A 134,261-nucleotide genomic window follows, 5' to 3' on the forward strand; every position below is an offset into this window, starting at 1 on the left:
ATAATCACCTCCATCACTTACAGCTCTGCTGACGGTACTACCGTCATTCCTTTGGCCCCAAAATGCCGATTTGCTCGGTCGCCTCATCTAGACATTTGGAGGGAGAAATTTGTAGTCCATATCGCCGTAATTGACTACATGGTGTGTCAGATCTCGATACATTCCTGTAGTGAAGGATTGTGATGTAGCTACAGTGGACACATGGTCACATACCCCCCCCCCCCCCCCACAAAAAAAAAAACAACACCAATAAAAACATTGGATTTAGTTAAAGAACAACAAAAAAGATGGGGAAAGGAAACGTCAACATGATTATTGTATTCTACACTATACCTACTTTATGCCACTTTTCAAGAAAATATCTCCTACTTTTCGTTCTCTTCCATTTCATGTACCTGGCAATGATATCCCCCATGATGCCATTACCTCTCCAATGGCTGGACTCAAGGGGGCAGGGGAATGGGGCACTGTTTTCACTTAATAGTCTTCTTGCGACAAAAAGAAACAAAAATAGCAGAGACCCCAGCCCGCAAAATCCCCCCCCCCCCATGTCGCCACCCTCCCCCGTGCATACACGCTCTCGCGCAATGCTTATGTGCAAAGAAGCTCGTTTTTTAAGTTGATGACTGAGCAATCACTCCCCTATCAATAGCAAAATGATTATCATAATTAGCGAAGAGATACAGAGGTCAAGTGGTATGCTTATCTTCCTTGGTAATAAGTAGGTGACATGTTATATTTATTCATCGCAAGCGTGATGGCATGACAAAATGATTATTCCATTGTCTAATGCGGTAAATATTTTTTTGTTTCTTAAAATAGTATCGTATCATTCGTAAGTTATTTCCTGCCAGAATAAATACATGTATTCCCTTTATCGCGAATAAAGGCATATACCTAGTCGAATCTATTAGTCTGTCGAAACTATCGTTCACACTTTTTCGTGGTTGACGTTACGGTCGAAAACATTATTTCAAAACGACACAAGATTGATTATCTCCTTGTAATTTTAACTATTTTTAGTAGAAATTTTGAGAGGACATTTTACATGTTGATAAAAAATGGTCGAGATTTAATGATCATATACAATGATAGGCCTTCGAGTTTCTAGGTCTTCTACTCTATGCTCATGCACTTATAAAGGAATTTATTAAGATTTTTTATGAAATTAAACCAACGAGGAATAAACCCTGAACCTAAGAGAGTCATTCAGTATTTATTTCTTCCTCTCTTTCTCCCTTGAAATGGAGATAAAGTAATAAAATATTCATGGATAACATCGCCCAACCTTGTATAATATACGTATGATTTAAGTGCTACTTTGAAAAGGGGCATTATCGTTTCGAGCTTGAGTTGTTAACCGGGGAATATTTGTATTACAGTGTGTGGTTATCGCCGAGTTGTTTTACTTTTCGCTCCGTTTCCTCAAAAGCTTTTTATCCGTGATTGATTGCTCATTATGTGCGGTTATGGCAGTTTCTATAATTGGCGGCCTGCACGCGAGCAAGAAGTCCCATGTCCAGCCAAAGGACGATGATAGTTTACTATGGTCACCGTTGTTGTTCCTTGACTGTTGATAGCGAACACTAGGGTATTTGGTATTTGAGGAGGGGGCAAGTGGGCAATTCGCCCCCTTATTAATATATTTTGGATCAAGGAAAAATGCAGCCTCCATTATATCGCAGTAGTTGTGAGTCAGGAATTGAAAAATAATTGTACGCGGAAACGCAAGACTCATTCTCAAAAGGACTTGCTTTTTCTTCCAAAGTAATTATGTCATTTAGGGGGTTCACCCTCTCCCCCTCCCCTTTCTTACTCCGGATACGCCACTGATAGTGATGGTGAGTTATTCCAGGAACGGCTTCACGTTACTGGCCGATGATCTTGATGCGAGGGAAAGCTACGCTGTCCGTCCCAGCAGCATTTCAAGTCAAGACCCAAATGGTATGAGTGAAAAGTGCAAATTGGAGGCGAGGCGTGTTGGGTTGTCTGCGTTTTCAGACCAACTTTCGATGTTATGAACTATATTTCTGTCTGAGATAAAGTGAGTGAAAGTACAGACTCATTGCACGTGGAGCGTCCAACCATGGACTTATAAGTCCATGGTCCAACTATCGAAACTTCGAAAGATTTATGATGGTTATTTCATGCGAGATAAAAAAATGATTTCGGTTTCCCAAAGGATTACACACATTTATCTAGTTTAAAAAGCCCGTCATTTTGAGGTCACGGTTCTGGCCTTATTTACTTGAGATCGTAACGTAAAATGGGTCGTAATGAGAGGCCAAGAGAGTCTAAAATATTGCGCGGGAAAGCGGGCCGCTCTTCTGATTTTGCATAATTTTTCACGCACTTGTCTGGGTCGCCGGGAGGGATCAGGATTATCGTGATGAAAGAAAGAGAGAGAGAAGGAGAAATAGGAGGAAAGAGAGAGAGAGAGAGAAAGAGATAGAGAAAGAGAATGAAAAAAATAAAGGGAAAGAAAGAGAGAAAGGGTGATAGAGATACAGAGAAGGTTAAAGAAAGGGTGGATGAAGGAAGAGATCGAATGATAAAAAGCTGAGTGAGAGAGAGAGAGAGGGAAAAAAGAGAGTGCAAGGACGAAAGATGTGGGCGGTGTAGAAGGAGAATGCTTGAAGATGGGGTGAAGGCAAATGGGTGTAAATAATTGAAAGAATTCATCTATATATTATATGAGACTCGAGCATTATGACATTTGAAAATTGATGGTGAGGTAAAACGTCACCTCTTAATCAACAGGAGCTTAAGTCTGGTTATACATGAAATATATCTACATAATAGGTTGTGTGAATGACAGGTGGAAGGAAGAAAAAATAATACTCAAAACCAGAGAGCTGAGAAAGGGGAGCATGTTAATGAAAGAAAAAAGTATTCTCTCCAAAAAATGTGAATAGTCACAAAACTCACAATATTCAATTATCTTAAATTTTTATACTGTGCCTAGCAGTATGCTTTGTACTTCGAGTAGACACTGTAAAAAAAAAAATGGTAGCGTAATTTGATTGCCATTGTTATTTTTACGTTTGACAGTTTCTTGCGCGCGAAGAACGATGGAAAGGAGAAAGGAAAAAGTAGGAGAAGGCGGTATTCCGGAAACTAAAATATAATTTGAGACGAAAATCGAAATGGTACTACAGGGCGCGAATCGATGGGTTGGAGAGGGCGAAACAAACAAACCGTTGCTGCGTCACGCATTAAGGGGGAGTTGGGGAAATGCCCGAGGCGTCTTACTGCATATTACTGTTGCTGAAGCGAAGTGTGTAAAATATTACAAAATGTTCAATTCGTCCAGTCCAGATTCGGTACTGAACATCATCCATTAATTTTGCTTTCTGAATAGACGGGACGCTCTAAATGAATCAAACTTATAATCATGAGTGTATTCTTGAACATGATCGCAACAAATATTCGAAAAAATGAATCTGAGCTCCCTAGGCAATTCCAATACCAAAGTGTGATGTCATATTGTCTATGTTGTCAAGGTTGCTTGCACCAAACAGTGGCGTGGTGATCACTCCAGCGCCAAACACAGAATTTGACATGTACGAGCCCGCTGCTTGAACGATTTCACGGTGGACCTCATGCGCAAGCTGGGTACTCTGTAGCCTAGTGCGTCCTCTTTTCAAATTTAGGAACATTACAATGACGTAATCCGAACATAATTTCTGAGGCAGTACAAAAGAGTTTTAATTTTTCGTAAGTCTGCGATGGTGATCTTCCCCTTAACTTTTTCTTCAAAATGACGCAGCATTTCATAAGTTGTTTCAAATAGCGATGTTAATTGCTCGGTTTAAATGCGCAGTCGATTCTTGTATCGAATTTGAAATATATGTTATATTGGGCCCCGAGTATTATAATTATGATCTCTTTTCACGCAAGACACCGGACTGGATTCATTTTGAGAGTTCATGACCTGAATACCGACCGGCGTCCTTCTTTTTTCCAAAAGGCTCATGCCGACCCCGCATTTTGTCCTTCTTCTTCGGCATCCTCTTTCCCATTCGCTGCCCATCCGTCACCCTACAAATGCCTTTATTACTATTTAAAATGAAGCGATCTTTTTGATGATGGCAAGCAATCAAACCATGAAAGTGCCTAGAGAGGTGTTCAATATCACCCTCCTTAGTCATCCTAGCAACCTAAGTATTCCTGGAAAATTGGTCGGAACCTTGCCTAAAAAGAGATGCGGCATCTCGTTTGGAAATAGACGGATATGGAGATGAGAGTGAAGAAAACAAGCCTCACGGTTGTTTTATTTGCATCACGCTGCAAAAAATGTCTCCGTCGCGACGGAAGGAAAAATATTCTTGGTTGATATCTTTTTTTTCTCGCTGGAATTGAGAACGGTCTGCAGAATCTCGCTTAGGACGTGAGTTCTTACAATGCGTTTTATAGAGGGAGAGATTGGGGATAATGAAAGGGGGAGCCTTATTCTTCTTCCGTATTCATGATATTCATGTTGTCTCTTTTTTCATTCGATACAATTTTAAGAGCTCCTTTTAATAACGATAATAATAATACATATGATTTATAAGGCGCCAAATCCACTTGACAGTCAAATGCTCAAGGCGCAGCTTGTGCAAAAGATGAAATACATACATGATACATTTATACAAAGTGCGATAGGAAAGGTACAGACATGAAAGGTAATGGTCATCAATTATAAGCTAAATTAACAGATATTTCTTAAGATTGTTTTTTAACACTTCAGCAGAACTGCTATTCTTAACCCATTGAGGGAGAGTATTCCATAACGAAGGCCCAGCATGAGCGAAAGTTCGCTCCCCCCACTTTGTTTTAACCCTAGGAGTAACAAGTAAGCCTTTACCTCATAATTCCCTTCCCTTTTCACTGTGTCCGGGTATTTTCTAACTACAAGTAGTTCATTATTCGACACGTGTTTCAGAATATATTACGTCAACGTCTATGATAAGGGTTTTTCAATTCCTCCTCATGTAAATTCGTCATTTTCTTCTTCTTCTCCTTTTTGTTATTCCTCTTGTTTTTCTCCTCCTCCTGTCTTTTCTTCTTCTTCGCCGTACTAAAAGTGCAAGGGTCAAATGCTATTCAGATCACCCATATACCAAATGCATCTATACGACGTATACCTCTGTCAGCCTATTGGCGTTTTTCTTTTCTCTCTTTGGTGTCTTGTAAGCTGTGCATGCGAATCGTTTTCTGCCGATAGTTCCACCGCACCAACGGCTAAGCGACGCCAAGCGTGTACAAATAGCATGCGACATCACGCCTCGTCTTTGGCTACCGAAAAATGTATCAAGTTGCGTGCACGCACCGTCAACCCAAGGCCGTGGCGTTGTGGTAGGGAAAAAAGCCGATATTACACGCGGCGCCATAGTTAGCCTCCGCGCAAGGCGCACTGATTAATTTCGCATATTTACAGTCGGTTATTCAGCCTCCGATTGATTGCTTTTCATTTCAAGTGGTTTTTGGAATCTATAAGTTTTTATGACATGGCTTGGTATTCTGTTAGAATTATGCTGCTTAAATATAACCCTAATTAGCGTTGAAGTGCCTACTGTAAACAAAATTGTTATCTCTTTAAAACAAACGTGTCTCCTATTCATTCATTCCCTTCCCCCTTGACATAATGTGTATATATCTTGTTTCCTCTCCTCTTATCTCTTCTTCCTGTCTCTTTCTTCTCTCACTCTCTCTCTCTCCCTCTCTCTTTCCTTCTCTCTCTAGTTCTCTCTCTCTCTCTCTTCACCTCTCTCTCTTTCTCTCTCGCCTCGTTTTCTCTTTCTCTCTCACCTCTCTTTCTCTCTCACCCTGACTCTTTCTCTCTATACAGTTTTTCCTTCAAACCCGGTGAATTGCATTTAAAAGAGGTCGCAATAAATGCCTGTCGGTTGTATACGGATATTCGTTCTATAATTGCAGTCCACGCTAATTGATCAAATCCGAATGTAGGTTAAAGATTCCCTCCGACTTGAGCGAAAATAACTCTAACTTTAATCATTTTTTTCTCCCGAAGATGATGCTGTTTCTCTTTCAGTCTACTTTAATTCCTTTGTCTCCTTGTTTATTCACTTTTGTAATACACATGTATCTAGTTTACTTGTATTACTTTGGTCTATTAAACTTGTTTTTCAATTTGATAATTTTTCCTTCTCTCTCTCCCTCTCATTCTTTCCCCCGTTGTCCGTTTGATGTCTGTCTCTTTAAAACTCAGTCTCTTCCTCTGTAACTATTTTAAAGACTGTGTCTGTCTTTCCCTCTCTTTCTCTTCTTGCTCGCTATGTCTCGTTTTCACGTTGCCTTTTAATTCCATCGTTAGCCGTAATTCGTTATTGCCAGATTTTTGTGAGATTTCACTCAACCACTATCATTTTTAATCGGATACTGTATCACGACCTTCACATCGCGCCCACGTACTTTTCTTTTTAGCTTTCTTTCTCTCTCCTTCCCTTTCTCTCTCTCTCTCTCTTCCTCTCTCTCTCTCTCTCTCTGTCTCTTTCCCTTTCTTCCTCCATAACCCTTGCTCTGTTTCTTTTCTCTCTTTTAACGTTAAACATGTTCCTCTCTCTGTTTCTCTGTTTCTCTCTCTGTCCATCCATCTTCTCTCTCTCCACCCCCCCTCTCTCTCTCTCTCTCTCTCTCTCTCTTCCTCTATCTCTCTCTCTCTCTCTCTCTATCTCAGCTTTTCTCCTATTACATTTTCCCATCCCTCTCTTTGACTAATGAGGCCAGCAAGGCTTATATTCCGCTCTGCTCTCCATTTCGTTACCATATTTTCGTAAGCGGTCGAAATTGAAGCGAATCCGTTCCATTAAATTCCTGTCGCCACCGCTGCTACAACGGCGCTCTTCTTTCTCCTAAAACCCCCGGACATCAAAGAGATAACGCGAATTGATGATGCTCGTAATCTGCTGTTCTGTTTCCATAGCAACGCATCTTGCTGGATTTCGCAGCGGAGACCTCCTTTCTTTTATCTTTTCGCTTTCTTCCCAGCGGAATTATTCACTCATCACCGCACTCTCGTCTCCAAAGTTTTGCGTTAAGTCATGTTGCCCTCCTTTCTATTTTTCCTTTCCTCTCTCTCTCTCTCTCTCTCTCTCTCCCACCCTCCTCTCTCACCTCTCTCTCCCTACTATCTCACCCCCCCCCCTCCCCCATCTCTTTCTCTTTCTCTCTCTCTCTCTATTTCTCTCTTTCTGTATTTTGATGAATTATTCGCCGCTATTATTGATCACAGAAACCACACATTTTAAGCATTTCAAAATGATTCGATTGATGAAGAAACGAATTAATCACGTGTGTAAATTCGTGTTTGTAATAGCAACTATGCGTTACATGACACCGGCAACTCTGCGAGAAAGTCTAATTAATAAGCCCACGTATTTTAATGTCGTTACACGCTCCAACATCGTCTTCGGCTAGACCTACATTTTGGTATGTAACGTAAATGTGGTTTTAAATGCGTACGAAAATTAATGACGCATTCTCCGGAGAAAAAAAAATCTATTCCGAGTCTTCGTCGTTCTTTTCCCTCGAATTAGAAAGAGGTGAAAAGAAAAATACGTCAAAAATAATATTGTAAGCGCGCTAGGAAACTAGAAATAGCATCGCCAATTCCCCTCTTTTATTGTGACTTAATTTAGCTTCAGAATTACGAAGTAGGTTTATTTTCCCTCTCCGGTCGATATGTTATGACGGAAGACAGGGAACAAAGCTGTAGATCTCCTCTTTTGTCAGTTTGATACGAGATTCGATTTGGTTTATGTAATTTTTCTTTGATCTGAATAAATTCCATATTTATTTTCGATGCACATTACACATTTACAAAATTTACGAAAATAAATGTGTGCAGAAAATGATTGTTATAAGCGAAAACTATTCAAATGTGACTCCCTAATTTTGGCATCGATTTGGTTTATGTAATTTTTCTTTGTTCAGAATAAATTCCATATTTATTTTCGATGCACATTACACATTTACAAAACTTTGCACATAAGGTATGGCATCGAAAATAAATGTGTGCAGAAAATGATTTTAATAAGGATAAACTGTTCAAATGTGACTCCCTAAACTTTGAATGAAATGGAACCTATGAAAATGTCATATTGGTTCACTCCTCTAAATGTCAATAAAACGTTTGATATTCAGCCCAAGACAAGATGACATCTCAAATCGTTCTAATTCTGATTTTGATAGTCTAGTATTGGGGGGATTATATAGGGATTAAGGTAGGTGGGTGTAGGCGTGCACAAATTGGGACGAACCGACAGATAAAGCTTAACAGATTAAGAACAAGAAGAAGGGGAAAGGGGAGCAGAAGTTGAAGATGAATAAGGAAAAGAAAGCAAGAAGATGTATACGAAAGAGAAGATGATGATGATGCGGAAGAGGAGGAGGAAGAAAAAGATGGGAATAAGGATGACCTTTCTGGCATCCGTGGGGCGTGAAATTTTCTCTTTCGCTCGTGTCTGCTAATTTTGAAGGCAGTCAAAACCCCGAATGACATTTTCCCCGAACTGCAGCGTTACTGTTGCGCGCGTTTCTACCGATCCGTGCCCTTCAGAATATGAAATGCATCCCCCCTCATTAGCATCGCGTCCGGGGAGCAAATAAGTAAAAGTGGAGGGGTAGGATGAGGGAGAGAAAAGGAGAGGATGGGAGATGGAGAGAGAGGGAGAGATGGGAGAAGGGAAGAGAGAGAGAAAGGGTAGCGCAATACCGCGATACCGCTATTTCACTAATGAATATGGATTCGCACTTTCTCTGCTTTTGCTTTAATTATTCCATTAATATATATCAGAACTGAAAGCATTTACCGTGAACTGGAACGCCAAAAGATATTTTGGGGGAGGAAAACGAGAAAAAAATTGTCGTTGGTAGTGACGCAAACACACACACACGCACATTTAACTTCCACATCCCTCTCTCTCTCTCTGTCAGCACATCTCCTTGTAAATGAAGCCCCCCCCCCTCCACCACGACCACACCCCCCCCCCCCTTCTCTCTCTATTCCTCTCATGTGTACATCTCCCCTCTCCTTCGCTCTCTGCACTTCTCCCTCGTTTTATTCCTTCTCTCCTTTCCTTAATCTAATACTCTAAAAGGGGAAAACCAAGATGATATTTTATACATGAACTCACGCGACGGGTTTTCTATCTTCTCCTTCGCTTATAACCCGCCCCTCTCCTCAATTACTTCCCCCTTCGCGACGACCATCGATTATTTAAGCGATTTAGATCAACGTGACTGCGAACCAACCGCGAGCACGGATCCACCAGTTCTCGTCGTTCTACGCGAGCAAAATGTGAAGAAGTGTAGCAAGTGCTTAAAGATTGCGAGAAATGGGGGTGGGGGGGGGGGGTAGTGGAAGCTTACAAAAAATACATCCATTGCTTTTTTCATTCTTGACTTTTACTTCAAGAAAAAGCCCGATGAATAATTTACTGCTAACACCTGTTTTGTGAAAGTCAACTTGAACCTTTACCAAGTACTGTTGTTTTCTATAGTTGTCTTTTGTTTGGGGGAAATAAAGGTGAAAGGTTTAATACTTAATTTTGAACTTCTACATACATACAATTAAAAATTGTAGTTATCTTTCAAAGTTAGGTATAGGTATATTGTTATTAATGACTTGGATTAATATAATCCACATACAACTCCCCCACCACATCCCCCGCCCGATCCCCCTCCCCTCCCCTTCTCTCCCCTTATATCTCTCTCTCTCTCCCCACTTCCCCCTCGCTTGATGTAAACGAACCGCGGTCTCAACTGTACATACTATAATGGTTACTCAGTGTTAATTTTTTTAAAATTTGGATTCATAAATGAGGTTGCCCCCAATCCCCCCCCCCCCCCGAGAAGAACGACGCGACTGTGCGATGTGAGCACAATTAAAACAGTAATTTATGAACAAAAACATAATTTTAGTCACGAATCTTATTAATATTTGAGTAGGCTATTCGACATCACGACATGACTTTTTAAAGGCTGCGACGAAAGATACGCCATACCCTCGTACACCCCTTAAATTCTTTGATCGTCTTCGCCCAGCTTACGACGCGCTCGGTTTGTTTCGCCCTCGGTTGTATTTCTTTTCATCGCTTCCCTCGTTTTCCCTTCCGTGCGTGACAACCCGATCTCTCTTCGTCCTTTGCTCGCTAAGCTTTCCGCATCGCTTGTCATAGAATATGCCATATAACTCAGCCGACTGACATCGATTCCTTCGGTCTGTTTTCGCCCTATTTCTCCTCCGGGCCCCCCTAAAAACATTTCCCCCCCCTTTGCCCCCCCCCCCCTTACCCCTCTCCTCACCTATATTTCGTCCTTTCTATATATATATTTTGTTTTCCAGACGTTGTGTAAAACCATGAACCTACTTCAACAAGCTCTACCTCTTTTCTCATGTCATTACTATTATAGTGTCTTGTTTCATTTTTATATTTTTTGTATTATACTTGTTCATTTATTATTTTTTGCATAAGAAATAAAATCATGTTAATTGTTGTTATCATGAAAGGCTGATTATGTATGTCATGATATTAATAATGTAGTATAAGTTTTAGGAATGATGATAAACACATTTGATGTTAAAAGCAACGCACACAGATGATGATGCATGGGACTACAGACACATGGTGGCGTCAAAACTTGTTCATATTCTTCATTAAATAAACTATATATATAGTCCAATCGCTAGGACAACGATATTGCAAGAGAAATCCTTTTCACGTGACATTGCTCATGTGATATTTTTCCACGAAGGAATTCAAAAGGAAATAAAAGTTATCACAAATTATCTGTCATCTTCACCCGTACTTAATATTAATGTTCCGAAAAGTAGGATGCAATGTGCCTTTAAATTTGATAAATACCTTTCCATGCACATTCACATGCACGCCACGAAATGCGTGTGTGTGTTCACGATTCGTTATTCACAGCTCACAGCAAATCGTTATTTACGCGCTTCAAGCGTTTTGACAAATTTGAAAGGGGTGTTATCCCTCACCCCCCCCCCCACACCCCCCCCCCCCCCCCCTCTCCCTGTCGTTCTACGTTGCCTCATTTTGCGGTTGCGTTCTTCTAATCGGTATCCCCGTCACATCAGAAACGATGGGGGTAAAAAAAAGGGCAGGGAATAAATACTTTTGTCTTTCGCTGGACAGGCCTACGCTGTCTGTGATCTAAAGAAAAGAGGCTACAGGTAGGGTACATGATGTTATCACATTAAAGGTAGTCTGTCCCTTTTGCAGACTGAAAATATAAAACTTATGTAAATCATATGGTAAACAAGAGATAATACCAAGTAGAAGCGTCAAAAAAACTTTTACAATTATAACAAATGTTGAATATTCAACCATTTAAATAGCCTTGTCCATTATTTCCGAAGTGGTTTATGGAAGGACCTTTTCCGGATCCATATAAGAAACATTAGCATACGTAAAATGTATCAATCTAATCTAATCGCGAATAATAATAATCATGAAATGATTATTAGACCTAATGGATAGTAGACGAAATGAGAATTCATCCTTGTCGAGTGTCGGTGAAAGGTCGTATCTCTACTGTGAATAAGACCTACGTTATAAATATTCCTGATAGTAATAATCGGTAACCTCTCTTCTTCTTCTTTTTTTTTTATCTTGAGGCGAACACTGACGAGCGAAACACGTCATCAAAATTCAGCACAAAGCAATTTCTTTCGAACGACTGGAGTCGACAAATCCATACGCAGCCATAATTTGGAATCGCCTTGCTCAAATATCCGTTTTTATACGTCTGTATTTGCCGACGATAAACTGACTGCGTCAAAAGAGCTTTTTTTTAAAAGTGGCCTCTGCAATAGAGGTCAAAACGAAAGAGGTAGAAAAGAGAGAGAACTCAAATGAGCGACAGAAGTGGAAGAGAGCGTCAGAAATAGATTGCGAAAGAAAAAACAACAGGGGAAAGAAAGAGACAGAAAAGAGGGGTGGGGCAGAGAGGGAAACTGAATCGGTGAAATGACAACAACGACTGTTGAATTGGCAGCCCAAATAAAAACAACGATTTCATATTCACACTCGCTTATTATCCATCCTTTTCTCGACTCAGCGTGTGTTTATTTCCCTCTCCTCTCTTTCCCTTGCCTCTCTCTTCTCTCTTTATTCTTCCATCCTTTCATCTCTCCATCTTTTGGCAGATCCATTGTCAAAGCAGTTCTTTAGACCACGTTGCGTCTTTGAAGCTCGTTGACCTGTATTGACACTCCAGCGAACGGAAACAAGTCCCCGTCATCCGAAATCGTGTCCGACCTCTCCCGAATGTTGCCAGCTATTTTTACATTTTATCTTGCGTTTAGTTCATGATCATTCTTATTTTAATGTATTATACTTAGTAGTTCGTCCTTGTTTTCACGAAGTGACGGTAGTGAGGAAAATCGTAACGCAAAGTGAATGCAATTTTTTTTCACTACCGTCACTTCGTGAAAACAGCGACGAGTTATTACAGAGTTAAAGAGACAACGCTGACACAAATCGCTTTAATACCCTCATTTTTTCAGACTTACATACGACCTTCAAGTTCAATACCATCTTGGCCGGCTGTAAACGTGACTGTTAGTTTAACTTTTTTATTAAAAAAAAAAACTTTTACATCGTTATCACGACTGTGTATTTAATTCCTGGCACCTTCTTCTTTCTCAGGTGTCTGTATATCCCCTCTTCACTCTTGATTATATTTCTTTCTTTCCGTGTATTCATGTATTTCGTATTGTCTTTTCGTTACCTTTATGCGCCCATACCTAAAAATGAGCTTATCTCCTGTTAGTTTACAAGTACGAACCACTTTAATTTCCAGGGAGTAAAAAGCGAAATCAGTGGCGTGATAACGACGCCCTCCCCCTTCTCACGTTCATAATGTCTGTGACTGTTCAAGTGACTTTCCTGGGAGGGACGCCATATTCCGGACGGGACTCTAATGTCACGTAATTACTGGGCGAACTGCCAGGGCGACGCACAAAATGCGTCGACTATCCCATCCTCTAGCTGCATGCCCTGCGGTGAGGCGAGACGTACTGCTTGCCTTACCAATAATAAACCCGCTGAACAATGGCCAGCGTGACACAGAAAAAAGAAAAAAACGATGGAAATAGAACGACAATCTTTCAAAAGTTTGAAGGGGAAAATGCGTGAAAGAGAAGTACACACATGCACGAGTGCGCGCAAATCGAATCGGCGATACAATAGGTACTTGTGGTCGGGAAAGAGCCGCTTTTATGGCGGCCATGCATGGCTGGGGATATGGATTCCTGAATGGTTATTGGGGCTCTTTTGTTGTTAAGAAGTCGTCGGCAGCCACCCGCCTTCCGCTGGCAAATAGTTACGATGTGGGCTCGCCCTCCAAGGTGCGACAATTACCTGAATGACAGCCGTAAAGAGAAGAAAGAGCCGTCGAAAATGAGATAGAGAGAAGGAAAAACGAAGGAAAGGCGAGTTAATCTTAAATGATATTGAGTAATACAAAGCGATCAATATGCGATGCGTCCTATTCCACGTTGTTCTGTATTCCAGACATTTTTTTAGGGGTTGGGAACCGTTGGGTTGTTTTGAAATCGGTTGATTTTGTTTGCATGCACGACGGCTTTAATTATATAATCAATCGTGTGATAAATATTACAGCAATGTTGTTTACAAGCATTGTCAAGTAAAGTGGAGAAAATCGTTAACAGAAAGTCAGAAACTGAATAACCATTATTTTATATTTCTGCCAAACCGCAAATTTTGTTTCTGACGTGCTACATTCCCCTCCACATTTCATTAGTTGACGTCATCATAATTATAAAACCGTCAAGCAACACTGCACATTATTGGATAACAATGATACGAATTATAACAACCCATCTTAGGGATCATTTTTCTTCCTCTTTATTTCGACTAAATGATTTCAACCAGAACACTGAAGCTATCGTTGAGGCCGCCACTGTATTTTTCTTTTGCGCCGATTTCGTCATGTAACCCGGAACGTGTTGTTTATTTGGCTCCAAGCTTTCCCCAATTTCGCGAGGTATGATATAAATGCTGGTTGTGTTTTTGTTTTTCCATTTAATGAAGGATCAAACCACAAACTGTTACCGCAAATCTGTCCATTCGATAAGAAGCGCTCAGTTCTCTCTCAATTTTCATTATTAAAAATCGTGGAAAGCGTTGGCAAGGAAGTGTCTCATCCGGGTGACGGGAATATTTCGGCACCGGCTGTCGAAACATTCTCCCGTTCTCGTAATATGCTTTAAAGACAGAATAAAGAAAAGGCTGAGTTCTGGGGAGGGGGGGGGGGGGGGGGTGTTTCACCAAGCCTTTTTTCAATGACAATTGATAAAAATCAGTGATATAACTGCTGATAACCAATCGGAAGCAAGGATTTCACTATAGCTTATAACAAAAAACTGTCATTTGTCACTGATGACAAGTTTTGTGAAACATCCCCCAGTCTGGAGGAATATTGTATCAGAGTTGGAAATCCCCTGAAAATAATTGCTCTTCGAAACAATGCCGCATTTGCAAGGTATGATGAGAAAGGGCTGAAACTGTGAGCAAACTTTCATGCGACATGTGTGCGCGCATGTGTGTGTGTGTGTGTGTTTCTGTGTGCAGTTAACGTGACTTTCAGCAAGTTTGATTTCATTTATGTTCATTTTTAACATTTTAAAACCTTACTTACAGTACATGTATACTGAAAATCAACATTTCCAAGTTGCTTCCAGAGAGTTTCTTCAACTCTTCCAGATAATTATCAGAAATGGATTTGGCACTGACTGGACCATCCCCAATGGCTCTACGTCCTGTACTCAGTATCAATTCATTGGTGGTGATGTCATCCTCTTGCTAATGATATGACTTTCCCCGGCTTCAGTTCGTAACTTTCGCGCCAAAGCCAATGTCATGATCGTTTTTAGTTTATTCTGCTTCTGTCCAATGTCTCTGCCCACGGGTCTGAACTCCGCAGACTACAGCGCCATTTTTCGCACCCCCACGTCTTTTTCTCGTTGTGCCATTGCGGCGTAATCATTATTGGGAATAATAATTTCAACGAGTTATTCGGCGGCGATGAAATCAAAACGAGCGAAAGAAAAAAAAAGTTGATAAAGCATGCACGGCGGAGGAAGCAAAGCTCTTCGAGGCAAACAGCGGCACGGAATATTTACGCAACCGTTTAAAGAGGAGGTTGAGTTCTGGTATAAAAGATGAAAAATAATTCAAGGGAATAAAGAGTTATAGTTCTGCTTTTAGATAGATCTCTCTATCCCTCTCTTCTCCCTCCTTCAGTGTTGCATAACAACATCCCTAGGATGATTCATCTTATAATGAACTGACTTGAACTATGTTATGCTTTCAAATTGTTAAGATTAATTTATATTTTTAATATTTTTTAAATGCGATTTTACTGCTATTGTATTGTGAATCACTTTGCAATTCGGCTTCCGGGTTGCTATGTATCGTTTTTACTGAACCATTTTTAATTCAATCAAAATAAACTGGCTGAACGCTGCTCGAAGCAATTTTGAAAGGTTGAGTATGTAGTAAATATTAACGGGTGTATACTGTCGACTGTAGGGTTAGGAATCGTCAAAGGGAGAAGAAATGAACTGAATCTTGCTGAAAGTCGAATGCAACGCACACGGATATTGGTAAGGTATAGGCCTATATAATATGGTGCTACACTCGTAAATGCCAATGGCAAGGATGTTTGGTTCAAAGTTTCAAACATTTTAGCTGCTTTATTTCGAATATGAGGGCATTCGAAGAGCAGTCCATTTCATGGCCTTTTCTACGAAAATGCTCTTCTTAAAAACACTGAGGAACAATGGTGGAAAGCTCACAATTATTTTAATCTTTATCAGGTCTCGACATTCCCTTTAAACGTTCGTTTGCAATGATCAACTTCACGTTGCATGATGGAGTTCATTGGATACGAATTCTTTTCAGACCTGCGCGGTCGGACTGTGAATAAACAAAATCACAGAGAAAGAGAACTATTTTAAAAAATAAAAAAAAAGGGGGGGGGGGGAGCTGGCACAGTACCGAAACGGTTCACTTTTTGTACGAAGTTAGTATTGTATTTGAACTATTGATGCTACCGCTTTTAATAATGATGTACATGGTTGCGTAGTTCAAGCAGACCATAACCACAATTTCTTTCACAAATTTGAAATCCAGGATCATGCCATCGGAATTTCTGAATGAAATTAACCAAAAGGGGGAATTTTCTCGTATTTCCTCTCTTTGTTTCAAAATGATTCTTCAGCTCCAAATAAATGTAAGGGCGACACAAAGAAAAAAAATCCGCATAACTTGGCTAAGTTATAAAGCTCTCTGTGTTTTCAAGTGACATAAATCATTTGTATTACAATCACGCTATTGCGCACACGAACCTGTAGACGTCACATTGCGTAAATCCATTTGCCCTTTTCTTTCATATTGTTGTTTTATGAATGGGTGCGGTAATTTTGCCGCGGTTATTGGTTCAATTTTGGTTGTGTGTTGCGTGTTGTCGTTTTATTTCGACAGGCTCGGATGGCAGAAACGCTCGGAAATTGTGAACTACTTATTCGTTTCGATATGTCAGAATTTTTTTCAAGACGTCGGTCACATGTCTCGTCACGTCATTCTACGGGGCCCCCACGAAGGACGAGAAAAAAGTAGTCTACAAACTCGTACCTTTTTTTGTAAATTGACCAGTTTGATGACATCAGAATACCTACCTGGTACAATGACGATTTTGTTGTTGTTGTATAGACCTACATAATATATATACATGTATATGTTTATCACAATGGACACAGAATGTATAATTTAATAGGATTGCAAAAATCTCTCTCTCTCTCAAATTGCTTACTTTATTGCAGACTTATTTCAAGAGCGAATTAATCTACGCTGACTTAATTTTCTTCTCCATTCCCACTCTTTCTCCTTGCCTTGCGTCCATTGACACTTTGACGCATTGACCCGTCATTTACCTTGCGTTATTACCTACGTCAGTTAAGCCTTTATAGGACAACAGTGCATGCATGCGTCAGTTAATCAACTGAATGTATTCACTCTATTCACTTCTGTTATCCTGTCATTTTTCCATGGTGAGTCAAATGCGCTGACACAGTCCTGCGTTTATAGGACAATGACTCAAGGGATGCAATGGATAATTAACACAGTAGCTTAGTTGGTGTAAGATTGTAAGTGGCTCGTGTTAACGTTTGTCATAATTTTCACCATTTACTTACGTCAAAATACGTCGGAAAATGATGGATAATAACCCTCTTTATTTGAACAATTTGTTGTCTACGCCCTCCCTTCACTGAGCTTAGTTGGTGTGAGTTGCTCGTGTTAACGTTGGTCATAATTTTCACAGTTTTCATACGTCAAAGGACGTCGGAAAGTGACGGATGTAACCCTCTTTATTTTAACAATTTTTTCTTCCCGCTATCCTTCATTGACAGCGTTTTTAGCAGTGACAGTAAATAATTATGGTCATCACTCAACCTTGAACAGAATATTCAAAGGGGCTCAAATGACCAGACTAACCTCCGCGGTCATTAACGAGGATATAAATTGGCGCAGGAGGGGGAAATCGAATTATGGCCCTAGCTTCCGTGCAAGTTGTGCAAGTTGAGACGCAGATATATTTTTCTCTCGTTTTTGGTTTCTCCCTCTTCTCTCCTCCCTTCTCTAATTTTCATTCTACGCAATCATCCCCTTCCGCCCCCCCCCCCCCCCCAGTCTCTCTCTCTCTCTCTCTCTCTCTTTCTCTCATCCTCTCCATCCCTTTCTGTCTGTGTTCTTCAACGTTCTTATTTTGCGTTTGGAAACTGAAAGCGATTGAACGAGTGAGACTCGTCAGCTAGCCGCGGCATGCGGGCGTAGGAGAGAGCAGGAGACGGCCAGGCAAAGTCGTTAACATACTTTACCGACCCCTTTCTCGCTATATTGCGTCGGGGTTCCTACATAGGGCAGACAATATCCCATTTCTAGTCGCACTCGTTGTCATATAGCATTCTGTTTCATATGACGATAGCAAGAAGAGCATCGCATTTTTGTTTGTCGCGACGTCCTTGCGTCCACCCCACCGCCCATTCGCACCCACCAACACTTTTTAGCTCCAATTTTGTAAAGCTTTAATTGTTTAATTGAGCATTATATCAAACGCAATCATCGGATTAAAAGAAAGTGACCGAGAATTAGATAATAGAGAGGCTTTTATACATGTAGATTTCCAAATGGGAAAATCGCTGTACAAGAAACAATCCTTGAAATGAATTTGAATACATTGCGGAAACATAATTTCTACCAATATGACCTATCCAACTGCCGCATACAGACGGTTTAAACAAAATGTATTAATGGATTGTCTGCCGACATTACGTACATTGTATATCTCCATGGTGAGACGACAATTTTACGACAACAATTATCATGGCGTTGCCGGTTTAGCACCCGCGCATCGATGAAACTGACACCGCGTTATACTGGTATGACCAAAATGCATATTTGAATAAAATGCCTGCCATTCGTTCAAAATAAAACGAGAACGAGTTCAACTATTTTTAACTGCAGCACGACAGTATTTATATAATTTTTCACGCGGTTCTTGGAATACATTGCGGAAACGAATTTGCATAATTTAGCGTTGACGTTATTGATCTGGTATTTTATCTCACCTTTTTTCAGATAGTTTTTTAATCGGGGGAGTGCGCACCTAAATTACCCTGTTAGTATACCAGGATAAAAACAACCACGAATAATCCTGAGGCGTGCACAAGTGTTCGTTTGTTATTTATTTATTTATTTTATTTAAAAAAAAAAAAAAAATTATAAAAATAATACCAGCAGCAGTATATTATCACATTCAGGATGTCGTCATTCCGTACAAGTTGAATGAAAAATATGCAAGATGATTGTGATCTGTGATAGGATATTTTGTAAATAAATATGGCTAGTAATAAAATCGTACTTTTTTAAAAATATTTACCTAACAAGTTCACCATGAAATAGACTCTGTGGCATCACATCAATAATAATTCAAATACTGGTATGGGTAAGCCTATTTATATAATCAATCTTCGTAAAATATCATCAAAGTGAAAAAATGTCGTATTTCTGAGTTTCGCATGCGTGTAAGCAAAGTATTGGTATTGATTTTCATAACTGTTGTCTCCTTCATGTATTGCCTATCACAATATTATTCCATGCACCACTTTATACTATCATTGCAGTAGTGTAAGCATAGCGATGTTGAATCCAATTAATATAATCATGATAACATCTTTTACGAGATTACGTGGATTAACGCCGCTGTTTTTTAGCAATTTTTTGCCCTCATAAGAAATTTGAGTTGGGTGATAATCGTCACGGATATTCTTGACGCATGCCCAAGGTTGCCAGGTGTGTCTGACCTTCTCTTCTTTTTTCTTAAGTCAAAGATGAAGAAGGTTAGTTTCGGTCGCCATTTATAACGACGGAGAGGAAGATGACGATGTCTGCCCTATTGGATATTCTGAGGAAATAAGTGACGGCTGGTGGGTTATCGGCGCAAACGATTTAGCACGGCGCATTGCGCGACACGTCCCGCCGAGCATTTGGCCAGCCGACATCCCGGTTTCACCAAGTTCCCCACCTCGGAACCGAATTCGCGTCAGATTCGCGAGAGGTGCGTGTCGGCTTTCGTTCTTACCGATTGCTAATCCGCCGCTTTAACAGCTTAAGCGTCGAAATCAAGATGTAATCCGTTAATGCATCACGTACAGATATAAAAGGAGAAAGGCTTCCTTAGAAAGAGAACGGGACGACCAGCCCCCTCATATCAAAACTCTCTTTTGAGAATATAGTCGTAAAGTTGTCATTTTGGCTATAAGAAATAATATACATGTGTAATTAATTTTAGTAGAATATTTTTTAATGGAACAATCGCGTGATATGGTTTGTGACCCAAGCCCATGCATGCTATTAATTTTTTAGCCGCGCTGTGAACTTGATAATGGTGTTGTTAATTAACAACTTTTGCTGGTACATCGTTGACCTTTTCCAGTTCCTATTTGCTTCCTTGTGACATTTTCGTGTGTGTATGTGTTGGGTGTGGTGGTGTTGTGTGGGATAGGTGGCAGCGGGGAGGGGAGTAAAAGGTGGGGATTCCTTTCCTTTTAGCATGCGAGGTCGATGCCTACACTTATCAATACATGGTCCAAATGCGGGCAAATGGTATGTAACAATTTTGCAGAGCCGGTCAAAAATTTTAAGCAAGTTATCAGAAATCAGCTTTGTGGCATGTGCAACGACGATTTATAGATAAAGGCAACTAAACATGTTTTAGAGTTTGAATATGGTCAGATGTATTAAAAGGACATGTACCTGCACACAAAATAACGAACACCACAACTAGAATTTTGGCTATTGAGACCTTGTGAAAACGGGCCCCTTGAATGACTAATGCCACTATCCTGGTTAAAGGGCGAGATGACACGCTCCCCTTTTCACGAATCCGCTTTTATTTGTCGCGCCTCGTAAAGAGCTGTCGGGCGCAATGTAATGCGAGAATGTCTGTTTTCTTCTCATCCGCTCCGTCCCTCCCTCTCTCTCTCTCTCTCTCTCTCTCTCCTTTTACCCCTCTCTCTCCTCCCTCTTGCTCTTTCTGTGGTCGTTGAAGTCTTACATTTTTGGCGTAATAAGTGCTCGAGATTTCGCTAATCTTTGAATAGCCATTTTTGAGTCTTTCCACACCGACGGCAAAGAACTCGAGGGAGAAGACAGACGGGTGACGAAAATTTGGACATGCGGAAGAGGGCAAACGAGGGTGGGGTGTCATGGAGAGAGAGAGAGAGAGAGGGGGGGGGGGGGGGGAGAGGGAGAGGGGGTTAGAGGGGCAGCAAAAAATGACCGATATTCTTGTTTAGTGTATTTTCTGAAATCATTATAAAAAGGAGAGGAATAGGAACGTTTGTAAATAGGAGTAATGTCTGTATCATCAAAGTAACCATCTTTTGAATGTTACGAATCATACATTGTAGCATTTTGTCGCTAGATGTGGCGGTCTTTGTGGTATGGTGGTCTTTTGCGCGCCTAAAGAAATCTTCACGATCGCCTCGTTACTTTTTGGCTCTCATCTTCTTGCTTATTCAAACTGCATGTCTCGCTCTGATTCCCAAGACGATTTGTCTAATTATAGCCTCCCTTATTTTCTTCATCTCAGGCTTAGGTAAAAGGTTGAATGAAATCAAGGTATGGAGTCTGATTAGAAAATAAAATGGAACAGTATTGGGTCACAGAATTGATATGTCGTTGTGTTGGGATTGTGGCTGGGATTCTGGCCTGGATTCTAGAGGGTCATCCGTCGTGATTTGGCCCAAGCCCCAAGGCTCGGTCGTGATGAATGTTACGCCATCATTCCATCCGATGATAAAAACGATCGACGCTCATTTTGAAATGAATAAAATATACATTCGCTCAGCTAGCCTGAAGGTGGAAAACGAGGGCAAATGCGTTCGCATACTGCGTTGCATCAAACTGAAGATTTTGAGGGGAAAAGGTTTGAAAGACGATTCATGCAAAGTTCACCTCTCTCACTCTCTCTCTCTCTGGCTTTCTCTCCTTGGTTCTCGCTCCCGTCTGGTCTTTAAACTTCCGCCAGGGACTTGATCGCCGCGATCTATTTTTCCCGCGAAATCAAACACAAACACTCGGAGCTGTGGAATTAAGTCAACATGAACGCGATGCTGCGAGATCGAGATGAGAATCCATGACGGCACGCATTTTAGCGCGGACTCGAAACAGCGGCGGCAGCTATCGTTACACCGCCAGCCCCCCAAAAAAGAGGAGAGGAAAAAGAAAGGGAGGAGAAAAAAGAAAAGAAGCGAACGAGGGAGAGATAGAGAAAAGAGAAGAAAACAACCTCCGGCAGCATTGTCTTTTCCGTCTGGGAGTACAGGTAAAAAATATTTTAAAAACCTCAAAGCGGCAAAATGTTGGTAATTTGCAAACCATTGATTTTGTTGCCAGTGCGCAATGACGCGCCTGCGTATCATGGGTGTGTGTGAGAGAGAGTGTGTGTGTGTGTGTGTGTGTGTGTGTGTATGTATGTAGAGGCATTATAGTGTTTAACATAGGAAAGGGACAAGGCACCTAACTACTTAGTCCTTATATTCGAAGGAACATCTAAAAAGATGGATTGTTTTGTTTGGTATTTTCAAACAAGTTTTGGATGATAGAATGATGTAGGAGGAACCCAGATACTTTGTCGGTTCACCGAAGATACAGTAACCCAGCCTACTTATGAAAAGGTCGTCTTGGGATGCGCATTTGCCAGCTTCAACTCGCATCATTGCAAAGTTTAGTGAAAAGCAATTAAAAGTGTCCTTCTTATCCACAGTCACGTGACACCGGCATGTGACCACATCATCTTACCTTCGGCAGGTGACCGCAAAGGCGAAATTGTAATGTCGGGAAGCATTATGTAAACTCGACCCTATTCTTACTTGTTTTTATCAGTAATGATTTGCGTGACGATGTAGTATTTACAGCTATTCGTTAACATGGAGACATTGTTTGAGAAAGACGAGTGGGAGAGATAGGGTGAGAGAGTGGGAAAAATAGAGAGTGGGAAAAATAGAGAGAAGGATAAAGAGATGGAGAGAGCGTTGGTGCGTTGCTGCGACGTGCATAGCGCGTCGCGGCGAGTTCGTATTTCAGCGCAGCGCACGGGTTATTCGATATTATGCCGCTGCATGTATACCTACCGCTCAATAATCGCTCGTAATTTGATTGATTGCTGCTATAGCCCGAGACAGAAAAGGGCCAAAAAGTCTTCCATTCTTTTTAGCGATAAAACATCTGCGGGTAAAACAAACGATAAAATGAAGTAGGTAGTCAAGGCTCCTTTTGTGGTAGGGAAATGTTCTCTTTCTTTCTCTCTTCTGCTCTCTCTCTCTCTCTCTCTCTCTCAAGCCTCTATCAATCTACCTCCGTTCTCCCAATTCACATCCATCTCTCTCCCTCTCTCTTTCTTTCTGTTTCTTTAGCATTTGTTCTTTTGGGGGGCCTGCACGAAAATGCCGCATAAAATGCATCGTACAACAATTAACGCTAAATATTGCATTAGCGATTCAAGTCTCCCTGGACTCGACGCGCGCTTGCCCATAGTCTCAAATTCTCAATGTCACAGACATTGCAAAAGAGTAGAGCAAATGTGCAAAATGATGGTATGGTCATGATCTCAAACATTGCGATGTAGATATACAGGGAGTCTGGAAAATCAGATCATGCCCCCATGAGATGGACATCTATCAACGCATCGACTAAATGATAACCCAGCTCGAGATGAAAAAAGGCGATTGTTGTTTTCTCAAATCTATTAAATTATTTTGTTTTGCATTCTGCGGTCTTAATGCGTAGACTAATTGCGCGTGCTTTGCGACGACACTGTCGGCCAATCACCGCGACGCGAGAGACGTATAATTTTATGAGATTATAAATGCGGAGGTTTGTGGCGCCGTCGCGGGCGAGAATCGTGCAAATAATTTCATCCCAACAATTCACTCACGAAACCGATAATTGGAGCGCCAGAAGCGAATCCGGAGGGGGCACAGGAGATATGCCCCCCCCCCCCATCCTAATTTGTTGTGCAACTCCCATTGTGGGAATGTGTATCACCCCTCCCCACTCCCCTTCTGGTATTTTCAAACTAAATGGGTTAAGCTAGGTATAACCACTAATTGCCATTAGCATGCACATAATAGCCCCAACAGTCGTGAGCCCCTCCCCCCAGAGGTAACTGCCCCCACCTTTTGCCATAATCCTATATCCGCCTCTAAAATAATAATCATTCGACCGAGAGAAGAAAAATAATTTGATGGAGGTGGGGGCGGCAGAAAAAAAAATCATGCGATGAAATGCCGCGTGATGTAATGGGAAATTCAATGAAATGACCATCCAGACTGACGTCCTTGTCCGGTTATTGGGCGTAGGCCTACATTTTTACTTTCCATAAAATTCATCTGATTCACTATTTCCTTGCTTTGAACTGATATTCACTGTAAATCCTTCACCTTGACTTGACATGGCTAGATTCTATTTCAAAATATAAATTTAGCCGGGCGTTTTATCAGTAAAATGTACCCAAAGCGATGTAGCAGACTAGATTGAAGCATAAACATTATTCTGCCAAACCTACGTTAGGTGAACATTATTGATGGTAAATGGGTACAAAAAACAAACTCTAATCATAGTCCCTGTTCAATGAAATGCATTTTTCAGAACATGCGCACGACAACTTCTACATCTTAAGTAGATCGCCCGAGCTTCGTGATGATTATAACACGCGGAATGTGTCGTCTGTATTATGACGCCATTTTCGGTCATAATCGAAATATGGCTCGGATTTGAAGTGCCCCTTTAAGTTCACGAACCGAGAGAGCGAGAAAGGTGTCACGATTCGACGCACCCAGTAGAGCTTGTCTAATGAATAATTGGATAACGGTGCTATGAGAGAGAGAGAGAGAAAGAGATATGGAGAAGGAGAGAGATAGTGTGTGAGTGAGCGGGAGAGAGAGAGAGGGGGAGTGAGGGAGGGAAAGAGAGCGTGAGTGAGTGACCTGTGTGTGCAGGGGGGGGGGGGGGGGGGGCAGCGCAGAACGAGCGGCATACGTGAAAGCCAGACGTTAATTAGCCTGTACCCAAACCTTGTATTCATTTAATTCTCAATTATCATTTTGTAGAACGTGAAATGTCAATGCGATTGCGAAATATTCTTTCTCTCTCTCTCTCTTTCTTTTCTGTGAGATTTGAACCAGGGTGGATCAATTATTATTCTCTATACAAAAGAGGTAAAATCTGGAATGCCAGATCGAGTATAAAAGGTGACAAGAGATGGTCGTGCGCCACTCCCCCTTAAATAGGCTACTGATTCGAATTAAAATAGCTGTTTGGTGCTTGGTGCAAGCCCAGGCTTTTGTATTTTCTATTAATTTAGTTGAATAAGCTTTCCTCAAAAGTAGGGATAGTCTCTCTGTGTCTCTCGGCAGGGGCACGCTACAAGACTTTTGAAATTGTATGCATGTACATGCACATAATTGGTGCGTCTTCAACTAAGCTTTTCACCATTCCTACAATGGCGTCTTTTTCGGCACGTTTTGACGACATTACCAGGCAGCTCACTGATGATACTCTCAAGAGGTAGATGAATGAAACCAAACCAGGATATGTTTCTTTCCCTCCACAGCTAATGACATACATGTTTGGAGAGAAATTGTGTTGCCTTGTTTTTCGTCAGTGAATACCTATCAAGACACGCTACTATTTTGAGCCGCTTTCGTTTAACCGGAGAATCCAACGAAAACTGACGAAGAAAATTATGTTTATGATTTGAATTGAATGAGCCACATTCACACTCCACATCACTCCTTCAAAACACACCAAAAGTTAAATCGATATAAAAAAAAAAGAATTTAGATGACTGATTGTAAACTCTAATAATTGATTTGTCCCTATTTATATTTTTGAGAATGTGACACATTGGAGCTGACATCTAAATGCATTTATTAAAGGCCCTGATTCAAACAGTCCACCTTCCATTCTTGAGTTACGAAAAATGCAACAACGAAAAAATTAAAGTATGAGTATGAATAATATAGTATTTAACGTTATGTAAGCTCAATATTATTGGTTGATTTGTAAACAACATTTTACTGCATTGTTGCCTTTTAAATTTGTATATTGCTTCTTCTCGTACACTCATCTTGAATGCTCTTTTCACTTTTAGAATTACGACAGCTTCTAAACAGAAAGACATGACGGCACGCGTAGTATAACACTTTGGACTCTCTGCCTACATTAAACACGGGTAGTGAACCATCAAGAAATTGAAAAACGATTTACTTAGTATTCTACGCCGCCATTCCCTTAGCATCCCTAACACCGATTTAGCCAGAAGGAAAGCGACTCAATTCAACGTTTACTTATTCCAAGTTACACACGCCGAGGTTTACATTTCTCTCGCTGTATTGCCATTTCAATAAAGTAAAACAAAAATAATAAAATGATTCTACGTTTCCCCAGGCTCCAAAACTCCGCGATATATTTGCAGATAGACTCGTTCGGCAGCGGCCACTTTGAAGCCGTAAAATCGAATTTTCTCGTGACAGGAATTGAGTTAATGGGACTGCGGCGGTTCACAAAATAATATCCAACAACATGTTTATCGGTTCTTCCATGTTGAGGGGTTTGCTTATCATCCCTACCCGTTACACGACTGGCTTTAAAACACGCGCTATGAATATATGCGGAGTGATGATTTAAGAGAATACGCAAATCTTCGCAATGGAATTACCGACTGGCCGAAGTACTACCTCCTCATTTTCGCTATCGTATTAAACGAGCTAAAAATAGACGGGTTTATCCGGTCATGCACCGCGCGTACACGCCGCCGCGAAGTGTTTCATCAATCTTCAAGAGGAGACGCTTGTCACGTTAGGTTGGGGATGAAATTGACATTGATTTTTCCTTCCTCGTCCTATCATTTTTTCCCGAAGATTTATATCCGGAGGTTCCTTAGGAGTTGTCTACCTTGCTTAGGTTTTTTCTTTTTTTAAGAACACCTTGTAAATGTAACTTGATTTTGCTTCCATTCTGAGGCACAGTAGCATTTTTATTTGAAATATCGACTTGAGACCCAACAGCTTTAAATAAAGTAGGGATCCTTTGCTTGATATCCACTTCCCTTTCTTTCTTCCTTGCTCTTTCTCTCTCTCTCTTTCTCTCTCTCTCTCTCTCTCCCTCACACACTTTATCTTATGAATTAATTCCTCTTTTACTTAAGTCTTTGAATTCATCCCGTGTTTCCTTCACTTACAGTATTCTCTTTCTCGCCTCAACATTTTCGCCGTTGAAAAGTTTGAGAAAAGCAAAAAAATCACGCCGCGCAAACAGTCACCTCTTAATTGCCCCCCCCTTTCCCCTTATTCTCTCTCTCTCTCTCTCTCTCTCCCTCCTATTCTCTCTCTCCCTCTCTCTCTATCTCTCTCTCCTCTCTCCCTCTTCCCATCCCCCTCTCTCTCTAGTTCTCCATCTACCTCCCTTCGCCTTGTTCCTGTCCCAATTTTCCACGTCGTCGGGGAAAGTTTGATTACAGCACAAGTCACGCCGCGCGCCATTTAATCACCGAGGATCGTGCCTCTCCATCCTACTGCACGTAATGAAGAGCAATTTGACGTCGAGGTAGATGCTGGCATCTCCCGCCTTTTTGTTGAGGGCCGTCCCCATTGCTTGTCGTATCTATGTTCGTCGACGTCAATATAGCTTACGTGACTTTCATGAGTGTTCGGAAACTTCGGGGTAGAGATATTTTTATGAAAAGAATTAGGCTATTTCATTCAAAAAAGCAGATCGTGCAGCCGATCTTAAAAACTGGGCGTTACAATAAAACAATTCTTGCCGACGTGAATTTGTCTGATTACCTTGTTCCACGGCGTTCAATGTTAATTGTGTTTCAAGTATCTCAACCTACATCCCTTGGATGTTTCGCAACTTGGTGGAAACGTTGTTATTTGGCTTCGGTACTCCTCGATTTCCTTGACATTGACCTAAACAAATGCCAGACGTACCAGCGAAATGTTAAAGTTTGCAAGTTCAGTTGTGCCATTTCATGAATACTCGCGACTAAGTATGGCGGCCAGGGGCGTGTGTCTGCAGGGGTAGTGACGTTACCACGATACGCATATAGACATGACTTTATAACCAAGTAGGAGAGAATGGAGATTTAGATGTGTAAGAGGCTGCCTCGATAATAATGTGACGTTTAAAAAAACTAGCAGTGCAAGTTACCACTTTACACTTTACGATCGTAAATTTTGTCACCGGGTTATACAGATCGTTACAGAATGTTACGGTTCATCATTAGTGTGGATAAAATTGGTTACCAACTAATGTGTTTCATTACTGAAATACCTAAGGGTTTTGTTCGTCACCGCACATGTTGACGTTATCTCCTCGTCCAGTTAGTCACGTCTCTAGTGACATTTCGTCACATCGCTGGTGTTACCTATTAAAGCGTTTTCTTTATCACCGCATTTTGGGAATCGTCACCCCACATGTTTGACGTTATCGCCTCGACAGTTTGTCACGTCACCGGTCATATTTCGTCACATCGGTGGTAACCATATAGCATGTCCCTGGTGTAACCTATACGTTATCGGTTACTGTTCGTCACCGCACTGCGTATGCACTGTATGGTTCATCACATTTTGCACCGACATATGCTGTTCCTCATGTCACAAGTCGCATTTCGTCACCGAAACGCACAAGTTTTATTTTACCACCGACTAGTGCTATTCGTCAACGAATTACGCAATTCGTCACCACACTGGTTGGGAAGCGATACCATCAGAACCAATTTTCATCTCGTTTCGTATTAGTAGACGACCCGATTCCCACTTGAGGGCCCCTATAAAGTGTGTCTTTTAGGAGGTAAAATACAAGATCAAGATATTTCTAAATTCTAGCCAGTGAGGACGGGTCTTGTTCTCTTTAAGCCGATGCGCCATTTTGGACAAAAAGACGGGTTGTCGACCGACCGCCCCCTTGTTTCAGTTATTCCCTTCCTATATTCTTTGATCTGTTTTTGGAGGATCTGAACTAGTCAGATGGGACGACATTACAGCGACAGTTTTTGCGATAAGGTTCCGCTCAAAATATATCTCTCAACATCTTTGCAGGGCAGGAGGACATATTTTTAATGAGAAGATTGTGTCAAATATATACCAAATACATCAAATACACTACAAATTACAGTGCATTTTTAAGCGCACATGTAGTTCGTATATATATATTCACCTCTTCCACATCTTTTTGCTGATGATGAGATCCTTTTGAAAAATTGAATTATTTATCCTGATATATCTTCGTCTGTAACTCTTTATCACCTTCATCATCACCAACACAGTCATCCTCATCATCTTTATCATCATCGATCTCATATGTGGACATATCAATACTCTTTCACTTGTTGAAATCACGCACCCGTTAATATAAACGAGGTCAGAACTGTCCGATGTCCAATCGTTCAAGCATTGGCGTCGTCGATCGTTTCTCCCATTCTCCTCCTACCATTACCCCATCCTCATCTGCCCTAACCCCCCCCCCCCCCCCTCCCCTACGCCTCTCGCTCAATCCCTCCCATAACTCATCCCACTAACCCCACGGTCCCCCAGCGATATTTGTTTCGTGCCTTAGCTATCTCCTACCCGGATCATTTCCAGCACGCAAGCATTAATTCGACGGCGTCTCCTTGGAGCTGATAGCTTATACCCCCGCCATACCAAAACGATGACAAGCAAGCCAACGTCGGGCCCCGGCCAGAAGGTAGTTGCGTGTTTAATTTAAAGATCGGCGGATAGTTTTCTGGTCGACTGCTCCATAATTCATCTATCCCAGCATCTCGTACGACGTATATTCTCTCTCTTTATATTCGCAAACGGTCGGTTCGTGATTTAGGGTGATGCCCCCGTGAGCTCGTTTTGTAATTGATTTAAGGTTCGACGTCCAGGCATGCCGAGCTGAATGCGTGATCGAGACAAGCGGATCTCTCTTGGAAAGGCTAACAGATTGCACGCATGTAACATTAGTCGGTTGTTCATAAGTGAAGCAAAAAGGGAAAAAATGCACGCTATCTTCACCCGCCCTTACTCACTATCCAGGCATAATTCTGCGATCCAGATAACCGATGGCGAAAAATTTAGAAAATGGCAATATTTTTCCAATTTTGTGAATTTTTAGATAGACTGAGGTATGCGGATATATCAATTTGCATCTTTCAGTCAAGCTGTTTTCCGTACAAACATCCCATTCTCTTGACAGAGCTCGATAAAGAAGCGATGAAGGGGTAAGACCTCGATTCGTTTTTTTTTTAACACCGCCCCTCCCCAATTCTCTATTACCCCTAGCTTGCACACTAGATGTGTGCATTCACTAACTGAATCCAGTCATTCCACAGTCGTATGCAAGAATACGTTATGAAACACATCTCTCTCTCTCTATCTCTCCTCCGGTTGACCCTCATCCCTACTTGCACACTCAATGCGTGCTTTGAATTTGAACGGTTGATTTTGCCTCGTAAGGCTCGTATAGCTCCTCCTCCTCCGGCCACCCCCTGCGATTTAATCTTAACGCAACCCTTCCCCTTTCACTCCAGTCAACGCAGGAAAGTATCTACGTTAAGTAAGTTTATGTATGCTTCTTGCACCATACCCCCCCCCCCCTCCGATCACCCTCTCAGATTTTATCTTTATACAACCCTTCCCTTTCACTCCAGTTAACGCAGGAAAGTATCTACGTTAAGTAAGTTTATGTATGCTTCTTACACCATACCCCCTCCCCCTCCGATCACCCTCTAAGATTTTATCTTTATACAACCCTTCCCCTTCATTCCAGTTAACGCCGGAAAGTTTAGTGTGCGTCAGTGGGGCATCACTTTTTTCTGGAGCAATGCGCTGAGGCGGCGCTGGAGATTAGACTGTCGATATATCGTCAGATCTTGTTAGCCATGTAACTCCCCGCTTGGAGAAAACCCTTGAAGTACATCCTTCCTTTAGCAACAGATACCGCTGATGAAAGCCTCCAAAAAAGGAACAAGTGCCCACAAGACGGAACCTCGTTGAGGGTGTCGAAATGCCATGGTTGTCAGGCAGAGAAACGGAGCCAAAAGACGACGCCAGCCAGAGAGTAAAGAAAACACGAAACAGGGTTTATGTCAAGTTTTCTCTTCTCCGTTCATTCTGTAATTTAATATTGTCAATGTCTCTGGTTTGAATTCGCAGTGCGTTCCATGATTAATGATTACAGATGATGGTCAAACAAAGAATAGTGTAGAGAAGGTGTCTGAGGTTGTTGAAAACTTTGGACGTTTTTCCGGGAGAGCGGCAGAACAGATCACTGAAAGGGAGCTGAAGACTTCATAGATTGTAATCAAAGGTTTCCACTATTATTGTGACAGGAATAAAAAGACCCGTTGCATTATTACCTACGCTATTATTACTTTGAAGGCAATTAGCCGTACATTAGTAGTTTAGCGCAATTTTCCAATCGTTCATTGTGCGTTCACTTTGTGTACAATATCACTTACGCGTGGTGCGTCAAAGACAGTGGTAATCGGTGACGTAGCCCTGCGTCAGCAGATTACTCTTGCATGCAACGTGTATAAAATATACATGTGTCTGCTGATGACCAATAGACGCTCTTTCTGTGATGTCGCATGCTGTGACGTCATCCATAGTAGATCGACATGATTGAAAGATTATGTTGATGTTCTCCTTTAAATCTCATTTGTCAAACATCATTACATAAAAAATATGAATTTGTGATGACAAGAACCCAACGTGACATCACACCCCATGAACGCTGAATAATTAACATACAATGGGGTTTTCCACGACCCTTAACACACCCTCGGTGGTAAACGCCTCCCATTTATTTTCCTTTTAAGCCAAAAAAGGAACGTTTTGCCGAGTGACATGTTGATCTACTCTGCTCTTACCCCGCTAATTTTCTGGAACCTTTCACGTCCTTATTTTGTTATCCGCTCTTCCTCCCTCGATATATCGCACGATCATTATCACGATCTATCGAGATAAGTTCAACGAGAACCCAAGGACGTCGGTGCCACTATCCTGTTTGGAAATACTTCGTGACATGCCTAAAACATGACGAATATCCAATGGGGAATACTAATGACATCGCGCCGCGCGATGGGGGCGAAAGGGGGAGGGCGTGCCCCCCTCATTCTACTCCCTTATTGCAGAGGACTAGAAATCGCCTTTGTTATGACTCATAGTCATAATAGAGCTGACTTTCTTTGGAGCTGAATCCACTCTCAATTGTAGTGAAATTCACCAAGAGTGGTTTAATGATTACTCTTTTGAGAGTGGGTTCCTGTTTAGACATTGATTTCCATTCCGATTGTAATGATTCCTACATTGACTCCCGTAAAGTTGATCTTCACTGCTGGACATATACGAATTTTCTCATTTGCGAGTTGTTCCCAAGAGCAGACCTACCTATTATGTATTTACAGTTGCATTTGGAATAGATTGAAATAGGTTTGTCAATGAGGGTGATTAGAGACCTTTGGTACACCTCTAAAGCCTGAATTATGGGGTCGCAAGCCGATTACGCCCCCGTGAGTTTTCTCGACTCTGCGTCGTCATTAATCAAGATCCGTTTCTCTTCATTTCGTTTCCGAGTTCGATTACTCATTTGCGCGCTCCTTTTCGATTTTCTTTCTCTGCCTTCTTCGATTATGGACCCGCGAGCGTGAGTCCGATAAATGGTCTTATTATGATCCAAGCCGCAATCGGAACACGATCTTAAAGTTAAAGGGAAAGTCTACCCTGATATTAAGTTGGTTAATTAGAAACAGAAATGAGAGGAACAGCTACGCCAGTGAAAGTTTGAGTAAATCTGATTAAAACAAAACAGTTCTGACTTTTTGAAGTTGTGATCAATCATAAACAAATTGACAATTCTGTGACGTATCTTACGAGGCCTCTCTTAATTGCTGTGTACTGAAACATTTTTTTGTATTCTCCTTAAAGAAAATTTTCAATCATACATGCGCCCAAATGCAAATTGTTTTTTCACAACCCCTGTATGAAGAAAAAAATCAATTCCGTCATCGATAGTTATAAAATAAACGTTTACAACATTTTGTTTACAGAGCAAAGTGGAGAGGAGCTCGCAAGATACGTGACATTGTTGCCAATTTGTGTTTTCCTAATAACAACTTCAAAAAAATGTATAACCTTGCCTATTTATAGTCGGATATTGCTCAAACTTTTACTACTTTGTTCCTCTCGTTTTTCTGCTTTTATTGATACCAGATAATTATCAGGGTGGACTTCCCCTTTCAAACAAATGAAATGTCATGCTGTTAAATGGCCGACGTCCATGTACGTTCATTCCCTGGTGGAAGGAACTTTTCTCCCCGTGGATTTCGGACAGATTTCCGAAAGTTTCCGAGAGTTTCCATAAAGGGAAATCTAACCCATTTTGTTTCCACATTAAAACTACATTGCAAACAGCTGTGAGCTTGCTTTTAGAAGAAAAATTTATAACGAATGGCAAGGATATGATTCTACCTTGGAGGGATTTGTTCAAGTGATATTATCATACTCTTCTCTTGTATAATTTTGTGCAAAAGTTATTTCAAAAAATAAAAACACGTATCAGAAATGTTGACTTGTATGCCATGAGGGCGCTATCAACCTACAGAAAGTGCGCTAAAATGCATGTTACTTCGTTCCCTCTCCTACCAATCGACATCGTGGATTCATGTTCTGAAGTGATTACCTATATGTATTCTTTAACCGGCACCACTCACGCCCAAACCACCGTACATAATTATCATACAGTTTAGGGGTTCAGTTGCACGACCAAATTGGCAGCTTCATGGTTTGATCCGCGTTTCCATCCAAACTTAATTATGATAAATTGATTTTTCGACGTGACTTTCTTTCGTTATAAACTGAAAAACAGACTCCAGTTGCGGAAAGTAGTTTCATGCATTACCACTGATGTCCATGGAAGCAGGATTATATTCTGTCTTTGGAGCACTGTGAAATTACTGGTCCAAAGTGTCTAAAATGGTGTTAATCTGCCACTTTGTGTTTCTATGTATAGCAAGTAAGGTCTAGACTATAATTAAATAGAACATAAAACAAGAGCGTCGTGTGAGCAAAGTGAAAGTATGGTGTGAGGAAGAGAGGAAAGTAGAGGGAAGTTGTAAAGAATTATTGTGTCGTCTGCGTTTTTCTGTCGCCAAATATCTTTTTATTGAGTAGCTGCATTTAATATCAGCGAAGCCTCGTAAATGGACCGTCTCGGTTCTCGGAACACGCCACCGATACGAGTTTGACGTTATGCTCTGCGCGTGCAGCCCGTTTAGTAATTTAGCTCAAGTTGTTTCGTCTTCCTCTTCTCTCTCTTACTCTCTCTCTCTCTCTCTCTCTCTTTCCCTCCCTTCCTACCGTGATATATTACGTACTTTATTCTTAATAACGCATAACCATAATCAGCAATATGAGGTGCAGCGAAATGTGATCACATATGTCCTCTAGAGAGCGAGGCGAATCGGCGGGATTTTCTTTTTTGATTGCCGCATGCGAGCGCGCGAGTGGAGATAAATTGATGCCGACCGTCGGAGCTTTGAGGGGGAAAAAATTATCGGAGATGGGCGACCGTTGGTTGAGTAAAGCGCTGGAAATGGTGATAAAGGGCAAGAGGGAACGAGTGATGTTGAGAGAGGGAGATAGAAGGATAAAAGACGAGGAATATCGAAGAGTGTAAGATGACGACCGTGTTCAGTAAAAGGAGTAGAAAATAGCAGACGTAACAGAAAGGAGGAAAGGGAGACAGTAGAAAATATATTTTAACGGATATAAGCAAGGAATATACAAGGCAGGAGGATGAAGGCGGATAACTTTTTGGTAAAGATATTCTTTCCCTGCAAGTCTTCTTTTCACCGAGGTATGACGGGTTAATTAAAAACAAGTGACGAGAACCCGTGATGCTATCATACTTCGATAATTTCTGTCGTAAATACCCTTCGTGATCAAATGCTACGCCCCATGATCAATGCATATGTAATCTTGATTGGAGATGGATGGAAGATCGTTCCAGTGACTATATACCTCCGTTGAATACTGCAGTGTAGTTGAAGGAATCATCACATTTTTTTAATTACTGAGTACGAACGTAGGTATCGCTTTCATGTTGACGAAACTTAATTTGTGTCCATTTATTTATTTGTATTTCTATTTTCGTTCTCTTTGTTCTGCAGAATGTTGAAAGCTGGTGACTCCTTCCTCCAAATGGCGTCTGGTAACCTGGTGGAAGCGCTCATCAGACGGACGCTCCTAGAAGACAGCATTCCTACAAGCCATGACCCTTCACCCCGGAGCCATGACCCCTCACCCCGGGTCGACGAGGGGCCAAAGGTCAAGAGCAAGAAGCGACCTCGAGATGGCACCGGTGACGGCGCTGTAGGGGGTCAGAAGGGAGCGAAGACAGGAAAGGGACGGGCCGATGGAGGAAAGACAGGAGCTAAGAAGAGCTCTGAAGCAAATAGCTCCAAAAAGGACAAGGGACCCGAGTCGAAAAAGACAAAACAGAGTGAGAAAGTTGAGATTGTGGACGATAGGAAAGAGAAGAACAAGTCAGACTGCAAACAAAGTGAAGCGGAAGAAAGAGCAGAAGTTTTAGATAAAGATGATGCTCGGCCGATGGAAGGAGAAGCGAAAGCGGAGTGCTTGCAAAATGGTGAAAAGACACTTCTAAATGCCAAAAAGGTGCTCATGGAAAATAACAATGAGGATACTCTTTCTAAGAAGCCTGAGGGTGAACCAAAAGAACTTGATGATCTTGGAGGAAAAAGCGGCAATATCGCGGATGTTTCTAGTTCTGAGGACACTTCTAAAGCAGCTGCTGGTAAAGATACCATTGTACCCTCAAAGGAACGGACTGTAAAAGGCCATCAGAATGAACGTACTGGCAAAGCACCAGAAGCATTTCCGCATCAGCAGCCGAAAGAACTTCCCCTGAGATCACCAGACCAGGGGAAATCGATCAGATCACATACGATAGGTGGGCTGACCATTGCCAGTATGATAGAAAAGACGTTAGATGCAGGGATCATTTCTTCTCTCCGTGGCGAAAGATTCAAGGACATTATGCTACCAAAGTCCAAGGGGAAGGACAGAGTAAGTCGAGATAAGGACGACGGGTTTCCAATGAAAATGGTCAACCAGAAGAAAGATGGCAAATCTGAACCTTCTGTGACATCTTCAATGTCGTCATCGACTTCATTGAGCGTCGCGCCAGCTGTTTCGAACAAGTACAGCGTCGAGCGTATCCTTGCCGCGCCAACACGATCGGATAACCCCAAGAAAGACCTTCTCCTCAAGGGTATCATTCCCGCCACAAGAAACGTTGAAGGTCAACGTACTTTTGATCCCAAGCTGGTGACGTCATCTTCGCGAAAGTTGATGGCGCCGTTTTCGATTGATATACCAATTGCTTCGAGCGAGATGCCTTCGAGTTCGTCGGTGACCTCGTCGGGCAACTCGATGGGGAATACCCCTCCCGGGTCGGACAACTGCATGGTGTCCCCGGACGGAAGCGATGAATCCATGTCGGGCAACCACAGCGGAGTGAGCGACGGCGGGGCTACGAGCCCGTCGCCTGGGGATGGGAGCACGTCGAGCCAGAATAAGAAGAAGAAGAGGAAGCGATGCGGGGTTTGCAAACCATGCCTGACCAAGCAGAACTGCGGAGAGTGTTCCAGCTGCAAGAACAGACGGACCGGGCATCAGATATGCAAAATGCGGAAATGCGTGGAGCTACGAAAGAAAGCATTGGTAGGTCGATCTGTTCAGGAAATTATAGATTTGGAATAACTCGGTACTGTGAACAACTCTTACTCGGCAAAAAATAGAGACCGAGATACTAGTAGGCAAAAGAACTTTCCCATTTTCAAGATAACTGTATAGGACTGTGTAAAATAATTACTGAAGATGAAATAATCAAAAATTCTAAAAAGTTAAACTCCACAAAAACCTGAAAATCAGGGCCAATTAGTGATCCGATGTGTTGCTAGCACGTCACCTCTTCAAACCTCATTGCTACGCGATACCGATTTGGCATGGTGCCGAGTAATTCCGACTCTAAATAGGAGGCGTCTCTACTAGACTCTAGAGGGGTGCGACATTGGCCTTTAACCATCTAAAATCTCAATGGACGTTCGGGATTCTATTGAAAAGATCTGAAAGAAGAATCAGAATTTATGTCGGTGAACTTGAATGTCGATTACCCTGACTGCATAATGTAACGGCCAGTTTTCTATTAGCAAAATGCAGTTTTTATTTGTTGGATATTTTCAGAAGATTCTTTTGGAAATACCCTTTCCCTTTTCAAAAATTATATATCGACAACTCTGACCTCTGATCAAAATATATCTCACCCCTCCCCCGACTTGTTTTATTTATTTATTTTTTTTCAACGAATATCAAAGACTAAACTATGAGTATGTCTTATTGATCTGAAGTTTTTCACTCGTTTGAATTTATCTGAACTGTCAGAGAGAGAGAGAATAAAAATAGAAAAGATTGTGCCAACCTTTGCAAGCTCAACTTTCCGATCTTTGCACCGTATGAGCATGCCAAAGTCAGTCAATTTTGCTGTGAGATCATTTTTGTGATATCGCCCTCTTTAGTTATAGATAGGGGAAAGAACATGTCCGCGTGCATAGGAAGCAGACAACAAAGCCGGAAAGTGAAGATTGACATTCCAAATTCTGTTTCATGTTTCCTATTTACGTGAGTATGCCTGTTACAAATTGTTAGAAAATCACTTTTTGTTTATGCTGTTTCATTTAGATGTGATTTAAAATTACATTGAGCTACTTTTTCGGGTAAACAAGGTCACATTTTGGACCGTCAATCGGTGCCGTTGTTGACTCGTCCAGAGCAGCATGCAATGCATGCCTACTGACTGATATTGACTGCATAATGTTAATGGGCTGGCTAGCGCCGTACGGATGTGCGGCATCTGGGCTCTCCTCGGCAGGGCTGGGGAATGGAGGAAACGTCTGGCCTGACCGATTATAAAGAGTGATCACTGATCAGTAAAACTTAGTTATATGAAAATATGAATTGTAAATTTGCATCATTTTAGATCTTCTATTCTAGTTTACTAGTTTACTAATGTGAAGTATAAATACTTCACAGGTGTCAGGAATGTGATGTGGTTCTGATGTGATTCTCAAAAATTATGAAGAAAAACAAGACAGTGTTAAAAAAATTTAAGTGGACTCGAGAGAAGATAGCCGTTACTTTGTCTTTGAAAGGTGAAATGATGATGGAGGTGGATGATCTACATGTATGTATGTTTCATGGTGATTCTGCTGTGATAGAAAGGAGGTATTGCACATGAAAATGAAGAAGGTCTGCATGTGCAACGTAGAATCCAGCTGCCAGGTTCACTTCTCAGCTCAATTTGAATCGGGCAATTTAGTAATGGTGTTGTAATCGAATCAGGGGCCTATTTCTTCCAATTTAAAAGAAATTGGGCTATGAATTTGAACCACTGATCAATAATCGGAAGATAGAATAGCAAATAGCAATGGGAAAAATGTGTGCTGAGGTTGAAGTTAACACATTTTGGGCAATCAAATACTAAAAAACATGCAGACCTGGGATTATTTTGTCATTTGGAGTTGTTGTAGACGAGGATTGTTGATGTTTAGTTTAGAGCCTTTTTGTGCATCTGATACTATAAACAATTATTTTAAAGTTAGTCGAGGCAAAACATACCAGCCCCCATTTTGGATTATAAAGACATCACTTAAGGCTAAGGAGCTAATAATCCAAGGTGTGACTATGAGATTTATTTTAGGTATTACAGTGCTATTATTCGCCCCTGGTTGGGGGCAGATTTTCAAAGGAATTTCATCAGAATTCCCTCCTGATTTACCAATTCAATACCAATTTCAGGAACCTTATTGGTGATCGATCATCAGCATTATTGGAAATGAGAATTGAATTTGTGAATGAGAACCTGTTAAGCATTTAAGTTGTGTGGATGCACCACTTGTCGCTGCTCTGCATGCATTAGCTTGGTAGCGTGGAGAGTCACGTGACCAAAAACCTGATTAGTTCACCAGTGTTTTGAGCACAAGCATTTAAACTGCAAAAAATGGTTGAGTTTCTGTTCCATGGGTGGGTTTTTTGTAATGTTTATGGGTAGTTGCCTGGTAACTTCCGGCAAAACTCTGGAATGTGAGAAAAACCGATGACGTAAATACAGCTAATGCAGACCTAAACTCATTACCGATAATGGCTGGTACCATGTTAAGACTGGTAGTAGAGGCTGAGGCTCTAATTTCCAAGAAACCTCTTTGCTGTATTGTGTCTTGTGGAACAGGTGGCATGTGAGTGTGTGTGTGTATTAGGGTTTTACAGACGTGTATCAATCAGATATGATTATTTACATCTGGGGACCGACCTTTAAACGTCACCATCCGAAAGATGGTTTTGAACCTGCGTCCTCGGCTGAATCAGTTTGTAACTTCCATTGTTAGCTGGATTACATCTTTATCTCCCTCTGTCTCTCATTTTGACTGGATTAAATGAAGAATGTTTTAGTCATTGATATAAGTATTAGAGTACTCGTAGACCCATTATAACACGATCTCATAGATTGTAATTTGGGTCTCTGGCTGCACGGTGAACCTCATGTTTTATTGTAATCAATCGGTTTACTAAATGTATTCAAATTTATGGATGTTTCTTTCTTGAAGACCTAGTGATGAGATAATATTTGGAATCCAGTCTGCATACTTTACGTTTTGCGTTGTTTATAGATTGTAGAGTACGGTAGATGATAAAATCATACAATACAGTTGCAGAAAATTTAGGGTTAAAGGGCAATCCAACCCTTGTAATTGCTTCATTTATGGAAAAAAGAAAAAATAAGATATATAAGTAACAGAATGAGGAAATTTTGAAATAAATCGGAACAATAATAAGAATGTTATGAATGTTTAAAATATGAGATCACTAAGTCTATAGGAATTTTAAATTGGCCGTTTGGTCACTGGAATAAGACGTAGGACGCTGATAAATCTCACATTTGCCGTGTACACAAATATCATTAATTCCCGTTTTTCTTGTGCCTTCTCCCTTGGGGCTCTACTCAAAAGATATTGTCGATGGCATGTTATTATGGGTCCTCTAGAGAGAATATCATTTTATCATTTTTTTTCTTTATATCTTTCCTCGTGTTATTCTTTGTTTTCCTTATATCATTTTTTTTCTTCTTACTTACACCCTGTATGTTATCCTTTTTTCCCCCCGTCTTTCCATGATCTATTGTTTACCATTTTCTCTTTCTGTCTTTCGTAATTCTTTGTTTTTTCTTCCATCATTTCTTATGTTTTGTTTGTTGCTATCATTCTATCATTTTTCTCTCTATCTTTCCTCATTTTTTTTTTATTTCTTCTATCTCCTTTTCTTTTGTAATTCTTTGTTTTTATCATCCTATCAACCCCTTTGTTAGTGTTTGTTTTTCCTTCTATCACCTTTTCTTATGTTATTCTTTGTTATATCATTCTATCACTTTCTCTTTTTGTCTTTCCTTATGTTATTCTACATCTTCCTTCTATCACCTTTTCTTACCTTCTCTTGTGTTATTCTTTGTTTTTATCATTCTCTTTCTGTGTTTCCTTATTTCATCTTTCAGTTATTTCTTCTCTTACCGGTATGTTGCTGTTTGTTTTTATTCTTGTACTGTGATCTCTTTCCCGCCAAAACACACTCACTTTCTGTTGAAGTTTGTTTCCTGGCATGGTTTGGGTTCACACTGCAAGCTAGATCGGTCAAGAGCAATCTAGGAAGCAAACCGGTCCTGTGGACCACATACTGTAGCTTCCTTGCACGGGTGTGTTCTCACTCACCGTTCGACCGCTCTAGCATCCAGGAAGTGAGTGAGAATGGGGTCTTGAAGAGAAAGAGGATATTATGGATAGGAAAATTTTCTGTATCATTCATTGTTTTTGACAGCGCAAGTATTAACATACGGTATGTACATGTACACGTCCCAGCCTTGTCTGTTCTCAATTCTCTCCATGTGATCATAGAAAAAATATAGTAATACCCTGTGCTATTTTCATAATTATTCCTTCGGGATGTACGATAAGGCTGCTGTAAGCATTGTTAAAAATAGGCATTACAATCACCATTAACAAAGAGATGAACTTTTGTTGATAGGTGTTCCATTCACCAATCGGTTTAGAAATGCAATGGCAACTTTTTACGGTCGTTTGTTTCAATGTAACTGGATTAATTCAGCGGGGCACTAATGTTCTGCTGCTTAAAGTAGAAAAATTATCTGAACTTTAGAAACGCAGATTCCAACTAAGTTTTGTAAGGCATTCAACACTTTGCAGGCCTAACAAGGTTTACATCGGCAAGAATGAAGGAGCATTCACGTTTAAGACAGTGGTCAAAGTTTAGTTAGGGAAGCTATGATACCGCTTTGTCAAGTAGCGCTTGCGTCTCGGCTAGCCGATCAACCTGTTGTCGGCCGAACCAGTTTGAGGCAAAATGTTTGGGCTCACGTGGACTCCGTGTTTACGGGGAAAGCCCCAACTTTAAAGCCTTTAGCACCAGCTGTAAAGAAACAAACAACTAATCCTACCAGTCACAACACACGAGGAGTTATGGTTTCTCTATGTGCGACTTGGCACAGGTTCCATGTCCCCATGAAAACATGGAATAGTCCAAGATACTATCAACAGTGTTGATGCAACTGGCTGCGAGCATTATTATGAGTCAGGTTGTAAAATACGAGCAGAAAACCCCCCTATTTGGGCGAAATGGAACTGTCTGTCTGGCCTGGTGATGGGGATGTGTGTGAAGCTGATATTTTTAGGAGGGAGAAGAGAACAAAGAACAACCAATCAGAATAGAGGGTTTCCTTGCATGCAGCTGCTTCAACTGGATAGCTAATGAGCTGTGTACCTCTGACATGAAGTCAATAGGGTGTGTGGCAAAGGCTATGAGAGTATTCTGTGTGTGTTTTGTGTATGTGTGTTTCCACTGTAATCCACACACTCCATTGTAGTGAATAGGCCTTTGTATAGTTTTCCACTGTGTGTAGTCACCAGCAGATGTTTGTAATGTAAGGCAGCCTAGCTATACACAGTGGCCAGGGTAGTGATGCCCTTTAAAACTAAGGTGTGGGTTTTTGTGCTGAAAAATGGACAACAAAATGGTTTCTTTCAAGGCCTGGAATTATATTCAAGTGGACAATTGGCCCAATTTTTGCTGATTCACTCCGGTGAATAGCAGAGTTGTTAACACCGTGTGCGTTTGGTGTGTGGAGTAAAACCGGAGATCTGATATTACTTGAACAAGCTGTGTAAAATGACATCAAGATCTGTGGGTTCATACAGTTGACATTGTATGCATGCCACAAATTCCATTCATAGATAGCGTGTTTTGTATACAATCCTGTCTTCGCGGACAGCAGCTCATACGAGGCTCGCTTGCGCAACCCGGCCAGGCTTGTATGTGTTGTTGATCAACGAAGATCCCGTAGCACCACACGTGGAAATTTCATATTTACCGCGGGATCTGTAATGTGATTTCCTTGTTTTGTACCGGACAGTCAATCTTATTACCAATTGATGAACCAATTTAGGATTACATATACCAGTAATTGCATCTGAATTCCTCTCGTATCACGTTTTTCCTGGAAAACATTCAACTTTGTACCGCGTGGACAAACCAGTAATTACTTCAGGAATAGGCAAAACAAGGACGGCTCTTCTTTTCCATTTCCGATTCGCTACTCGAGGAACCAGGAAATATAGTATAGTAGTAGTACTCGTTGTGTTGACATCACGTGATCGTGATGGTGAGTGGAAGAGTAAGCGTGACTTAACATGAACTGCAAGTAACAGCTGAAGACGTTCTCCACCTATTCCCAGCAATTAACTCTCCTTACGATCGAGTCTCCGTGTACAAGTGGCTTAGTCAATTACGGCCTTTTACTCACAGGAAATGGCTTGCTGGCTGCGAATTTCCGCGAGGGAATGATCGCTGGGGCCTCCCCTAAGTGATTTTGAGGGCTTGTTTTCATAGAAGCAATCAACTACTCTAAACTGTGTTTTGTCAGGGACTTTCTTTGATCTTTTAACACTATGCAGGCGGCGGCGGCATCAGGAGCCGGCCAGCAGCCTACCGGTCTCTTGGATGGAGGGTCGGCCGCGGGGTCACCAAGAATGAAAGGCGTTCGGCCCCCTTCCCTGCCTACGGTAAGTCGCAGCGATTGTCCTTCAGGGGGGCGTTTCACAAAACTTTTCATCAGGGACAAATGACAATTTTTGTTATAAGCTACTGAAATCCGTGCTTCTGATTGGTTATCAACAGATTCGTCACTGATTTTGTCATTTATTATTGAAAGAAGGCTTTGTGAAACGGGTCCCTGGTGATAAAAATTGTGGAAATAGAGAACAATATTTCGGGAATGGTGAAAATTATCCAGAATGAGTGGAGCATATTGATTGAAAATCAATATCAGCACTTGGCTTATCGGTAAAACCTGTTGTTATGGCCACCAAAACTTTGAGGGCACCTATCTATAGTGGCCGCTTTTATTCTTTCCCCTGTTCGCTTTGTACAAGCTATCTAAAGAGTGTTGTTGTTTTATTTTTGATGGCGTGTATCATTTATTTATGAATATTTACGCCTTTTTCACTTGGGTGGCCTTTGTAAAAATGTTAAAAGAAACATCATAAAAGATACAGGTGAGGGTAGGTTTTTGTTGTCAGAAATGTTTGATGTTGCCGAGTTAACATATCATTTTGTATGTTTACTGCAATTACAATTTAATTCAAACTTCATTTTTGCACATTTTAAAGTTTGGTTGTGTCTCAAGTTTCAGTGATCAATGACCTTGCTATCTTCATGTCAACACTTGCGTATTTATTGGTGAAGTTGTAATTTGACAGTAAAGGACAGATTATTTTCACTCATTTGCTTAGAATGGCATTAATGCATATTTTATAGAAATGTGTATTAATTGTAGCTTTCTGGACTTGTCATCTTGAAGTACAAAATCAATTTAGGTACACAGAGCCATCATGAAATTTGAATAATGTAAATTTGTCTGACCAAGACTGCATTAAATCAATTTTTATTCCACAACCAAACTGCCACAGCAACATCAAAAGAACGTAGATCAAGAACAATTTCACCGTCAATAAGACATTTTCATAGTGTATACAAATAAAATGTACCGGTATGTACAAGTTTGTATTAGCAACAGGCTATTACATTCACCTGTTGTATACATGTATATTGTATTTCAAAATTTAAATACAATTACTTGTAACAGTTGACTGAAATGATTTGTAACTGCATACATGCCCACTGTTCAGATTAAAGAGGGACATTGCTCTTTTTGGGAGAAGATAATTATCATTTTAATACAGGTGTTCCTCTTCTTGTACAAATTTGTCTGTAGTATTGAATAGGAGAGTTAGGATTTTTCCTCTTTTTTTTTTAAATAGCATAATTTGTACAGATTTCTGATTTTCAAATGTTGGCATGTATGTAACTGTAGGCACTTCACCAAGATGTACATGTATGGATTGAGTTTGATTACAATGTACATTAAGAAAATGAGCTTTTTGACAGAGTGCTCAACATTAGAGAAAAGCAGCAGGCCAAGTTATCTGTTACCAAAGAACTTGATTGGATCAACACCAACATGAAAATGAACCTTGGTCTAAAAAGTACTGGTAGGCATTTTTTGTTGTTTCATAATTGAAGATGCTTTTGGCTCCTTCATCCCCAAACCCTTAAATCTGTCATATAAAGATATGATAATTCAATTCTTGAATTGAGAAAAACAAATCGTAATAAAACTAATGAAACAGGTGGCAAGTTGGCTCAGTTGGTAAAGTGTCTGCCCATTGAACAAAAGATTGTGGGTTCGAAATTCTACCCAGGCGGATGACTGAAGCCTGCACTCTGTGTTAACGAGCTCCTCCCCTGTTTCATAGTCGAAGGCTATGGTACAGTGTAAAAACACTATCCCTCGGATAGGACGTTAAATGGAGGCCCCGTTTAGGAGAAACACCACCTTTGCACGACAAAGAAGCCACTGAACAGCATGTATTCGTGTAAGAGTAGGGGAAAACCCCAGTTTAGTTGTCCACCTGCACACCCGCAGTCAGTTATACAGGGAGGAGAGACCCAAGGGTTACAGTGATTCAGTTTGCTTTTCGCCTCTCAGGCAAAGGCGACGCTAATACTAATAATGATTATAATAATACATGGAGTTCTATCCCCATGTTGGTCTACTGATGACAACACCAGATATTTTTAGGTTCCATCAGTGCTTTCCTAATTATGAATTTCAATGTAAAATATGATCTTAAAGGAACACAAATAAGAGCATCGTTCATACAGTGTATCTATCCCTAATGAAACACACAATTTGCCTGTACAACCTCAGAGATAAAGAGAGATGCACAAAAATCATAACCTGTTAGTTTATATATTTTAGAAAAGTTTTGTAAAGGACTAAATACTGGTTAATATACTTTACTTTTCCTTATGTGTGTATCACTTTCATTTTACCTCCATGTTTACATGTAGTTTTTTTTATAAACAATGGATGTGTTCATCAAGTCAATACAAAATGAATTTCTTTTGAAAAGACAGCATACATATACTCATACACACACTGATACTCAATTACTCATTCTAAAAGAAAAGGTCTTAATAGGATCACCAGTATGCTTGACATTGGATGTACATTACCCTACTTTTAAGCCTAAAACACAGAGTGTAACAAATATTGATATAAAAGATGAAGCAACAACTTTGCTAAGACTGCAAACAAGAACCTACAAAGAAGATGATGTGTAGAAGAGCATTGATGCCTACATGTACATGTAATTGTCAATACTTAATTATTCTTAGTGTACAAGACGTGTGACACAACTTGATTAAAACATCAGGTACTATCTAAAGTCATTCATACATCGATAATTCCCCTTCCCCCCATTAAGGTTTAACAAGTGATTTTTCCATTACAAAAGTTAATTTTGTGGGAAATTGATGTCATTTGTCGGCCAATTGCCCTGCAGACGTTATTTATAGCTGGGCCTATTCCTAATATAAACAACTTGGAGTCATCTTTGTAATGTTCTCTAGTTTTGGATTGATTCCAAAAGATTTATTTCTCTTTTGATATGGGAAGGTCTCGAGTCTTGACCCATGGGCACCTGAAAACTCAGACTGGGCCACCAAAATGTTATAATTGTAATACTGGTACACTGTATATTATATACATGCAATACATGCCCTAAAAATGTGTCTGTACCCCAATGTACCCAAGGTTACTGGTAGTTTGGAGCCTGGATATTAGAGATCAATTTAACTTTTTACAGCTGTAAAGTGAAACTGAACGCTACATGTGTAGTCCTTTTGTTAATCAAGACTATTAAACATGCTTTAACATCCACTTCCTCTTATCCTGTCGGCATTTTGAGAACTGCGTTTTGTCAGTTTTGAGAGGGAGGAAAATGTCCCATTTGCATTTTGCAGAAACTGAGACAAGCATTGATCAAATAAACGTATTAATTTTATGATGAAATCATGACTTGTATCTCTTAAAGATGAAGTTGAGTTCTGGTCATCTGATTGCATTGTGAGAGAAACGGTGTGGAATCGACCAGAAAAGGTTGATCATCTAGCATATAAGAATTTATGTGTATTGCAAGGTTCTGGAATCATCAAAATAATAAGAAATTTGGCCAAGTCTTGGTAAAGTTACACTGTACACAGAAAGATGTATATGGGACTACACGAACCCATGGCGTAAAAATCCTACTCTCAAGTTTTACGATGTTACATGACATATTTAGAATATGAAGGCATTTGAAGAGCCATGCTTTGCAGGGAACATGTCTTGTCTGATGTTCTTCCACACTTGCATAATAAGAATGATAACGCTCACAAATTATTTTTCACCTCTTCCCAGAACTCAACCTTCTCTTTTAACACTGGGTTGGGGACGAATTCACATTTACATCTTCTTTTGTTGACTTAATCAACATTTGCAAATTTCCTGAACTATCTACCGTAATCAATTTTCTGGCAACTAGGGGTGACTATTATTATGCAAACAAACATGGGATTGTTATGTACAGTTGTAAATATAATTGCATCATTTAGTCTGTAAAACAAACATATTCAACCAGGATTCAACTTAGTCTATAAATTATGGTCTGACTGTTTTGTGCATGCACATACACTGTACAGTACATTAGTCATTACTGAATAGGAATTGATATTTTTAAAGGACATTTCCCCGTTACTGCTACATGTACGGACATAGATTCCAATTTTTAATACTGGAACACCATTGTAAAATTTGTTTTAGAAATTGGTTTGTTAACTTTCAAAAATGTTAATTTATTCCTCTAACATTTATATTCTTGACAAAATTCACCCTAGACCTGCTTTCAATGTGTAAATGATAAAGTGCTGCTCTTACACCTAACCTGTCCCTCAAAAAGTCGACTCAATAGACCCCGTTTTATATGCAAATGAGCTCCTCTTGTTACAGTGTCCTATCCCATTCACGGAGATTGAAGGAGTTGAGCCTATTGTAGGGCAGGTTATTCAAAGAGACTGAAAAGAAGTATTGATTGGGGCGCTCTCTCCCACTGAAGCGTGCCAAACGAGGTTTATAGCCTATTTTTTTCAATGGAAGTCGCCTTTGAGTTTGTAAGAGGATTTGAGGACAGTGTTTGTTCAGAGCACATGGAAGGATTAGGTCTTAGTGCACTCGAAATGTGAAAATTATTTGAAAATAATTTTATAAATTACACAGTACTATATTTGGGGGAGGGGGGGGGGGGTGGTTTTTGGAGACCTCATTGTTATGTGTTTCTAGAAATTATTAACCCAATCATGGCTCCACACTGACTTGTTTGTATTTTTTCCCACATGGGATTCAAATTATTATATTTTTTTAGTGTGTGTACTCTGTACAGCGTATACCTGTGCTCTCCCTTTAAGTTTCTTAATATTGTGGAGGGGGTAGAATTGATTGTTATCATCACAGTGCACAATTAACTGGTATGAAGCCTTTTTTTTATAGATATATGAGCAATGTTGTCTTATTCTCAACCACTGTTCATGTGTACTGAAAAGCATTGCTACACTGGTAGAATAATGTCTTACAAGGTATGCTCCAAACATAGTACATGTAGGTCCATGCTCCAAGTCTATCCACACATTTTTCCACAACCAGTAAAAGAGAGAGAGAGAGAGGGGAGCAGGAAAAAAGGGGAAATTTGAAACAAACAAAGCCTCTAAATAATAACCACGGGAGAGGAAATACAAGTTATCTTATCAGGAAGGGAAGGCACTGTCGATACAGATAATGACTGTACAGAGAGTTGAGTGGTTTGGCGGTGAGGAAAAGCCAATTTCCACGTATTTCACCTGTGCTAAAGGAAAGAGGAACAGGATCTCGGAATTGGCGCCCCTCGAAACTTACATGTACAGTGTAGCACACAAGGTCTAGTGATTTGTTTTCCAGGCTTGTTAAATACTTAGAATTAGTGTAGATTACCGGAACTTACATGTTCTAAATTTGTATGATTTTTCATGGATCGGCATGTACATTTTTTTTAAATTCAGAAAAATCTAACCAAAGCTTTTGAAAACTGGGGGAAAGAATTTAAAAGGTTTGCATATGATTGAGTAGACCACCACAATTCTGGTGACTTATTTTCCTGGCTTGTTCAATACTTAGAATTAGTGTAGGATACTGGAACTTATATATATATGTAGGATAAAGTTCTAAATTTGTATGATTTTTCATCAATCAGCATGTATATGTTATAAGAATTCAGAAAAATCTTAACAAAGTTTTGAGAACTGGGGGAAAGGATTTTAAAGGTTTGCATACAGTATATGGTGTTGGTGATCTTTCTCTCTCTCTCTCTCTCTCAATTAGTCTTATGTTAATCTAGAGCTAATCTAGAGTGAAAAAATACAAAATGCAAGTGTTCAATTTCCGCACCCTCCAAAACACCACCAGAACAATAGGTAGAGACCCTGGCTGTGTGGTTACTGGTTTACTGTTGGGAAATTCATGCTTTGTTGATCAACCATAAAGAAATCCAATAAACCACTAGGTCTTTTCATTACTTTCCTTTTTTGTTGCAAGTACACCTACTCATGGTCCAGTAATTAGTCAGGATGGTCGACATGTTGTTTATTAGTGCTATGAGGTCATAGCTACTCGTAATGCATTTCATTTTCAGGGTGCTGTAATAATGCACGTTGGCTTTGCCTACATGTGCATACAGTAGTTTATACTGTCCCCAGCAAGTTCTAGACATGCATATTGTGCATGTAAGGGGGCCAATTATGAGTTTATTATAGTTGCTTCCTGCATAGTGTGTGCATGCTCAGCCAACGGGTCAATTATTGAAACAGAAAGGTGCCCTGCTGCATGTGAAAGAGAGATTGATGGAGTCGTGGTGGGAGAGAGAGAGAGAGAGAGAGAGAGAGAAGGGGAGGGAGATAGGAAAAGAAGGGGAAAGAACTTGCCCTTGCATCTATAGAGCAAAGTGAAAATGACAAAACAATGAAGCATGGGCAGTTTTTAATCAAACGGGAGAGTGGGGATGGGAAGGAAAAAACGGGAAGGCTTTGAGAGAGAGAAAGAGAAAGAGAGAGAGATCAGAATAACCGGCCATTAGATATGCCAGTCACGACACGCACGCACGCTCCAAGGGCCGGGAGATATTGATTTGTGTGTCGGAAAAAAGAGCAGGGCTTTACTACCACACAATTGTAAGCATTTGGAAGATTAAGTGCATATTGCCAGTTTATGTGTGTGCGGAGTGTGTGTGTCATTTCATTCATAATGAGGGCACCTATAATACATTTAATAGGCTGAATATATAATGTAGTTGTAAGCCCCTACGTGTACATGTACACATGTGTACTTGAAATGAAATTTAATTCACCATCATGACAATATATACAGGTATCATAACAGATAACAATATCAAAATTACATATGAATTGAAGTAATAACATTCAAATTATAAAGAAAATATGAAAGTATAAACCATAGTACAAATCGAAGGATTGACAATTGAATGCAGCAGGTGCAGAAGTCATAATAACATTATGCTTTAAAAAAAAGGGGGGAAAACGGGGGATTTCATTTTGGTATGAGAGACGTGGTCTTAAAACAAATTATGCATTATAAAGAGAGAGACGGTGTTTCTTGTAAAGTCTTTTGAATCAATTGTTAAATCAGTTTGTATCCAGATAATAGATAGAACAAAACAATTGATAATTTAATGTGGTTTTTTTTTATACAGTAAGCAAATTCAGCATTATCTTGGCTAAGTACTTTGTATTCAGCCAAATGTAAATGTAATATATTTCTTTCATTCCCCACACACTTTATTCTCTCCCCACCAAAACCTCACAAGTTGAAACAAACACAAAAACCAATATTTACATTGACACATTTTGTTTCTATATTTGGCCGACCACAGATAACAGCGCATAAAGGGGAGCTTACCACAAATGTTTTCTAAACCATTTCCTTGACTTGTGCTACTACTTTCAGCATGAGGGCAGTGCAGTAGAAAATGACTATGATTATCATATGACGTGACAAGTACATGTAGATTTGTGTTCTAAATTAATAACAGTTTAATAATACTAAATTATTTTTCCTTTTGAAGGTTCTACAGTAATTGACTTTGATATGTCTTTTGGAAAAATCAGTCTGAAAGGTAATTTCGACAAACACAATGTGGATGATGACAGTAGTATTGATTTTTTTTTAATGAATTTCATATTCCTCTGTCTCCTCCTCCTTCTCGGAACTCCTCAATCTTTTTCTTTACCTTCTTTTCCTTTACCTTCTTTTCCTTTACGTTTTTTTTCTTCACCTTCTTCTTCACCATCTCCTTCTCCTTCTTCCCTTCTCCTCCTTCTTCTCCTCCTCCTTCTTGTTCCGTTTCTTGCTTTGAAAAACTTAAAAACTCTTTACATGTACATATCATTAATTGCATACATGAACATGTACTTACAATGTACTGTAAATAGCACAAATGAGACTCGAAAAGGGTTACTATTGTGAAGCCCTACCATAGAGAGAAATTAGAACCTGGCAATTTTCAAAGGGTGACAGAACTGGGTGAGTTAGAGTGTGAAACCTACCACCCCTGACCTCTTCATGTCATCCTGCGTCTAAAAGGGTTGTTCATGTCTCCATCATGTCATGAGGGTACAACAAGTCTTGTTATGGGTGACCCCTTGTTAGCTCCATTTATTTAACAGACACTGCCCAGATCCAACCTTATTGGCATCCATCATGATTTCAAGTTCGACTCACGTTTTCTTACTTTATCGAGCAATGTGTTGTGGACTTGGCTTCGTGTATGCCTGTATGTGTTTGTAAATTGTCAACCTAGAAATATCTTTGCCTGGCTTTCTCTGCTTGACATGTACAGTACACGTTATCTATGTTGATATTCACCGTAGGCCTACATGAAATGCCGAGATTAAAACCAAGTCAAGTTCTTTTCAAGAGGTGTTGTAGAGGTACATGCATCATGGTCAAGTGGATACATTACAGGATTGTGGATCCCGAGGTCCGTGGGTCAAGTCCCGTCATCGCAGCACTAATGTCCATTGGCTGGACATTAATCTACATTTGCCACACTCGACCCATGGGATGTAGATGGGTACCTGGTAGGAATTAATTCCTTGAAATGCTAGAGCGCCGTAAAGGCAGCCGTGCAGAAGCCGGGGGTAATAATAGCGGAGCGAGCGCCAGGAGTGTCAAGTATGACTGACATGAGCGCTATAGTATACAAGAACCCACTATCAGCGTGTCCACACACAAAAAAATTTATCCCGAAACTCTATAACGATACGTCGTATAAAGAATCATCGTATAAATTCCAGGATGTCCACACACAAGAAACGTCGTCACTAAAGAATCGTCGTATAAAATGCCCCCTGTCCACACACAACATTTTCTGTGATTCTTTATAGAGTTTCGCGATAGTGATAAGAGGTCTGGTCTCATTTCGCTCGAGGTCACGTTAAGCCCCGCCCAGTTAGTTACACTAGTTACACTCCCCCTGTCCACACACAACATTTTCCGTGATTAGGCGTGATTCTTTATAGAGTTTCAGTTCGAAACGATGCCCAAACCTGCGTTTCGTTAAACTAGTTTCGTTATACGACGTATCGTTAGTGAGCGTCCACACCTACAATTTTGGTCGTAAAACTATCGCGAAACGGTATCTCTATCGCGAAACGGTATAGCTAATCATGATTAATCACGGAAAATGTTGTGTGTGGACAGGGGGTATTACTACATGTCTTACTGTTATTATTCAAACACTCATGTTTTGATAATGTAGACAGTCTTGAATCAGGCTACTACATGTACACAACCTGCATTCCACATTCCCATTGTTTATCCTCAGTGGGAGGGAAATTGGCAGGCCCTGACCTAGCCTAGTCTCATCTATTCAGACCTCTTTACATAAACATAATTAACAAACCACACTCCAAACAGGACCAAAGTCGTAAGCAAACCCTGTAAGGCTGTATAGCACAGAAAACTGGGCATGTTGACGTTGAGAAGTTTCACGTGTGTGCTAGTTTCCATGGCTCTTTCACTCGCTACGTGAATGCGCATCGAAACTGCGTCATGCGTTTGGGAAAGGAGACTATGACTCAGATCTGGGATAGAGGGAGGAGAGAGCTTCACAGGGGGTTGCCCTCAAGTTGACCTCAGATGAGGACAAACTACTACAAGCACGGAGAAGAAGAAAAAAATGAAACTCAGGGTTTGTGTGTTGGGTTAGGAAGTCTGTAAACTTGTTTGTGAATTGTTGTAATTAAGTGCCCTCAAGAAGTAAGAACAAAACTGCTGTAGTGTAGTATAGTTGCCATTGAAGAGAGGTAGTGTAAACCAGTTCTGGCAATCATTTACATGTACACATGTATGTATTTCCGTTTCTGCAGGTAGTAATGTAGGTAGAAGTTGTAAAGTGTAAACCAATTACACTCTATTTCAATCTTTTTCTTTCATGCTGTATTGTATGGTTTCTGTAACCGTAGTTGATCCAAACATTACCCAATTTAGGCATAAAGTAAGGCATAGAATTGCTTTTATTTGTTCACACACACACACACACTTGACCTCATTTGGGCCTATTTTTTGTGTGTGACCTAGATGAGGTAGGCCTTTGTTTGAGTGCTCATAACAAAAATGTTAAAAGGATACAGGACCGGCATCTACCTAACGTGTATCTACCGGTACCTAACCGATTACCAGTTGACTAGAGGAGGGGGCAGACCAGGGCTCAAATTAATTTTTTGCCCACGGGGGCTCTTCCAAAAAAAAAGAGCCCCCGTGAGTCTTCTCACGGGGGCGCTTTTCGTGCTAACGGGGGCTCTTATTTTAATACAAATTTCCATTGAATTGGTACCCGTGAAATTCTTTGGTATTTTATCATTATCATTTATCTAAGTCAGTATTTTTCCTCTTAGAAATTTACTTGTTACATAGCTGTTATTGACTTATTTACATTCTTTCTTTACTTTTAGTCTTTACCATATCCTTCCAAAACACAGGGGCAGATCAAGCTTTTTGCTAAGGGTGGGGGGGGGGGGTGGGCCGGTGGGGTACCCCAAATACGATGTGGAGCATCGTCCACGAGCCGCGTAGCGGCGAGGCGATTTTTGTTGTTGCTATTTTGAACCCCCGTAAGTGGTGTCTTCCTGGCATTTACTAACATGCGGATCATCGTCCACGAGCTGCGAAGCGGCGAGGCGATTTGTTGGTGCTTTTTTGAACCCCCGTTAGTGATGTTTTCCTGGCATCTACTGACATCTACTAATACTGTGTAGGTCTGGACACATGATAGCATTTTTCTGTGCACATCACATCTTTCCTTGGCAGCCCAAGGGGGAGGGGGGGGGGGTAAACCCTCTAAACCGCCTAGATCCGCCCCTGCAACATCTTATGCCTTCTTCTTCTTCTCAACATTGATTTAATGGTCGGGTTACATTATTTGCTGGTCTTTAAGAATCACCAGATTTCAGAGGATTCAAACTTTCACAACGAAAAACTTCTCCATGTTTCAGTCCTTGCGCGATTGTCGATCTCCAGCTCCAGCAGATATTGGGCGTCAGCGTGCACACCGGTACTACCAGCGCAGTAAAGCCACTGCTGACGGCCGCACCGCGAGCTTCCGTTGTTTGTATCGGGAATACTCGTAGAGATGGTAGAGAAAGCGCCATCTAAGTTCCATTTCATTGGTTTAAGGTTTGAAAATTAATACTCAATATTGTGTTAAAGTTATATCAGAAAAGATAATCTTTATTTTATAATTCCACGGGGGCGATTTTTAATTTTGCAATCGCCCCCGTGAGCAACCTGACGGGGGCGATTATGGAGCTCACGGGGGCGAATCGCCCACCGCCCCCGTGTATTTTGAGCGCTGGGGCAGACGGACTATGGTAATTTTTTATTAGATTTTTGTCATTCGTTCTTTTTCTATTCCTGTAGAGATGCATCAATACTGTGTGTAGCTGTCCGGCATACATGTACGACTTCACACCATAAGTCTACAATATTAGTCAAAACATTGCATGCAGTATGCAAAAAGAACCATTTTTATAGGCAAGAGTTCAATGGACCCCAATATTCAACATTTACGATGTACAATCTGCCTGGGGCCTGTCTGGTGGAACAAAAATGAGACATTTGGGAATAGGGGAAAATAGGGGAAAACAGTGAGACCTATTTATAGAAAGTAGGTTATATATAAATGATCCTGTTGATGTGTTGTCACAAGTTTTATTGCTCTGGGGTTCCATGGTAGTATGGGCAGATGTAATGGTGTCTGGTTTAGCAATCAAACCTGCACCGTTTCTAAGGATCTACCCAAATTTGATTTCAATGGAAAGAACATCTGCACAAAAGGAGCACTTGCATGTATTTTTTATGATATTAATTTTTACTTCATGTGCATCTGTTATGTACATTTTACCTCTATTTTTATGATGACTTTATTTGTATGAAAGCAGAAGAAAGGAAAAATACAATACTAAGAAATCATGAATGATTGAAAAACGTGATCACTTGGTCTACGTGAATCTCAAGTCAGTGATGTGGATTGTGGCGCAGTGACTGATACCTCTCCCATTTGTCGGGAACAAAAATATCATTAATTTCTGTTTTCTGCGGACTTCTCAAAATAGTTCCTGGATAGAGAAAAGACCCTCATGAATCTATTTTTGACAAATGGAAATTTGCACCGTTGTCATTACCTGTGGTTGAGATAGGGAATTGATTAACATCTTTCTCTGATCGTCTTGAAAGTTCATTCTCTTGAAATTAATTATTGTGAAGATAACTGTTAAAGTTAGTGGGAACGCATTTTGCCATTACCAGCTGGAAAGCCAGACTCTATATCGCAGATCTGGACTTGATGCGGTTTCCGGCTAAGGCTGAGCCGTCAATGAGTTGTGTGTTGATCCCACTCTGTGTAGAGGGATGATCCGCCTTGATCCGTGCCCATCTGTTTGCTTGTCTGCGCACTTCTCTTAGGCCTCTGTCTCTCACAAAAGGACTTCATTTAAAAGGAAATGCCCTTTTTGGTGCAAATGAGACTTGGCTATTGTGTTCTTTGGTGATTCTATGTACAGAAAATTCATGATACATAATGTAGAGGTGCTTTCCTTCAATAGAATGGTCAGTTTGGTTTATTTTGTCTCTCCTTTCATTGTGAAGAGAAGAAATGGGGTATGGGGAACATTACACATGATGCACATGTTCTTTCAGTAGATTGAGTCCTCATGAGTCCAGACTAGACTTTAAGCTGAGAGGGATTTGAATATGGTATCAAGAAGATTGTACTCGCACACTGTTTTTCCCCCTCTACCAAATAAGTCTTTCCGAGACATCCATCGAAGCAGTGATCCCATTCTTGAGTATGACTCCTTTGGTATGATTCAGCTGTTTAACAGATTGTGCTTTAGTTTACTCGTACTACTTTTCCAAAGTCATCTTGTCTTATGAGTGGATGTGTTCATTTGCTTCCTGAAGTTCTACAGATTGTCTAATGGAATTCCTGGTATACTGCGCAAAATACCAACAACTGTAAAAAGTATCTGTGTTTTAATTCAGAAATTGCCAATGTGGTTCATTTTGGACCCTGTTTGTCTAGATATAAAGTGTTGATTATTGTTAAAAAGTAACAAAGCAAGTTCTCTCAAATGCGACATAATGTATATGTATGTCTTAACATGAACTAAAATTACCTGCAAACCTACTAAATTCTTTTATTCCTCTTGGCTCAACAAAAGAACTAAGTGATACTTGTATTCAATTGGTAAAATTAATTTGCTATCAGGTGCAATTATCCTTTACTTTTCTTTCTTTTGTTGACTCTGCAGGGGGGGACTGATGGGCAGGACATGTCGTACCTACCCAACGTGCCGGTCTCTGATGGAGCACCACCTAACCAAGTGGTGGGTAAGAACGGCCAGGTCATGCAGTGGAATCCTGCAGGACCCAACGCACCACCGGCCCAGCCGCAGATGATGAATGGCTACTCGGACCAGTATCCTCACCATCTACCCAACCACCACCTTCCCCAGCACCCGCAACAACCACAACAGCAGCAGTCACCACAGCTGCCACAGTCGCAGCCACAACTCAAGGGAGAAGATGCACCAAAGACAGGCCAGGAGCTGACTCGGAAGGAAGCGCTTCCTAAGATGTCTCCAGGAGAGCCGGCACCAAAGACTGCCAAGGGGGTGGAGCAGGGCAAACCGGGCAAGGAACATGGTCTGTCCGCATTCTCCCCCACTCCTGATTCAGTCAGTAAGCCTCACGCACCGGCACACACGCCGCCAGGGATGGCAAGAGAATTGGCAGAGAGACATTACTATGAGAAGATGGTGCAGCAACAGCAGCAGCAGCAGCAGAAACTTGCTGATCCCCATGAGATAGCTGCAGCAGCCGCCGCAGCAGCTGCTGCAGCTCACAGAAGCATTCCACCCCAAAGCTACCCCCATCACCCTCATCACCTATCAATGCCACATAAACCAGAAATCAACAATCATATCCCTATAAAGAAAGAGATCCTTTCCCCGGTGGTTGGGGTCACTGGAACTCCTATACCTCCTCCAGATAAGAAGTCCCTCTCCCCAGTCGATGCTGCAGAGTCCTTGCTTTCATTAAGTACTACACTACCTGATAAAACCAACCAATTCACAGTCGGTAATTCTTTCAGTCATGCCAAACCCTCAGTCAGCACCATGATGCTAGCACCTCTTCCCCAACCGGTTAAAAAAGAGAGCACTGGATCCAAAAGTACTCCTGGGCCCCGCCCATCTGAGATCTCCTCCCCGTCTTCAGGTGCCCCTACAAAGATTCCCCTGAACCCACTGGAACCTGCCCATCCAGATGGGGTCGCTGCCAGAGCAGAAGTCCAGAAGATGGCCCGACAGGTCCCGCCGAGCCCCTACAGCAACATCATGCTACCAACCATCATGCAGAAGAGCGACGGTAGGATGGGGTTGGCCAAGACCGCTCTCTCCATGAGCTCTCATGGGATCAGCTCCACTCACGCCATCCAGGGGGGTACAGGGGACAAAGTGGAAGGGGGCGGTAAGGGAACCACCCTGCACCCTACCCCACCCACCGTAGATTCCCTCATGGAAAGGCAGAAGTTAGAGAAGGGTCTTCAGACGCCGCCCAGATCAACGGATAAACCTGTGATCGAGACTCCAGAAATGAAGCACATGCAGTTAATCTCTGAAGATGCTCGCATCGAGGCTCCAAATTGTGGTTGTTTAGGTAAAGTTATTTTAAGACCTACAATTTGAAATTTTGTCACATGATTCAGTTTTCTCCAATGAGCCAATATCACAGAAGAGAATATGTTGTTGTTTTTTTCTTGTTTTTTTTTAATTTAAAAAAATGGAGTTACCATCCTTCTGTTATTCAGCCTCATTGTACTTGTCAGTGTAACGTATCATTTTAGGCATTCAGATATATTTCTGACAATGTGCATGTAAACGAATTGCTCAAATTAAAAGCTACAGACATAGCCTTGCTTCAGCTTTTTATTCTGATGCTAAACTCCTCCATTTGAATAACTCCCAAAAGAAAAAAAAGTGATACAACCTGAAGTGCTAATATATAGAATTTCATATTATATGCCATCTAAATTTTGATTTTTTAATTATTTCTTCAAGAAATTTTCTTGTCATCACCTTGCATTTAAACCATATATCCTTTCTTAAAACCTGATGTTTAATTTCATCGCTGTCTTGGTTTCATTTTATGAACAGAAAATGACATGGATGAGGCACCCTACTACACTCATCTGGGAACAGGTCCCAACCTACCAGCAATCAGAGAACTTGTTGAGATAAGGTAATTATTATCAATCATTCAATAGAGGATTGGGATGAGCTGGTGGATTAAAGGGGAAGTCCACCCTGATATTGAGTTGGTTTTGATAGAAGCAGAAAATTAAAAGAAATGGATCAGTTTTCTACTTTTCTTAAAACAAAGATAATATCAGGTTGGGGACTTCCCCTTTAAAGCCTTGTACATTTATCACACAGGAAACTACCTCTGAAAAGCAGTTGCTGCAAAAATAAGAAACCATGGCAAGTGAGGTTGAAAAGAGTGGCTGCGAGCATCAACAAGCCCCTAAGCATATCCGCGTGTTACAAGATGGAGAAATATGTATCACCCTACATTTACACTACTTTTATTTTGCTGCAAGGCTTTCTTTCTTTCTTCCTTGTTTCTTCTTTCTTTCATTCTTTCTTCTCTATTTATTTCTTGTTTAATGTGTTTTTTCTACATCTTGTGTGAACAAGGCTTTGGACAACTGATGAAAACGATGATTGAAACGATGATTGAAATCGCAATAGCATTTAATAACGGTGTTTATTGACTCATGATCATATGTACATAGCAATGAAATAGAGCCCCTTATCCACCGAGTACACACCATAACAATGTTGCGTGAACCCTGAAACCGGTCGTACTCCAATAACATCATCTCAACGAGGGTAATACAATCTTCTGTCCGGAGTCAACCCTCGCTGGGAGTATCGACCGCAGAATTACGCTTCCTCCTCGCTTGCGAGCCTGCGTCATTCATAAAAACTCTCACCCCGATCTCTCAACGGAGGCCCCTCGTTCGTTGCACTGCCCTCGTTTGGCTCGCAACCAAGCTCCTGTCCAATGCATCAAGCTTGTGCTATTTATTTCTCGCTCACGTGTGGTTTTGACACTCTAATCTGCGCCTTGTTCTACTTTGTTTTCTGGTTTCATGTCGTTAAGAGAGCCTTGTAAGTACTACAAGGTGCTTCCTTTTCAGTTCCTCTTCTTTCTTTGTTCACCTGTAATCTTTTCAGAACTTCCTCTTGCTCTCCCTTCTCTGTATTTTTCCTTCCACTCACCATCTCCCTCCACCCCTCTCTCTCTCTCTCTCTCTCCCTCCCCCTCTCTCTCTCCCCCTCTCTCTCTCTCCCCCTCTCTCTCTCTCTCTCTCTCCCTCTTTCTCTTTCTCTATCTAACTATCAATTATTATCTCTCTGTATCCATTTGTCTCTGGCCACCTATCTCTTCTACACTTTTTCTGTTTTCCTGTTTTCCTCTTTCTTCTTTCCTCCCCTCGTGTTCATAAATGTTACATTTCCTGTAAAACTCTTTTCTTTCTCTTCCCCTGCCCTTCCATCCCTTTTGCTTTTAGCCCAGTCGTCCATCTTCTTCACTTTCCCACGTCCTAATAATCCTTGTCTCTATCCTTTCCCATTTTGTCAACTTAAAAAAAAAATTCTCCTCCCTCCCCCCCCCCCCCTGCCCCGTTCTTACCCTCTCTCTCTCTCTCTTTCTCTTTCTGACACCCTTACCTAACCTTGCTGATATCTAATTTTGGAATTCTCCTATATTGAGTGCGGGATGTCACTTGCATTTCGTGCTTTCCTGTGGGGTTATTTATGGCCATCTTTAGCACCTACTCATTCGTGGCGGATGACTATTGAACTGCCTTCATCCAGCCATGCAGAGAATGAGATTAAATATAGGGTGACACTGACATCCTGTATTCGCCTAAAGGAACTTGAAATATCTCACTAAACATGTTATGTATTTATAATGCGCTTTGTATCTAATGAAAAGGCATGTTATAAATGTAATAATCTATTATAACTACAGCACAAAGCTGTATAGGATTCAAAATTTCAAATATGTATCATTTTATAGAGTTTATCATGTCTCTACCCCTTTGAAATGCAATACAAATTAAAGTAAGTTAGTCTTATGTTTATATGACATCATGCGAATTAAAAGTTTGACACTAATAGGGGTCCGGTACACACAGTCCCCCAAAATTTAATTGAATAACACTAACTTTGGAAGTGAGCAGGAACCTGGTGCACAATACCCCCCTCACCCCCAAAAAATATGATTATATGTTAATTAATTAATAAATAAATGGAAACATTGATAAATAGATGAATTAATAAATAGATCAATAAATAAAAGAATAAATAAATACAAATAAACAATAAAAAATAGAATATTTCTTCAAAACAGAAATGCAATCAAAAAGGGGAGGGGGGGGGGGTGACCCTTGAGAATCGAATTAGAATTTCAATTACGATCTTTTTAATAAAACCATTTGTATCTTGGCATACCTGGTCATTCAGACTACTATAGCATGTATTTTGATTTATGGCAGCAGGTTTTGTTCAGGAAATGTTTGTTATAATTCAAGCTTCCTTTTCTCTCTCGAAGGACACACTCACTGCTTCACTGCGGCAAGCATGGAACTTCCTCAAGAAAAAAGTGTAGTTGTATATTATACCTAGTTATGTGATGCCTGTTTAGTATTGGTTTCCAATTCTCAAGTTTATAGCACGGAACAAAGAGTGATGTTGGCTTGAAAAGATTGTTTAAAACTCAGGAAAATTAGAATTATAATGGTGGCTGATTTCCGTGATCAATTTGATTTTCTTTTTATTATGACGTAGCTCCTAAATTACAATGTTATTACGCCGTGGTGAAAAGAAAAGAAAGAATTGTTGGCGGAAATCGTCTACCATTGAAGTAACCTGTGGAAAAGAAATGGAATAGAGTATTGATAATTTCATTTTTAGGATTGTCATTGGCCTGAGCAAAACAGAAATATCCCAAAAACTTTCATGAAGAAAAAAAATATTGAGGATCTGTTGTTTTTTGTGGATATAGGACAAATTAAATTTCAACTGAGAAAGAACACAACAGAAAATTCACACATACTGTCTTTCATTAATAGATTTTAGTTTTTAGAAAGCCACCATGGATATTATACTTATCTTTCTATGCTCATTACTCAGCCCCTATACATTTTCTACCAAAGTTGTTCTGCACATATCATTTATTTGTAATCTTGAACATTCAATGCAAGTTTTGTTGAATATTGTGAGAATTTATTTTCTATCATTACCAGAACTCAAGCTTATCTTTAACCATTCTCTCTGGTTTTGTTTCTTTTTTACCCCTTCAGGAGTGGCTTCCAAGGTAGTCAGGTGAGGATAGAGAAGGTCGTCTACTCCGGCAAGGAAGGCAAGAGCTCAACGGGATGTCCCATCGCAAAATGGGTAAGTCAAGGTTTGAAATGTTAAAGTTGGTCATGCATAGGTATATAGAGGGCAGCACACTGAGCCAACGGATATTACGCTCCCGTTCATACTAGTATCCCTTTATGCGTACGTCCATACAGGAGGGTAAAACCCGCTGACTTAGTGTTCCCAAGTTGCCTTCTTCACGAACGATTATATACCCACGCATGATCATCTTTAAATAACGTTTGGATCTTTAATAGCAACTAGTTGATGGTGGAGAGCACAAGGAAATTGATGTGTGCATCATGCTTCGGCGACAAGTGCTCTGAGGTCGAATTCCTACACCAACCAACTTCCTAACTTTGTCACAAGTGGGGAATGAGAGTAGTTGCATTCGTTGATCTGACCTGGGCTCCAGGATTTATCTTTTCAAAGATACAGGGTTAGGGCTGCGACTCTGTTTAAAGCCTGTCTGCACTAGCTTGGCTAGGAGGGATTAGACCTCACTGCGTGGTCACTGACAGGTGGTTATCTTATCAAATCAGCTCTCAATTAACGTAAGAAAAAAGGGACCGCTTAGCCATTGTTTGCTATATAGAGGGCGCAAGTAGGTACAAGTAGTGCGGTCCCACTTAAAGGTTAGGTTCGAGGGTTGGGGTTTGGTATATACTTCCATCAGTGGTTGAAGTCAGCGATTCCCCCATTTTACAAAATTAGCTGCAGAGCATGTATCGTACAACTCTCGTCGTAGTTACATATTGAGCATATTGAGCAAGGGTGTGTTTGCCAGCCGGGATAGTAGAGTGGGAAGTGATTAGTTATCTCCTCTAGTAACCTGTAGGGTTGTTCTTTGTGGACCTGGGGGTGTTTCACAAAGACTAAGATCAACTTTAGGTTGAACATAACTATGGCAGGCCATTCATGCCACTAGTTGCTCTCACCATTGGTCTCTCAATTATGATCTTTAGATACTATAACAAAAATGTAAATTCTGTAGATATGTAACCATGATTTGTACGCCCCTTGAGAGACCAAGGCCAGTAAATGGTGAGAGAAAACAGTGACATGAACGGCCTGCCATAGTTAAGTCCAACTTAAAGTCGATCTTAGTCTTTGTGAAACACCCCCCTGATCAAGGTACCCAAGTCACTTCCCAATCCAGATGTGATCGGTACCCGAAGCAGATGCAACCTCAGATAGATAATACTCAGAAGGTGGATATGTGAGCGTATTGAAAGTGAAACTCAACAGTTAATCAGTCAGCGGGAAAATGCATGATGATGCATTCTTTTTTAGAGAGGCTATGTTCAGCTTAATCTCTCTAAAGAGCGATTGACTGTTCATTTTTAATGTTCATTTTACCCAAGTGCTTGTACACTATCTTGAACCATCATCTTTAAATCCTATCTGAGGGACTGAAGTTAATTACCCTGATCAAAGACACTCGCGTACCAACTTGGTCTTGAACCTAAGTTAATTAATTTCCAAGACCATCGCTCTATCCACCAAGCCATATGCCATTGTAGTAATGCTACACATGCTCCGTCAACATTTTCTCTACAATTTATTTTGTCAGAAATAAAGGATTATAGTCCTGTCTAACAAAGAGTTGATATCAATCTCAACTGTAGAGATGGGAGACTTCAAACTTGTGATTGATTAGAGGTCTTGCGATTGATTCAAATCAATCGTAACTCTTTATAAGACGGGGCCCAGGTTGACATTGGGTTTTAGGTTAGGGTTTAAGTGCAGTTATTGTATTTGGTCGAGGGTTGAAGTTTGGAATTCAGTTACTTTAGGATATTGACACCGGATTCCAGAGCATGGGTCATGGAGATTACCTCTTTTCTAGAACTATTGCTCTATCCTCCAAACCAAATCAAATTGCATTCAGTAACAACTTTTCCTGTTGCCATTCATTGTAGATCATCCGAAGGTCGTCGACGGACGAGAAGATCCTCGTCCTGGTCCGTCATCGTCCAGGACATCGTTGCGACACGTCGTACATCATCATCGCCATCGTGGCATGGGAAGGGGTCAACAACTACGTGGCCGACGACACCTACGAGATGCTGCGGACAACGCTGCCCAACGGTGCCATCCCTACGGTCAGAAGATGCGGGACAAATGAAGAGTAAGTCATCGATAGAATATTGATCAGGGCCATGTTTCATAACACTTGTTATCAATACCAATTAAAAAAACTGTTGTTAGCCAATTAACTAATTCCATATGATTGGCTGAGAGCACATTTGTAAAAGCATTTTGTAAGAACTTTTCCATCTTGTCATTTGACGAAAGCTCTGATTGCTCTGGATGTTCATTCTTTAAATGTTAGCACTTGTTTATTTTTATAACATTTTTTATGAAACGGGGCCAAAAACTACATGGCACGTCGTGCTTATCTTTGGTTACTGTAATGGAATTGTAGCAGCAGGCCTGTTAGTGATGAAAATCTTTTTTTCACTGATTTTCTCTTTTCAAATATATAGAATATAATATCTTGTTGGACAAGTCATGTCCATACGCTACCAAATATTATTGAATTGTATTATGGCATTATGAAGATAAATTTACATAAAAAAATGTTTCATTTGATGCATTATTTGATACAAGCTCAAGAAGGGCCTTCAAATTTCTCTCATTGAACTATTTCTTTTTGTCCACTTCTTCAGTAAAACGTGCGCCTGTCAAGGGTTCAGTCCCGACTCCTGCGGGGCATCCTTCACCTTTGGCTGCTCCTGGTCCATGTACTACAACACCTGCAAGTTTGCCCGCAGCAGGACCCCCAGGAAATTCAAGCTCCTAGAGGCCAATCCTGAAGTGGTAAGTACCTAAGGCCCATCTCTAGGCCTGTTTTTATTAGCTTAAGATTGCCAAATATCCCGCAATTTGAACTATCCCGATCGCAAATTTTCCAGTTAATTTGCGTCTTCATCAGCCTGAAGTTGCAATTAACTGGATATTTGGTCGAGATAATCATCCCAAGATATCTTGGGCTAGTTTGCAAAATATCCTGTTATTTGTCGAAGACTCGCACTATGCGCGAACGCTGAGCAAAATATCTTGAGCTAATTTCGCGAGCTTGAGTTTCAAGTTTCGAGGTCAAGTCTCGCTGAGCTGATGAGGACGTGATTTGTAACTTCAAGATTATTTCCCAAATCAGAAATAGCAGGCTATTCGGCAACCTCGAGCTGATGAGGTCAAGTCTATTGGGAGATCATTCTGAAACAATTCTGTCAGGGTTTTTGAGACAGTGTGACTATGGACATTGCCAGAACAAAGTCTCTCTTTAGCCAAGGACATATTTTTTGGTTCTCAACCAATCTTCCACAAAATGTCTTAGAACTTGAAGAAAGTGTGAACATCCTGAAGCAATGGAATTCTGTCAGGGTTTTTGAGAAAATGCGACTATGAACATTGCCAAAACAATGTCTCTCTTTAGCCAAGGACGTATCTTTTAGTTCTCAATCAATCTTCCACGAAAGGTCTTAGAACTTGAAGAAAGTGTGAACATATTGCCAATTTAAAACAAAGTCTCCTTAGCAATGATATCTTTTGTTTTGCAACCAAGGTTCTTTGAAATGTCTTGAAACTTGAAGACATCCCAAACATATAATTCTTTCACTTCATTTGAACAAGTCTTAGAAATTGAAAAGGTGTGAAACATAAAGTTTAAACACTGTCACAAATTATATACTCATTTTCCCCAATAGACTGTAGTGTTATGAAATCATTAGGAAAAGGAAAAAAGAAATTTCTGTTTTTATTCATAAATATCTTGATAATCAGACGGGCAATCGGCTTGTAAAAGTCATGGGATTCCTGACTGACCTAAAGATTTATAATTATGATCGCAGCATGAGCCAAATCCAGGATTTTGTTTCAGAATCTGAGGCAATGAGTCACTTTTATAGCAAATTGAAATCATAATATGTTGCATCCTTCTTCTCCCATTTTCAGGAGGACGTACTATCGGACCGCTTCCAGAACATGGCCACCGACCTGGGCCCTCTCTACAAGCGCCTGGCTCCCGAGTCCTTCAACAACATGGTGGTGTTTGAGGAGGAGGGCAAGGAGTGCCGGCTGGGGAAAGAGACTGGGAGGCCATTTGCAGGAGTTACTGCCTGTATGGACTTCTGTGCCCATGCCCATAAAGACCAACATAACATGAACAACGGCTGTACTGTGGTAAGTAATGCAGTCCTGGGCCCCATTTTCACAAAATTTGTCATGAGTGACAAATGACAGTTTTCGTTATAAGCTACTGAAATCCTTGTTTCTGATTGGTTAGCAGCAGATTTGTCATTGAAAAAAGGCTTTGTGAAACAGGTCTTTGGAGTATCACATAGTTCTGAACTAAGTAAAGGATTTTTTATCCTAACGCATTTCTGAAATGATGAAGTAACAAAGATTAAAAGTGTTTGCAAAAACAAAAAGGGGCTACTGAACACATGTTGTAAATGTTTATATTTTTTAGAGTTGAGATCTGAGTAAGAGTGTATAACAACCATTTGCATTTGGAATGCCTGCATTTTTAAGAAATCAGATATTCAACGTTTTTTGGTAACATCGTAATATATTGTAACCAATTAGACAGTTGTTTAAAAAAAACTATGGTATGATATAGCACCAAGAGATATGCTTTGTTTTTTGCAATAAGTGTTTTCTTGTTATCAATTTCACAATTTGATGTCAATTCCATGTGATGTCAATACATTAAAAAGTCATATGGTTTACAAAGTTAGGCCTGTGGGATTTGAAATACATATTTGTACCAGTTATACTAAGCTTTATGTTTGTTTTTTTCGCACCTTGCAGGTTGTGACGTTAACGAAAGACGACATACGGAATAAACGTCCTTCTCCCGGCGACGAACAACTCCACGTCTTGCCCCTCTACTACCTTGACAGCACAGATGAGTTTGGCACCGCCGAAGGACAACAGAACAAAGTCCGCAACGGATCTATCGAGGTACTCACCCACTATCGACACAAGATCAGGGTTCATGGTGGAGACCCCGTGGTGCCCAAAGGTGCCATGAAGTCTAGGAACTCCTCAAGCAGTAACTCAAGTCCGGGAAGAGCCAAATCCGCTGCTTCCGCCGCAGCGGCTCAGAGAGAGCTGGAGAGGGAACGGGAAAAGGAGAAGGAGAGGGAAAAGGAGAAGGAGAGGGAAAGGGAGAGGGAGCACGAGAGGGAAAGGGAAAGGGAGCACGAGAGAGAAAGGGAGAGGGAGCACGAGAAGAGGGCGGCTGCAGCGGCATCGGCGGCTCAGAAGGAGTTGGCGGCGGCTGGTCATGGGATACCCAAGGTTGAGCAGCCAGTGCCTCCACACATGAATCCTCAGACGATGCAGATGTGGCCACACTATCAGCAAAGCATGGAGGCGTTGAGGGCGCAATGGCCAGGGATGGAGATACCTCCAGGAATGGTCGGGGGATTACGTCCCGACTCTCATGCCCTAATGATGATGAATGGACTGCATCGTGAGATGCTGACACCCGGCGGTTCCATACCTCCAGAGCTGGCCCACATGTACGCTCATTACGCTCGCTTCCTCCCTCCTGGGTACGTTCACCCTGCAATGGCAGACATCATGCTTCGAGAGCAGCTTCAGAACAACCCTGCAGCCCTTGCAAGATTCATGGCTCCCTTTGGGCAGGATCCTTACGGGGGACAATCGTCAAACCCTTACATGCATCTTGCTGCGCAATATGGAGCAGACATCAAGCCAGACCCATCCATGCTGAACAATCCTCGACTTGAAGGCTTTTATAGTCCGTACCTGAGTCCTCACTTGACATCACCTCAGGGAAGGGAACCAGGCCGTGAAGGGGGGTCACACCTTCCAAGTGACGCCTCTTCCAAGTTTCCTTCCCCTACCTTGAACGGTGTCCGGCCGGATCCTCATCACCCTCATACCAGCCAAGCGCACCATCCAACCTCATCTTCATCAGCGACATCGTCATCGACATCATCAGCTCAGCCACACCTCTCCTCATCCCACTCACACAAAGATGGCATCTGGAGACCTCCAATATTCCAAGACAGTCCCAAGAAAGAGCCCAACTCTGGAGGACATCACCACAGCAGCAGCAGTAACAGTAGCTCTCGCCCCCCAGAATCCCGCACCCCTCAGAAGTCACCTGCCTACTCCCCCTCCGTAGATAAATCCATCAGGCCTGGTGACCCCAGAGACCCCTACATATTTAGGGACGACACCCCAAGCTCCAAGCCAGTCCATCATCACAAGTCCGAGGGGAAGTCGTCCAAAGGCAAGTCTGATCCCCATCACCTTCACCAGGCAGCACACCCTGAGAGGTTAACACCTCATGAAGGCAAAGACATAAAACCAATATTCCCTATCCCAAGTCTTCAGGATCCCATGAACACCCCTCCACCTGCGCGGTCTGAGGAGGAGTACTTCTCCGACAGCGATAAGTGCTTTGAGGACCCGACTATTGGTGGGGTTGCAATTGCCCTTACACATGGCTCTGTTCTCTTTGAGTGTGCAAAGCGAGAGCTGCATGCAACCACGTCTGTTCAAAACCCCTGCAGGCAGCGGCCGACTCGTATCAGCCTGGTCTTCTACCAGCATAAGAGGATGACGTACAGGAACCACGGTCTGGAACTCTATGAGAAGAAGATGGCTGCACGGTCGCTGGAACAAGAAAACGGGGAATCCCCCAGTGGGAAGGGTGGTAAGAAGGGTAAACGTCCAGCCACGACGGACGACTCCAACAAGGAATCGGTGGCAGCCAAGAAGAAGAAGACAGAGGTTGAGAAATCCCAGATCCCCACCAAATGTGCAGTTACTCCCTCCACGAATACGACAGTGACTTTGGCCTCATACGCTTTCCCCACTGTTACTGGGCCCTATCAAAAATGGGTTTGATAAAAGAATATAAGCTCAGGTTTTTTATCTTTTAGGCTTTCAACTGAAATCAAGACCTGGTCTTTTGACTATACCATTCAGCAATCCCCTTGAATAGTAATCGGGATGTTGTTGATGTTCCATTTCCTATGTCTTTTCCCTAGTTTGTGAATACCATGTCTATGCAGAGAATATATGCATAATCCAATCGTATGCAATGATATTATAACATATGTTATTAATTATTGTCCCTGAAAGAAACATGTTTTCTCGAACCATGTATGTCAAGTAATCTTGTCCGTGAGTGCAATATTCATAGAGTATATGCACTCCCTCTTAATTCTCTCGACTGTTTCGTGAATCGCGGAAATACTTCTAGTATTAGCTAGAAATATCCAGGACCAAAATTTTGTATAGAAATACAAATGTCATAGATTCAATATATATTTCTGATTAAATCACAGAGAAAATAATGATAAATTTTAATCTGAAATTCCTAACGATTTGTGGAAAAATGAAGTTCTTTTTATATATTCCTCAGATTTTTAATTGTAAAAAGCTGTGCTGTGTTACTACATCTATGTGTTTGATAAAGTGCTAGAAATGCAAGTCTATTTTCCAAAGGTATTTCATGAGCCAACTCAAGTGTATCATTTGAGTATTATACATATGTGAAATAATGTTTTAAAGAAAACTGAAATGTGGGTATATAGACTTGGCTTCCCCATACAATTTTGATAGTAATATAACGGTTATACCTTCATCATGTTGCAAAGGAGGAAACATGCTTCTGGTGAAATACAGCTCATGATATTATCGTTGCAAACAAACTCTGCCAGGGAAAGTGTCTTTTGACAAAGTGTTTTTTCTCTAGAAATATATATGTTATCCCAAGTCAGTGTTCCTCACTATGATAAATTGGAAGTGTTTATTCCGACCTACCTCTCAACTTTTCATTCAATTCCTTCTTTATTTTCTCTTTTAAAGAAAAAGTTCAGCTTAAAATGTGTTTGTTTTAAAGCTGTTTTATCATTTTCAATTTTGTTTTTTACATTGTCACAGTTGACTGAGAACAATGCTGCTGCTCCAAATTTGATAGAATTGGGATTTAAATATCCATATGTCTCCTTTTTTAATGAAAGTGGTCAACTTGTTTCTGAAAGGAAAATTACAAAGGAATGCAAAAAGATATTTTCAAAATGTATAAAGAGCATATCGTGTAATTGGGGAAAGTTACATTTCAAAGAATGATCACACATTTGCAAGTGCTTTCAAGTTATTCTCAAACACTGTCCAATTAGTATTTATTATTTGCTGTTGTATCTTTACATTATGCGTTGAGATATCTCATGTTTTACTTCTTCTCTTTTTTCTGTCGTAGATACAGAGAGATATTGCGGGCAGTGATTCTAGTCATGGTCTTCTTTGTAACGAATTGAAATAGATGTAACTCATAAATGGAAAGGTATTTTTTTAAATCTTAGGATGAATTTGAATCATGAACCAGTAAAAGAGTGAAATAGTACCCAGAAGAGGGATATTTGAGCATGTTGTTCTTGAAATACTCCAACAGGAAAAATTGAGAATTAGTTCTATTTAGCAATGCGTGTGTTTTACCCATCATGGATGTGCATATTAGCTTGTAAAGTGATTCTTAAAAATGTATATATATCTGTAAAGGTTTGATTAGTTCAATATTGTAATATTCTCCGACATTCTTTCAGTAAATTTGTGAATTTTTTTTCTCAACTGGAATTTTACAATCACCCGCTCGGCTTTTGAAAAGCCAGTGGATTTTTAAGAAATTATTGTCAATTTTTAATGAAATGATGATTGAATAATGATGTTGTATATATGTATTATGAATAGCTGGGGAGCTGGTTTTATGTGTGTACATTTAATGGATAGAATATTGTGTAGATATAGACATAAGACTCGCAAGGGATAGGGGGATCTTAAAGATTTGAGAAATTCTTTGAAACAAATTTTTAATTAATGAAAATTGAATTGAATAATTCATTGAATTAATTGATTTTTATTGTAAAATTGTGATTTCCCCTTTCAGCAAGTCAATTTTGTTTTGTTGTGTGTGTGTGTGTATATGTATTTGTGTGTGTAAAATGTTTAAATATTGCATCAATTATGGAATGGATTTTGAATTTCTTGTAGTTTAATGAAGAGAAATTATGTGATTCTTTTGTTAGGTGAGCCCGGCTAATTTGTCTACCAAAATTAAATTTGAATGTCTGATTTTGACATATCTCTTCTCAAGAAATCTTATGTGTCTGTGTCTTTCTTTAGAGTCCTTAGTGACATAATGTAGATGGTTTCATAATGAACTATGGTATGCATTCAGTCCCAGAAACATTAATCAAGTGATTATATAATAATATATAATAATTTGATTTGATGTTTGGTTTATGATTTTTTTTTTCTCTCCAAATATATGGACCATTAAAAGCAAAAATGGTTCTCTTTCAATTACTGGTATACAATTAGGTCGACTTTAATATGGAGAAAAGAGATTACAGCTGTGTAGTATGTTGATACCTGCTTCGTGATGATGAAGATGGTTCATGTCTTGAAGGTAAGGATAATGATGATGATGGTACCTGTTAAGGGTACAATGGTGATAATGATGCTGATGATGATTATTAAAAGATGGCACTTGTTATGGTAATGATGACGATGGTACCTTTCATGATGGTGACGATGATGATGAAGATTGTTATGATGGTACCTGTTAAGGTAACATTGGTGATAATGATGGTGATGATACCTGTTATGAAAGCAGTGATGATGATGGTACCTATGATGATTATAATGATGATGGACAATGGTGGTAGGGATGGTGATAATAATAAAAAACAGTGCTTATGAAGCGCTTACCACCTGAGTCTCTAAGCACTATAACAAACAAAATGCAATAATAAACAATTACATATTAAACAAAACAAAAAATTACTAATAAACCTACAAATTACAATACATATTAAATATACATCTATGTGAACAGAGGAAATTAACATCAAAAGCAGTTTTGAATAAATGTGTCTCAAGATGGATATGAGTATGAAAATGACAGGAGGTACAATGTTCAGGAGATTTTACAGAAATACTCTTTAGAAGCTGTGTTCACGACAATACTGACGAAAACCATTGGAAACGAAATTTGGGTGAAAACATCGGTAGAAGGACTATATGAAACAATGTTGAATAATAACGACGATACATTTGATCCTAACGAAATTTAATTCTATTTCAACTCGGCCACTTGTTTTGTAGCAGACATCGATACGTTAAGTGGTTTAGCGCCCCCTTGTGTCCTCCTATTCGTTTACTATCCTACACAGTTTATGATGCAGAATGATAATTCTCTTCTCAAAAAAAGGGGGGGGGGAAATGAGAAAATAGGGGACAGACAATAAAGTGAAAGAGGGAATGAAGGAAGAAAAGAAAGTAAGACAGAAGTTAAGGGGAAAAAAAGATAAAGGAAGGAAGAAAGACCGAAAAGAAGGAAAAGGACAAGAGAAGAAAAACGGACAGAAAGGAAGGAAGAAAGAAAGGGAGAAAGAAAAGAGAAATAAAGCAGAATAAAGTAAGTTGGATGTGAAAAGAAACGTGACATGAAGATGATACGACAGAACTTCCACTCAAGCGATGTCCTTGTTTATTCGCACTCATCTACTTTGCAAATCCGGTGCCCCCCCCCCCCCGCCCCCTCTGACACCAGTACCCCCTCAATGCCTTGGACCCATCCTTTGACACTGTTCGTGAAATTAGGTCACACCACTCACGATCAAAGAGACTTCGATAAATCAACTCAATGGCACAGTTAATATCCCTTTTGTACTGCCGATAGAATTCATGTTCGAGTTACGTAATAATGTATGTCATCGTAATGTTCGCACGTTTAACTAGGTGACACGCAACGCTCAAGGTTATTGAAATTGACCTAAAGTCTAGCAATCACCAAAACATGTTTTGCTCTTGATGTAAACTAGGGATTCATAACTCTATAATATTACATTCAAAATATGAGCTACAAATAATACATCTACAACTTGAACTTAGAGATATTGCAGTTTACATATACTTTTCTTTGTGACCGAAATGTCAATGTTTCATCTTCGTTATAACAAACAAGATTTGCGAATCATGCATTATAAAGCCCCTCTACAGTGTTGGGAGCCCCAAAAATCTGATGGCATAATTTCACTTTAATTATTGTATCATAATGTGCAAGAGGATGTAATTTAAGACACTTTTCTGCAAGGATTTCCAAAACAAATTTGTTTAAAGTCGAATATTGATGAAAGAATACAATTTAGGTTTTCTGCGTACAACAGAAAATCCAAATTATGAATTCTTTTATCAATATTTTGTCTTCAAACTTATATTTTTTTTGGGGGGGGTGGGGGGAATCTTTGCAGAAGTTTGTCTTAAATGGCATCCTCTTTCACATTATGATAAGTAAAATCCCAGCAGTGCAGAGGGGCTGATCTATTGAGAAAGGAAAAAAAATAAAATAATGTGTCCTCATTTCGAACAAAACCTTTTTCTTTGATGACCGTAACATCCTACATTGCATAATGTCTCGCTCAAGATCCGCAAACACAGTCATGTATCCTTCTATTGAAATTAGTGTGGGTTTGAGGAGAGTGGGAGATCCTATGAATGCATGTATGAGACATGCAGTCCTTGATCTACTTTCGTGCTTGGCACATATACGATGACATTGTGATACCACACACCTTCCGACAAGCCTACTTACTGATAGTGAAGGGGATGCTAACGATTTGTTTTTTAGATAGCCTCTTTTAATTTCCGGTTTCCGAAATTTGTACTATTTTCCTCTTGATTAATCCCTCTACGTCTTCTTTGTACCATTCAGTCTTTTTTTTTCTCCTCCTATGACTTTTTCATTTCAATTCCAAATTCCCCTGAACCCCGACGCTCCTTTCATGCCGTACTCCTCTTAAATTATTACTCTTTGATATGCCTCCTTACTTTGACAAAATATGGGCTGAATGAATTTATAATATTATGTTTCATTATGTCTTTCATCTTGAATTTACAGATAGAACATAATGAAATACATCTTATAGTAGAAGGCAAAGTATAGAAACCAACTTATATTGCAAATCATATTAAACAATACGTTATATGAATGGGCAATACCATATAATATCGGAATCATAATATATGCGAGAGACAAAATTGAACAATTACCAGAGAACATGGATTGTACCTCTTCTAGAAATGAAAATTTAAGATAATCTTCATAATGAATTAAATCCATTATCAAAAATCCTCGACAGTGTATCGGCTGTATTCAATATCGAGGAGTATGTGATGAAGGGATGGCTGGACGCAAGCCTATACTGGATGCCGAATCGTGAATCTGACCGCACTTGGTCAACAAACACAAGTGCGTGGTCAAAGTGTTGGGTCCAGAGGTCAGCTTGGTCCTAAGGGACCTGTCCTCTACAAATATTGACACGAGGTCATCTAAAGTGACGTTAGCCTTCGGACGACCCTTCGAATTAAGACCATGGCCGTAGACGAGTGGCCTGATGTTGCGAATGGCACCCCTTCTAATCTGTAATATTAACACGATTTGATTTGATTTGATTTTGATTTCTATATCATCTGCTCAAAAATAATATATATGTTCATGCGGATATATTTATATAATTATATTGATCAGTATCATAGCGCTTACAAAAGAAAATGGTGGAGAGCAGGACAACATTCACATAATGGGTACATCATATCAAATTACTACGGGAAACGTTTGTTTTGAGGGATCTTTTGAAAGTGCAAGACAGTTTAATTATCTGATTTAGAAAACAATTACATTATTAATGAAGGTTTCCCCGCCCCTCTCCCCCCCCCCCCTTTGTTATGATTATTTATGTTTATTTCAGTGCTCTACTTATAACAAACAATGACAGATAAGGGATTCAAATTTCTTGATATTCTTTGTTCTTAATTGTTTGTTTGTGTTTTTGTTTGTTAGTCTGTGTGTGCTTTTTTTTCTTTATGTATTATATATTGTCTTTTTTCAAGGGGGCGTGTTTTTGGTTTGTATTTTGTTTGTTTATTGCTTTTTGCCTTTTCCATATTCCTTTTTTTCCCCGTATAAATATGCCATTTAGAAGAAAATAATTCTCTTAAGTAAAACTGTGTTGTTCCAGAATCATTGAACCCACTGTGCATCACCAAAATGATTTTCATAGAAGCTAGTCAAAACAAAATTACCTCAAGCAAAGTGTACAGGTCTTAGCTCCAAATAAGGCGGCACAGGTTTCGTTTGATATTTTTGTTTTCGCGTACACGATTGGATTGTCCAGGATATCGTAAGGTAACACTTTATTATCAATACTTGTCTACAATTACATAATCATGATAATAGTAATGATTGCAAGGTTTAAAAACATATTTGTTTTGTACCCTGGTCGGTACATGCTATTTCTGATTGTATTCTAGTCAAAACAAAATGTTATCTCTCACAATAAGAATTTTGATTTAGAGGAAGAAGAATCCGTATGACAAAATCTATTCAAAGTCTACGCCATTTTATCATTTATGACAAGTTCCAATAAAAAAAAATCACACAAAATACATGTTAGCTTATTTCCCCAAATAATCTTTTTTTTTTTTTTGTTTTTTGCAAAGTTTAAACACATATTTGTTTCGGACCGTGGCTGGAAATGCTATTTCTGATTGTATGCTAGTCAAAACAAAATGTTATCTCTCAAAATTAAGAAGGAGTAGATCTAGAGGAAGAAGAATCAATATGAACAAAATATATTCTAAGACTACGCCATTTCATCATTTATGACAAGTTCCAATTTAAAAAAATCACACAAACACATGTGAGCTTATTTTACCAAAATAATCTATGTGTTTTTTTTTATCAGATGGTTTGTTCCATGACAAGTGTCTAAAGTATATTATAAAATGCTGAAAAAGTCGAGTGATATTGAAAAAGATTTCTATTTTTTTTTATTTTCAGACATAAATTCACTAAGGTCTTGCAAATGCAAACAACAATTTTGTCATCTGCAGACCCCGATACTTTGACAACATAACGGAACAAGAGGAAGAAAAAGAAGAAGAAGAAGAAGAAGAAGAAGAAGAAGAAGAAGAAGAAGAAGAAGAAGAAGAAGAAGAAGAAGAAGAAGAAGAAGAAAAAGAAGAAGAAGAAAAAGAAGAAGAAGAAGAAGAAGAAGAAGAAGAAGAAGAAGAAGAAAAAGAAGAAGAAGAGGAGGAAGAAGAAGATGATAAGAAGGGAAAATAAAAAAGATAACGAAGAAGAAGGAGGAGAAGATGGAGAAGAAAGAGAAGAAGAAGGAAAAAGATCAAAGAAAAAGAAAATGAAGCAAAAGAAACATTAGAATATGAAACAATTTTACATGTACTTCTCACGTTTTGTCGTGCAATCTCTCACTCTCTCTCTCTCTTTCTCTCTCTCTCTCTCTCTCTCTCTCTCTCTCCTCTCTCTCTCTCTCTCTCTCTCTCTCTCTCTCTCTCTCTTTCTTTCTTTATGTATTGGGCACCCCATTTATCAAGCCTTGGCTTTTAGGGGCACCCTGACCATTTATACTGTATTAAAAATTTCATACATGCATGATTTGTATATTGATTTTTTATTTTAAATGGTTTAATAAAAGGAATTGAATTGAATTGAATCATAATTCTATGTACTTCTCACGTTTTATCGTGCAATCTCCCTCTCTCTCTCTCTCTCTCTCTCCCTCCCTCTCTCTCTCTCTCCACCACTATTTCTCCTTACTATTGCAATATAAACCTTTCCGGTCTGGAAGCAATCTAATCACTCTTCAACAATTCTTATCTAGGCAAGGCCCACTCTTTGCCCATTAAAACAATATCTACGAATTTTTGGGTCAATGTCGACCACAGGCTATCATTATTATGAACTTTTTTTAAGGGTCAAACCTGTATCATACTGTCAATACAATTATTTGGTGTTTATTGATGATAATCCTATATAGTGGATTCTATTTCGATCAATAATCTTTTAATTTGATTTGATTTGATTTGATTTGATTTATACCGAGGATGCGTTATCATGATATTATTTCACACAAAGATTCACATAAAGACAAAAGAAACGCATTGGAGTATTTTATACCGTGTCGGGTAATATCGTAGTTACAGGAAACTCCGTCGAATTGCAAGGAAAAGCGGGAAGAGAGACAGGGAGAGGAGAGAGATGAAAAGAGACTTTAGAAGAAGGCAAATCTGTCCCAACACCATTCCCTCATTCAATAGCCTTTTTAATTAATTTATATCCGGTGCCGCCCGTCTCTCCATGGCCACCCTGTCCCTCTCCAAGGCACCAGTACCCCCCCCCCCCCCCCCCTGGTTGAACCTATACGCAACGCCATTTATGTTAGGGCCGTTGACCCATCTTCATTATTGAGGGCAATATCATCCATAGCAGTCAATCGTGTAAACATGATTGCGAAATGATCGGCGGAAGACCGGACCTAACATTTTTTTTTCTTCAAAAGGGGATTAGGCTAGCCAGACATCCGCAAGACCTATGGTTTAAAGTGGCATATACACCATCATTTTGAAACAATTATTTTAGTCGCCCATGCAAGCTGCAACATTCATCATCCTCACGTGGGCCTAAATTCCTGTGGCGGATATTACAGACATTTGATCTCTACTTTCCGGTGCCATGAACCAAAAAGTAATTTGAAAGCTTTGAAACTCATTAGAAAACGAAGACAATAGATAATCCTGTCAACTTTTGTCTCAGTAATCACTATATCAATGAATAGCGAACTGGTTAATCACTATTGTAATCATATGGTATCATTCACTATAATATAGGCACTAAAGTTCTTCATATTGAAATGTGTGTTTTTCTAAATATAAATTTTAAGATCTGGTAATGAATTTACCACCATCAACTTTGTTTCAATTACGATATAACTGCTATGTTACTTGAATTGTCTGTTCATGGAGTATTGTTGATGAGAAAGGTATAATAAGCCCATGCTACTCCATGGAAATGTTTTATACTAATTGATTAGATAAACCTTATTGGACTGACGCCCAGACACTCTCCGAGAAAACTACCCTATAGTCAAGGATAACATCCCCTGCCTAATCCCCGCCACTCCCAAAATCATCTTCACTTATTCGTTCAGACCGTAATTTTCACTTCTCTCTCCCTTTCGTCTATTTGTCCGTTGTCTTAGAGCGAAACGGCCCCCCCCCCCCCCGCCCCCATCGTAGTAACAGACACTACTTACGATGGTGGCGATAACGATGATGATTATGGGGTCAGTAATTAAATTGACGATTAAGGCAGCCATTTCCCGTTGACAAGAGCTATCTTGTCTTCTAAAAAGATCTAGGGAATTTTGGCCAAACTGGACAATGTTTTCAGTTTTATCAATAAGGACTTATTTTTAGGCTGGTAAATAGTCTTGAGCAAATATTTAGGTGCAATCGTCCAAAGTTGTCATGTCCCAAAGATATGCATGATGATAAAAATTAAAAAGGGCTATCTCTTTAAATACGATAACGAGTTTTTTTGTTGTCGTTATGTCTTTTTTCCCCTTTTTTGTTATGTGGCGCCAAGTGGTGAGACTACATAGCGCAACTGACATTTCGCAATTCGTTTTATCTTATTATAATATGGACACACAACCGGATTGCAGAGACTTTCAAGAATTCAACTAATACGAGCGATTTCAATACCTGATCATGTACTTTAGAAATCACGATCTTATTATCAAATGCACCAATAGAACGTTCTCACGTTCTAAAAGGTGATACGCTAAAACAAGCCATTCAAATGATAACGTACATAATTTTATTTGTATACAATCACTGGAGACAGTTTTTTTACATTAAGTCCGGCCTTCTTGTCTTGTCTCCAAAATTACTGAACAAGTTTAGATTTTGTATTTTCTTGCTCTTATTGTCTTCTCAGCTTATGTTATTCTCCTGTTACAAATTATGTTGTATCTTGTATAATATATGTTTGTTTTTGTATGTTTTTAATGAAAGTATTGATTAAATTAAACTGAAACTGAAACTGAACCTTAGGTTGATACATTATATTGAAAATCTTTGCGATCAATGTTACATAATAGTTTTTGTTATATTTATCATAAATTGATACGATACGAAAGATAAAAATTTATCCAAAAGAGATATAGGCCTACCCATATTAGGCGTGGTCGATAAAATACTTCGTTTTCATTAGTTTACCCAACCCCCCCCCCCCCCCTTCAAAATTTTTCACCTACTTTGTCCCCTACTTTTCAACCTGAATGTGTGATTAACGGAAATTAAATTTCCACCTTTAAAACGAGTTTAGCAAATCGTCCAAAGCGGTTGGCAAGAGATTGTAACACATGATGATATCCTGTCATGTTACTGATGATGTATTACACACGCTGGTGGAAGTCATTAGTTAAGCATGTGTTATGCAAAAATAATGTCTATTGTCAAATGTCCCCCCCCCCCCCTCCCCCTTGATATGATGAGCACTGTGGAATTAAGTGAAAGTCACCTTGACTGTTCGATGAAAAAAAAATTAAAGGGAAAATAATTGCTGATTATACAATATTGTACTTTGTCGAACGAACGATATGGCGAAATGAATTTTAACATCAGGGTGTAGCCTTTGCGATTCATGAAATGAAGTAATCTAAAGTTTACTTTGATCTGCATCGACTGAGGAGGAAGATAATGGATGCCCCACCCCCCCCCCCCCCATAACAAGGTAAATACACGAAAATCGTGTCGTTGTCTTTTTTTCCTTTAATATCAAATTGTAATTGAAATTGTAATATTGTTCATGTAATGACGCACAAGCAAACAAAAATTAATTAAAAAATACAATGTCTAATCGTCACCAAAATGGAATCCTATCCCTCTCTTGCACCCCTTCTAAAGCAATCTCTTTCGTTGTTCGAAATGACAATAGAGTATAATAGTTGAATGACAAACCAACTGTAACAGCTGGTACCTAGATTAAAGGGGAAGTCTACCCTGGTAATTACAATCAGAAAAAACGAGAGAAAAACATTAGTTAAAGTTTGAACAATACCCGATTGAAAATAGAAAAGTAATACATGTTTTAACTTGAAACACAGATTGGCAAAACTGTGATGTATATTGCGAGGTCTCCTCCAATAAAACTTGCAGTAAGTACAAACATGAAATGTGCCTGCGGTATCAATAGATCCAAATGGCACAGATATGATAACCAATTGGCCTGCTTGTAACAGATTTTTATGATGATGCGCCCCCCAGCCCCCCCCCCCCCTGGTCCGGATCGAGAGTCCAGGGTCCTCTACTGACTACGTAGGCAGGAAGAGTGCAACGTATTTATTAGCCCTTCAACCGGGGGCGGGGGCGTACACCAGCTTGACCAACTGCTGGATACACCACTGAGACTGAGTGGAGGCTTACGCTTTATCAATCATCGTTTTTTTTTTTCTTCCTTGATTTCCGGAATCTGCATTTTTGAAGGGTCGTCGCTGAATTGAAGAAAAAAAAAGAAATCAGTGATATCGATGGGTTCATTACAATCAGCCACGTGACTGCAATGAAAACACGTCACTGGTAACTCATGATTTTTACAAATTTCAATTCCAAAGTATTTTTAGAAAATAGAACTGAGCGATTGGATTACGAACCTAATTGGAACAATACTCCTCTCCGGAAAAAAAAATTGATATTCGATTTACTATTTCATTATCTGTATCAGAAGCGTATCAAGGAAATGATAAGTAGTGGGGCGGTAACCCCCCCCCCCTTTTTTTTTTATTACGGAGGACGATGATCGAATGCACCACGAGGAGAAACAATATATTAAAATGAACAAAATTGTTATGCTTTTATTATTATTGTTTATATGTGTTTTGCAGTTTATATATTTATTTGTTCATTCATTTATTCACTTACTAACTTATTTTCTATTTATAGTTATTTTTGTATATCATGGAGATAATGAGAATAAGCCAGTTCATTGTTGCAGTCTGAGCATGAGCAGATAAGGTCATTGCGGACCAAATTGTGAAATACACGGAGACAAAATCCTGGATACGTGCTCATGAAAGTTATGTAATCATTATTCATATATGCACAAGCAATGCCTGATAAACAGGTGGAAGTATTCTTTGAAAAGGGGAAACAAAGGCTATTTACGTAGCACCTCCATTGCTGAAAGAGTGATTATTTCAAAATGTACAAAATGGGACCTCTTCATGTTTTGAAGATCTGTGGATATTCGGAGTCATTTGGGACATGTGCTAACCATGAACTAGTCTATTAAGTAGTAAGTACATACATGTGCATAAAGACATTACTAATCCTTAAAGCAACAAAACGTAAATAAGTAAACAATAGAGTGTCCACACGGAGTGGACCAGGGTTTGACCGCAATGGCACAGTCAAGGTCCTCGAAATGACATTTGATGGTCTCGTGGGCTATAGGTCTATTGTGATGTCCCAAACTCAAGGAAGACAAAAAGAAAGAGATGAAGGGCACATGAAAGACCTCGACACCAGACCTCGACGGAGACAAACCGCATCTGCATGGACCCTAGGTCTAAGAAGTTTATTGTCCAGGTAAGCGCTGATCAATAATCAATCGAACTGTGTGGTCATTATGTTCTTAAAATACATTGTGGTCGTAGCAAGTGGTCTCAATAATCCACATCACATGGTATTTGCATGACCGGGGGTGGATGGGGCACATGATACGCAAGTACTTTTGGTCAAGGGCCAAGCGAGAAGGGATAATGAAATCAAGTGGACAATACTGGCTTAATTAATACATTGTAATATACATGAGGCAATACCTTGGAGGGAGTATATACCAGTAGATGAAACCACTTTGTTTTCAAGTGCTCTAGAGAGTTTTATGCTTCTATTTATATATACATTTCATCTCTACGTATTGTAAAGTTTACATCAGTTCAATTAGTACAAACCCTGGTACTTGATCCAGCTCCCAAGCAGGAGTGAGGCTTCGGGGCGCCCGCCCTGTATTTTTATTATTAATGTTGAACTTAAAATACATAATTTCAAGCACAAGTGCTGTCAAACGCAAAGTGGCGTGCCGTAATAACACCCCTCACTACCCCTCCCCCTCCCACGAAGACATGGCCCATACATATCTACATCAATAAAGAGGAGGAGCTACACCCCCATTTTGTTTTGTTTTTTGCTGTCGTTATTGGGTTGTTGTTGTTGTTTGTCAATTTTTTTTTTCTTCTTGTTGTTGGGCCATTGAAGAGTCCACCCGTCTGCATGTTAACAGTTGTTGGTACACATTATACGATATCCCTTTGTTGAAACATTTTTCAACCCCGTTTTTCGTTTGTTTCTTTTTTGTTTTTGTTATCTGCCCATTATTCTTTGAGAGTCGTATGTGTGTGTGAATTGGGTGTTTACAGACGTTTTTCAATCAGACATGATTATTTACGTCTGGGGACCGACCTTTAAACGTCACCATCCGAAAGACGTGACTCAGTTTCGAACCTGCGTCCTCGCGGCCTGAATCAGTTTGTAACTTCCACTGTTAGCTGGATTACAGGCGCATGCCACAACACCTAGTCATTTGAGAGTCCATCCGGCTCCAGAATTTTGAAGGAAAAAGAGGGGTGCACAATTTTACTAAAACTTGCTGACAAGCAGAATGAACAAAATGGGACATGTTCCAGTTCCACCCCCCCCCCCCTCCCGAATCTGCTAGTGTGAATATGATATGAAATCAAGAAGGGGCTCAAATGCATTTCCGACACCTTGCGTTTTGCACTTCTTTCAATGCGGGAGATCGCATCGCTGACCTGGGATGAAAATAATACACAACACGTATTCATATCGTATCAAGTGTCGATTAGCCTATCTGAAAAGGGATATTGAGGTATCAAAACACATCTATCAAGTTAACGAGAGTCCAAACAAGTCGTTTAGTTTCACACCCCAAAAAATAAATCTAGCCCTATTCAACAGTATAACATTAATCATTTTTTTAAAGTAGGCACCCGCCAACCTTTCGCTATCCGCTATCATTTTTATTCATAACTCTGGATTTAAAAAATTGACAAAATGCTGTGTTATTATTGATACACACAGATGTTGTGGCTCAGAGTTTTCAAAAAGTGACAATAGAATTTTATATACTAAGCATTACTTCAAGAAAAGCATTCGAAGAAATGTCATAAAACCTATACCCCAGATGAATTTGACATCCAACCTTTGTAATCAGTTGATTTGTATGGAAGCAGAAAATTAATAGAAACAGAATGGCAAAAGTTTGAAATGAATCGGAAAATATAAAGGCTGTTATGAATGTTTGAAATATGAGATCACTATTGTGACGTAGGACGTGGACAACTCTCCCATTTGTCGTGTACAAAAATATCATTAATTTATGTTTTCTCGTAAATTCCTTCTCCCTTGGGGCCCTACTCAAAATAGCATATTATTATAGGTCCTCTAAAACGAATAGACCATCCTGAGTAATAAATCTTTGATTTTTTTTTATTTTTAGTCATTTTATATGTTGGAACAGATGGAAAAGTAGTCCGGCACTAAATCACATTGACATTACCGCTTCAGCCATCAGTTTGCTTTTCTGATTTTTCTGCTTTCTTTTAGTCTATAGAGTAATTGCCTATTTGGGTTGGATTTCCCTTTAACTTTGCAATGTGAAAGCGTCCGTTTGATACTTCTTATTTATTAACGATTATAATAAGTGGAGTACTTACGCACGGAGCACACGTATTTGAAACATGATAATCGAAGAAACATCTTCCCTATTTTCACAACAACATTTTGTTTTGATGGTGTTGCAATGTATCCATAAGCAACCATGTATCGATAAATGTTTAATTTTATTTTGTTTTTATTGATTTTAAGAAGGTGTAAACAAACCAAATATTAAACAGTATTGAAATATGATAATACACACGAGAACTGCAACGCCGTGAGTGTTCTAATAATATTTATTAATCGGAGGGGCGGAATCGGAGGGGGGGGGCGGGCGGGCCTTAGTGCATCATTCTGCTCCTCCTCGAATTTCAAAACAAGATTCCATGTCATATCACTCCTCATCTTGTTACTCGATCCTTCTCTATCAGACTATGGGGGCCCCCTCCAGCTCTGATGACGAGACTGTTTGGGATTTTCCTTTCCATAACACGAGGGCGTTGCCAGGGGCATTCTTGATTTCGGGGTTGGATCCCCTTTCCCTTCTCTATCAGACTATGGGGGCCCCCTCCAGCTCTGATGTGGCGACTGTTTGGGATTTTCCTTTCCATAACACGAGGGCGTAGCCAGGGGCATTCTTGATTTCGGGGTTGGATCCCCTTTCCCTGATAATAATTTCCAGTTTCTCCGATAATTCTTAACCAAGGAAAATAGTGTAGTTATTATGATCGTAGAGAGCAGTTTCCCCCACTCTCATTGTTTCTCTTGTGGCGGCTCCGTTATTCACCAGTGGTTCCGCAATTGGGGATAGACCTATAGCGCCCGCCCCCTCCCCCAACTTACCGCTCGCATTAAGCTTTCTTAGTTTTCTTTCCCCCTGTACTCCCTAATTTGCTCATCAATTACACATTAATTTAGAGCAAAGAACGGTTGTTCAACTGTGATTTTCGCCTCCCGAGGTTGTGATAAAAAAGTGGAAGTTTCTTGCGCATAATTTTCATGAATTGTTCTGTGAGAGCGTTTGGATGATTTTTAAACCTGAATTACTACAAATCATATTCACATGGAGTACTATGGAAGTAGAAACTGATTCAAATCTCCCAGGAATTTTGATTATCTTGATTACTGCGCTTCTGTATAAAAGAAACCTATACGTCTACGAATCTGCTGCAAACCTTTGAAGGGTCACAAAACTTTATGGGCTGTTTCGTTTTATTTTGTTTTGTTTCTTTCTTTATTATTTATCATTTTTCACTTGCGGTCAAGCAGGTCCTTCCGTCTGGCCAGGGTCCAGGGTCCAGTATAATAATGGTCAAGAGCTGCTGGCAAGTGACCGTGGGTCGACAAACTTTCAGCGGTCAAAATTCAGTTATCTGCAAACAATGGGTAATAAATATAATGCAAAGTAAAGTCTGCAGTGTCTTGTTGATATGGGCCAAAGAACTTTGAGGTGTCTGTAACAGAAGACCTAGGACTGCAGGTTGTAGTAATAATTATTATTGGTCAGTCCAGGGTTAACAAAAAAGTTCATTGTCATCAAATTAACCGAGCAAGCATCAGCCCCGAACCCCCCCCCCCCCCCGCATGCCATCCCTACAATGATTTAGAAATAAAAACAATGATTGTGTATACAGAGTCAGATGTCTTTACATTTGTTTGTTTGTTTGTTTGTTTACATGCTATTGTATTTACTTCAAACAAATACAAAAAGGTTATCACGTGTGTGTTGTACGTTGGCATATCATGAATGAGGAAATAGATTGCTAAGGATTTATCGTTCTCCATGTTAACAAAGAATGTTCTTTAGTTCAAAACATGAAATTAAATGGTTTTTTAAATTTCTCGCTGAATCAATTAGATATACTAGCTGGAGTTTGAAATTGCAAGAATTGTGATCCTTTAAACGGTAGTCGTCCGGAGGTAATTGTCCTGTGGAATATCGGTCCTAGGGGTTCGTCGTCCGGGTCGATAGTCCAGGGGTATTCGTCCTGATACAGCTCAACATATAATTGACTTTAATATTTCTGTGACTTAACTATGATGACTGTTCAAAAATATTTGAACTAAAATGAAAAGAAAAAAAACACCCTCTCAAAAGTCGATCTGAAAAATAACGACCGTAGTTCGAACTCGTCAATAAAACCGGTTAGATCGGTTTGATCGTCACACGCGTGTGTTGCAGGTGTTTATCTTTGATATTGACATAACCGCTAGCAAAAAGAAAGAAAAGAAGAAGATTATTCTGAAGCGCAAGGTGAATGAATTGTTGTTGTGCACGACGTGCTCGGGGGCGTGCTGCGATGACGAATCCTCTTTCCAATTTGATGGTGACAAACAATGCTTGGAAAAGTCAAAGGGGTCAACAAATATTCATTGATGTGATTTGATAATTTATAAACACAATTCATGTCAAACAGAGGCAACCAAAGGATACACCTATGATAATTTGGTAAAAAGGAACTAACTGTGCATAATGCTGATCAATGCTGTTAGTCATATTAGGTTCTATAGGACACCTACCCCCTGGACATTCACCCCTGGATAACCACCCCCGTCAACTACCCCCTAGGACAACCACCCTCTAGGACGACAACACCCAATGACAACTACCCCCTAGGACACAACTACCCCCAGGACAAATACCCCCGAACAACTAACCCCAGGACAACTACACCCGGACAACTACCCCCAGACAACCATCCTCTAGGACAACCTCCTGGACAACTATCCTAGGGGGCAGTTGTCTGGGGTTAGTTGTCCGGGGGTAGTTGTCCGGGGTAGTCGTTCTAGAGGGTGGTTGCCCTAGGGGGTAGTTATCCTAGGGCGTAGTTGTCCTAGGGGTAGTTGACTGGGGGTGTTTATCCGGGGGTTGATGTCCATGGGGTAGGTGTCCGGATACGGTCCTATTAACACAATGCCAATGATGGTATAAAACCAGCGACGATCCATATAGAAAATATACCTGGTAGAACCCAAATCTACAAATTCGCCTCTGGAACGATTGCACAGTCGAAAATTCACTTTGTCTGAATAATTTGTATTTTAGGATTTTATCTCTCGTCGAATGACTGTCTTGCTTTACGGCCGATTTAATCAATATTAATTTATAACCTCAACCAATGCTGTCTTTAATCCATGAAGCCGTTTGAATAAAAAGCTGGATTTGAAGTAAGACACAAAATAAAAATACGGTTTCTTTATCACGTAAATCCATGACCTCAATGAATATCCTGTTTACCATTTTGCTTTCATGCACAAAACATTTCAAACTGAATAAACAAGGCTATTAAGCTACATTTAATGTTGTTTTCGCTTCTTCCTCTCGTTTCCACCCCGCTACGTTAAACCTTCGGTCTTTGTTTGCCCAGTGAGCTTAAAATCCTAACTCCTTGGTTTGTCATACATATTCATTTTCCATGGAACATTCAGTTCACCAACCGTAATATAGAACAAATATTTGTTTACTTCGCCGAGTTCCTCTTTGTTGACACTCAGATGAATCAATTTGCACCAGCGTCTATTGCCCTCGTCTCAGCATGCTCAGCTCATTCGTTGTTTGCCTGACTCACCCGCATAACATGAATATTTATTCAAAGGAAGAGTAAATATTTCTCCGTACCTCATACAGGGCACTTCAATATTTTGCCAATATTTATTATTCGCTGGTTTAACAGTTCAATAGGCGTGGATGAAAATCATGAATGAAAATACACGAATCGTTGGCCCGTTCGGCCTATTAACCTTAGTATTTTTTAATGACAGTTGAGGTCGTGACAACTGTATCTTCGACATCCTACCATCATTACCGGCTTCATTTCGCTATCATAATCGTTCATCACAATAGTAATGATCGTCATTTTAATTCTTACCAAAATCGCCATCATCGACGATATCATAGTCACCCTCATCTCATCATCATGACCACTAAAAATCACCACAAAATCATTGTGGACATCACTATCGTTATTATCATATAATCGTGGTCGTCCGTCGTCACCATCAACATCATCATCATAATCACCCCCGTCCATACTAATCCATTATCGTCATTATACTCATTATCGCCATCATAATCATTATCAACATCATCATCATCATCATTATCGTCATCATCATCATCATTATCATCATCAATATCATTATTATCATGCCAAGATTTTTAAAGGGGAGTTGTTTTTTGCGGTGAATCAGCCAGCCAGTGAATAAGCGGGGAGGGGGGGGGGGGTGTAAGGAGCACTCTTTTTTGCCTAATTCGTGAAAAAATAGTTAGCAGCAAATAAACGGGCGGGGGGTAAGCACTCCTTTTTTCCCTCAACATCCACCCCCCCCCCTCCCTCTTGAGCAAAAAATAAAAAACATTTTTACTTTATTTTGCCCAATTTTTGAAAAAATATTTAGCGGCAAATAAGCGGGCGAGGGGTAAGCACTCCTTTTTTCCCCTCAACTTCCCCCCCCCCCCCCCTACAGCAATTTTTTAAAAACTTTTTCTTTTACATTTAATTTGTTTTGCCAGGTGGGAGGGCATAGATAAAACACAGATAAAGGGTGTCTTTACGATTCATACACACCCCCTGTTTGCCAAGGGGGTGTTTGAACACCCAAAACACCCCCCCCCCCCCCCTCGATACGCCAATGATCACCATCAATACTGGTCATTCCAGAACCACAATCGCATTCACATGGTCATGACCAGTTTTTACAACAATATATTTCCAGCCGTCTCTGTACATTACCTACTTCCATAGTCAATTGAAACACATGACTCTGTCTATAGGGCATCGATGTCCTACACAAACTAGGTTTTGAAAGTCAAGTACTGTCACCAATCATTAATTATCAAAACGGATTTTCCTTTTCCTTGTACATGACAGCTTGTCACACTTTTCCTATTTGTTATTTCCCTCTTAACATGGTCAAAGAGAATGTTGAATTCTGGTGAATTTGAAACAATAAGTCGTGACATTTTCATTCTTTTTCTTTTTCAGGGGAAGAATTACTAATTCAGCAATGTCACATCATTGGTCTTAAAATTTATGACCCGAAATTAATTTGGACTCAATGTTGATCCCTGTATCAATATCCGTACCACTGTATGTGATTTTCATCACGATTATCACATGATTAGGTTAATTTCTGATTAACTTAATAATTCCAAAATAGTGCAATTTGTACACTTGCTCTCTACCTTTGGCAGTTACTTGATGCCAGTTTCATTCACAATCCAATTTAATGATAAGTACTGTATCTAACCAAATATACATGTATTTAACTATTCCTACTACGTGTGATTTTTTAGTATTGTTTCTGCGGTGCCATTCTTTGTTCTTGCATGGTTTAATTTCAAACGCTATCATTTCAGGCAGACAAAAGTAATAATGCTGCTCTATGCCAGTGGCGAATCCCTCCTTGGGCACAGGGAGCACTTGCACCCCCCCCCCCCCCGCCACGCCTGCTAAATCAAATCTGCCATAGACTTAATTTTGATACGCATGTACTTATGAATTTGTATGTGAAAAAGCTCCGATATTAAAAGCCTTTATATTTTACCTTTGCCCCCCCCCCCCCCTTCTGCCAACCCCCCCCCCCCTCACCCCTTGCCACTAAAGATATCTGAATCCATGCCATCCCCCATGCTTGCTTTTTCTATTAACACCTTGTGATCGGTGAATCTCATGACGTGATCAGGTGGTAATTAGAATGAATGATTATTCACGTTACTGATCAAAAGTCGAATAATTTTTAAGAAACAGTCCTCACGGTTATCCTTATCGTAGTTACAGGGACAGAGAATGACACAGTTTAGACAAAAGGTGAAGAGATAATTTGGACACGACTTGAAAGTGCAGGTTGGGTTAAGGTGACATGCTTTGGGGTAGTGCCGGCCCAACGGGGGCAGGGGCGGCTTCAGGATTTTGTCAAAAGGGGGAAGGTGATGCCCGAAACGGACTAATGTGAGCCCCATAGATCCGCGTCTGTAGGGTAGTTGCCCCTCTCCACACAATTCCACGGCAACTTTGTTTTAAGGTGCAAGAGAGGGAGTAAAGGGAAGGAAGACAGAATGAGAATGAGACCAAATTGCGCGCCCTTAAAAATCTTGACAATGTTCCCGGCTTGGTACGTTGCAAAATAAGCATTGCCGCCCCTCCCCGCCCCTCAATGACTGGCCTTCCGCTACGCCCATTCGAATGTACGTTATCAGATAGCTGACAGTCAACACATCACATGAGTACCCATAATTTGACATTCGATTCATTGCTGTCAAAGTCATGCCCCAGTCATACCAACGAAACCAACAACAGAGCGAACAAACAAATGACCTTACCCCTAAATGGCCAAGAGTCATTCGATTTGAGATAAGTGCTGAGTCGGTTTGGCGGTCATGACTGAGACCGACACAAGACCGACAGCAGATCGAACGAACAACTAAATCATTCCCCCGGGGGTGTTGCATCAATAGAATTGATCCGATCAAATTTAAGATCAATGTTGAGGCTTGGTGAACCCCCCCCCCCCCCCCTCTCCCCTCCCCCCCCCCCTCCCCCCCCCCCCCTCATTAGTTTGGAGTCGACGTGAAGTCGGTTTGTAGGTGTAACTCAGGTATTACATTACTACAAGTGGTAACGATTCGGTCGGTTCTGAGTCGGTGTTGATTTTGAGTCGGTTTGTCGGTTTGTCGGTGTGACTGAGGTTTCACAACTGTTTCCTATCAGATCGATATGATCTGGTGGTCCGCCGAATGACCCAATCATATTTCCGACGGCAATTCCTGTTATTCACGTAGAACTTGTAAGTTCCAGGACCCACTATACTACAAATGTCAAGGGTGTTTGTGAACTTTTCGTGTTATACGATGACAGGGTCAACTGAAGAGCACAACGGGCGTCATTTCCGGCGTGTATAGAGGGTACAATAGCGAGGACAAGTTCGATAAGATAGTCGTTCGATTAATGTTTAAGATCAAGGCTATCCCTTTTGCCGCTCCTTGCGAGCTGATAATAAGCACGATGGCAATTCTACGGGAACGGCATGACAATGTTTTCAGTAAGCTTTTAAAAAGTTAGTTGTCAAACTCTACTAAATTATTTGATAAGTAAACATTTAAAAGGGGTCCTGAGTAATGTCAAAACGTAGTTTTATAATTTGATCATGTTTGATTCAAATCAATATTGTTAGTGCCTGAGCTCATGTTCAAAGTGTACTTTACCATAATGCTAAATTAAAAAATCACTCATCAAACTTTTAAATGGTGACTTCACTGACTTACGTTTTTGGAGTAAAGAAACAAGAGACCACTAAACCAAAAAATGATTATGATTGAATAATGAAGTGATGTTAAAAAATGTCCGTGTAAGTCAAATACTGTCCAATAAGTTATTAATGTCTAGTTCATCTCCATAGCTGCCAATTTTTAAATGGTGCGAAGATAATCGTATGCGTATCTCCTATAACGATTAAATCTTTCATGGAAACTTGTTTAATTAATTAATAAAGAATATTCAACAAGGTTACATGAAATCAAATTATTATTATTGACGTGTTGATTAACTTGACTACGTGAATTGCGCTGACATCTAAGTAAAGAAATCGTATAAATCAGAAATTGTATTTTATGTGACGAGCATTTCTGTTCAGTCTCAAAAGACTGTGTAATAAACATTACCCGTTCCTGAAAACTATACTTCATCTAATGGCCTTAAACACCCAACGGCAGATCCATGACTATATCGCCATTGATCATGGTTTTTTATGATTTCAAAAATTCACGTTCAATATTATAAGGCAATATATATTCTAGCCTTTATTTTCAGCCTTCCTGTCTTAAATGCCAGCACGTGAATCAAACCTTCAAAATCTGTGCAAAATATTTTCCCGAATTTTACGCACGATTCCTTTCCAGGAACTTTGCGCCCACAATTTCCTACGCCCAGACTGACAATGCCAATAATTGACTAAGTGTGGAGATGTCGCTATGATTATGATTGTAATTGATTAGCAAGTTTTATGGACCATAGTTATCCCTTTTAACTTGAAAATGAAAAGAAAGAAAATGGTATTAGCATTGTTACATTTTGATATGTCACTTTTTGTCTTCAGCTTACAATGTGAGTCCAGAGGGGGTCCTGGTATCATTAGGAGAGAGAGGGGGGGGGGGGTCGTCTCAATGTATGCATGTTTGAAATGCAAATTAACAAAGCCATTAAATATCATGATAATAAGGTGTATAGGCAGGATGATAAGGGTCGTGACGTCGTCTTTAATGTTCCCTTCCCTCTTCATTTTCCTTCTCCTTCTTCCCTACTTTTTTTTTAATTTGAAGGGGGCGTCACCCATAGTTACGTCACTGTTCACTTTTAATCATTTTTTTATTGTCAGAGTGCGATACGAGTGCACGATGGCCTGAAAAGGTATGTGAACGGACGAAAATATTGTGTAGACCACTTATCATAATGTAAAGCCGTCTAAATTCCAATTTTCTAATTTACTTGATAAATTATGCATGTCTTGCACATGATCATGGGTTAACCGAATTCCTACAAAAAAAAAACGTTCGCGTGATGATGTGACGTCGTTCATGACTCGCAAGGTCGCCAAACTCTGCGTCTTTAGTACACAAAGACATTAATGGCTTTTTCAGTTCCCGTCGTGAAAGTTTTCAGCGGGTATGTCTCGTGAAACCAGAGTGTGGCGTCATCGAGAGACATCCAAAGACAATTGGTATTATAATGACTAGGGGGTGTTGGAAGTCGTCCTATGTCACCTTATAGTTCCAACCCTTTCCCCTACTCCGTTCTTTCTTCCTCTTTCTCTCTTGTCAATTTTTTCCTCTTCTAATTGAAATTTGGGGATAACTTGTTGGCAACTCCAGACCCATTTCAACTATGTTCTTTATGGCGATGTCCCTGCATGATCATGACGATGTCTTATCCTCATTAAGAGGATACATCCGCATACCTTTTGTTATTCCGTGGTTAGGTTGGTTTCGTGGCCAGATCACATGCGTGCTACACGTATCCATGCCCTGTCATTCCTTACTTCTCATTCTCTGGTGAGCCGGCCGATGCAACTCCAAAATATTTCCGCAAATCTCGTCAAATTGGAAGGGGAAAAAATCCCTGTTTAGTAGTGGTTTACATCAATGTTTTTAGACTTTAGTAAATATTTCAACCAACCGCCACCAAAAAAAAAGATCCTTCGTTTCGCTGTACCGTGTAATGTTGTATTGTCTTGTTATGAATCATGCTATTTTCTCATAATTACCACAACCAACAAAATCGAGTCTCGCGCGAAGTAAAAAGTTCTATAATAAGCAACTTTTGGTTAGAAAAAAATTAACAAAAAAATCAAATATTATAGGGCGAAAATGAGCGTTTAAAAAAGTAGTTATATCTCTCTCTCTCTCTCTCTCTTTCTGTTTCTCTTTTATCTTTGTCTTTTACTTTTCTCTTCCTATCTTCTCTCTCTCTCTCTCTCTCTTTCTCTCTCTCTCTCTCTCTCTCTCTCTTTCCCCGTCAATCTTTCTCAGCTCGGCACTTTCTATCGTTCTCTTTTAGTTTCCTTTTTAATAATTTACCCTTCCAATTTTAGATTTTTACTATTTGATACAGCATCGATTATTGATGAACAAATAAACAAACAAAAAGATACTCATTCACACGATCTTATTTTGATTGTTTTTGTAATTTTACATTTATTTTACGCAAATTCATAATTCATTGTCTTTCTTTTGCACATTGCAAACTCTACTTCATTCTTTTCAATCTTATCAGCACCAGCCTACTTTACTTTCTCCGTTTCGATTGTGTTCTGAAACAAAATGATGAGGAAATCGAATCGATTTCGTCATGGTCGCCATTTTGTGTTCGAACCGTCTGAATCACGTGATTCGCCAGCTCCCTTCCCGCTGTACATCCTCACAAACCAACACAAAAACCATGTCAGTAAGGACACGAAAGTCAGGTTGCTTGAGCTAAGAATGCTCGCAGTACTAAAGGAACTGAAAAATCACTTAACCATTTTGGCATTATTGTGATCAGACGCTTTTCAAACTTTTCTTTTTTACTTTCCTAGTCTTTAACATTCGTTCTATTTGGCCACGGCTCTGTGCTTTACGCTTTCTATGGTCTTTCCAGCATAATCCCAATGATTAATCATGTATCATAAATCAATAACATAAATATATACGTATGACATTCTATCAGGTCATAATACTGTAACAACTTCAATTCATCCCATAAACTACCACATAATAATGTCCTATAACCATCTTCATCGACGTAGATCATTTGGAGCGTAACGCAATCTCCAAATATCTACGAATGCTTATAATGCAACAATATTTTCCATCTACTTGCTGACTTGCTGTAGGCTCTATTTTAATGTTGCAAGTGCCATTTAGATTTTTTTCAAATGCTATCTTATATGTTTAGGGAGACGCCTTCCTATTGGTCTAGCCTTTCTTCTTCGCCTCTTATCATTTTACTCGGCATAGACCCTGTCCGTGCTCCGAAACGACTGTCGAACTCCATTTGGGTTCGTTGATCGTATTCGGAGCCATCTGGTCATGACCTTCCGATTTCCTTCCCGCAGGTCGATTCCCGATCCCAAGCATACAGATCTCCGATATTTTCCCGCTCAACGCGCGCGCGCATGTTTGCGAATCTCCCGAAAATTTGTAGCTCATCGAGGGTATTGAATTCAATGTCTCTAAAAGTTTCGGGTGGTTCGCTGAGGTTGTAATAGCTAGGGGAGCATCGAAAACCTGCCAACTTGAGACGAGAGCCTCCGCAGTACTAAAGAAACCGATAAGTCACTTCAATTCATTATAGAGACCAGATGCTTTCTTTCCCATTTTCCCTTTATCTGCCTTATCATTTTCGTCATTTCTGACGATCAGGTTTGAAACTTATTCGAGCACTTTAGCTCTTCTGTCTAATCTGGCTTTGGTTGTTCATAGCTGTAAGAGGCCTGGTAATATCCTGAATGGATTTTTTTTTTGTTTAAGTTCCATCGGCTATTGTTAATATCAGCCTGTTCATGTCTTCTCTACATCGTATTTTGCTTATTGTCTTTGGTTGACAAATAAAGGCCATACTTTTTCCTTCCATAAATGTTAAATATCTTAACTAAATACATCTATTATTTTGATATATGTACACATCAATATAAAATATCATCTCAAGGCTAGATTATGACTGGTTTCTTTTCCGAGCTTTGGCGATGACCTTCTCAATGTGTTTCCATGAGGGTCGTAGACGAGGCTTGACATTGGTCATCTCTGCTGCTAGGTCACGCAGAGGTCGACTTCTAATCCCCCTCTCAATCCGAGCCAGGATCTTGCCCAAGGAATATATGTCAGTTTGAACACTCATGGGTTGTAGATCCAGGATGTATTCCGGAGCCAGATGCGGAAAGAGAATGCCATCTTTGTACCCTGTTATCTCCTCCTTGGGCACCTGCTTGTGCCTGAGGGGTATGGTCTGAGTAGAGACTTTCCCCATGTCGATGATAAAAGCATGCCATCGTTGGTCCTCCAGTTGCCATTGCAAGAGAATGTTGTTAGCTTTCAGGTCGTTATGCAAGAGACCTTTCTCGTGCATGGCTTTCAATCCGTGAACGATGTCCATCATGACGAGGAACCAATGTTCTTTCGAGAGAGCTGGGATCTGGAACTTGATGGCCTGACTGAGCGAGTAGATCGTACCGGTCTCCTTGTCACCAAGGAACTCGAGTACGAGGGATGGAGCGCCTTCGATGTCGACGATGCCGAGTGTCTTTGGGAATGAGGGGTGGTCAGCGAAGGCGAGATTGACCAGGGCTTCCATGGTGATACGAGCGTGATCGGCTTTGATTCGAACCATCCTCATCTCATCGTCTTCATCCCTCACGGCCTCACTGATGTACGGCACCTTGACGGCGACAGCCTCACCCTGGAACTCTCTCAAGAATACTTTCCCGAATGAACCCTTTCCGATGAGATCATCATCCTCATCGACGTCGGCTCCTACCAGGAATGAAAGGTCTTCGTGCTTGATGACGGGCACCACCACATCTGAAGGAATCAGCTCAACCACAGCTCGGTCTACGTAAGCCATGTTGTCATACATCGAGTCCTTTTCATGAAGCACATTCTTGTGGAAGCTGAGAATGGAAAGATTGAGAAGAAAAAAAGAACGTCATTGTTTGTTTGTTTGTTTGTTTGTTTGTATTTATTTCTGCATTTTCAAAATGAAACATAATCATATACATAAAGTAACAAATATTTCTTCATTTTACATAATTATACATTTTTAAGTACATTGAATAAGATGCATACAAACACAAATAGAATTTCAATGAAAAAAGATAAATTACAGAAAATGCAGGAGACCGCCATCATGAGCGGTAAGCTTGAAATCGATGGCGGCCTCGTTATGAACCATCGATTACTAATCTTATTCATTATTGATACTAACACAATTATCCTCTATGAGAACTCATCACATATGGAAATATAACAAAATAACATTTAAAAACACATAGGCAGATTACGTGACTGTGCCAAATCAGTTGAGGAACCGTCACGTATTTGGTGTCACATGGACATTGTCATTTCAATTTTATCTCATCATGGTGACTGTTTAAATTTGATTATACTTACACAGAGAGTTGATATCTTAGTTTCTTGATCAAGCTTTCTTGTCTGCAATTCTGGTATTGAAGATCTTCTAACATCTCCTTCAGTTCACACTTCTCTCGCTCTCCAGGACTGAAAAGAAAGAAAAATCAATTTAGAGTTAAATTGCAGTACTTCTTTTATCTTCTGTCCGTTCGATTGTTTTCCTGATTGCACTTTGCTTGCTTGTTTGTTTGATTACGTTTTGTTGTTGTTGTTGTTGTGTGTGTGTGTATTTTTCATGGCGGAGAAACTTGCAGGTAAATGAATCTTTGATTTTGGTATATCCATCTTGGCGAATGAATTGAAATGATTCAGACTTTAGTTGAGGATTCTTCAAACTTAGCTTCAAGTTCCAATCAAGGTGTGACATTTTTATGACAAAGAAGTACAAAAAACATATTTTGAATTATTACAAATATAATATTCTAAAGGTATCTAATCTTATTAGCTTTTCATCTGATAAAAGAACTACTTTACCTTTTCTCTGCAGCCGAATCTCCGCATTCAAGAAAGGGATCTCCAATAGCCGGAATACTGATCTAAGAGAGTAAACAAAATCGGAATACGGGAATTTTATTTGTTATTTCAAATTCCCCAAAGCTAATGTTTGCAGTCATTTTTACTAAATAAATATGAATAAAGACTTCAATTCCTCATCTAATTAATGAAAACTTTCATTACATGATTTCTTTTCCTTCTAGACACAAAAGCAAGTAAAACTGTAATCAATGTCATATAATTTAAACACAAACTTCATTAATTAAAAATAAATTTAGGATAATGCGATATATACTCAATCAAATTTAACGGTGTGACGTACCATTTCTTCGAAGGTCTTTTTGGTCCTGTTCAAATTCGCAATCTCGAGTTTCAAGTGTGCATTGAGTTGGTTCATGTCATCGAGAGCCTGGAACAGGTCAGTGATGCAGATTGAATCCCCAACCTTTTCTATGAGTCCATACTGAATGGCGGCTGCGGCCACTGAAGCTTTCATACTCTGAAGAAAAGAAAAAAACAGAAAGAGTAAAATAATTGAGGAATTCTAAACGAAATGCACATATATATATTTAATTAGTTTTGGGATTTGAGGCCTCTATAAGGATGTTGAAATCAATCTTGTGTCAATTTACATTTATCATATTGTGTTTTCGCCCCATAGAGATCTTTACTTTCAGAGAGTTGGTCGACAGTATAATTATGTTTAAGCTTAAATGAAATTTAATCGCCCAAGACAGACTAGCGGAGCTATTTGGTAACTTATTCCTTTCGAATAGCGCGCTGTTTTGGTTTTGAACCCAGGCGTCCTGTTTTCAAGACTTTTTGTTGTTAAACTTGATATAAAAAGTATTCGAAATTAAAAAAAAATAGAAAAATAAAACTGAGATGGGAGGCTTCTTACCTGTAGTTCTTCCTCACATTCCTTCTGTTTATTCTCAGCTAGTAATAATTTCTCCTCCAGGAGAGCAATCATTTCGATCATCGTGGATGCTTTCTCTTTAAGCTCCTAGGAGATAAAGGTTTGGATATTGTTAGGTCTTTACTTGCACGGGCTTAGCATATTTCACTGTTAATCGATAAGTGCTCTGTCTACACACTATTTCTGCGAGAAAAAATAATAACGAGAATAATCAAAATTTGTATATATAGATAATACTTTTTTTTAATTATTAAAAAACATTATGAATAATTATGATAATGATAATAATAATAATAATAATAATAATAATAATAATAATAATAATAATAATAATAATAATAATAATAAATAATAATAATACTACTACTACTACTACTACTACTACTACTAATAATAATAATAATAATAATAATATTAATAATGATAATAATAATAATGATACATGTAATGATAATAATTACAATATTTTACTTACCTCGTTGTTTTTCTTCTGGAACTCTATTTGATTTTTGAGACCTCTGTTGTGAACGTTAAGATCTTTGATATCATCCTTGTAGTCGTCAGCCATAGCGAAGGCAGTCTTAACTTTGTTCTTAGCCAGCTGTAGGGATGGCAAAACAAACAATAAAGTTAAGACTCATTCGTGACATATAGAATTGAACATTCCAGGGATCAATGATAACTATATATGTAAATTTCTTTGGACTCACGGGGATAAGAATTTTACTAAGGAGAAAAGAAAGAGAATGCAAACGCGTCTAGAATTCAAGTACTGTTTCATTACCTGACCCGCAAACCTTCATGGCAAAAGAACTTTTTCTTTTGTTAGAACTTAAACAAAATCTATATTTATATAAATAAAATTGTACCACAAAGTTTTTACCTTGATTTCATACTCGAGTTTCTTATTCTTTTCCTCAATCTCCATTCTGAGTTCTTCCGCTTGTTCGACCTTTTCCATGGCAGCCTTATTTTGCTCCGTGAATTCCTGAAGAAGAAAAAAAAAAGAATCGTAAATCGGAAACGGATTACAGACATGAAAATATTGTCACTTTTCCTAATTCCTGAAAACACACAAAAAGGTATTAAATGAAGGCTAACATTTGTTAAAGCTTATCTGCCGTAGTTTACAGGAGGGATTAGACCGCCCTGCAAGGTCACTGGACATGTGGTTATCTCATCAACTCAGCTCTCAGTTAACATAAGAAAAAGAGGATCATGGGGGACCAATGGTCACCGATTAGGCATTGTTTGTTATATAGAGGGCGCAAGTAGCTACAAGTAGTGCAGTGGGCCTTTAAGCTTCATTTTTTAATTATGCTCACGTTCTAGGTAATAACCCTTATACCGACAACGTTTCATTTTCATCCATTGCTGTGATCTATACTTCAAAAACAATATACGAATTGTTTGCATTTCGATTTTCCTGAATCCTTATGCATTTACCTAACTGACTTCAACAACTTTTTTCATCTTCCTTAAGGCCCGGTCACACAGGGAGGACGCATGGGGAACGCACGGCCAGCGCATTGGAAATTTGCAATTTGGGCCAGTGCGTTGTCGTTCGCTAGGCGTGCGTCATCATTCGTTACTCGTTCGTCGAGCGCGCTGGACCAACGCTGGACCAGCGCTATGCATGCGTCGTCATTCGCTGTGTGCGTCGGGATTTTTTGAGCATGCTCAAAAACGTGCGCCGAGCTCGACGCATGAATATACACGCCAAAGGCACGCCAGACATGCGCCGGAGCGCGCTAGACCAGCGCCAGACATGCGTGGAGCGCGCTAGACCAGCGCCAGACAAACGCGGAGCACACGCCCTGTATACGCACAGCGCGCTAGCTACACGCCGTGCATTTTGTGTCAGCTCGCTAGCTTTTCCAAAATTATGACAAAAGTTAGGCACACGTTCTTTTCCGATTTCCAATGCGCCGGCCGTGCGTCGTAGAACGCGGTGCATGCGTGGACCATTCGTCCAGCGCGCTAGCAACACGCTGTGCATTCGTGGAAGTTGTTTTCATGTGCGCTCTGTGTGCGCCCTGTGTGCGCCCTGTGTGCGCCCTGTATACGCCCCGTATGCGTCCAGCGCGCTATGCATTTGGTGTCAGCTAGCTGTATAGCTTCGACAAAAGTTGGGCGCACGACAACGCACTGGCCAAAATTGCACATTTTCCATGCGCCGGCCGTGCGTCCCCCATGCGTCCCCTCTGTGTGACCGGGCCTTAAGATAGGCTGTGCACAACTTTTTTTTTTTTGAATTACCTTACACAGCTTTACAGAACAAATTTACAGTGTATGTACTTGGAGAGCACCAAAAAAAAAATTAATATACTAATGTAAAGCGCTTTGAGCATGTTTTTGTAAAGGCGCTATATAGTATGTAATTTTATTTTGTTTATGTTGTGTTTTAATCTTTTCTTTAAAATTATAATACAATATTATCCTCACCAGACGCTCTTTCTCAGCAGTCTCTAATTTCTCCTGGAGCTCTCTCCTGTCCTGCTGTATGTCAGCGATCCTCTTGTCGAGTATTTCAGTCGCTTTGTGGATGATTTCCAGTCTTACATCGGATTCCTGAATTAACATGAACATGTTCAATATAAAAGTAGATTGGTGTATACATTGGTATTGATGGTAATAAAGGTGATGCAGATGATGATGAGGTTGATGATGATGATGATGATGATGATGGTGGTCGTGGTCGTGGTCGTTGTAGTGGTCGTGATAATGATGATGGTGTTGGTGGTTGTCGTCGTGATATTAATGATGATGATGATGATGATGGTGATAATGATGATGATGATGATGATGATGATGGTGATGGTGATGATTATGATGATGGTGGTGGTGGTGGTGGTTGTGGTGGTTTTGTTTGTTGTCGTTATAATGATGGTGGTGATGATGGTGATGACGATGATGACGATGATGGTGATGATGATGATGATGATGATGATGACGGTGACGATCATGATGATGATGGTGGTGATGATGATGATGATATTGATAATGGGAATGATGGTGATAATGATGATGATGATGATGATGATGATGATGACGGTGATGATGATGATGATGGTGGTGGTGGTGGTGGTAATGGTGGTGGTAATGGGGGTGGTGGTGGTTGTCGTGATTATAATGATGATGATGATGATGATGATGATGATGATGATGAAGATAATTATGGAAATTACCATAATGATGTGAAATGTGAAAAACGAGTTTGTAACCAATGAATTATGCATCGACTGTAATCATAACTATGTTATAGATTCAAACATGAAGTTATAAAGAGGGACTTGTAATAGCAATGGTTTAGGTCTCGGACATTCTTAAAATTACATATTACTATTTTCAGATTATAATATCCTTTTTTCAATTGTAAACACTAAAAAAAGAATATTAACTATTTTTGTTTTACCTGGCATTCCTTGCGACTGTCTTCAAGTTCCATGGAAAGTTCTTCCTTTTCCTCAATCAACTTTGAACCAAGTATGTGACGATTTTCACTATCTTGACTAACAGACTCGAACTGATCTTGCAACAGCTATCAGGAAAAACAAAATCGAAACCACATTTATAAAACATTGTATACATGTGTACGGGTACATATTAATTCTTCCAAAAGTGCCTCTAAGAGCATTTTATTCCAAATCAATTCAATGTTTATTATTCACAAATTCAATAAATCATACATAATACACAGATTCTCAAGAAAAAAAGTGACCAAGGCCAAAAGCCGGAAGCGGAAATAATGAGAATTTCTCCCCCTCCCCCAACAAAAAAACGCTATTGAGATTACTTCTTCATTGTCAACAACATTCAGTTCAGAAATAAATTTCGAAATATAAAATAAAAACATGAAAATTCAAAGATCAAAATAGGCCTTACCTATCTTGAAAATATAATGAAAGAAATACCTGAAACTGTGCCTGACTGTTTTGAAGTTGTGTCAAAAGATTGGCCTTTTCTTTCTCCCATTTCAAGGCTTCTTGCTCGAACTGTGCTTTTTCGGTGGCTGCAGCGGCGACTTTTTCTTCTAAGACCTGAAGAAAGTAGAAAAATAAAGACATTTTGAGGTTATGGGCATGGGTTAGCGGAGGAATAGAAGAGATTCATAATGTAATTAATTAACTCGTGTACTCAAATGCTTGAAGCTACGACACGAAGTCCTAAACATAAGCATACAGACAGCCATATTTTATTTGAGAGAGAGGAAAGTGTCGAATCGAAATGAGGTTAACTAATTGTTTATTCTGTTTGAAAAAAGAGCCAATAATTAAAAAAAAAAGAAAAAAAAATCCTCAATAACTATATCTTTTCCTATACATATCAAGAGACTGCAATATTTGTCTTTTTAAGAATACGTGCCCCTATTTTAATTGCGCTTGAAAAAAGTAACCCATTGCGAAGTCCTTTTGAGATTTATTACCTGACATAGCTCCATACTTTTCTCAAGTTCCTCGAAAAGTCCATCGTCTTGACTCTCAACGTGTGTAGGTTCCTGACGGAGTTTCTCATTGTCTTGGTTCAAACTCTCCATCTCTTCTTGGAGATGCTAATTATTATAAATAGATCAAACATATAACATAAACGTCAAAATATGAAATTAATTTTCCAGGCAAAGTTTAGATTGTACAGTATATCTGTAACAGATTGAACAGACTTCACACTGTTACAAAAATATGGCAATTCTGATCACGACAAACTGCATCGATCGTTTAAGTTTCCTTAGCGTCCAAACATTTCAAATCGATTTAACCGAGCAATATGATAGAGAGTAATGTATATTCTCACCGCATGAACTTATATCTTCTACAATATTTTTCAAAGCGTTTCATGTGTCAGGAAAACATGGTGTAATGACACATTTGCAATGGGTGTTCTCTCTCTCTCTCTCTCTCTCTCTCCCTCTCTCTCTCTCTACAATATATATATTACCTTGCATAGATTACGCATGGATCCGAGTGAAGTTGAAAGGGTGCCATTTTCCTCCTTCAGTTTTGCAGCAACTTCTTGTTCTTTCTCACCTTCTTCTTCCAAAGAACTAAGTTTATCTTCCAGTGCCTGTTAGAAGGAGATGAAATTTGATTTATTCAATTTTTAAAGTTTCCTTTCTCCTTTCCAGAGAAAGGGAAAAGAGGTGTTGTGGCGTAGTGGATAAGTCGTCGGACTGTGAATCACAGGGTCCGCGGTTCGAGTCCCGCCGCGGCACTAATGTCCTTTGGCAAGACATTGATCTACACTTGCCACTCTCCACCCAGGTGTTAAATGGGTACCGGTGGGAAGGAATTTCTTGAAATGCTGTGAGCGTCGAAATCGGCAGCCTATAGCATAGCCGGGTAATGTTGGAGCGCCTTGAGGACCTTGCAAGGTCAATACGTGCGCTATGTAAGAATCCAATATTATTATTATTATTAGATCACGACTTCACAGTTCTTTTCAAGTGGTATTTCAATCAGCGCCATTAATTCCTATAGTTTAATATTGTCTAGTTGTTTATTACAAGTTACAACATAGACTTCAGCAGCAATCAAAATCATATATAATCATTATCGGTTACTACTTTTAAAAGAAGATCCATTACTGGTCAATTTTGGAAAGTTGGAAAGCGTCTAATGATTTATATGTTCATCCCTATTTACATGATTAAGATAGACCTATATTACAAAAACAAGCAATGAGAATTTTGGCCTAATAAATTACAAAACGTCCAAACTTATTAATTAAGTATATTGAATATTGTGTTGACAGAGTATCATTCATTTTGCGCTGTTTTTGTGTGTAGATAGTGTACATAATCGTAGCTATCTCTACTTACATATTTCTCCTTGTACCCCTGTCCTATTTCAGTTGATAGTTTGTAATTATCTTCAGCCAAGCTGTCAGCCAGAGATTGAAACTCTATCTTCTCCTCGTGTAAAATATCATATTCTTCTTCCAGTGCCTATGAGAGAGAGAGAGAAAGAGAGAGAGAAAGAGAGAGAAAGAGAGACAGAGAGAGAGAGAGAGACAGAGAGACAGAGAGAGACAGAGAGAGAGAGAAAGAGAGAGACAGAGAGACAGAGAGACAGAGAGAGACAGAGAGAGAGAGAGATGGAGAGACAGAGAGAGAGACAGAGACAGAGAGTGATAGAGAGGCAGAGACAGAGAGTTAGACAGAGACAAAGACAGAGACAACAAGAGATACAGAAAGGGATGAGAAGGAGGGGGTTGACAGAGGAAAATGGAAAGCTTTTTTTTAATTCTCTTTTTGATAGATTCCAAAAGAACATCTAAGGGTGACATCAGTCTATGTAATGATTACACCAAATTTCATTACCTCAAAAAACAAATCATTCAAATTATTTTGTCATTGTGTTATTTTGGTTATGAAAGAGATATATCTGTCATATTGAGTTATTTTTAATGTGATTCTTCATATTTTTCATTAAATAATCAAAGTTACCTGATATTTCTGAGTGGCTTCCTCAAGCCGAGTTGAGAGGTCGTCGTGTTTCTCTGCTTGACTGTTAGGTTGTTTCTTTTCAGGATCCGTTTTCTTTCTGATGACCGGGATTATCTCCCCCAGGAACTAAATGAATCAATTGAATATAATTATGTGGTAATTAAATATGTCAAAATTAATGTATACATTTATATTCTGTTTTAGATTCTGTTTATCATTCATTTCAGTCTCCCGTTTAAATATTTTCATAAAGCCAATGGCATAATGATAGCTCTTATACAACAATAATTGTAATACTAGTACTAGTAGTCTAGTCTGTACGCACGATTTGTTTTATTCTCTTTGCCAAACTCCGTTAACATTACATGGCATTTTATTCTAAGCGTTTGGGTCTGTAATTATTTGATCCTGCGTAACTCAAAGCTTTAGAAGTTGTTGATGTTGAGTCAATCTTTTTCCATATAATTTCAATGTTTTCGATAGTATTTGATTAAACTTTGTAAAGTGATTTTCTTTCCTGTCCTAAATTTGTGTAATGAATTTGTTATATTTTTAATCTATCTAGTTAAAACAAACCTACTCAGAAGAACAACCTGATAGGAAATTGTACCTGGCGCTGTTTGGGAGTCTTCCTGAGTTTAAACTTCTGTTCATGTCTCTCCTCTGTAAAACTATTATAGCGAGGCTGGAATGATTCTATCTCCTCCTGGAATGATTCTCTCTCCTCTTGCATGGGTTCTATCTCGTCGTCCCATTCTAGTTCTCCCCCTTGGTCCTCGGCTGTGAAACTCTGTTCTGGTTCCTAAGAAAATTAATGCAATCTCTTGATAAAAAAATATATACGCTTCGTTTCAGATATTGAAGAAAAGAGTAACAAAATTACCGATTGTAGATTTATAATTACATGAGAAGACACTGCCTTCGTCCGATGTCCGTTTCTAGAATGTTATTAGTACCTTACATTAATGTACATTCTTCTTTGTTATATTCAATGCATGTTTTATTCTATTTTTATATTTTGACTTGTGCTTTTGTATTGTTTATACCTGATATTGCTGGAGACGTTCACTGAGCTGAGCTGAAAGTTCGTCTTTTTCCCCCTCCAAGCTGAGAGTAAGAGTCTGCAGTTGTTTCTTCTCCGCATACACAGCCGCGAATCCCTCTTCCAATTCCTACCAAAATGAATTCAATTTGCACAATAATCTATACATATAAACAAATATGGAGTTGGAGAGGCAATTAGAAAGCCATTGTTTTTTTCCTTCAACTGAAAGTACAAGATTGTACATGCCATTTTTTGAAAATATTCAATGTAATCATCTGATCTTTTTCGAAGATATAGTCATAACATTACAGATATGAAATAATCCTATCAGAACATAATTTTCAATCACCAATTAGTGTTTATATACCTGGTATTGTTTATGAGCTTCACTCAGCTGAGCCGAAAGATCATCTTTCTCTTCTTCCATGCTGTCAGCGCGAGATTGAAGTTGGTCTTTCTCTTCATTCACAGCTTTTAGTTGATTGTCCAATTCCTATATCAAATTAAATAAAATAAGTACTTGATTGATATTTGTGTCGAAGAAAGAAAGGGAGAGCAAGAGAGAGGCGAAGAACATGAAAATAATACGCTTACAATACTTTCATTAATTCACATTATTTTATCATAATGATAATAATAATAATATTGGATATTTATATAGCGCACATATCCACCATGCATGTTGCTCAAGGTTCTCCAACTATAGTTCATCATTTATTCAAAACCATATATCTAAATCCTATAAAAAAAACTACCAATACTGTAGATGAAAGAGGGAACAAAATTAAAACGCAAGGGTTTAACTTACCTTCTTATCCTTCTGCATGTTTTTGATTTGAGAAGAAAGATTGTCCTTTTCTTTCTGTACCACTTCCATCCCACTTTCAAACTTCTTGAGCTGCTGAGATGCTTTGGCAAAATTTTCCTCCACCTTCTGTTGAACACAATTAAGAAAAAAAAGACATACTGTAATAAACCTCATGAAATACTGAATTTCTGATGATAATAGCCGATGGCGTATCAAGTAAGTGAAGGAAGGGACGTCTCCTCCCCCCCCCCCCCCCCCACAAAAAATAATAATAATCAAACTTGCAAAGAGTTTAACATGCAGGAAGCCCAAGTACATCCTCTCCTCGGAAGATTTCAATAATAAATCACTCCTTTTCCCCCTTATTTCTGAGTATTGACATGACTCGTTTTTATCCCTTTTCTATGAAGCTTACAACAAGCTAGGGGAAATGGGGTTAGCAATACATATTTACATAATTATGTATTATACATATTATTTGGTTTGTTCTGATACACAGCTATCTAGTTCTCACATTCATTACAAAATGAGGTTATCGATGGATCCCATTTGTGAGGGTGGTAGTATACTTGTTTGTATTCTAACACTATGCTCTCACAAGAATCCTACAGCTATTAAATTTAATTTTTGACAATATTGTCATGATGGCCAAGCTACCTGACAATCTTGCTGACTCTGCTCTAGTTCTGTGGAGATGTCGGCCATTTTGGTTTTCAAGTGGGCGATCTTTTCTCGAAGCTTCTCAACTTCTCGAGTCATGGCTGCCATCTTTCCGTCAACATCAGTGTGCTAAAAAAGTTCCGGGGCAACCAAATTATAATTATCGATGGGTAAGTAAAAAATGCTAAATTATATTTGCCCGACTGGCATGCAAAACGTTGTATTCTTTTATAGTGGTTTACTTGATTGAATTCGGGACAGTGTTGTTGGGGAAAGTGCACGAACGTTTAAGTAAAGGTAGTTATAAAAACTTTGACATTTTTGTTATGGAAAAGGTAGATTAAAGATAAGCGAATAAAATATAGGATTAGAATAACAGATTTAAGAGTGTCGCATTTACATGAAATGTCAGTGAGGGAAACTTTATAATTCCATGAATATTTCCATTTTATTGTAATTTCATTTAAATTTGCAATTGAATATTGCAAATCATTGTTATCTGAATATTCCTCAAAATCCTTTTTGAAGGTTTAAAGTGAATAAACAAGTGGTTTAAATAATCGTAAAAAACAATTGTTTACTTCTTGGGTCCCGACAGGGTTGGCAATGCCGGCCACCTTCTCCTGGCGAGTTGTATTCTTGGTCATCACGCGGTGTTTCTCCTTTTCACCCTGAAATAAAAAATTAAAAATATCAATAGTGAAAAGTAGTATATCAAACAATAATGCTATGCTTTTTTTTTATTGTTGTTGTTGTTGCGCAGGTGCATGTACATATACATATTATTGACGATTTAAATTAGAATGATCATGATGTTTCCTTAAGTTAGTCAGAAATTATAATTGATGATATTTCGATATTCAAATCAAAATTGTTAAAGATTCAAAGAAGCATTGAAAATGGGCGAATGCCTATGGATTATAATGTTCCTTGATAACTCTGTTAGTGTCTTTTTACCTTGAGTTTTGACTTAAGATGTTTTAGCTTTAACTTGAGAAGAGAGGCCTCACTGGCGTGACTGTCCTGTTTTGCGAGAAGGACTTCGTTCTCTCGCAGTGCGGACTGTATCAAAGCAATGACAACAATGGTGATTAGGATAAGGATTTTTATTTTGCTGGTAAAAAGAAATAATTAACGACATCAACGAAAAAGCCAACCAAAGCAAAACAAAACTTCTTCTTTGTCTCCTGAATTCCTTTTTACATTTTTTCTATTTCTTCTTCTTTTTTTTTACCTTTTATTTTGCTTCTTTTTCTTTCTTTCTTTCTTCTTCATCTTTCTTCTTTTTCTCCTTTTTATTTTTCTATTCCTTCCCCTTCTCCTTCATCTTTTCTAAGATTTCCCTTTTCTTCGTCCCCTTCTTCTATCTTCTTCTTTCTTTCTTATTTTCCTCTTGTAATTCTCAGTAATCTGTCATCTTGTACTTGTCTTTATTATCAAGTGAATTTTTTAAAACCAATGATGTTCTAACATGTCTTCAATGAGCGAGATCAAATAAAAAAGATGACCACAATGATAATGGCTCAGCGACAGTCATGGTTGAGCAGTGGTCTCGTAACCGAGAGGTCCCAGGTTCGAAACCAAGTCGATGTGCCAGTGCCCTCTGGTAAGGCATTAATCATCATTACCAGGAGAGGAATTGAAGCCGTCGGTCCCCTGGTTGCTTAATTACGAGCTTACACACGCTGTCTTATAGCAGTCAGGTAAAACGATCAAACAATAATAGATTTTGTACCTACCCGTAATCTTTCCGTGTTTCGTCTTAGAAGAAGATCGAGGCACTCACACTGATCACCACATTCCTGGATCAAAGAGATCGATTCTCGACGTTGATCAATCAAACCCTGACACAAAAAAAAAAAAAACAAGAAAAGGATTATTAAAACACTCATGAAAGTCAAGAAATATAGGAGTTGGCAACTGCATATATTTTACCAATCCCGCCACTATGGCCCGAATTCAAAAAGGAGGTTTGTCGACAAACCGAGGTTTATGTGCGTCATACGACGCGTTTCGACGCGTTTTTACAAACCTTGGTTTGTAAAAGACAAAAGGAGGATTGTCGAAACAAAAGGAGGTTTGTCGACAAACCTCCTTTGTGAATTCGGGCCAATAAGGCCAAAGGAGAGATGAAATAAAGCTACATGTTAATGACAGTTTTCTTTTAGTTGCAGATATAAATGCCTTGATCATATTTGCTCACACTCTGAATTCGTAATTGCGAGATGATATTTCTTTTTCTCTAAGAAATACTTGGCTGATCTGCATCGTAACTCGTCGGAAAATGTTAATGTTTAGATTCAAATGTTTTTTACGATATATTTTTGACATATTTTTATACTCATGGTACGTGCATGAAATACGAATATAAGCTAGGATAATCTTTACCCCCCCCCCCCCTTTTTTTTTAACAAACAATCTCTACTCTGCAATTTTTTTAATTATTAGTCAATGTTCTTAATGGAAAGCGAATTTGGTACACACCTGGAGGAGTTTGGCTAGCTCCACATTCTTCTTCGTAACCCGTGATATATCTGCTTCGTGCTGTGAGATCAGATCATCTTTCTCTTGGTGCAGGCGCTGCAAAAAAGCAACCAAAAGACAAGCAAATCTCAAGGGATAACGGCCTGATTTATCACTCATTAGTGGGGTAAAAAAATGGACTTGAACTTACAAAACTATCATTGTTATTTTTGCTTTTCTCCCTGAAGAAATTGCAGAAATGCAATATTTTCAGGGAGAACTCTGTTTTTTGTTTGTGTGTATGTTTTGTATTTTGTTTATATCATGTTAAATTTATTTTTTGCAACCTTGACTTTTATCATAATGTGCGAATAAAGAACATGAAATGAAGAGAAGGACCATAATAATTTGATAAGCACACTGACATTAAATTAAATATTTTCGAATTATATAATCAATGAAATCATACTTTCTCAGAAATGTTAAAGACCGTCAATACTACTGGGCCAGAAGGAATTAGACCACACAGCGAGGTCACTGCTGCAGGTGGCTATCTCATTAACTCAGCTCTCAACTAACATAAGAAAAAGAGGATCATGGGGGACCAATAGGCACCGATTGGGGAAGTTTTCTATATAGAGGGAGCAAGTAGCTACAAGTAGGGCAGTGGGGCTTTAAAGGGAATTTACAAAATGAAAACACAAAGAATGGAAGAGCTGTTTTAAAGTGACACTCCAAAATATAGCCCACGGAAAAAGAGGCTTATCCCTCAGAGGATCACAATATTCTGAGAAATATTCTTCTACAGTAGATCTTATGACCAAAGATTTCGCGATAATGTACCTCGAGTTGTAGACCTTGTTCTTTCATTTGCCTGAGCGAATCGTCAACTTTGTTTTCCACCAGCACATGGTCATCTTCGGCTCCGTCTCTTACAGGATGACTCTGAGAAGTAAAATGCGGTATCAAGTGATTTGATCAAATTCACTTATAAAACACTATTAAGGTGTATGATATTTCGAATTCATGAGAATATCTGAATTCTTTTGACAACTATTATTATCACTTAGAAAGAAATGACCAGTGTTATTGCTATGGTGGATCCTGCTTATTGTACATATGAACTTTATATTTACACCTTGCAGTTCTTAATAATACTAAATGCAACCCTATATTACCTGGAGTTGTGAAGTCAGATCTTTCTTCTCCTGTTCCAAGTCGGAGATTTTCCTTTGCAAGGTCATAACAAGGCTTCCGCCCTTGCTCTCTGTTCGGTCATGCGCCTATATAATTATTATTAAAGATAATAGTTAAAGAATATTATTTTCATAATTCATGATTACGAATTCTCAATTAAAGGGACTTGGTAACATTGTTCAGATGAGATTTTAGGTGAATGTAAATCGTCACAAAGCAATAAAATGGCTCTACATTCCATTACATACATTTAAGTGTTGACAGATTTTTTACAGCCTGTTTTATGTCCTTTTTTCATGGAAAAACGGTTGGAAAAATTCAAAAATGGTTGGGAGAATTTACTGTTAATCACTGTTAGAGGGTGTCATACATTGACGCCTTCAAAGAAAACCATAGATATCTTCGTGGATTGAGAATTTTGTTAGAATTTTTTGCATGTCAGAAGGAATATAGTAAGTAACATTTTATACAAAAATTAAGCAATTTTTTCATCAACCTTCAACAATGTTACCGAGTCACTTTAAAGATGGACTAACTTTAAATCATAAAAACTATATCATATAAAAATCATATAAATCATATAAAAAATAATACCTTTGGCATTGTGAAGTCATAGACGGTCTTCCTAAAGAACTCAGTAGTCTTTTGATCTTGCGACTCGGGTTTGGGAAGGTCTGTCTGGGTGTCCTTAGACTTTTGGGTCTGGAGTTGATTTAAAAGATAAAAAGGCAGTCAAGATCATAAAACTTGTTATCAATAACAAATGCTAAATATCTGTGACAAATTTGCTCTCAGCCAATCAAATGCCACGATTTTCGTAGCTTATAATAGTTATTGTAATTTCTTATTGATTACAAGTTTTATGAAACAGGGCCTTGTTTCTATTTCACCTGTTTTCGAAATGATTATCATTGGCCAAGCCTTTCCCTCTATAGCTTTGTATTCACACTCTATTTCCTGATATGATTTCATTTCTTTCTCATGCTCTCTCTCTTTCTCACTCTCTCTTTCTCTCTCTATCTCTCCCTTTCTCTATCTCCCCCTCTCTCTTTCTTTCTTCTAGCTGTCTCTTCATCTCTCTCTCTCTCTCTCTCTTTCTCTCTATCAAAAATTCGTTCACGGAGCTTTTGATTTTATATTTTTGATATCATCCTGAAAAAAATTGATTTATTTGATGTTATTATGTACCTCAAGGTTTGTCTCAAGTTCTTGTTTCTGTTTCTGCAAGATGGCGATTTCTTTCTCCAGCTCCAAGATCTGATTGTCTTTCTTGGACTCGCTGGTTTGTAGTTTCTATTTAGCACAAAGATAAAAGAACATGTAAGTCATGGAGTTTTTAAAGTCATTTGAATTTTGATGGATCACCATTATTGTAATAATGCCTTGTCTTGTTTTGTTTTTGTTTTTTAAATTATTATTTGCCAAAGTTATGTTCACGCATTATCGTTATGACTATGATTATCATTATCAAATGTCTGCATGATTTAATGTTTTTTTTTAATTAATAGTAGTTTCATTATCGTTAACACTATACAAGTCAATTGCTTCAATGTCTTGTTGCCTTATTTGCACTGTGTTTATATACATATCAACTTTTACTATGGTTCATTATTTTCAAAGTAAATTATTACACTTGTGTTTGAAATGAAATGATATAAGTGTTATACCTTTAGATCTACAATCGCGTCATCCTTCTGAACTTTCAGCTCACCAAGTTCCTGTTTTAGAGACAAGACTTGAGCGCTTGCCTGAACTTCAGCTGTTCGTAGGCTCTGAAACAGAATATGACATTATAAATCTTTAGAACGTTTTTTTCAAATTAAACAGAATCTTGTTCTCAGTTTAAACTTTTAAAAAAGAACGACCCCTTAGGGTTAGGAATGTAACAAAATGGTATTACCTCAAGTTCTGATTCTTTATAACGTTTTGTTCAAAATAAATAGAATCTTATTCTCAGGTTAAACTTTTGATATAGAATGAATCCTTGGGAATGTAGTAAAATGGTATTACCTCAAGATCTGATTCCAGTTCCTTCTTCTGTTGTTCCCAATCGACAGCAGCGTTGTCCTTAGCATTAGGCCTATCTAAGTCCTGCGGGTTAGCAGAGTAATGTATACTGTATATAATATAATAATAATCATGATACTTATCCGATAACTAAGGTATGCTTACTGCAAACAATAATTTCACTTTACAAACTGGATCAAGTTCGGCTATCATGTGAAAAAAATGTATGTGATTATTATTCTGAATTGCACATTATTTTTGACATCAGTCATGTTCCAATTTCATAGAAAAAACAAATTGTTGATTGCGGCAGTATTGTCTTGGTGACTCATGGTTGTATACACTCATACCTTGATCTGTAGATTGAGAAACTGGTTGAGTTGTTTGGTGTCATCCAGCTCTGATTGAAGGTTAGAAACAACCTCTCCGGCTTCCTCGTAACGCTGAAGCAAATCCTGAAGAAAATAAGATTTAGATAACGTTAGAATAATTTAATTGAGGTTTAATCATACATTATTCGGCTTCATTCAATCACTTAGATTCAATATCACTATTTATAAGTCAACAGAGTGCAAAGACTTTATCAAACATTCAAATAAGTTTCATGAGAAGTAGTTTAAAGCATTTAAAGATGAATTCTTAGTCCCTTTATGTTATCTTTATGAATAGAAGCATATTTTTCATATAGATGTAACTCCCTCATTTTAAATTTTTTCGAAGGGTTCCCTGGTTAATGTGCATATGGAATGCTGTTGTTTATTACTATTAGGGTTTCGTTTTCATTGCTCCTATTGAAGATTTTCTTCATAATATCCACCCTTGACCTCCCTTTTCTTTTTAGATGGCTCTGTTTTTTGTTGGCTTATTTGTGGGTGTGTTTTTTTTCTTACTTGTTTGTTTGTTTGTTTGTTGATGTGTTTTTTCCACAAATAATCAACCTACCTCAATCTCAAGCGTCTTTCTGCCATTGCCAATTTGAAGATCACTGATCTTGTGCTCCAGGTCGTTGACAAGTTTGGCGGCTGACTTGCGCTCTTCTTGGGTTTGCTATGAAGTTGAAGATAAAATTTCACAAATCACGTCAAATTTGAACAGAAAGGAGGTAAAGCCACTAAGTACAGATGGTTCTGACACAAAGTGATGGAATCCTCTATATGACATTAAAACTGCTCAGTTATATCATGCTTTTTATATTGCTCTTAATGTTTATTTTGTTTAAGACTACCACAGTTTATTTGCATGTTGGTTTTTGTTTGTTTGATAATATATTAATTATAAATTATGTATTACCTTCCGGTCAAGGTCCAGATAGTTGTTCCTGGTCTTGAGATCGTCCAGTTCATTCTCGAGTTCGACGATGCGATCGGTCTTCGTCCTCTCGAGATCTTGGACATTCTATCAAAGAAAATCAAGTCCCGAAAGTTACTTTCTATAATCCATCAATTTTAAAAGACATTGCATGTTTTACAAATAAAATTACATTGTAGACACACACAAACATTGAATCCCTGCTGTCGAATGATTTATTATTTTTTTGCTACATTTTTAGTTTTCATCATTATCATCACCTTGATCTCTTCCTTCTTGACCTTGACCATGTCATTGAGATTGATGACGTCATTCTTCATAGATGTGAAGGTGCTTTTCATCTCAGTGACTATGGTCGAGATGGGGGAGTTAGATGTGTCCACGTCCATTGCTCGAGCCAGATCCTGTCCAAAAAAGAGATGATTTTGTTTAAAACCGTTTATATTTCTTACATTCATCCGTTTGAATAATATTTTACCAAACAACCCTGTTAACATAATATTTTGAGACAAGTATCTCCTAAAAGTGATTATCTTTTTACAAAAATATTGATTTGTAACATGTATTTCTCAAATTATAGTAATATTTGTATTCAACAGTCACTTCGATCAAAGTATGTGTTAATTTATTTCTTTTGTTCTTTTTTCTGTCTTTTATGTTTAATTCTTCAAATCGAATTCCGTCTTGATATTATTTAAAAACAATTAACCTCATGGCTTAGTTAGGATGCCATTAAAAGACAGGAATATTCATCAATTTTTAGTTTTTATCTTACCAGGATAGACTCTTCTAGGTCAGCTTTGGAGTCTTTCTTTGGAAGAGAGTGGCCATTCTCTTTCAGTTCCTATAACACAATAACAGAAAATCATGATCAAGGATTCATAAAAGAATGATTATTATCAAAATTGTAAAAAATTGAAAACAAAACAAAATTAAATTAATTGTACAATAAAAAAATAAAATAAATTATTTAGAAAAATAAAATAAATTATTTAGAAAAATAAATAAAAACAGAAACGCAAAAGTTAGGCTAATGTTACAAAAAAAAAGTTTCCTTTCTTCAAGGTACTTCAGCTGACTGAACCATATCGTAATTTTAAAATCTGTACGTCATGCTCACAGAATGTGATTGTCTTTTTCTTAATTTTACTATTTGATCATATTTTTTCTTACACATATTAGCATTTTGCACTTGGAATTAAATTCTAGTTGATTTCTGGAAATCAACTACAGAAGGTCTTAAATGCTTGAAACAGGATGGATATCAGGAGCACACATCTAATATCTGACATGTTCAATTTCTCACTTATTCCTTAATTTTTACCTGGATGGTGTTGTTGAGCTTTGAGATGACGTGGCGCTGTCGGCTCCATGTGGAGCTGAAATAGCTAGCTAGGCCAGCAGGAGCATGGTGACCGGATACTCCAGCGATCTCTTTGCAGGTCTTCAAGAGTGCCTCATTACCCTAAAATCAAAGATGAAAACATTATTATCAGAGCAACTTTGAAATGACATGAACATTTTGTTGGATGGAAATCAGAACTTGAAAGATATCTGTTACTTTCAAATAACTGAGCATATTCTAGCGATCTCTTTGCATGTCTTCTATCCTCGTTACCCTAAAATCAAAGATGAAAAAAAATATTATCAGGGCAACTTTGAAATTACATGAAAATTTTGTTGGATTGAAATCAGAACTTGAAAGATATTTGTTACTTGCAAATAAACTGTGCATATTCTTATGAGAATAGAAGATTATAATTTGATTAAGCTAAAAAAAAAACATTTTTGGACCAACCCATATATCATTGCTCTTTCATGAAAGCCGATATGGTGAATCGTATCCCAATCTCCACAAGGAATTAATGTTTGAAACTTCGATCGGTTTTAACTACTAGCAATGCTTTTCATGAATAAGTTTACATCTACCTGAGATTAATATTTATTTTACGCATTTTTAATATCGCATTGCTTCGGAACAAGAAAAGAGATTTTCAATTTTAGAAACAATTTAAGCCTACCTTAATTGATGACTGCATAAAGCATGAATTAAAGATCATTATGTATTTTTTAGCTCCAATTTACCTTGATGGTTTTCTCAAGGTAAGCGGTTTGCTCTTTGGAAGTTCTGATGTACTTTTTGAAGGCTCGTGCAGTTCTGACCGCATTGACCTCGGAACCAAGGTTGAGCTCCTCTTGTACGTCAAACAAGAGAACATCATGGTCCTAGAATAGAGAGAAATTTGAATAGAGTTGGATAGGAATAAGACAGCTTTTATTATGATGGTAATGTAAAACTAGATACGCATACTAAAATTATTAAATATAACAATTTCGAGCTTTTTTCCTACTTAATGGTGCTATTGGAACAGCGAGTGGGGAACTTTGTTCCCCTAAAGGTAATGCCAGTGGCAAATCAATCTGAAAATTACTTAAATGATGAGTGAATAGATTATAATCACACAATCATCTCAGTAAGAATATAGTTTCATTCATGTTTTCTGCGAAGCGGACGGTGTGGTTTTAAAGAAATGTGATTTTGTGTGTATGCAAATGAATGCACAGACTGTAAAACTGAAAATACAAATTTCTTTCAAGTTTATAACTTGAACCTTTCAAATAAAAAGCTCAATTTGTACTTACCTTAAGATGTTCTGTCATCCTCTTGATCTTGTTGTCTGTGTGGGACATCTTTAGTCTCAATTTACAGACCGTTTCTGCCGGGGTGGTCGTAGGCGCAAGATCAAAAGATTCTTGAAGGAATTTCAGCAAAAGTTGCACGCTCTGCCAGAGGTAAGTATAGGGCAACATCGATAATGTTTAATGTCTGTGTCTTTGATTTTGATTCTAACCCTATCGAAATGTGATACAAATTGATGACATGGTATCCCCTGAGCCATCATCATCATTTTATCTTGATCATAATCGGTTCAGTTCAAATGAATGGATCATCATCATCATCGTCATCAAAAGATTTTAATATTGTCACAAATATTTAAATGACCAGTAGTAATATGTGCATTTAAACGAATATTTTGCGTGTGTGGGGTATTAATAAACATCGTGTAAATCAATTTAAGTTCTGTTGAATATAATCTCGCTTGCCTTTCGTGGCCATATACTAGCCGTCATCATCATGCCCTTTCCCCCGTTCTCCCTTTCTCTCTCTCTCTCTCTCTCTCAAACAAGTTCTCATATATTGTCAATTTCACTTACTTCGCCGCGGATTTTCTGTACTTTGAATGAATCTGCGGGTCGTGCACCAAGCTGTTCCTTCATGTGGGGTAAGATGGTATCACCCAACTTCCTCAGTCTACTTGGTAGAAGAGGAAGGTTTTTCTTCTGCTTTACTGTGACACTCATTCTGAAACAAACAAAAATATCAACAGATTTAATAAAGTAGCAGTGATAACATTATTGTGAAACATTCATTTTAAAGTAGGCGTAATAATTAAGTGCACGTAATAGAAAGAGAAAAATTCAACGGAACTTAGGGTCCACATATTTTCATCTGAAAAGTGTAAAAAAAACAAGGTAAATGATTTCAGCTTACCTGCAATGTCACGTAGGTTGCTTTCCGTTCGCTAAATATCAATGATTTATAACATTAACGTATAAAACGTCAATATTATTGCAAAGTTTCGATAAGGTGCGGCTAATCGTGTTCGATAGTGTGCTGTATCAAATCATTGTGAAGTTTGGTTGCTAAGACGAATGCGTAACACAGGTAGAATTTCGGCTTGATCGTGACGTAACAATAAACTTTGGTCCAATGAGAGCGCGTAAACCCTCTACGCATGCGTACTAAAGGAGCAACTTTCGGTTGATCATGACGTAACAATAAACTTTGGTCCAATGAGAGCGCGTAAACCCTCTACGCATGCGCACTAAAGGAGCAACTTTCGGATTGATCATGACGTAATAATAACTTTAGCCCAATGAGAGTGCGCCTACACACCTGCGCATGTGCAGCAGGTTAAGCAACTTCAGCTTGATCGTGACGTAACAATACAAGTTGGTCCAATGAAAGCACACATAAGTCAAGGCCTGCCAAAAACGTCCGTGCGCCTGTGTACACAAATACTTGCCTAGGAGGCTCGACGTAATTTTTCAATCACTTTGGCCTCTCTCTAGGTTTGAATGTTCCTTTTAGCATGCTTTCTATTGTTATATTTAATAAATAAAGTATGTGACAATAAAACTAATATGAGTAGTATACTTTTCATATCAATTTTATATCCATTGTATAACTTAAGGTGATAATAAACACTAGAAATAAAAGAACATCGCCGCATGCCAAACCTCGGACGTATTCTTTGTTTAAAGGAAATGAAGGAAAAACGGTTAAGGGAAAATGAAGTAAAAAATAAAGTCAGAATGAATGAGACAGACCCTTGTAAAAACTTATATTGATATTAACTTTAGCACAATTAAAAGCCTCCACTTTTGATAAATTTTGTCATGTTCATAAAAACTAAGTTGCTTATAATTTTGCAGTTTCAAATATTTCATTGTACTGGGGTCCCGTTTCCATTATATCAATTTTCTAAAGATAACCTTCTAAAGATAATCTATTTCATACGGGCATTATGGTGTTAGTGTATTGACAAATTGAATTATCATCCGTCATTTTACCTCCCCCCCCCCCTGAAAAAAAAAGTAACCTGGAATGAATGCTATTCTATGTATTTTGTTGAAGATAAATAATTAAGCGATTGCTATGTCAGCAATTATTTATTTTTTTAATCCATATAAAACCATACAAGATATCAAAAGGCCAATACATCGAAGAAAATTAAAAAAATTAAAAAGTACAAAAATCAGCTTCTATCCGCGAAATATCAGGGGAAAATAATTATGATGGAAAGAGAAATAAACAGGGAGGGAAAATTAAGAAAAAAGAGGGGAGAGAAGGGGAGAGGGGGTCTTATCAGAGAGAAAGATGGGAAAATTCGAGAAAAAGAGGGGCTAAAGTTATAATCATTGGTGTTGCTTACAGGCCCAGATATTGAGAGGGGCAATTGAATGGAGGCACACGTTCATTGATAAGGGGGGGGGGGGGGATTGGAGGGGTCCATTCATCTCTATTTCACGTCCCACTCCTAGCCCCTTTATTGTCTCTTTCTATCTCAATCTATCTCACTCTCTCTCTCTCTCTCTCTCTCTGTCTCTCTTTTTCTATCTTTATCTTTATCTATATCCTTCAATCTATATATTTATTTCAATGTCCATGTCTCTCTCTCTCTCTCTCTCTCTCTCTCTCTCTCTGTATTTCACATCCACTCCTCCTCTAGTTCAGGCCTATCTATATCTACCTCTCTCGTTCCTTATCTCTTTATTCTTATATTTAGACCAAATTTCATGCATGTTTCTGTACTTTCTTTATTCATATTTTGTAAAGCGCGTAAAAAAGTTATGTTTTAATGTTCATATTATTATCATTTTTAAAACGATCATACAACCATCATCTATTATAAATTGCGAAATTATTTGACCAGAATTTAACGACACCCTTTGGAAGTTTTTTTTTTCCTCTCTCTCTCTCTCTCTCTCTCTCTCCCCTCTCTCTCTCTCTCTCTCTCTCTCTCTCTCTTTCTCTGAACTTGAGAGGTCTTTCCTGGAAGCATCCGCAAAGGAAGCGCACATATTACTTCTCGGTATTTGAAAACAGTGGCGTAGCGTGGGTTTAGCAAGTGGGGGGTGGGGGGGAATTGCAAATTTGTCGATGATTTGGGCACCAGGGTTAGTACTTGATGGTATACAAGATAACATGGCCATTGAGTGAAGGGATAGTGGAAGTGGTCGTAACTATCATCTTCTTATGACTATAGCATTCCACTTCTCAACTCTCTCTCTCTCTCTCTCTCCCTCTAACTCTCTCTCTCTCTCTCTCTCTCTCTCTCTCTCTCTTTGTTTGCTCTCTCTCTCTCTCTCTTTCTTTCTTTCTTTCTTTCTTTCCTTTTTGCTACATATTTGGAGCCTGTGTCCCCGTGCCCCCTAAATTGTAGCAAAGTTTGACGGATGCTTACAATGATCCTTTGCCTACTTACCATCAATCTATAGAGACACCAAACTACATGTATAATGTTACAGTGAACGTGACTATGACTCATACATGTTTTAGAACAGTTTGGCGTACCATGTATCAAGACAAACAGTAATCTCAATCATCGCCATTTCATGTGTAGGCCTATTTCGTTCAATATGTCATTTCAGAGCTACATTGAAGATTTATTGATACCCCCCGTATCTGATTGCTTTTATGGGTATCTTCTACTCGTATAGCATCTCTCAAAGCATACCCCACCCCGCTAAGCCGCTTCATGGCATGCTGTCCCCACCCCTCCCTTGTCTTTAAATAATTTTTGTTATAACGTTAATAAAATTTGAGGCATATAGGCCTAAATATTAAACTAGATTGTGTGAAGAAAATTTGTTACAAGCTTCTGAAATGCTTGCTTCTGATTGGTTAACAGCAGATTTGTCATCAAATGAAAAGCATCTTGTTTATTGTAGTTGCTTTTGATGTTGATGTTAATGTTGTTGTTTGTTTCATCCAAATAACCCCATAATAAAATGCTATCCCATCAATTATCATGTCAACGGGTTGCTAATCTATACATTAGCGCAGTGGGGTGGCAAAGAGGGTATCCCACTCCCTATTAACACTTTGAATGATAAATGTATTTATGTTTTTGTTCAATTTGTCAGCACATTGTTCGCTTTGCCCCCCCCCCCCAGCTATGCAGATGGCTCATATAAAACTGGCTACATAAGTCATGAGTCTCTGAAAATCCGTCAGGTCGTTTGTAAGTCGTTCATAAGTCATTAAATATGATTTTCTTCTGTGAGTCAATAACCCCTCTGCCCAATGCATTAACGAATTGAGATTGGCATATTGGCACGATGACACTATAGCCTACACGTTTCAGATTAGCACGACCGGGTCAATAGCCGAGATACGCCGTCAACAAACGAATTTCCAGGTAACGATGTGTGCTCAGAAATTAAGTGCATAATGCCCTTTCCAATCTCCATGCACCTTATCGAGTAGCACATAATATTTAATAACCGTATATGTATCGGGTCGAGAAAAAATAAATGTCTGAGAAATAATGTGCCTGAATATTAATGAACAAAATAATTGAGAGTATGTGGCTATGAATGCATCGCTACATCCCCGGAGCTACATCTATTTAAAAAAAATATTTTTAAAAAAAGAATTAAAGAAAACTGTAGGCCTATATACCCTTATATGAGGCAATACTGATAGTTTTTTTTTTGTTGAGATTATTTTCGTGATATATCGAATGATGGTTCACTGTTGTTCCTTATTTGATAAAATATATGAGTTAATTGTGCCAAAAGAGCCCGTACTCACTATGGAAGACAGTCGGAAAGCTATACGGGATGGAAGTAGGCCATAAAAAATGTTGTAGGCCTACATAGGTGAAATAGAAAGAAAAAAAGGGGAAGGGGGGGGGAATGGAGAGAGAGAGAGAGAGAGAGAGAGAGAGAGAGAGAGAGAGACGTAAAAGAATGATAGAAAGGAAATGGGCAATGAAAAAAAGGAAGAAGATGTTACGACCTTTTTCCAAAATTCCTCGATGCCCTTTTATTCTCTCAAATTCCATCCATCTGGTAGGGCCGGTGCCCGTCCCCCGCCCCTTGGCGGTAGTATATTTGGCGGAAGTATATAGGTGTCTTATGTCTTCCTTTTGTACCAAAGCTGGAAAGAAATGTTTAAATACCGACGGACCTTGGGAGAATATGAACGTCAGATGATAATAATATTCATTATGTATATTTATTGCATACTTTTTTTATTTTTTAAATACATGTATGTGAATTTACATTTAAAAAATAGGAAAAGAAAAAAGAACGGTACCGGTACGTGCACTTTATCATTTACCACAACTTATCACGCTTTCTGTCAAGTTGTTGTACAATTCCAAAAACACAGGCTAATAATCAAACAAAATTGATCAAAAGATCTTGGTAGTTCAACAGCTTTTTATTTGAATAATTCTGAGTCAATTTCGATGAACTAGGACCCCTATTGTGTCTTGCAAGAGCTACGTGCAAATCAGAATCGAAGTCGATATTATTCTGGAAACCTCAGTGCTTCGTTGCACGTACGTACGTTCTGGAATATACATTTAGCATACCTAATTGATTATGTGCTCTGATTGGTCGAATATGACCTACCAACAGCGACCTTGCAATTTTCTTCACTCTGATTGGTCAATCCGCTCCTGACAATAGATCTAGCCTCCAAATTAGGATTATATGCAAATTAGAGCACCCTATTGCGCATGTTCGCATACATATCGATTAATGAACGCGATCCCTGGTACAAAATCAGCTGTTTGAGACATTGCTTCACCAGGGCATTGTGAAGGAAAGGCACGGACGGAAAAAATCTGGGTTTTGAGAGCTGTGAGGCTTCTAATATATCGCACCTTCAGTTCGTATCAAAGAACAGATATAAAATAGATCTTGGGGAATTATCTGAGCCACTCTGTTCAGTATTCTGACAGACAGAACTCCATATTATCGCCTTGAATTGATCGGAACTGTACTCTGTACCAGCCGCCTACACTACGGCTGTACAAAGTGAGTGAGCAGATCGGACTCGCTTCAAGTTACAGAAATTCCATCCAAGTTTCAACGATTATTTAGGCAATATGTTGGACGTTCAGGACTTTCCCCGACTACATCTATCTAGAAATATCATCGAAAGTGTCCGGAACAACATAAATGTCATAGGTAAGTTTTCAATCAACCATCTTAACCGTTGTTTGGGTTGCTTGTGGAAATATAATTCAGTGACTTTGTGCATGTGAGCGCCACGGTAGTCCCTTCTCTGACTCACGGCCGCGCCGATCAGCTGGTTGGGTTTATGTCCATTGTCTGGTGGTTGTTCGTACAATGGTGACGAATCGTCTCCTGCGGAGCTGTGTATTGCACGATGGACAGACAATTCATTGTCCGTCTCTGGCTGTGCAAAATTCTGACTTTTCAGTGGTGTACGGTTATTGAGAGTTTAAAATATTGGTTTGTCAATCACTTATTGATGTAGACCTAGACTACATTTCTTACTGTAGTCTAGAGTCGACCTAGACTATCTCAATTTACATTTCTTCAGCTTTTACTAGTTTTACTCTTTTTAAATAAAAGCAAATTTGTACGTTTATTCTCAAACGTCGACAAATATTGAGATCATCAGCAGATCAGTCATGTTCTTAATCATCCTCAAAGGTTAATGCTACTTAAAGTTACCAAGTTGACAAATAATTCCATTCACTTTCCTTATTTTCTGAATATCAGGAATGAAGGAGAGTTCATCATTTCCAAAAGATTGAAACATTTGCTGGAGTACAAGTGTATGGCCTAGGCCTATGGGATATCCAATAGCAATACTTCCGATAGGCCAATTATTCATGCTAATTTGTATTTGTCTAGACAGTCAAATCTGGTGGGTATACAGGTACATGATGTAAGTAATTAATGGCATTCTGCAATCGATTTCACAGGATTAAATGAGAAAAGCCTAAGTAAAGGATCTTAAGGAAATTCTGGTGTGAAAGATGAGACTTTTTCTTAATAATTGATAGAGAGCTCTGGAAAAAAAAACATATCCCCCAAAAGGGTCTGTGAACAGACAGGTATTTTCTTCACTGCTCCTTTATAGTGACTCTCGCTGCAACCTTTATTTTTGTGTTAACACACAACTCCCAAAATCTGAGACCCTACCTCCACCCTCAAAAAATAATAATGATCATGGTATGCGAAGTATACAGACCGAGACAGTAAAATACATCTACTTGGAGGACTTTTTTTTGTAACATACAGTACATGTACACTGTACTTTTGTCTATTGATGCTCTCCTTAAAGACAGAATTGGTCTCAGCTGAACATGCCCCTGAATAAAATAGACTGACTTTTTGGTTGAACACAGACATTCAAAGAACTTCATGGGGAGTTCTACCAAAACTACATTCCTGTTGAACAGCTGGGCAAACCCCAGGTTTATAGATTTTGGAAGTTGACAATGATATAGCACAATTCACACTAACAAAAATCCTGTTGAACAGCTGGGCAAACCCCAGGTTTATAGATTTTGGAAGTTGACAATGATATAGCACAATTCACACTAACAAAAAAAGATGGATTTTATATATTGAGAGCTGTACTGGATCCAGTATGTGCTTGCGAAGTGTTTGACCAAAGAGATATTGGTTTGACAGGCACTCGATAAGAAAATCTCATGTGATTGAGCAGTCACGTTACACATGGTAAAGCCACATGGAAAGTTCTACACCATGTACTTGAAATCCAGGGAGTTCCCTTAGCATTGAACTTTACCCCAGGTTCTATTTGCTCAAGCGCACCTTCCATTGTATTTTCTACGTGGCATTTTGCCATTGCCTTTCAGTGTTACTCAAGCGGGATCCCTTTTGGTGGCTTTTCTATTTTTAGGATTATCAGTCAGTAATGAGCATTAAGAGTTTCATTTTAGATGCATGTACATGCACTGTATGTAGGATTATTTCTAGTCATTTGCATGTGGGGGTGTGCTTTTGATATTCAGTCGACCGTCTCTTTTATATCAAACTTCCATTGTGCTTAATCTCACATATCTTCAAAGGTTAAAAAGCGTGGGCTCATAATTATATTTCTATGTGAGTACTCTATTTTGGGCTCAACTTGTTTTTTTCATCTGTTCATGTGATCTATTAAAGTGAAATAGATAATGGATGTGTCATAATTGCAGAGGGTTGACTACTCTATAATCGTGTCACATATGACATTCTTATTTGGTGTAGTCATTAGAGTTAATTTTGTTGCAAATTTAGTGGCACTCCCCCACTCCCTCTCCCCCCAAAAACCTAAAGAGAAAAATACAATGTGCAAAATAAATTGTGCATTTAAGGGAAGATATAAATTAATTAAGTTTGTGTGTACTTGATCCTTCAGCGGTGTCACCAAAGAAAATGTCTAATACTGTCCTTTGATATAGAGATTAGAGAGATACATGGACAGGTCTTTGGATACTGTTCTGTGAATGCCAATTTTGTTCAGTGGAAAACCTAGATTTATTTGCTAGTCAGCTGTGTGCTGTTCACAAGGGATCCCAGGGAATTTCCTCGCTAAATTGACCCCTTCCTGTTCCAGCCTTCTTCCCCCCTACACATGAATTATTTATCAGCGTGCCCTGGTAAAGGCTCCTCTCTGCATAGTAACTGTGCCACTCTGCAGGGAGTGAAGTGCGATTGGCTAGACTGCATTGGCATATTCATACTTGTTAATTGAGGAGCATGTACATCATGAATATGTACAACTTTCTGTTCCAGCCCCCTTTTCCCCCTACACCTGAATTATTTATCAGCGTGCCCTGGTAAAGGCTCTTCTCTGCATAGTAACTGTGCCACTCTGCAGGGAGTAAAGTGTGATTGGCTAGACTGCAACGTGAATATTCATATTTGCTATGAGAGGAGCTCGTACATCATGAATATATAGTACAACTTTCTGTGCCCTGTATCCAGGGTCTCATATATTTTTTTGCCAAGGGTGCTTGAGGAGTTATATTTCTCATGGAGGAATCAATGCCTTATGTTTCACAATTGAATTCAAGTGCTTACATTCAATTTTCTGGCTGGTTATAATGTATCTGTAGTCAAGTTTTAGTTGAGAATCAATAATAATAATAATAATAACATTGGATATTTATATAGCGCACATATCCACCCTGCAGGGTGCTCAAAGGCTAAGCACTCCAATATTTCCCCTGCTCTGCTATGTATTCTTTTCAGGCAGTAGGTATCTACTGTGTTTTCCTTTTAATGATGTAAATACATCTAAAAACATGCTAACTATTTAAACGTATTGCAGGTTTTCCTCTGTCTTGCCATACTCTGTGACTCTAGTTTGAATCAAGAATCAATTTACATGTATATGTAGGTAACTACTTACAAAAATTATTTCATCATGCTGAGACTTGTTTTTATCGGAGCTCCACAATAACATTTGTATTGCATCCAGTTGCTTTATTTACTATAGTCAGAAGAACTGAATGGTTTGCTGGGTAATCCTGTAATTGGAAAGAGTAAGAGCACCTTTGTGTAGAACCAGATGTAAACTGTGCATAACAGTACCCTTATCTTTGCATATACAATGGCCTTTATTGACACCCCTTCCCCTGCCACTCTACTCCAGCTTTGCATGTACAAACCACAATGGATTCATCATACAAAAGGATTAGTTATCCTTCCCGGTAGCTTATTTTCAGACTTTTCATTTTAGTGTGCGCCAATGTTTCCATTTTATATGATATTATATTATGAATGCTAGCTTACATGTGGAGTGCATTTATGATTTTTAAGCATGAGAACCTCCATACAGACTCAACTGGCAATAATTGATCTCTTATTCCTTGAGAAAGATTTGAACCCTTCACACTAGAAGAAAAAAAACATGCCTTGAACATCCCTGGTAACCTTGGCATGACTTTCAGTACCTGGGAGACCCTCTGAAACTTAATCCCTTGTCTGGTCCAGAGTAAGCTTGATCTTAAGTGGTCAAAGTCACCTTCACACATGCTACTACAGTGTACGTACTGTACATGTGATGCACATGTGTGTGGGTGGTCAGTGTCATGGTCATCCACATGAAGGAAATGTCCAGTATCCTTGACCAGTCACCAGATTAAGTGCATCTACATGTAGTCATCTTGACTTTTGATGTTGACCCTTGAATGTCACCTTCATAATCAATTCAAGATTTTCTAGTTCTTCTCCCCTGTCCTTACCTTACCTTACCTACTTATGTCTTTTGGCAAGACATTGATCTACATTTGCCACACTTAACCCAGGTGAGGTACATGTAAATGAGTACCTGGTAGGATTATTCCTTGAAATGCACTGTGCACTGGTAACGACTGCCGGAGCTAAAGTTAAAGGTAATAATTTCCAAAGCTCTTTGGAAGCGCATAGAGATGTTATATCATAACGTATTATGCGCTATACAAGAACTGCACTAGTGTTATTATGAAATGTTCTTATGTAAATTTTGTAAATAATATTGTATGTGCATGTATAGGCCTATTAATTGTAAAACTAAATATATTTTGCCCTTTTTTTATCTCCATGTGCAGATGGTCGTGGTCTTGATCATTGTGGGAACCATGAGGACGGTGACCAGGACACTAAGATGGCTCAGTTTGTTTCGCACCTCATCTTCCACACACTGAGGAAGGCCAAGGACAAGTACTTCAATGGCAAGCTTCTCATCCCCAGCAACCTCCCGGATCATGTGGCACGCGACGTCCTCCTCATGGCACGAGAAGAACCCTGCGGGGTGCGCGGATGCTCCTTGGACATTGTATACGAAGATGGAGAATCGTGCAGGAGATTGGGAAGGGTCGCTGTCGACCCTGACACAGTAACGACTTTTGAAATCACCGTTGTGGTAGGGAGGGTATCGCCGAAATGGTTCTTGACGAAAATGCAGTCGGTTTTAAGGAACTCTGTCGAGCAGACCGTCTTGAAATCAAGTTACAAGCTTGTGAAGAATAAACTCTACAGACGGAACGGAAGCGTATGTATCAAGGAAGGATCATAAAAACTGTCAAGCAAGGACTCTTTTTTACTTTTTTTACATTATAAGCGAACTTTGTGGTTATTGCAATAAACTTTCTACACTGAGCAACGTGAGGTTATGAACTAGATCTGCAGATTTTCTTCCGCATATCTCTTATCCCTGATTCCTTTTATAAAGTCTTCAATTTCTTTTCAGATTGTTTACACGTACATGCATGTCCACTGCAATATTCTTAGTTATGAAGAACTCTCATCGATTTTGTTTGTCTACTACCAGTATTTTGTTCTTAAGGAGCACAATTAAAAGTCATTGTGCTAGCCTCGTGCAAACAATAGCCATAGGTTTTCTTTACTGTGCTGCTTAAGGTTTTCTAGTCTACTGATGTAATTGCGTTGCATTGGTGCTTTGTCTGAAATTTCTTATACCATTCCATTTTATATAAATGTACCATGTGCATATATATGGTGCAGGTTAATAAATGCCGCTTTTCTTTCTTGTGTTACACAATGGTAGCAATGAAAGCATAGATACAAATTTTTTGTTCTCATCTTTTTTTTTCTTGTGTATTCAGTATCCATAAAGTCTGCATCAATCTGATCTGTATTCACAGAGTGGCACCGTTGAGCGGTGCAAATAGGCAGTATATTAATATGCCACAGCTGATGTACAATTTTTGATGCTTCTTGTATTTGGTAAACTTGTTTTCCTTGTAAAATGTTAATCTCTGAGTATTGATATACTGCCATGAGCAAGTAATACATCATTAACAAGAGATCAAATCAAACTGCCAATTCATGTGATATTTATAATAAAATTTCAATATGAGGGGCGGTGCTTAGGAGGAAAAAAAGTGTCACAAGAAATGTGTAGCCTGTTGTGGTGCATACAGTGATAAATAATTATAAGTAAAAATGATTTGATGATTTGGCATGCTGAATGCATGCATTCAGTATGCGTTACATCATATATGGTTTCCAAAGGGGATTGCTTAGTACACGTAAAAGGTTCTTGATCAGGGTAACGTTTTGTTCTTTTTTAATAATTTTTTTAGTAGAGTTAAAGCTGTTCTGAAATGCTATTCATTCACCAGAAATATGTATTACTATGAAAGCATCATTTATCTTATGACCATTCTTTGTACATGTGCATTTTGTAGGCCTGAGCTCATTGAATAATTCTCTGAATACTACTTAAAGTGCATGGAAATGTTTTCATCTGTCAAGCCTGCATTACTTGAAACTTGATGGTTCAGTGGCCTACAAGTTAAAGTTCTTGAGACACAGGGTTTAGTTTAGCCAGTTAAACCTCGTTTCAAATAATGCAGGTCTAGTAAAGGCTAATAGGTTTAAGAAATGTTTTGTTTGTTGAGAAGCAGAATGGCATAAACTCATGTAGTTCAACAGTGTCATTCTAACTCTCAACAGATACATGTAGTATTATTTGATAAGGGAGTAGTTTATGTCCAAGCTTACATTGTGCACCCAATGACACATGTAGATATGTAGCTTTTTTAAATCATATTTTCTAGGAGTTTACTTTCGCTTCCTTTTGTTTTTTCATCTCTAAAATGTTACTTTTGTAGAATAGATGTATCATCTTGGGCTGGTATCTGAGATGTACTTAAAAATAGAAAAAAATTGTTTACAAAAAAAAATGAAACCCTCTAAATTCTTTACTTAAAAACATTTAACTACGTTTATTCATTTGACGTTTTTTTTATTATTATTAATATTAGTCTGGCAAACATGGTAGCCGTTACAAAAACCGATCATGTATCAGACTTTTTTGTTGTTGCAAATTCAGTGAAAACACATTTTGCAATTATGTTTAGTTGGTGAGTAGAGCTACAAAAATGTAGGGAGCTGACGCAATTACGAAACTGCATGATGCCGTAATAATTGCAACCAGTATCTAATTATAGCAAAGTAATTTCTTTACACAGGAAATATATTTGTCTGTGGTTTTCAATTCAGATCTGAAGCATGAACTTTTGTGGTTACATGTGTTTCCTTTAGCTTGCTACAGCTGTGCTAGTGTTCCGAATTTTTCACTTCCGTTTCCTTTTTGGGGATATTTCCCTCATTTTTGTTCTATTTTTTTTTTGGGGGGGGGGGGGGGCAGGGCGTATAGGGGTCAGTGATTTTCATTCACTTTCAGCTGAATAATTGCATTATATCATCCAGATAGAAAGTAGATGTAGTCTTAATTAAAGTTTTGTTTATACTTTACCGGTATTTCTTTTTAATTAGTGTTTAATCGACCTGTCTAAATGTGACTCTTGTTGTTCTGAAATATACACCTTTCTCCTGGATAATTCTAACCCAATTTTATATTTTCTACTTTGTTTGTACAGGACATGATTTTATTATGTTCACATTCACAAATTATAACAACTGGATCTTAGTTACTACCAATTTATGTGAACGTTCAGTATGTTTTCATGTGAAAAATATGCAATAAAATATGTGAAGAAATTTAAAAACTAAAAAACCATGACTCGTACAGATTTGTTTCCCTAAATCTATATTATATGAGAGTATCAAATGTTGCGAAGAGAAGGAGAGGTATAGTGGAGAGGGTGTGAGTGAGATGAGAATTTAGAGAGAGAGAGGGGGGGGGGGCAGAGAAGTTACCTAGCGGCGGAGATTGTGTCTTTGCTATGAGAAAGAGAAAAAAATAATTTTAAAATGAAAGGTAATTCTAAGAAGTTGAAGAAAGAATGAATGGAGTATTTATTTTAAATCCCAGTGAGTCAGTGAAGAAGTAAATCATAATTCAACTGAGTGAAAAGGTGACGTTAATAATAATTACATATTTATATGCCTGTTAGGTGTTAAGTAATTAGTTCCATTTGAAAGGTACACTGCACATTCTTTACGTAACGACTTTACACAACAGCTAGGTGGTTCACTCCTTACACAAGGTTTGTGTTAAGTTGTGTAAAAAATAAGCCCTTGTGTAATTTTTTATTGACACAACTTATCACAACCCTTGTGTAAGGAGTGGACCACCCTACTGTTGTGTAAAGTCGTTACATAACGAATTTTGAGTGTAGAAACACATAACCAGTTTCGATGCGGAATACAAAATAAAATCGACTGAGTTTTTCATGATATTAAATTTGGATCAATAATTTTCTCATAAACTCATGAATTGAGGCGTTCATATGTCGATTTCTCTGAAAGTAAATTTCTGAGGTGATATCATTAAAGCGGATATGTACAGTGTCAGAATGATTTACCTCGTAGCCTCTCACCACAATTTCCCTTTTCTTAGGAGTATAATTTCACGGTCATGTGACAAACACGTGATAATCTCCATCCTGTACGTAGGCTTGTCAGAAATATGGAGGATCTCTTTCAGCGGTGCATAGGTATATTATTTTAGTTGAAGAAAGAAAAGGTTAAAACAAGAAGAAAATAAGAAAACACAAAATAAGAGCCTGAGAAAAAGAATGAAAGATTTAAAGAAATATGAAAGAATGGTTGCCTCAGCATACATTTACATGTAGGCCTACGTAAATCAGGGGGGATTTAGTATTTTGTAAAAGGGCGGCGGCACAATTAAAAACGGTTATCTGATAAATTACGGGTTATCACATTTTCAGGTCCCTTTTGGACTTAAATTGAATTTTCATATCCCACTCTGGCCGACTATAGTGAACCGAAAGAAAAAATTCTAAAAATTATGTGACTATACAATGTATATGGCTATTTAGAGATTCTTACAGATTGTATGACTAAGAAATTTTAGAAACGGTTGTGAAAGAAGCTTGGATTTCTCTTGAGCACCGTTTACAATTGCATGACCGAAAAAAAACTCGAGTTACGTATTCACGGTTATGATAAACTTGTGTAACTTTTTTAAAAGCTTTCTGATCATTCATTCTTTCCCCTCTTCTTTACATAAATTATGCTTACCTTTAAGGTTACGTGGCTACACTTGCCTGGATAACAAGGGTAACAGAAACCAACACCATACCCTGGACATCACACCGGCTATCTGTCAAGTTTAGTGGCGTGGCGAGCGACTAGGGGCACTTATGTCAAAGGGGGAGGGGGCGTCTTACGAGTTGGATGATCTAGGAGCGCAAACAGTCATAGTGTAACCAAAATATCCTGGAGATCACAACCCCTCCTCCATCTCTCTCTCTCTCTCTCTCTCTCTCTCACTCTCCTTCTTTCTCTCTCTCTCCTTCTCTCTCTCTCTCTCTCTCTCTCTCTCTCTCTCTCTCTCTCCCTCTTGTTCTCTTTCTCTCTTTTTGTTAGTGGTCATTTGACATTCGATTAAGGGCACATGCCCCTTACGTGCGCCCCACCGATCAGGTATAAATCAAACATGTAAGGTCCTATCATGCACATCGGGGTGATCCGTTTTCACGTTTCCAATCTTAACCCAATTTCAACGACCCCTCTGATGTACAAACTGACGTCAAGGAAACGCACGTGATCGCACCAGGCAGGCAGGGGTTGGCACGGGACAGGATTTGCCCGCACCCCCCCCCCCCCCCCCCCCCCGCCCATGCACCCTTTTCCCTGAAATTCAATTTTAATATTGATCCGTCGATTTCCAGCAGTAATTTCAAACACATGCATCCTTAAAATAGGAATGGAGGAAATATTGGCAGAAGCAAAAGTTGTTTAGGAGAAATATTTTTCGAAAAAACGGGAAAGCACTCCCTTAATTTTTTCCATGAACGGCATCTTCTTCTACTTCTTCTTCTTCTTCTTCTTCTTCTTCTTCTTCTTCTTCTTCTTCTTCTTCTTCAACTTCTCCTCATATTTTCTTAATGCCTCGTTTGCCTCAACTTTTATTATGTTTTATCTGAGTAATTTCTCAACCGTAGCTTTTACCCTCTTTGTCAAAGACATACGAAAGTCAAACTCATGACAAATCATAATCTCATACGTCACAATCATGTTCACATAAGGAAGAGGGCACGCGGGGGTCATCTTACTAGCCAATACTACGTGAATAAAATGGAAGCAAATGTGCCTGGACATCGATCGGCGTACGATTATTGGAGGGTCCCAACATCATGATCAGGATCCCTATGTAAAGTTGATCTTTTTTTTAAATTTTTATCTAAAAGATATATTGATTCTTTTTTCAGAAACAATAGAATATCGATGTAAATATTCCGATTGCAATTAAATTAGACTTGAATGATTTTTATTATTTATCATTTAAAATGTTTCTATTTTGATTGGAGGATAATTTCTTCCAGTCGTATCTGCATGCTTCGAAAGCCATCTTAATAAAGAAAATAATATGACATAATAATTGTATAATTATTGTAAAGCGTACGCATTTAAGCGTGGTTGAACCACTGCCTGCCCCTGACCACTTTAAAACCAAAACCTTCATACCTAAAGTAGTCACTAAAAGAAATGTAAATGCGCCCCTCCCATCTCCGAATTTTAGACCTATAGAAGGCACCTGCAAACATGGCAACCCCTTTTTTCTCCATTGTCGGACCTCTTTCGAACTTGCCTCGGATTTGCCCGCCCCTTCAGAATCCTGTGATCTGCCCCTGTCCAGGTCTGCCCATAAAAAATCGAACCATGCTGTGAACTTCTCGTTTCCTCGCTTAATCTTTGAACTTTACTTAGTCCATACAATCATGACAATGTAAGTGACCCTGGTGTTTTAATGTGTATGCTAATCGGACATTTTTGTTTGTATTCATGTACGTATGTGTAAATACTCTCCTATAAAACAAAACCTATATAATTATGGTGGTAAGTGTTTGGTGACAATCTCTTCTCCACTCTTCTTTAAATAAATGATGTTTACCTTTAAGGAAACGTGGATATCCTTGCCTGTTTGAAAAAGTTAACAGAAACTAACCTCATACCCTGGAGATCATTAAATTTTGTAAAGGTTAATGGCGTAGCGAGGGACTAGGGGCATTTATGTCATTTAAAAATCGGACCATGCTTTGAACGTCTCGTTTGCTTGCTTAATCTTTGAACTTGACTTAGTCCACACAATGTAACTGGCACTGCTTGTGACAATTATTTTGTCTATATGTGATCGAGGCACCTGTACATCAGCCCCTCCCCCTTGAGTCACGGATTGTTTCTTCTTTTCTGTTTGCCATATTCTCAGACACTCTCTCCCTTTGATCTACGTTATCTCCTTCATTATTCATCTGTCATTTTGCACGTAACAGTCATTTGGCCTCAATCCCATCTCTCCCCCTCCCCCTTCTCTCTCTCTCCTCTCTCTCTCTCTCTCTCTCCCTCTCTTTCTCTCTCTCCCTCTCTCTCTCTCCCTCTCTTCCTATCTCTCCCTCTCGTTCTCATCTCTCTCTCCCTCTCTCCCTCTCTCTCACTTTCTCTCTCTCTCTCTCTGATAAATATGAACAAAAAAATAACAAACGCAATGGGGCTTTAGATTTTAAGGGAAATTCCTTACTTGAATATTACCAACGTTCCTGCAAAATGAGAAGCATTTCAAAGCCCCTCCCCCTCCCCCCAAAAAAAAACACGTTGATATGCATACTGTATACGTATAAAGCCCTTGAGAGACACTTCACCCCTCCCCTATACCTTGTTAAAATCTGGCTGCGCCTCTGGTAAAGCTGTTTGTGGACGTATGAGCCATGAAATATCACCCCACTGAGTCAGTTCTAGAAAACATTGTAAACTCCAGACGTCAAAGCGGTTCAAAGATCACAAACGTGCAGTTCCGTTACCTGGTCCGAAGAGATTAATGGCTTTGATTTCCTTTGTCATTTTCTGCAAATAATAGAAATTAATGATATAAAGCCAGTCTTAGCGAAGTTCACCCTGAGTACGTAGATATAAGACCATTTTTTAACCAAAAAAATGAGCCCATATTTACAGGAAACGATTATATTTTGTGCCCCACTGAGAAAGTTCTAGAAAACATGTAGACTCAAGACGTCAAACCGGTTCAAAGATCACCAACGTGCAGTTCCCTTCCCTGGTCCGAAGAGATTAATGGCCTGTTTTCCTTTGTCATTTTCTGTAAATTATAGAAATTTATGACATATAGCCATGTAGTCTCAGGGACATTCACCTCGGTACGAAGATGTTAGACCATTGTTCTTAAAAATGAGCCCATATTTGCAGGAAACGATTATATTTTGTGCCCCACTGAGTGAGTTCTAGAAAACATGTAGACTCAAGACGTCAAACCGGTTCAAAGATCACAAACGATTTGTTTTCCTTTGTCATTTTCTGCAAATTATAGAAATTAATGAGAGCCAGTCTAAAATGTAAGACCATTGTTCTAAAAAAAATGATCCCATATTTGCAGGAAACGATTATATTTTGTTTTGCCCTTCTTCCCCACCCCCCTGCTAACCGAAGACTTGAATAAAAATTAGATTGCTAAACACCCCCTGCATAAAATAATGGAGCATTGCCAATTAACTAGTGGACGAATCGTGGTATATCAGTAAATTACTGCAGGCTCTCATGCCAGAGATCCGGGGTTCGATCTTTGCTCGGTGCTTACATCCTTGGACAAGGTGTTTGGCCCACAGTCCGATTCCAACCACGCAGTGGCTGATCAAGTGGGGCCCGGGCCCCCACCCCTGGCCCCCAAAGTTTGTTTAAGAGATGGTAACCACAATTTTACATTTGTTTTGTTCAAGGAGGGGGGGGGGGCGGGTTAGAGAGAGAATTTTTTTTTTTAGTGCTCACTACCCCCCCCCCAATCACCCCCACTGATGCGCCGCTAAATATTTTCTCACGAATTCCCTCCTCCCCCCCCCCCCCCCCCTCTCCGCCGGCTCGATCCGCCC

The 134,261-nt window shown here is 39.1% G+C and overlaps 4 protein-coding genes across 6 annotated transcripts; 2 read left to right on the top strand and 2 right to left on the bottom strand.

The window, feature by feature from the left end:
* The first annotated feature begins 34,828 nt into the window (after positions 1-34,828).
* Positions 34,829-70,433, top strand: LOC580376 (methylcytosine dioxygenase TET3). Of its 2 annotated transcripts, none has more exons than XM_030979620.1 (9): positions 34,829-36,412; positions 42,763-42,870; positions 56,102-57,509; positions 58,007-58,091; positions 61,225-61,318; positions 63,208-63,416; positions 63,958-64,108; positions 65,246-65,473; positions 66,104-70,433. In XM_030979620.1, exons 1-9 carry the CDS (start codon positions 34,838-34,840, stop codon positions 68,177-68,179), a joined length of 5,934 nt encoding a protein of 1,977 aa, XP_030835480.1. In that variant the 5' UTR covers positions 34,829-34,837; the 3' UTR covers positions 68,180-70,433. The 2 variants fall into 2 exon arrangements, with proteins under 2 accessions (XP_030835480.1, XP_030835481.1); XM_030979621.1 differs by lacking the exon at positions 34,829-36,412 and adding an exon at positions 37,258-37,369.
* A 23,632-nt stretch (positions 70,434-94,065) lies between these two features.
* Positions 94,066-94,971, bottom strand: LOC105445945 (probable serine/threonine-protein kinase DDB_G0280461). Its single transcript, XM_011682114.2, has one exon. It carries the CDS (start codon positions 94,969-94,971, stop codon positions 94,066-94,068), a length of 906 nt encoding a protein of 301 aa, XP_011680416.2.
* A 1,356-nt stretch (positions 94,972-96,327) lies between these two features.
* Positions 96,328-116,244, bottom strand: LOC105445416 (myosin-4-like). The gene is made up of 31 exons (XM_030980146.1): positions 116,098-116,244; positions 115,525-115,665; positions 114,967-115,107; positions 114,206-114,346; positions 113,657-113,725; positions 113,142-113,285; positions 112,864-112,968; positions 112,516-112,620; positions 111,924-112,028; positions 111,577-111,657; positions 110,755-110,859; positions 110,161-110,268; positions 109,213-109,314; positions 108,391-108,486; positions 107,646-107,750; positions 106,488-106,577; positions 105,904-106,035; positions 105,247-105,372; positions 104,806-104,931; positions 104,440-104,565; positions 104,004-104,195; positions 103,394-103,519; positions 101,887-102,012; positions 101,378-101,503; positions 100,866-100,991; positions 100,367-100,492; positions 99,397-99,522; positions 97,835-97,939; positions 97,427-97,552; positions 96,934-97,038; positions 96,328-96,531 (listed from the first exon to the last, which is right to left on the bottom strand). Exons 1-31 carry the CDS (start codon positions 116,242-116,244, stop codon positions 96,328-96,330), a joined length of 3,783 nt encoding a protein of 1,260 aa, XP_030836006.1.
* Positions 116,245-121,233: 4,989 nt separating this feature from the next.
* On the top strand, positions 121,234-128,974 carry LOC581972 (DNA damage-inducible transcript 4-like protein). Of its 2 annotated transcripts, none has more exons than XM_781949.5 (2): positions 121,234-121,650; positions 126,039-128,974. In XM_781949.5, exons 1-2 carry the CDS (start codon positions 121,569-121,571, stop codon positions 126,503-126,505), a joined length of 549 nt encoding a protein of 182 aa, XP_787042.1. In that variant the 5' UTR covers positions 121,234-121,568; the 3' UTR covers positions 126,506-128,974. The 2 variants fall into 2 exon arrangements, with proteins under 2 accessions (XP_787042.1, XP_030835482.1); XM_030979622.1 differs by lacking the exon at positions 121,234-121,650 and adding an exon at positions 125,371-125,843.
* Positions 128,975-134,261: the final 5,287 nt, after the last annotated feature.

The sequence above is a fragment of the Strongylocentrotus purpuratus genome, unplaced genomic scaffold (genome assembly GCF_000002235.5).
Source record: "Strongylocentrotus purpuratus isolate Spur 01 unplaced genomic scaffold, Spur_5.0 spur5_scaffold_10, whole genome shotgun sequence".
NCBI classification, from domain to species: domain Eukaryota; kingdom Metazoa; phylum Echinodermata; class Echinoidea; order Camarodonta; family Strongylocentrotidae; genus Strongylocentrotus; species Strongylocentrotus purpuratus.

What these genes read in the sequence shown, in the direction of transcription:
- LOC580376 (XM_030979620.1), top strand. Translation starts at nt 34,838, where the DNA reads ATGTTGAAAGCTGGTGACTCCTTCCTCCAAATGGCGTCTGGTAACCTG. An exon ending in GATGTCCCATCGCAAAATGG is followed by an intron (nt 61,319 to 63,207) that starts GTAAGTCAAGGT and finishes CATTCATTGTAG; the next exon opens with ATCATCCGAAGGTCGTCGAC. An exon ending in TGAACAACGGCTGTACTGTG is followed by an intron (nt 65,474 to 66,103) that starts GTAAGTAATGCA and finishes CGCACCTTGCAG; the next exon opens with GTTGTGACGTTAACGAAAGA.
- LOC105445945 (XM_011682114.2), bottom strand. Translation starts at nt 94,971, where the DNA reads ATGGCTTACGTAGACCGAGCTGTGGTTGAGCTGATTCCTTCAGATGTG.
- LOC105445416 (XM_030980146.1), bottom strand. Translation starts at nt 116,244, where the DNA reads ATGAGTGTCACAGTAAAGCAGAAGAAAAACCTTCCTCTTCTACCAAGT. An exon ending in ACATGCAGAAGGATAAGAAG is followed by an intron (nt 104,932 to 105,246) that starts GTAAGTTAAACC and finishes AATTTGATATAG; the next exon opens with GAATTGGACAATCAACTAAA. An exon ending in ACAGTCAGGCACAGTTTCAG is followed by an intron (nt 100,493 to 100,865) that starts GTATTTCTTTCA and finishes TTTTCCTGATAG; the next exon opens with CTGTTGCAAGATCAGTTCGA.
- LOC581972 (XM_781949.5), top strand. Translation starts at nt 121,569, where the DNA reads ATGTTGGACGTTCAGGACTTTCCCCGACTACATCTATCTAGAAATATC. An exon ending in GAACAACATAAATGTCATAG is followed by an intron (nt 121,651 to 126,038) that starts GTAAGTTTTCAA and finishes CTCCATGTGCAG; the next exon opens with ATGGTCGTGGTCTTGATCAT.